General features: G+C 50.9%; 1 protein-coding gene and 1 long non-coding RNA gene across 2 annotated transcripts; one reads left to right on the top strand and one right to left on the bottom strand.

The window, feature by feature from the left end:
* Positions 1 to 33,087: 33,087 nt before the first annotated feature.
* LOC146839161 (uncharacterized) lies at positions 33,088 to 115,823 on the top strand. The gene is made up of 5 exons (XM_085603155.1): positions 33,088 to 33,182; positions 75,432 to 75,503; positions 76,526 to 78,448; positions 78,533 to 78,586; positions 114,634 to 115,823. Exons 3-5 carry the CDS (start codon positions 77,200 to 77,202, stop codon positions 115,821 to 115,823), a joined length of 2,493 nt encoding a protein of 830 aa, XP_085459281.1. The 5' UTR covers positions 33,088 to 33,182; positions 75,432 to 75,503; positions 76,526 to 77,199.
* Positions 115,824 to 129,467: 13,644 nt separating this feature from the next.
* Positions 129,468 to 136,061, bottom strand: LOC146839160 (uncharacterized). Its single transcript, XR_014960802.1, has 2 exons — positions 135,020 to 136,061; positions 129,468 to 132,102 (listed from the first exon to the last, which is right to left on the bottom strand). It is a non-coding gene; the product is annotated as an uncharacterized LOC146839160 (long non-coding RNA).
* Between the last annotated feature and the right edge of the window lie 7,092 nt (positions 136,062 to 143,153).

Genomic DNA, 143,153 nt, shown 5'->3' with positions numbered 1-143,153 from the left:
CGAAACATGGCCGCATCAGAGAGGAACGCCCCGGCTCCCGAGGAGCGAGGAACGAGCCTCTCGCAGGAAGAGATCCAAGAAAGAGAGAAAAACAGGCTACATGAGTTAGAAATGGCACGGCTCAAAATGGACGGTGAACTAAAATTAGCCGAGCAAAAACTGAACCTAGAACATCTGCGGCTCCGAGAGGAACGGGAAGAAAAACAGAGACAGAGAGAGCTCGAAGAAAAGAGGTTAGCATACGAACACGAGCGCAAACTGGCAGAAATAGACCTACGGAAGCAGAACAAAGAACCAGAGGTGCCCGAGCGACCACGCACCCCGGGAGCAACAGAAAAAAAAGTCCACATCCCCAAGGATGTCGTTCGAGAATATGTCCGAGAGGACGACATACAACAGTGGTTCAAGGCCTACGAGATCGCCATGACCTCCCACCGGATCGATCGAAGTGACTGGGGAGCCGGCCTGTGGGGGAGGTTCGTCAACGAAGGCCGCGATGCCCTGCTACAGCTCCCAGACCATCAGATGTCATCCTATGACCACATGAAGGCTGCCCTACTCACCCGATATGGGCTCACACCCGAAATGTACCGCCAGAGGTTCCGAGACTGCACCCGGATCCCGGGTACAACTTGGGTGGAATATGTCAACTATTTCAGCCGAGCCTTCGAGGGTTGGATCAAGGGAAGCCACGTAACGACCTACGAGCAACTTTTTAATCTCATGGTGTGGGAGCACCTCTCTAACAACTGCTTCGTCGAGCTCAGGCAGCACCTCCTCGACAGTAAATTGACTGACCCACGGCAACTCGCCGCCGAAGCTGACCGGTGGGAAAGCACCCGAGTGGGCCGGAGAGGGCCGCACGAACAGAACCGGAACAACCAAGGTCAGCACCGTCCCCGAGGAGGAGGAGGAGGCCAGGGACGAGGAAGAGACACCGTCCCGGCCGCTCCCGCTGCCAGCACCCCGCCCCCGGCCGGCCGGGGCAACCCCCCGATGCGCCCGGGGTTCCGAGCCAACGTCACGTGTCACCGATGCCAGCGAGTCGGCCACTACGCCAATGACCCGAACTGTCCACAGAACCAAACTCCAAAACCCCGCCAGGTAGCTGCCGCCGCCCTGGGGGGAGAACAAATCTCCGAGGAACAAGAAGAATATGAGCAGGCACAACAAGAGTGGGAACCGGCCGCCATGGTTCTAGCGTGCCTAGGGGGAAGAGACATGGTCCCGCGGGCCCCCCTACCCGCCAACACCAGAAAATACAGTCAGTGGGTGAACATTAATGGACGCCAGGCCGAAGCTCTACGTGACACGGGGGCCAGTGTGACGGCCGTCCGCTGTCACCTGGTAAAACCAGAGCAAATCCTGCCGAACATTCTCTGCCCCGTCCGTTCAGCCGACAACTCGGAGAGTCTATGTCGGATGGCCTGCGTCCCCTTCGAATGGGGAGGAGTCTCCGGCATGTTGAAGGTGACGGTCCGGGATGATGCCCCCGTGGACTGTCTCCTGGGAATGATCTTGAGAGTTCCCCGTGGGCCGCCGTTGAGAGAAGAGAACACCTGGGGATGTTGGGCCTCCCAGACTGGGCGTGCGTAACCACCCGGTCCATGGCCGCCCGTGCCATCCCCCGACCCGAAGAACCAGAATGGCCTGCACCTCCTCCCCCGATCGCTCCCGTAGAGGACGCCGACTATACCGACCCCCCAGAGCAAGCCCCCGAAGGGGTAGCCCAGCCCCCGGTCCTTCCCGACCTGGCTCAGTGGCGTCAAGAAGGGGGGCCCACCCAGGAACAGTTTCGCCAAGAGCAGAAGACCTGTCCTTCCCTCGAGGGACTCCGCCAGCAAGCCCTCGCCCAGAGCGCAGGGGACACCACCGGTGCTCACTGGATCTATTGGGACAACGACCTGTTATACAGTGAACAGAGAATCGCGGAGTTAGGGGCCAGTCGAGTGCTGGTGGTGCCCCTCCATTTTAGAGACTTCCTGCTAAATTTGGCCCACGATGTCCCCCTGGCTGGACACCTGGGCCAGGACAAAACCTACAGTCGCCTGGTGACCCACTTTTTCTGGCCGAAGATGAGGAACGACGTCCTCCACCACTGCCGGTCCTGCCCCACGTGCCAGGCCAGCGGGAAGAGCGGCCGCAAACTCAAAGCACCTCTGCAACCCTTCCCAGTTGTCACCACCCCGTTCGAGAGGGTGGGAATAGACATTGTGGGGCCCCTGGACCCCCGTACAGCACAAGGACATCGGTTCATCCTGGTACTGGTGGACCACGCCACCCGCTACCCCGAGGCTGTGCCCCTGCGAACTGTAACAGCCCCGGTGGTCGGCCGGGCCTTAATGGGGATCTTCTCCCGGGTGTGCTTCCCCCGAGAAGTCGTCAGCGATAGAGGCACAAACTTTATTTCGAAATATATGAAGTCCCTCTGGCAACAGTGCGGGGTCACCTACCGATTCACGACCCCCTATCACCCTCAGGGAAACGGACTAGTTGAACGATTCAACCGCACGCTCAAGGGAATGATTGGGGGATTGGAAGAGCCCCTCCGTCGCCAGTGGGATGTACTACTTCCGTGTCTCCTCTTCGCCTATCGAGAAGTTCCCCAGAAGTCCCTCGGCTTTAGCCCTTTCGAACTCCTGTACGGGCACCCTGTGCGAGGACCCCTCAGCCTAGTCAAAGAAGGTTGGGAGATGGCCCCCCTCAAAACCCCTCCAGACGTCTTCAAGTACCTCCTGACACTACGCAATCAGACCCGGCGGTTCAGGGAAATGGCAAAAGCGAATCTTGAGGCCAGTCAGGAGGACATGAAAAAATGGTACGATCAAAATGCCTCCTCCGTCGAATTCGAACCTGGTCAACAAGTGTGGGTGATGTCCCCCACCGAACCATGTGCCTTGCAGGACAAGTGGACGGGGCCCTTCAAAGTGGTCGAACGCAAGAGCCCCGTCACCTATCTCATCGATATGGAATCTCCCCGGAACCCCCTCCGGGTCCTCCACGCTAACAGACTCAAGCCCCACTTTGTGCGCTCGGAGCTCAGCCTCCTGATGGCTACGGACAGTGGGGCGGAAGAAGACTCCGAGCCTCTCCCTGATCTCCTACGGACTCAGGAGAAAGATGGTTCCGTGGACGGGGTCCGGCTCTCCGATGCCCTCACCCCAGAGCAGCGCCAAGGCTGCCGGGACCTCCTGCTGCAGTTTGCTACCTTGTTCTCCCTCCCCCCAGGGGTCACCCCCTGGTGCTTGCACGACGTGGACACTGGGGACAGTCCCCCTATCAGACACCGGGCATACCGCGTACCAGATCGGGTGCGGGCCTGTATCCAAGAAGAAGTATCCAAGATGCTCACGCTCGGGGTCATCGAGCCCTCGGATAGCCCCTGGGCCAGCCCGGTCGTGCTGGTCCCCAAGGCTGCTGCCCCCGGCACCACTCCTGAACTCCGATTCTGCGTTGACTATCGGGGTTTGAATGCTGTCACCAGGACCGACGCTCACCCCATCCCCCGAGCGGATGAACTGATCGACCGCATGGGGGCTGCCCGCTACCTCAGCATCTTCGACCTGACAGCGGGCTACTGGCAGATCGGTCTCACACCCCGGGCCCAAGAACGGTCCGCCTTCTCTACCCCCGATGGCCACTACCACTTCAAGGTCATGCCCTTCGGCATGAAGAACGCCCCCGCTACTTTTCAGCGACTAGTGAACCAGGTCTTGGCGGGGCTCGAGGAGTTCAGCGCCGCCTACCTGGACGATATTGCTGTATACAGCCGCCACTGGTCCGACCACCTCCACCACCTCCGAGAGGTCCTGCAGGCCCTCCAGCGGGCCGGCCTCACAATCAAGGCCGGCAAATGCCAAATTGGTCAGGGTTCAGTGACCTACCTCGGACACCAGCTGGGAAGCGGCCTGGTGGCCCCTCTGCAACTCAAAATCGCTGCCATCCAGTCCTGGCAGCCCCCAGTCACGCAGACCGAGGTCCGAGCCTTCTTGGGGCTCACCGGCTACTACCGGCGGTTCGTGAGGGACTATGGCAGCATTGTGGGGCCCCTCACGGGACTCACATCCAAAAACCACCCGAAAAAGATTAACTGGACACCAGACTGTCAAGCGGCCTTCGAGAAGCTGAAGGCCGCCCTGTGCACGGCCCCTGTGCTCCAGGCCCCCGATTACAGTCGGGAATTCATTGTGCAAACAGATGCCTCCGACCATGGCATCGGGGCGGTCCTCTCCCAGCTGAACTCCGAGGGCCTTGACCAACCGCTGGCCTTCATTAGCAGACGCCTCCTGGCCCGAGAACAGCGCTGGAGCACAATCGAGAGGGAGGCCTTCGCCGTGGTGTGGGCCTTCAAAAAGCTCCGGCCCTATCTCTTCGGTACCCACTTCCGGGCTGCAAACGGATCATCGACCCCTGCAGTGGCTAATGCAGATGCGGGGGGAAAACCCCAAACTATTGCGCTGGTCCATCTCCCTGCAGGGGATGGACTTCACTGTGGAACATCGACCGGGCCAAGACCACGCCAACGCAGATGGCCTGTCACGCTTTTTCCGCCTCGACGAGGAGAGTCCCCAAGAGGATGGGTGACTCTCCCCGCCTTCAGCTGGGGGGGACGCATGTTGGACAGGCCACATGAAGGGCTTGCTCCCTCCCCGCATGACAGGGCCCGAGCCCCGGCCCTCCAGGCGTTACCCACAGAAATCACCCGCACCCCGTCTCCCGACGGAACTCCTGCCCCCGGGCATCTATGTATCATGGGGCCGAACCACTACCGGCTCCCCCGGCCGGTCCAGCCGCCATCTTGGACACTGCACCACGAGGCCGCATGGCCTCAGCTCGACCCTAACCCTGGGCCTGGCCAGGCCCCGACATCCCGGCACCACCATCCACCCAGGAGGTGAACGGACCACTTGGCAGGTCGATGGGAGAAAGAAGTGTCGATGGCTCTCCCCCGCCAGGTGCCGATCGCCCTCCAGCTCCCCCGGGCGCTGGCTCCACCCCCCTGCTGGGTGTCTGGACTCCCTCATTCCGGACCTCCCGACCTCCAAGTGCGAGGGTCCGGACATCAAAGGGCGCCAGACCTATAACTAGGGCAGCTCCAGAGCAGGAAGGCAGTTGTATCCTGGAGTCGAGAGACACCGAGAAGAACTCATCCTTGACGGACTACCGGCGCTGCCGTAGCCCTGCCTTGCGAACTGTCGTCCTGCCTGCTGGCGCTGCCGCGGCCTTCTACATCCTCCATCCTCGTTGGGACCTGCTGGCGCTGCCGCGGCCCGTTGTAACTACCACCTTCGTCGGGACCTGCTGGCGCTGCCGCGGCCCGTTGTAACTACCACCTTCGTCGGGACCTGCTGGCGCTGCTGCGGACCGTTGTAACGACCACCTTCACCGGGTCCTGCTGGCGCTGCCGCGGACCGTTATAACGACCACCTTCACCGGGACCTGCTGGCGCTGCCGCGGCCCATCCCAGCTAGAACACCGAGCTCGAGGATTGTGAGCTATCCATCATCGCATCTACCAGATTGGTAATCAGACTGTCCCGCTACCCCCTTTCCCAAACCAAGAGACTAGAATCGAGGGGACCCCTGAGTCCAGACCTCCTTGTACCATTCCATCGTACCTTAAGAAATCGCTTATAAAGAACGTTAAATCCTATCCTTGTGTGGTGTACATCTGTGGGGGGGAAGTTACTTGTCTGTACGATCGCTGGAGACGGCTCTCCCCGGAGACCTCTCCCCTTGTCCTCGGCCGACCCTCCCGGTCCGTCTAACAGGGACTGACAGTGAATCCAATAACCCAATCATGAACATCAATTACAGGTACACTTTACCTAGGGAGCACTTGCACTGCGGCACGGATTAGCCGTGGCGCAGTGCCCTGAGCGGACAACACCAGCAAAACAATCGAGGCACACCATCAAAAAGTGGAAGGGAAACTCACGCCAAGGTGCCAGGTCTAACACGTGTCCCCTCCAGCTGAAATGTGGGGAGAACTACCCTTGCCCAGGGGGTTCCTCGTCACTAAGGCGGAAATACCTGGACAGACCGTCAGCGTTGGCGTGATCTGTACCAGGACGGTGTTCCACCGTAAAGTCCATACCCTGTAGGGAGATGGACCACCTCAACAGCTTCGGGTTCTCACCCCTCATTTGCATCAACCATCTGAGGGGCCTGTGGTCCGTCTGAACCCGGAAGTGAGACCCAAACAAGTAGGGTCTTAGCTTCTTCAGCGCCCAGACCACAGCAAATGCTTCTCGCTCAATTGCACTCCACCTACTTTCCCGTGGAAGTAACCTCCTACTGATGAAGGCTACGGGTTGGTCCCAGCCCTCCTCAGTCATCTGTGAGAGAACAGCCCCTACACCATGCTCTGAAGCGTCTGTCTGCACTAGGAATTCCTTGGAGAAGTCAGGGGCCAAGAGCATGGGCGCCGTGCACATGGCAGTCTTCAGGGTGTCGAAAGCTTTCTGACAGGTGTCAGTCCAGATCACGTTCCTGGGCTGCTTCTTGGAAGTCAGCTCTGTCAAGGGGGCAACGATCGTTCCATAGCCCTTGACAAACCTCCTGTAGTACCCAGTGAGCCCCAGGAAGGCCCTCACTGCGGTCTGCGTCTTCGGGGGTTCCCAAGCCAGGATGGTCTCAATTTTGGGTTGCAAGGGTGCCACCTTGCCACTCCCCACTTGGTGTCCCAAGTACACCACGGAACCCTGCCCGATCTGGCACTTGCTTGCCTTGATCGTGAGGCCTGCTCGGCGCAGAGCCATCAACACTTCCCAGAGGTGGCGCAGGTGTTCGGGCCAGGTGGCACTGAACACTGCGATGTCATCCAGGTAGGCGGCACTGAACGCATCCAGCCCAACCAGTACCTGGTTGACCAACCTCTGAAAGGTGGCAGGGGCATTCTTCATTCCAAATGGCATGACTCAGAACTGGAAGTGCCCATCTGGTGTAGAGAATTCTGACCTCTCTTTGGCCCCATCGGTCAAGGCGATCTGCCAGTACCCAGACGTTAAATCAAACGTGCTGAGGAACCGGGCAGCCCCCAGCCGATCAATGAGCTCATCAGCTCTGGGGATGGGGTGCGCGTCAGTCTTCATTACTGAGTTGAGTCCTCTGTAGTCCACACAGAACCGGAGTTCAGGTGTGGCTCCCGGTGCAGCAGCTTTGGGGACCAAGACCACGGGGCTGGACCAAGGACTGCTGGAGGACTCAACCACCCCTAGCGCAAGCATTTTGGAGACCTCCTCCTTGATGCAAGCTCTGACCCTGTCAGTTACCCTGTAAGCCTTGTGCTTCACAGGTAAGCTGTCTCCTGTGTCCACATCATGGACGCACCAATCTGTGACACCAGGAACCAGGGAGAACCTATCTGGAAACTGCCCCAGCAAGTGGCGGCAATCTTCCTGTTGTTCGTGCGTCAGGGTGGGTGAGAGGTTAACTCCATCCACTGACCCATCTTTCTCAGAGGCTACTAAGAGGTCAGGAAGAGGCTCGGTCTCCTCCTCCATTCCATCATCAGTGGCCAGCAGCATGCCCACTTCGGTCCTCTCTAAGTGGGGCTTAAGGCGGTTAACATGTAGGACCCTCAAAGGGTTCCTGGGAGACTGCATGTCCACCAAGTAGGTGATAGGACTTTTGCGCTCCACAACCTCAAATGGACCTGTCCACTTATCCTGAAGTGCACAAGGCTCCACTGGGGCCAAGACCCACACCTTTTGTCCAGGTTGAAGCTCTACCAGAGTGGCATTCCGGTCGTACCACCGCTTCATCTCCTCCTGGCTGGCTTCCAGATTTGCCTCAGCAAGTTGCCTGAAACGCCTAGTCTGGTTTCGGAAGGCCAGCATGTAACTGAATACATTCTGGGGAGGTTTCCTGGGAGATTGCTCCCAGCCTTCCTTTACCAAACTCAGAGGTCCTCTTACCGGGTGACCATACAGAAGCTCAAAGGGGCTGAACCCTAGAGACTTCTGTGGCACCTCTCGGTAAGCGAAGAGCAGGCATGGCAAGAGGACGTCCCACTTACGCCTCATTGGACCGTCCAGGCCCATGATCATGCCTTTGAGGGTTCGGTTGAATCTCTCAACCAACCCATTTCCTTGGGGGTGGTAAGGAGTGGTGAACTTGTAAGTTACCCCACACTCCTTCCACAGGGATTTCATATATGTGGATATGAAATTGGTCCCCCTGTCGCTCACCACCTCTAGAGGGAATCCCACTCGGGAGAAAATTCCCATCAGTGCTCGTCCCACCACGGGGGCCGTCACTGTCCTCAGAGGGATGGCTTCAGGGTACCGGGTGGCATGGTCCCCCAAGACCAGGATGAACCTGTTGCCCAGGGCTGTCTTAGGGTCCAGAGGCCCCACAATATCAATACCCACTCGCTGGAATGGCGTACCGACCACGGGGAAGGGCTGCAGAGGAGCCTTGTGCTTCCCTCCGCTCTTACCACTTGCCTGGCAAGTCTGACAGGTTCTGCAGTAGGAATCTGAATTCTTGTGCATTTGGGGCCAGTAAAAGTGGGTGACAAGCCTGTCATAGGTCTTGTCCATCCCCAAATGTCCTGCTAAAGGCACATCATGAGCCAGCCCCAGTAGGAAGGTTCTGAACTTCTGGGGTACCACCAGCACACGGGCTGACCCAGGTTCAGCAGCCTTAGGCTCGGAATACAGGAGGTCACTCTCCCAGTACACGTAGTGTGTTTTGGCCTGAACACCATTGGCCTGGTCTGCAGCCTGTTGCCGCATACCCACGAGAGAAGGGCATTCTTTCTGCTCCCTGCAGAATTCCTCCCTGGAGGGACCTCCTTCTGGCTGCCAATGGGTCAGCTCAGGCAGGTCTCCCAGTTCGGCAATCTGTTCCCCGGTAGGCTCCAAAGCATCCCCCTCAGGGTCTACTTCCTCCTGGGCCGTGGGAACTTCGGGGGCCGGTTTCCCGCGGCTCCTGCGCCTTCTCCCTAAGGCCGGTTCCTGGACCTCTCCCTCAGGCTCCAGGACCCTCTCAACACCCCTACTGGCTGCCATGGACCGGGTGGTCACGCACGCCCAGTCGGGTAGACCCACCATCCTCAGATGCGTGGTCTTCTCCACCTTTTCCCAAGGGGAGCTCTCCAGGTCGTTCCCTAGCAGACAGTCTACAGGCATGTCAGTTCTCACAGCGACTTGTAGAGTACCAGAGACCTCCCCCCACTCAAAGGGAACTTGAGCCATTGGACAACGACTCTCTATGTTGTCAGCATTGACAACCCTACAGTAGGCATTGGGTACAATCTGCTCTTGAGACACCAGGTGTTGCCTCACCGAGGTCACGCTGGCTCCTGTATCTCTAAGAGCCTCAACCTTCTTTCCATTGATGGTCACTACTTGCCCATATTTCTTAGTGTTAGAGGGTAAGTAGGTTTCAGGGACCATCTCACTGTCTCCTAGCGAGACTAGGGTCATCTGCCCGGGACCCCCACCCTCCTGGACTGCTACCTCCTCCCCAAAGTTAATATTAGCTACTTGCCGGGGTGGAGCACCAGTGGGTGCGGTCTTACCAAACAGGCGACACTTAGGATCCGAGGCAATGTGACCCGGGTCACCACACCTATAACAATTGAAGGGCCCCTTTGGAACAGGTCTACCTGTCGGGGCCCCGTTCTGCTGCGGGGGTGGGGGAGGCTGAGAACCCTTCTGCTGGTTCCCTTGGGGATTACTTTGGGGGCCTTTTTGGAACCCTTTCTGTTTACCCCTGTCCCCCCCACTCTTCTGCTGGGGACCCTGCCCACCTTTGGCGGAGTCTCCCACTTGACCCTTGTGGACCCTGGTGCTGAGCCAGCGGTCCGCCTCCTCAGCAAGCTTCCTCGGGTTGGACAGCTTGCTATCAATCAGGTGCTGGCGTAGCTCAGGAAAACATTGACTGGACAAGTGCTCCCATGCAATTAAATCAAGCAACCCTTGATAATCATTCACTTTGCTACCCTTCACCCAACCATCCAGTGCTCTGCAGAAAAAAGTTACATACTCCACATACGTACTCTCAGGGATCTTCTTAGTCTCCCTGAACCTCTGTCTATATAGCTCAGGAGTTAACCCATACCTGGTCATTAAAGCTTCCTTCATATGGGGGTATGAGGCTTGGAGATCTAAGGGTAAATCTAACAGTGTGTCACGCCCTTCAGCAAGGATCCTTCCCCACAACCCCGCTCCCCAGTCTTTCTCAGGGACCCGGTGTGAAGACATGGCCACCTCATAGGCTCTAAACCACTGCCCTATGTCATCCTTTCTAAAATACTCTTTTACTACATCTTTGGGGATGTACACCTTGGACTCTACCTGCACCGGTGGAGTGCTGCCACCAGAAGGAGCGGTGTCCAAACTTTTCGCCTTCAGCTCCAACTCCTTCAATCTTATATCATGATCCATTTGGCGTTGTTGTGCCTCCAGGGCCAACTTCTGCTTCTCCATTTCCATTTGTCCTGCCAACTTTGCCATCTCCATTGCATGCGCCCTGTCTGCTGCCCTGTCTGCCAGCTCCTCTGGTGACCGGACTCTGCTGGGCTCCTCAAGGTTGTCGGGTGGAACGATGTCCCCCGCATTCCGTGGGTCTCGTGACTCCTTCCAGGCTCTCAACGCCTTGAGGTACTGGTTCTTCTTCCTGAATCCAGTATGGGGAACTCTGAATTTTACACTGTAGCCTTTCAATTGCTCCGCTGTGTAACCTTCCAGTCTCTCCCAATCCACCTCATCCATTCCAGAAATCACAGAGTGTGCTCTTCCAGCAGAGAGTGAGCTAGGCATGGTTGCAATAATGGCAGATGTCTCACAAAATGAAAACCTGTGGCTGCGTTACTTGGTCTGCTCTCACTATCTGGTGATTAATAATTCACTGTATGCAAATTACAAGTGCAAATCCGAAATCCCAGCCGCTGCCAACAATGTTAGACTCGGGGGTCTCTGGTTGGCGCAAGGTTGCCCTTGTGTCAAGCAGGAACCCTCTCCTCTACGTCAGGGCGCAGGATAACCCCTCGTGAATGACCCTTGCTCACCCTCTAGGTGCGTGGCGTGAGCAGCCAAGGCGATTCCTCAGGCGTTGTTGGTTAAGCACTTACAATCATACACACAGTAAATACATCAATCCCACCAGAAATGGACACCAGACTTGGATATGTAGAAAAATACGCTTCTTTATGTAAAAATAGGTATATATATCTCAGCAGACTTATCACAAGACCAATAACGTTTTCGCTATGCCACCAGGTTGTAAAGCAGGCAAATGTTCTTTGTTCGTAGCTTCAAATGGATACTTTGTAGTCTCTTGCAAATGTTACTTGTGGTTCCAGTACTCACAGAGATCGGTTCCTGCGAACGGGAAAATAAGGCGTTGCGGGCCCCGAGCCCGATACTGGAACTTCTTTCGTGACGTGGAGAGTCGGCACAGGTCGGTGCGACTCTCAGCTTGGGAAGTGTCTTGGGTCCTCGATCAGCGGGTGTGGGCAGGTAGGCAGGCGCGGCCAGCGACCCTCAGCACGGCGGTGCAGGGGGGGTCTCCACAGCGGGGGCGGCGCGGCCTGAGATGTCCGGGGATAGCGAAGCGGGGTCACAGGGCACGGTCAGTGCAGCTGGATGACCCGGCGTAGATCACAGTCGTCAGACGGTTTCCGGCCGGAGGGGTGATAGCGCGTTCAGCGCGCTCCAGTGGCAGGCGGTGACAGGGGTGCAGGCAACCTGGCCCGGGGACAGAGAGCGGCTCCGGACGGAGCGGGGCTCTCACGGGGTTGAGGCAGGCAAGCTCCTGAGTGTCACGGCCCTAGGAGGGGCGATGAGGGGCGCAGTCTCTTTCCAGCGGGATGCACACACGGCTCGAATCGGAGGACGAGCAAAAGCACAGAGAACCCACTGGTCCTGGGGTTCAGTTCAGGGGGCAAGCTCAGATCAAGCCCTTGGAGAATGTTTAAAGCACAAAGCAGCAAAGTCTTTTCGGTAAGTCTCTTCCTCTCCTTTCTCAGCAAGGCAAGCAGCAGGCCAGCTCCTCCAGCGTCTTCTTCTCCTTCTAATCGGGCAGAGGTTCTTTGTGGTAAAACAGGATTCTGATTTCTTAGGAGCCAGGCTCCTACTTTTATACCATGATTCTTTTGTTCTTTAGCGCCAGGGGGCCTGGGCCTGGCTCAGTCCAGTTCTGGAGCACTTTGTTATGGTGACTCTGCTCTTTCCTTTCAGTAGCAGGGCAGAGACATCAGCCGCTCCACAGGGGGCGGCGTCGGCTTTGTAGTGGCAGAGCACAGGTCTATTCAAGAGTCAAGGTGTACTCCTCCCACCCATCCTGGTGTCATCTCTCTACCCACCACCTGGCAGTCAACCTGTCTCTGGGGATTCCCCAACCCTGCTCCTTACTGTTGCTAGGCAGAACACACACACACAGCAGAGGCGGACTGAAATGGCCAGGTCAGTAAATACTAACTTTCTAAAAGTAGTATTTACAAACCCAGGATATTAAAATAAACTTGACTACAAGAAGTATTTTACTATTCTGAGTTCAGGCATACTAAACTTGACATTCTACCATGCTCTATGAGTCCACTGGGGTCACAGCGTGTAGCGACTCCAGCAGCCCATTCTGGCCTATGGAGAGCAGGTAGCCTTCAATAGTGAAAAACGAAAATGGCTGTAATTCACTACTAAGACATGCCACACACATCAGGGCATGTCCTACCTTATGCCTAAAATGCACCCTGCCCTTGGGCCTACCAGAGGGGTGGCTAATATGTAGGTAAGGGAAGGTTTAGGGACTGGCAAGTGGGGGCACTTGCGCAGTCCGCGCGACGGTCCCAGACCACGCACAGGGTCTGCGGTGGCAGACCCTAGACACATTTTACAAGGCCGCTTTCCGTGGGTGGCGCAACCAGCGCTGCAATCCCACCAGCAGCATTGGCATTCACAAGCCCTGGCACCCCTGGTGCACTTTACTGGGGACTGACAGTGAATCCAATAACCCAATCATGAACATCAATTACAGGTACACTTTACCTAGGGAGCACTTGCACTGCGGCACGGATTAGCCGTGGCGCAGTGCCCTGAGCGGACAACACCAGCAAAACAATCGAGGCACACCATCAAAAAGTGGAAGGGAAACTCACGCCAAGGTGCCAGGTCTAACACTCGCATCTTGGGCCAATAGAAGTGGGTGACGAGTTGTTGGTAGGTCTTATCTTGGCCTAAGTGTCCGGCCAGGGGTACATCATGGGCCAGGCCCAGGAGGAGACTTCGGAAGCGTAGGGGTACCACTAGTACCCGGGCCGATCCCAACTCGGCCGACTTCTGTTCGCTGTACAGGAGGCCGTCTGTTAGAGTCGGGGATCTCTGGTTGGCGCAAGGTTGCCCTTGTGTCAAGCAGGAACCTTCTGACAGGTGTCAGTCCAAATCACGTTCCTGGGCTGCTTCTTGGAAGTCAGCTCTGTCAAGGGGGCAACAATCGTTCCATAGCCCTTGACAAACCTCCTGTAGTACCCAGTGAGCCCCAGGAAGGCCCTCACTGCGGTCTGCGTCTTGGGGGGTTCCCAAGCCAGGATGGTCTCAATTTTGGGTTGCAAGGGTGCCACCTTGCCACTCCCCACTTCGTGTCCCAAGTACACCACGGAACCCTGCCCGATCTGGCACTTGCTTGCCTTGATCGTGAGGCCTGCTCGGCGCAGAGCCATCAACACTTCCCAGAGGTGGCGCAGGTGTTCGGGCCAGGTGGCACTGAACACTGCGATGTCATCCAGGTAGGCGGCACTGAACGCATCCAGCCCAACCAGTACCTGGTTGACCAACCTCTGAAAGGTGGCAGGGGCATTCTTCATCCCAAATGGCATGACTCGGAACTGGAAGTGCCCATCTGGTGTAGAGAATGCTGACCTCTCTTTGGCCCCATCGGTCAAGGCGATCTGCCAGTACCCAGACGTTAAATCAAACGTGCTGAGGAACCGGGCAGCCCCCAGCCGATCAATGAGCTCATCAGCTCTGGGGATGGGGTGCGCGTCAGTCTTCGTCACTGAATTGAGTCCTCTGTAGTCCACGCAGAACCGGAGTTCAGGTGTGGCTCCCGGCGCAGCAGCTTTGGGGACCAAGACCACGGGGCTGGACCAAGGACTGCTGGAGGACTCAACCACCCCTAGCGCAAGCATTTTGGAGACCTCCTCCTTGATGCAAGCTCGGACCCTGTCAGTTACCCTGTAAGCCTTGTGCTTCACAGGTAAGCTGTCTCCTGTGTCCACATCATGGACGCACCAATCTGTGACACCAGGAACCAGGGAGAATCTGTCGGAAAACAGCCCCAGCAAGTGGCGGCAATCCTCCTGTTGTTCGGGCGTCAGGGTGGGTGAGAGGTTAACTCCATCCACTGACCCATCTTTCTCAGAGGCTACTAAGAGGTCAGGAAGAGGCTCAGTCTCCTCTTCCATTCCATCATCAGTGGCCAGCAGCATGCCCACTTCGGTCCTCTCTAAGTGGGGCTTAAGGCGGTTAACATGTAGGACCCTCAAAGGGTTCCTGGGAGTCTGCATGTCCACCAAGTAGGTGATAGGACTTTTGCGCTCCACAACCTCAAATGGACCTGTCCACTTATCCTGAAGTGCACAAGGCTCCACTGGGGCCAAGACCCACACCTTTTGTCCAGGTTGAAGCTCTACCAGAGTGGCATTCCGGTCGTACCACCGCTTCATCTCCTCCTGGCTGGCTTCCAGATTTGCCTCAGCAAGTTGCCTGAAACGCCGAGTCTGGTTTCGGAAGGCCAGCATGTAACTATATACATTCTGGGGAGGTTTCCTGGGAGATTGCTCCCAGCCTTCCTTTACCAAACTCAGAGGTCCTCTTACCGGGTGACCATACAGAAGCTCAAAGGGGCTGAATCCTAGAGACTTCTGTGGCACCTCTCGGCAAGCGAAGAGCAGGCATGGCAAGAGGACGTCCCACTTACGCCTCATTGGACCGTCCAGGCCCATGATCATGCCTTTGAGGGTTCGGTTGAATCTCTCAACCAACCCATTTCCTTGGGGGTGGTAAGGAGTGGTGAACTTGTAAGTTACCCCACACTCCTTCCACAGGGATTTCATATAGGTGGATATGAAATTGGTCCCCCTGTCGCTCACCACCTCTAGAGGGAATCCCACTCGGGAGAAAATTCCCATCAGTGCCCGTCCCACCACGGGGGCCGTCACTGTCCTCAGAGGGATGGCTTCAGGGTACCGGGTGGCATGGTCCACCAAGACCAGGATGAACCTGTTGCCCAGGGCTGTCTTGGGGTCCAGAGGCCCCACAATATCAATACCCACTCGTTGGAATGGCGTACCGACCACCGGGAAAGGTTGCAGAGGAGCCTTATGCTTCCCTCCGCTCTTACCACTTGCCTGGCAAGTCTGACAGGTTCTGCAGTAGGAATCTGAATTCTTGTGCATTTGGGGCCAGTAAAAGTGGGTGACAAGCCTGTCATAGGTCTTGTCCATCCCCAAATGTCCTGCTAAAGGCACATCATGAGCCAGCCCCAGTAGGAAGGTTCTGAACTTCTGGGGTACCACCAGCACACGGGCTGACCCAGGTTCAGCAGCCTTAGGCTCGGAATACAGGAGGTCACTCTCCCAGTACACGTAATGTGTTTTGGCCTGAACACACTTGGCCTGGTCTGCAGCCTGTTGCCACATACCCACGAGAGAAGGGCATTCTTTCTGCTCCCTGCAGAATTCCTCCCGGGAGGGACCTCCTTCTTGCTGCCAATGGGTCAGCTCAGGCAAGTCTCCCAGTTCGGCAATCTGTTCCCCGGTAGGCTCCAGAGCATCCCCCTCAGGGTCTACTTCCTCCTGGGCAGTGGGAACTTCGGGGGCCGGTTTCCCGCGCCTCCTGCGCCTTCTCCCTAAGGCCGGTTCCTGGACCTCTCCCTCAGGCTCCAGGACCCTCTCAACACCCCTACTGGCTGCCATGGACCGGGTGGTCACGCACGCCCAGTCGGGTAGACCCACCATCCTCAGATGCGTGGTCTTCTCCACCTTTTCCCAAGGGGAGCTCTCCAGGTCGTTCCCTAGCAGACAGTCTACAGGCATGTCAGTTCTCACAGCGACTTGTAGAGTACCAGAGACCTCCCCCCACTCAAAGGGAACTTGAGCCATTGGACAACGACTCTCTACGTTGTCAGCATTGACAACCCTACAGTAGGCATTGGGTACAATCTGCTCTTGAGACACCAGGTGTTGCCTCACCGAGGTCACGCTGGCTCCTGTATCTCTAAGAGCCTCCACCTTCTTTCCATTGATGGTCACTACTTACCCATATTTCTTAGTGTTAGAGGGCAGGTAGGTTACAGGGACCATCTCACTGTCTCCTAGCGAGACTAGGGTCATCTGCCCGGGACCCCCACCCTCCTGGACTGCTACCTCCTCCCCAAAGTCAACACTAGCTACTTGCCGGGGTGGAGCACCAGTGGGTGCGGTCTTACCAAACAGGCGACACTTAGGATCAGAGGCAATGTGACCCGGGTCACCACACCTATAACAATTGAAGGGCCCCTTTGGAACAGGTCTACCTGTCGGGGCCCCGTTCTGCTGCGGGGGTGGGGGAGGCTGAGAACCCTTCTGCTGGTTCCCTTGGGGATTACTTTGGGGGCCTTTTTGGAACCCTTTCTGTTTACCCCTGTCCCCCCCACTCTTCTGCTGGGGACCCTGCCCACCTTTGGCGGAGTCTCCCACTTGACCCTTGTGGACCCTGGTGCTGAGCCAGCGGTCCGCCTCCTCAGCAAGCTTCCTCGGGTTGGACAGCTTGCTATCAATCAGGTGCTGGCGTAGCTCAGGAAAACATTGACTGGACAAGTGCTCCCATGCAATTAAATCAAGCAGCCCTTGATAATCATTCACTTTGCTACCCTTCACCCAACCATCCAGCGCTCTGCAGAAAAAGGTCACATACTCCACATACGTACTCTCAGGGATCTTCTTGGTCTCCCTGAACCTCTGTCTATATAGCTCAGGAGTTAACCCATACCTGGTCATTAAAGCTTCCTTCATATGGGGGTATGAGGTCTAGACTTCTAAGGGCAAATCTAACAGTGTGTCCCGCCCTTCCGCAAGGAACCTTCCCCACAACCCCGCTCCCCAGTCTTTCTCAGGGACCCGGTGTGAGGACATGGCCACCTCGTAGGCTCTAAACCACTGCCCTATGTCATCCTTTCTAAAATACTCCTTTACTACATCTTTGGGGATGTACACCTTGGACTCTACCTGCGCTGGTGGAGTGCTGCCACCAGAAGGAGCGGTGTCCAAACTTTTCGCCTTCAGCTCCAACTCCTTCAATCTTATATCATGATCCATTTGGCGTTGTTGTGCCTCCAGGGCCAACTTCTGCTTTTCCATTTCCATTTGTCCTGCCAACTTTGCCATCTCCATTGCATGCGCCCTGTCGGCAGCCCTGTCTGCCAGCTCCTCTGGCGACCGGACTCTGCTGGGCTCCTCAAGGTTGTCGGGTGGAACGATGTCCCCCGCATTCCGTGGGTCTCGTGACTCCTTCCAGGCTCTCAGCGCCTTGAGGTACTGGTTCTTCTTCCTGAATCCAGCATGGGGAACTCTGAATTTTACACTGTAGCCTTTCAATTGCTCCGTTGTGTAACCTTCCAGTCTCTCCCAATCCACCTCATCCATTCCAGAAATCACAGAGAGTGCTCTTCCAGCGGAGAGTGAGCCAGGCATGGTTGCAGTAATGGCAGATGTCTCAACAAAGTTCAACAAATAAAAACCTGTGGCTGCGTTATTTGGTCTGCTCTCACTATCTGGTGATTAATAATTCACTGTACGCAAATTACAAGATCAAATCCGAAATCCCAACCGCTGCCACCAAATGTTAGAGTCGGGGATCTCTGGTTGGCGCAAGGTTGCCCTTGTGTCAAGCAGGAACCCTCTCCTCCACGTCAGGGCGCAGGATAACCCCTCGCGAATGACCCTTGCTCACCCTCTAGGTGCGTGGCGTGAGCAGCCAAGGCGATTCCTCAGGCGTTGTTGGTTAAGCACTTACAATCATACACACAGTAAATACATCAATCCCCCCAGAAACGGACACCAGACTTGGATATATATAAAAATACGCTTCTTTATGTAAAAATAGGTATATTTATCTCAGCAGACTTATCACAAGACCAATAACGTTTTCGCTAGGCCACCAGGTTGTAAAGCAGGCAAATGTTCTTTGTTCGTAGCTTCAAATGGATACTTTGTAGTCTCTTGCAAATGTTACTTGTGGTTCCAGTACTCACAGAGATCGGCTCCTGCGGACGGGGAAATAAGGCGTTGCGGGCCCCGAGCCCGATACTGGAACTTCTTTCGTGATGTGGAGAGTCGGCACAGGTCGGTGCGACTCTCAGCTTGGGAAGTGTTCTTGGGTCCTCAATCAGCAGGTGTGGGCACGTAGGCAGGCGCGGCCAGCGACCCTTTAGCACGGCGGTGCAGGAGGGTCTCCACAGCGGGGGCGGCGCGGCCTGAGATGTCCGGGGATAGCGAAGCGGGGTCGCAGGGCACGGTTAGTGCAGCTGGATGACCCGGCGTAGATCACAGTCGTCGGACGGCTTCCGGCGGGAGGGGTGATAGCGCGGTCAGCGCGCTCCAGTAGCAGGCGGTGACAGGGATGCAGGCGGCCTGGCCCGGGGACAGAGAGCGGCTCGGGACGGAGCTGGGCTCTCACGGGTTTGAGGCAGGCGAGCTTCTGAGTGTCACGGCCCTAGGAGGGGCGATGAGGGGCGCAGTCTCTTTCCAGCGGGATGCACACACGGCTCGAATTGGAGGACGAGCAAAAGCACAGAGAACCCACTGTTCCTGGGGTTCAGTTCAGGGGGCAAGCTCAGATCAAGCCCTTGGAGAATGTTCAAGCACAAAGTAGCAAAGTCTTTTCAGTAGTCTCTTCCTCTCCTTTCTCAGCAAGGCAAGCAGCAGGCCAGCTCCTCCAGCGTCTTCTTCTCCTTCTAGTCGGGCAGAGGTTCTTTGTGGTAAAACAGGATTCTGATTTCTTAGGAGCCAGGCTCCTACTTTTATACCATGATTCTTTTGTTCTTTAGCGCCAGGGGGCCTAGGCCTGGCTCAGTCCAGTTCTGGAGCACTTTGTTATGGTGACTCTGCTCTTTCCTTTCAGAAGCAGGGCAGAGACATCAGCCGCCCCACAGGGGGCGGCGCCGGCTTTGTGGTGGCAGAGCACAGGTCTATTCAAGAGTCAAGGTGTACTCCTCCCACCCATCCAGGTGTCACCTCTCTACCCACCACCTGGCAGCCAACCTGTCTCTGGGGATCCCCCCACCTTGCTCCTTACTGTTGCTAGGCAGAACACACACACAGCAGAGGCGGACTGAGATGGTCAGGTCAGTAAATACTAACTTTCTAAAAGTAGTATTTACAAACCCAGGATATTAAAATAAACTTGACTACAAGAAGTATTTTATTATCCTGGGTTCAGGCATACTAAACTTGACACTCTACCATGCTCTCTGAGTCCACTGGGGTCACAGCGTGTAGTGACTCCAGCAGCCCATTCTGGCCTATGGAGAGCAGGTAGCCTTCAATAGTGAAGAACGAAAATGGCTGTAATTCACTACTAAGACAGGCCACACACATCAGGGCATGTCCTACCTTATGCCTACAATGCACCCTGCCCTTGGGCCTACCAGAGGGGTGGCTAATATGTAGGTAAGGGAAGGTTTAGGGACTGGCAAGTGGGGGCACTTGCGCAGTCAGCGCGACGGTCCCGGACCGCGCACAGGGCCTGCGGTGGCAGACCCTAGACACACTTTACAAAGCCGCTTTCTGTGGGTGGCGCAACCAGCGCTGCAAGCCCACCAGCAGCATTGGCATTCACAAGCCCTGGCACCCCTGGTGCACTTTACTGGGGACTGACAGTGAACCCAATAAACCAATCATGGACATCAATTACAGGTACACTTTACTGAGGGAGCACTTGCACTGCGGCACGGATTAGCCGTGGCGCAGTGCCCTGAGCGGCCAACACCAGCAAAACAATCGAGCACACCATCAAAAAGTGGAAGGGAAACTCACGCCAAGGTGCCAGGTCTAACACCGTCCTCCCAGTATACCCAGTGGGTGCCAGTCTGGTCGCCTGCTGCTTGGGCCTCGGCCTGTTGTCGGGGTCCAATGAGGGACAGGCAGGTGGATTGTTCTTGGCAGAACTCTTCACGGGAGGGGCCCCCTTCGCAGGGCCACTGGGCCAGTTCTGGCAAGTCCTCGAGGTGGATCAGGGTTTCGGGGTCGGAAGGCACTGACCCTTCGTCGGGAGCGGTCGGTTCGTCCAGAAGGGGGTCGTTGGCCTCTGGTGGTGTATTCTGGATCTCGGGGGTGGTGGCGGTGTCTAGCGGCATGGCCTCTCCCCCCTCGGAGGGAGGCGCCCTGAGAGTCATTGAGCGCGTGGTGGCGCATACCCACTCGGGTAGGCCCATCATCTCGAGGTGGGCTCTTTGTTCCACTTGTCCCCACGGGGAGTTCTCAAGGTCGTTGCCCAGGAGGCAGTCCACGGGCTGGGAGGTTCGGACCGCCACCTTTAACTTGCCGTGACTCCCCCCCATTCGAAGGGGACTAGGGCCATCCGGCAGAGGCTCTCGGAATTGTCTGAGGATATGACGGGGCAAAAGGCGCCAGGCAGGATCTGATCTTCGGAGATCAGGTGACAATGAACCGCCGTGACACTCGCCCCCGTGTCCCGGAGGCCCTCGATGCGGTGACCGTTGACCATCACCTGCTGTCGGTAATTCTTCGTGTTGGCGGGCAGGGACGTTCCGGGGACCATCTCCCGGTCCCCTAGGGAGACCAAGGCCATGGCGGCTGGTTCCCATTCTTCGGAGTCTTCTATCTCTTTCCCCAGGGCTACGGAGGCCATCTGTCGAGCCGGCGGGGTTGTTGTGGTGGTCCGCTGGTACAGGGGACACTGAGGGTCGCTGGCATAGTGTCCGGTCTGTTGGCAGCGAAAACAGGTGATCCTCACTCGGGGCCCCGGCCTCCCTGGTGGCCCGGTGCTGGCCGGAGGTGGAGCTGGAAAGGGTGGAGATGGTCCTCTGGGAGGGCTGAGCGGGGGTCCCCCCGGGAGCTCCCTTTGCCGGCTGTTGGACAGGCCTCACAGACGGCTCGCGCCCTCCCCGCTCGACAAGGCCCGAACTCCGGACCACCTGGCATAACCCCGCAACGAACACCTGCACCCCGTCCCCCGACGGACCCTCTACCCTCGGACCCCCACTCATCACGGGGTCCGGCCCCACCGGCTTTCCCGGACGGGTCCAGCCGCCATCTTGGACCCTGTACCACGCGGCCGCCTGGCCTCCCCTCGACCCTAACCCCGGGCCTGGCCGGCCCCGACATCCCGGCACCACTATCCACCCAGGAGGTGAGCGGACCACTTGGCAGGTCAATGGGAGACCGAAGTGTCAAGGGCTCTCCCCCGCCAGGTGCCGATCGCTCCCAGCTTCTCCGGGCACTGGCTCCACCCCCTGCTGGGTGTCTGGACACCTTCCTCCCGGGCCCTCCGCCCTCCAAGTGCGAGGGTCCGGACATCAAAGGGCACCAGCCCTATAACTGAGGCAGCCCCGGAGCAGGAAGGCAGTTGTATCCTGGAGTCGAGAGACACCGAGCGAACTCAACTCTGACGGACTACTGGCGCTGCCGTAGCCCGCTCCTGTGAACCATCGTCCTGCCTGCTGGCGCTGCCGCGGCCTTCTGCAACAGTCATCTTCCTGGGACCTGCTGGCGCTGCCGCGGCCCTCTGCAACCTTCATCTTCCTGGGACCTGCTGGCGCTGCCGCGGCCCGTTCATCTTCCTGGGACCTGCTGGCGCTGCCGCGGCCCGTTGTAACGACCATCCTCACCGGGACCTGCTGGCGCTGCCGCGGACCGTTCATCTTCCTGGGACCTGCTGGCGCTGCCGCGGCCCGTTGTAACGACCATCCTCACCGGGACCTGCTGGCGCTGCCGCGGACCGTTCATCTTCCCGGGACCTGCTGGCGCTGCCGCGGCCCGTTGTATCGACCATCCGCACCGGGACCTGCTGGCGCTGCCGCGGCCCATACCACCTACCCACCAAAGCTCGAGGATTGTGAGCTCATCACCATTACCTGATTGGTAAATAGACTGTCCCGCTACCCCCTTCCCTACCTTGCGAGACTCTAATCGAGGGGACCCCTGAGTCCAGACCTCCTTGTACCATTTGACCGTACCTTACTTAAGTACCTATAAAGATCATTGAACCTTCTCCGTGTGTGATACTTGTCTGTGGGGAGGGAAGTTACTTGTCTGTACGATCGCTGGAGACGGCTCTCCCCGGAGACCTCTCCTCCTGACCCCGGCCGACCCTCCCGGTCCGTCTACCTTTTCTAACATTGGTGGCCAGCGGCGCGATCCGAATCAACGCGTAATCGTACAGAGAGTAGCTCACCCCACGACAAAGCACGATGTCAACCAAAGATAGCAGCTCCACCGAGAAGTTCCAAATGGAGAAACTAGACGAATACAACCACCGCGAACTGAGACAATTTTGTATAGAACTTGGCATTGCTACCACCGGCCTGAGTACCAAGGATGATCTAAAGCGCGCCCTTGAGTCGTGGACAGAAACGGGGGTCACAAGACCCTCCGACCCAAGCAGCATCACACCAGACCAAAACAGCGTTACACCAGAGGGGAACGCCACGTCTCCCGAGGAGCGGGGAACGGCCCTCTCACCGGAAGAGATACGAGAAAGAGACAGGGTCAGACTGCACGAATTGGAGATGGCACGACTCAAGATGGATGGAGAGCTCAAGCTAGCTGAACAAAAACTCAACCTCGAGCATATGCGGATCCGAGAGGAACGGGAAGAGAAACAGAGGCAGAGAGAGCTGGAAGAGAAAAAGATAACGCTCGAGCACGAGCGCCAATTGGCCGAGATAGAACTGCGCAAACAGCAGAAGGACTTGGGGGTGCCTGAAAGACCACACACCCCGGGACCAACTGAGAAAAAAGTGCACATCCCCAAGGATGTGGTCCGCGAGTATGTCCGAGAAGACGACATACAGCAGTGGTTTAAGGCTTACGAGATCGCAATGACCTCCCACCGGATCGACCGGAATGATTGGGGAGCCGGACTTTGGGGAAGATTTATTAACGAGGGTCGCGATGCCCTGCTGCAGCTCCCCGATCACCAAATGTCGTCCTACGACCACATGAAGGCTGCCCTCCTCACCCGCTACGGCCTCACACCCGAGATGTACCGCCAGAGGTTCAGGGATTGCACCCGGATCCCAGGTACAACTTGGGTGGAATACGTGAACTATTTCAGCCGGGCCTTCGAAGGGTGGATCAAGGGAAGTCAGGTCACCACATACGAACAACTCTTCAACCTTATAGTATGGGAACACCTGTCGAACAACTGCTTCATCGAGCTCAGGCAGCACCTGCTCGACAGTAAGCTGACTGACCCCCGGCAGCTCGCCGCAGAAGCTGACCGGTGGGAAAGCACCCGAGTGGGCCGGAAGGGGCCACACGACCAGAACAGAAACAACCACGGCCAGCACCGACCTCGAGGAGGAGGAGGAGGCCAGGGGCGTGGGAGAGACGCCTTACCAGCAACAACCGTGACCAGCACTCCGCCGTCGGCCGGCCGGGGCAACCCCCCGTTGCGGCCTGGGTACCGAGCCAACGTCACGTGCCACCGGTGCCAGCGACTAGGCCACTACGCCAACGATCCGAGCTGCCCGCTGAACCAAACGCCCAAGCCCCGCCAGGTAGCTGCCGCTGCCCTGGGGGAGGAGCAGTTATCGGAAGGACCCGAGGAGTATGAGCCGGACCAGCAAGGGTGGGAACCGGCCGCCATGGTCCTGGCATGCTTAGGGGGAAGAGACATGGTTCCGCGGGTCCCCCTACCCGCCAACACCAGAAAATACGGTCAGTGGGTGACCATTAATGGACAGAGAGCTGAGGCCTTGCGCGACACCGGCGCCAGCGTGACGGCCGTCCGCCGTCACCTGGTGAAGCCCGAGCAGATCCTGCCGAACATTCTCTGCCCCGTTCGCTCGGCAGATAACTCCGAAAGCATGTGCAAGATGGCCTGCGTCCCGTTTGAATGGGGAGGGGTCTCCGGCCTACTGAAAGTGACGGTCCGGGACGATGCCCCCGTGGACTGCCTCCTGGGGAATGACCTCGAGAGTTCCCCGTGGGCCACCGTCGAGAGGAGAGAGCACCTGGGGATGCTGGGCCTCCCGGACTGGGCCTGCATAACCACCCGATCCATGGCCGCCCCCCGATCAGAAGAGACCGAATGGCCGGCACCTCCGCCCCCGGTGGCCCCCGTAGACGACAACGGCGAGCCCGACCTCCCAGACCAGGCCCCCGAAGAAAATGCGCAACCCCAGGACCTTCCAGGTCTGGCTCAGTGGCGGCAAGAAGGGGGGCCCACCCAAGAACAGTTCCGCCAAGAGCAAAAGACCTGTCCCTCCCTCGAGGGACTCCGCCAACAAGCCAGCACCCAAGCCGCCGGGGACACCACCGGAACCCACTGGGTCTACTGGGATAACGACCTGCTCTACAGCGAGCAAAGAATCGCCGAGCTGGGGGCCAGTCGAGTTCTGGTGGTACCGCTCCGCTTCCGAGACTTTCTGCTCAACCTAGCCCATGATGTCCCCCTGGCTGGGCACCTGGGCCAAGATAAAACGTACAGTCGACTGGTGACCCACTTTTTCTGGCCAAAAATGAGGAATGACGTTCTGAACCACTGCCGATCGTGCCCCACATGCCAAGCAAGCGGGAAGAGTGGCCGGAAGCTGAAGGCTCCTCTACAACCCTTCCCGGTGGTCACCACCCCGTTCGAAAGGGTGGGGATAGACATTGTGGGACCGCTGGATCCTCGCACGGCTCAAGGACACAGGTTCATCTTGGTACTAGTGGACCATGCCACCCGCTATCCCGAGGCGGTGCCCCTACGGACCGTGACCGCTCCAGTGGTTGGCCGGGCTCTGATGGGGATCTTCTCCCGGGTAGGCTTCCCCCGAGAAGTCGTCAGCGACCGAGGTACGAACTTCATATCGAAGTACATGAAGTCCCTCTGGCAACAATGCGGGGTCACATACAGATTCACGACCCCCTATCACCCCCAAGGAAACGGACTAGTGGAGCGGTTCAACCGCACTCTTAAAGGGATGATTGGGGGATTAGAAGAGCCTCTCCGTCGCCAGTGGGATGTACTGCTCCCGTGCCTCCTCTTTGCCTACCGTGAAGTACCCCAGAAGTCCCTCGGCTTTAGCCCCTTTGAACTCCTATACGGACACCCTGTGCGAGGGCCCCTCAGCCTAGTGAAGGAGGGCTGGGAGCAGACCCCCCGAACGACCCCTCCAGACGTCTTCAAATACCTCCTGGCCTTGCGAAACCAGACCCGGCGCTTCAGGGAAATGGCCAAGGCGAACCTCGAGGCCAGCCAGGAGGACATGAAGAGGTGGTATGACCACAATGCCTCCTCCGTGGAATTCGAGCCAGGGCAGCAAGTATGGGTGATGTCCCCCACCGAACCGTGTGCTCTGCAGGATAAGTGGACGGGGCCCTTCAAGGTGGTCGAGCGCAAAAGCCCCGTCACTTACCTCATCGACATGGGGACCTCCCGGAACCCCCTTCGGGTCCTCCACACCGACCGGCTCAAACCGCACTTTGTGCGCTCCGAACTAAGCCTCTTGATGGCTACGGACAGTGGCACCGAAGAAGACTCCGAGCCCCTCCCGGATCTCCTGACGACTCAAGAGAAGGACGGCTCCGTGGACGGGGTCCGGCTCTCGGACGCCCTCTCTGCGGAACAACGACAGGACTGCCGGGACCTCCTGCTGCAGTTCGCTGCCCTGTTCTCCCTCACCCCCGGGGTCACCCCCTGGTGTTTGCACGACGTAGACACCGGGGACAGTCCCCCTGTCCGACACCGGGCCTACCGCGTACCAGATCGGGTACGGACCTGCATACAGGAGGAGGTGGCCAAGATGCTCACGATCGGGGTCATCGAGCCCTCGGACAGTCCCTGGGCCAGTCCAGTCGTACTAGTTCCCAAAGCCGCTGCCCCCGGCACCGCACCTGAACTGAGATTCTGCGTCGACTACCGGGGCTTGAACGCTGTCACCCGGACCGACGCTCACCCCATCCCCCGAGCAGACGAACTGATCGACCGGCTGGGGGCCGCCCGCTACCTTAGCATCTTCGATCTAACGGCGGGCTACTGGCAAATCGGCCTCACACCTAGGGCTCAGGAACGGTCAGCCTTCTCCACCCCCGATGGCCACTATCAATTTAAGGTCATGCCCTTTGGCATGAAGAACGCTCCCGCCACGTTCCAACGCCTTGTGAACCAGGTCTTGGCGGGGCTTGAAGAATTCAGCGCTGCCTACCTGGACGATATCGCTGTGTACAGCCACCACTGGTCCGACCACCTCCGTCACCTCCAAGAAGTCCTACAAGCCCTCCAGCGGGCCGGCCTCACCATTAAGGCCGGCAAGTGCCAGATTGGCCAAGGGTCCGTGACCTACCTTGGGCACCAAGTGGGGAGCGGGCTGGTGGCCCCCCTACAACTTAAGATCGCTGCCATCCAGTCCTGGCAGCCCCCCGTTACCCAGACCGAGGTCCGAGCCTTCTTGGGGCTCACCGGTTACTACCGGCGGTTCGTGAAGAACTATGGCAGCATCGTGGGGCCCCTCACGGGTCTCACATCCAAGAACCAGCCAAAGCGGATCAATTGGACTCCTGACTGTCAAGCGGCCTTCGAGGAGCTGAAGGCCGCCCTGTGGACCGCCCCGGTGCTCCAGGCCCCCGATTACAGTCGGGAGTTTGTGGTGCAGACCGACGCCTCCGACCACGGCATCGGAGCCGTCCTCTCTCAGCTGAACCCCGAAGGTCATGACCAGCCGGTGGCCTTCATCAGCCGACGTCTCCTGGCCCGAGAACAGCGCTGGAGCACCATCGAGAGGGAAGCATTTGCAGTGGTGTGGGCCCTCAAAAAGCTCCGGCCCTACCTCTTTGGTACCCACTTCCGGGTACAGACCGACCATCGCCCCCTGCAATGGCTGATGCAAATGCGGGGGGAGAACCCAAAACTCTTGCGCTGGTCCATTTCCCTGCAGGGAATGGACTTCACCGTGGAGCACCGACCGGGCCAAGACCACGCCAACGCGGACGGCCTGTCCCGCTTTTTCCGCCTCGACGAAGAGAGTCCCCAAGGGGATGGGTGACTCTCCCCGCCTTCAGCTGGGGGGGACGCATGTTGGACAGGCCTCACAGACGGCTCGCGCCCTCCCCGCTCGACAAGGCCCGAACTCCGGACCACCTGGCATAACCCCGCAACGAACACCTGCACCCCGTCCCCCGACGGACCCTCTACCCTCGGACCCCCACTCATCACGGGGTCCGGCCCCACCGGCTTTCCCGGACGGGTCCAGCCGCCATCTTGGACCCTGTACCACGCGGCCGCCTGGCCTCCCCTCGACCCTAACCCCGGGCCTGGCCGGCCCCGACATCCCGGCACCACTATCCACCCAGGAGGTGAGCGGACCACTTGGCAGGTCAATGGGAGACCGAAGTGTCAAGGGCTCTCCCCCGCCAGGTGCCGATCGCTCCCAGCTTCTCCGGGCACTGGCTCCACCCCCTGCTGGGTGTCTGGACACCTTCCTCCCGGGCCCTCCGACCTCCAAGTGCGAGGGTCCGGACATCAAAGGGCACCAGCCCTATAACTGAGGCAGCCCCGGAGCAGGAAGGCAGTTGTATCCTGGAGTCGAGAGACACCGAGCGAACTCAACTCTGACGGACTACTGGCGCTGCCGTAGCCCGCTCCTGTGAACCATCGTCCTGCCTGCTGGCGCTGCCGCGGCCTTCTGCAACAGTCATCTTCCTGGGACCTGCTGGCGCTGCCGCGGCCCTCTGCAACCTTCATCTTCCTGGGACCTGCTGGCGCTGCCGCGGCCCGTTGTAACGACCATCCTCACCGGGACCTGCTGGCGCTGCCGCGGACCGTTCATCTTCCTGGGACCTGCTGGCGCTGCCGCGGCCCGTTGTAACGACCATCCTCACCGGGACCTGCTGGCGCTGCCGCGGACCGTTCATCTTCCCGGGACCTGCTGGCGCTGCCGCGGCCCGTTGTATCGACCATCCGCACCGGGACCTGCTGGCGCTGCCGCGGCCCATACCACCTACCCACCAAAGCTCGAGGATTGTGAGCTCATCACCATTACCTGATTGGTAAATAGACTGTCCCGCTACCCCCTTCCCTACCTTGCGAGACTCTAATCGAGGGGACCCCTGAGTCCAGACCTCCTTGTACCATTTGACCGTACCTTACTTAAGTACCTATAAAGATCATTGAACCTTCTCCGTGTGTGATACTTGTCTGTGGGGAGGGAAGTTACTTGTCTGTACGATCGCTGGAGACGGCTCTCCCCGGAGACCTCTCCTCCTGACCCCGGCCGACCCTCCCGGTCCGTCTACCTTTTCTAACACCGGCCTTGATTCCCTCCGCCCCTCTGGCGGGGGGGTCCCTGACTGTGGCGACCGTAGTCTCCCACGGGGCCCCGGGAGGCCCGGGTGTTCACCCATCGGTCAGCCTCGACGGCCAGTTTTCGAGGGTCTGTGAGTTTGCTGTCCAGAAGGCAGCTCTACGAAGCAATTAGCGGACAAGTGTTCCCATGCGATTAGGTCGAACAGCTCCTCAAAGGTGGAGACCTTGCTGCCCTTGATCCATCCGTCCAAGGCCCGGCTGTAGAAGTTCACGTACTCCACCCAGGTGGTACCGGGTATCTTTTTGCAGTCTCTAAACCGTTGCCGGTACATTTCAGGGGTGAGCCCATATCGGGCTACTAGGGCCTCTTTCATGTGACTGTAGGAGTTCATCACCGTGGAGGGCAGGTCCAGCAGGGTATCTCTCCGCTCTCTCAGGAACCGGACCCACAGCCCAGCCCCCCAGTCTTTCTGCGGGACTCGATGGGAGGTCATGGCGACTTCGTAGGCCTTGAACCATTGCTGAATATCGTCGTTCTTATAGTATTCTTTCACCACATCTTTGGGGATGTCGACCCTTGGTTCCACGGTGGAGGAGATGGGTTGTGTTCCCGATGGTCGGGCCTCCTCCTTCCTAGCCTTGAGCTTGATTTCTTTTAGGCTACGTTCGTGCTCTAGTTGGAGTTTTTTCTCTTCGTGTTCTCTCCGTCGTTTCTTTTCCTCTAGTTCTCCTTGTAGGCGTAACTGTTCCACCGCCAGTTTTTTCTCAGCCAGTTTTAGCTCTCCTTCGATTTTTAATTTTGCTAGTTCTAGTTCGTGGTTGCGATCTCTTTCTCGGTCCGCTAGTTCCTCTGGGGATAGGCCCCTCTCGGGGGCGCCGTTCCTCCCCGGGGTGCTTCGTGGTTCGTTGGGAGGCTCTCCTTCTGTTTGTGTCCGGGGAGTTTCCGCCTCGACCCAGGTTTTTAATGCCCCCTGGAAGTCCTCTTTCGTGCTTAGTCCGGTGGTAGCGATTCCAAAGTCTTTGCAAAATTGTTTCAGTTCTCGGTGCGTATAAGATTCTAACTGGTCCTTTTGGAATGCCGTGCTCGGGTTGGTGCCTGCGGCACCTAGGGAAGTTTCTCCTTCCATTCTTCTTGGTAGTGCGTAAGCCGTCTACTGTACGATCTCTAGGTGTTGGCTCGGATCCCGTCGCCTGCCACCAAATGTTGGAAGGCGTTCCCCGGGGAGGCTGCGAAATGTGTTCCTGACCACCCGAGGCCCACCTTACCCAGAGTTAGGCCGAGCAAGAGCAGGGAGGCCCTTCCTGGAAGGGTCTCGTACCTAGGATCGCACACGCTGCGCTTACTCTCTTCTTCGGATAGAGGGACACCACACACAGTAATTTGTTGTAAGATAATATACTTTTATCGGTGGTTATCAGGGATCATTATGATCCGGCAGGCAGGTACAGAATTAATGCCACAAGCGGCAGCGATCTTGTGATGAGGGGAAAAGGGGTAGCGGGACAGTCTTTCAATCAGTGTCTCTGCGAGGTATCCGGTGCCCAGCTCTCAATCCTCGAGCTGAGGGGATGTTGCTTCTCTCGGCAATCTCTGCCGAGACTCTTGGAGGAGCGGGCCGCGAGTCACTCAGCAGGCTCCGGAGGGTCTTAGTTCAGGGAGCCGCGACGGCGTCAGCAGGGCTCAGATGGTTCAGAGTTCGGGGAGTCGCGACAGCGTCAGCAGGGCTCAGATGGTTCAGAGTTCGGGGAGCCGCGACAGCGTCCGCAGGGCTCAGGTGGTTCAGAGTTCTGGTAGCGTTCTTCTGTTCGGGGAGCGATCGAGCCGCGACCAAGTCAGCAGGCTCTCGTCAGTCCAGGTCTTCTCTGCCTCCCGTCCCTTCAGCACCCTTGTTATACTCCCTCTCCTCTTTGAAGTCCGGAGTCCTCGCGGAGAGGGGTCTGGTGCCTGGGGGGTGGTGTGATGGGGTTTCCTGTCGCTCCGCCCTTTGATCTGTTAAGGTGTGTCCGGGAGGGACTCCAGACGCCCAGCAGGCGAGGCGCCCGCTCACCGGGGGTCTGGTGGTCGATCGAAACCTCCCTCGGGGAAGAGACCAGAGGTGTGACAGGGTCGGCGCCTCTCGGTCTGGTCTGGGTTGGGGGGTTTCGCTCTCCCTCGGCCAGGCATGCGTGTTGGGGATCTGGTCGGCCCTCGGGATGTTGGTCCACGGGAGCCGGAAGGCCGTGTCCACGAGGTTCGGCGTGGTTGTAGTGTAACTTGCTGGTTGGGAGGGCCCACGCCACGAGGCCGGTCTCACACCTGTTCATTGGGGTGCAGAGGAGGTGAGGCCTGTCCAGGGGTGCAGAGGAGGCAAGGCCTTTCCAGGGGTGCAGAGGAGGTGAGACCTGTCCAGGGGTGCAGGGAAGGTGAGGTCTGTCCAGGGGTGCACTGGAGTTGAGGTCTGTCCAGTGGTGCAGATGAAGAGAGGCCTGTCCAGAGGTGCAGAGGAGGTGAGGCCTTTCCAGGGGTGCAGAGGAGGTAAGGCCTGTCCAGGTGGGCAGAGGAGGTGAGGCATGCCCAGGGGTGCAGAGGAGGCGAGGCCTGCCTGTGGTGCAGATGAGGTGAGGCCTGCCCAAGGGTGCAGGGGAGGTGAGGCCTGTCCAGGGGGGCAGAGGAGGTGAGACCTGTCCTGTGCTGGGGGTGCAGAGGAGGAGAGGCCTGTTCAGGGGTGCAGAGGAGATGAGGTCTGTCCAGGGGTGCAGAGGAGGTGAGGCGTGCCCAGGGGTGCAGAGAAGGTGAGGCCTGTCCAGGGGGGAAGAGGAGGAGAGGCCTGTTCAGGGGGTGCAAGGGAGGTGAGGCCTGTCCAGGGGGGCAGAGGAGGTGAGACCTGTCCAGGGGTACAGAGGATGTGAGGCCTGTCCAGGGGTGCAGAGGAGGTGAACCCTGTCCAGGAGCTGCAGAGGATGTGGGACCTGTCTAAGGGATGTAGAGGAAGTGAGACCTGTCCAGGGGTGCAGAGCAGGTCAGGCCTGTCCAGGGGTGCAGATGAAGAGAGGCCTGTCCAGGGATGCAGAGGAGGTGAGGCCTGTCCAGCGGTGGAGTGGAGGTGAGGCCTGTCCAGGGGGGCAGAGGAGGCGAGGCCTGCCCAGTGGTGCAGATGAGGTGAGGCCTGCCCAGGGGTGCAGGGGAGGTGAGGCCTATCCAGGGGAGCAGAGGAGGTGAGGCCTGTCCTGTGCTGGGGGTGCAGAGGAGGAGAGGCCTGTTCAGGGGTGCAGAGGAGGTGAGGCCTGTCCAGGGGTGCAGAGGAGGTGAGGGGTGTCCATGGGAGCAGAGAAGGTGAGGCCTGTAAAGGGGGCAGAGGAGGAGAGGCCTGTCCATGGGGTGCAAGGGAGGTGAGGCCTGTCCAGGGGTTCAGAGGAGGTGAGGCCTGTCCAGGGGTACAGAGGAGGTGAGGCCTCTCCAGGGGTGCATAGGATGTGGGACCTGTCTAAGGGATGTAGAGGAGGTGAGACCTGTCCAGGGGTGCAGAGCAGGTGAGGCCGGTCTAGGGGTGCAGTGGAGGAGAGGCCTGTCCAGGGTTGCAGAGGAGGAGAGGCCTGTCCAGAGGTGCACAGGAGGTGAGGCCTGTCCAGTGGTGCTGATAAAGAGAGGCCTGTCCAGAGGTGCAGAGGAGGTGAGGCCTTGCCTGGGGTGCAGAGGAGGTAAGGCCTGTCCATGGGTGAAGAGGATGCGAGGCCTATCCAGGGATGCAAAGGCGGTGAGGCCTGTCAAGGTGGGCAGAGGAGGAGAGGCCTGCCCAGGGGTGCAGAGGAGGTGAGCCCTGTCCAAGAGCTGCAGAGGATGTGGGACTTGTCTAAGGGATGTAGAGGTGGTGAGACCTGTCCAGGGGTGCAGAGCAGGTGAGGCCTCTCCAGGGGTGCAGAGGAGGAGAGGCCTGTCCAGGGGTGCAGACGAAGAGAGGCCTGTCTAGAGGTGCACAGGAGGTGAGGCCTGTCCAATGGTGCAGAAGAAGAGAGGCCTGTCTAGAGGTGCAGAGGAAGTGAGGCCTTGCCAGGGGTGCAGAGGAGGTAAGGCCTGTCCATGGGTGAAGAAGAGGCGAGGCCTGTCCAGGGATGCAGAGGCGGTGAGGCCTGTCCAGGTGGGCAGAGGAGGAGAGGCCTGTCCAGGGGTGCAGAGGAGGTGAGGCCATCCAGGGGTACAGAGGAAAAGAGGCCTGTCCAGAGGTGCACAGGAGGTGAGGCCTGTCCAGTGGTGCAGAGGAAGAGAGGCCTGTCTAGAGGTGCAGAGGGGGTGAGGCCTTGCCAGGGGTGCAGAGGAGGTGAGGCCTGTCTAGAGGTGCAGAGGGGGTGAGGCCTGTCCAGGTGGGCAGAGGAGGCGAGGCTTGTCCAGGGGTGCAGGGAAGTTTAGGCCTGTCCAGGGGGCACGGAAGAGGAGCGAGGCCTGTACATGGTGTGCAGAGGAGGTGAGGCCTGTCCAGGGGTACAGAGGAGGTGAGACCTGTCCCGGGGTGCAGAGGAGGTGAGCCCTGTCCAGGAGCTGCAGAGGATGTGGGACCTGTCTAAGGGATGTAGAGGAGGTGAGACCTGTCCAGGGGTGCAGAGCAGGTGAGGCCTGTCCAGGGGTGCAGAGGAGGAGAGGTCTGTCCAGGGGTGCAGAGGAGGAGAGGCCTGTCCAGGAGGTTCAGAGGGGGTGAGGCCTGTCCAGGGGTGCAGAGGAGATGAGGCCTGTCCAGGAGGTGCAGAGGAGGTGAGGCCTTTCCAGGGGTGCAGAGGAGGTGAATCCTGTCCAGGGGGTTGCATAGAAGGTGAGTCCTGTCCAGGGGGCAGAGGAGGTGAAACCTCTCCAGTAGTTCAGAGTAGGTTAGGCCTGTCCAGGGGGTGCAGAGGAGGTGAGGCCTTCCCAGAGGTGCAGAGGAGGTTAGGCCTGTCCAGGGGTGCAGAGGAGGTGTGGCCTGTCCAGGGGTGCAGAGGAGATGAGGCCCGTCCAGGGGTGCAGAGGAGGAGAGGCCCGTCCAGGAGTGCAGAGGAAGAGAGGCCCGTCCAGGGGTACAGAGGAGGTGACGAATGTCCATGGGTGCAGAGGAGGTGAGACCTGTCCAGGGGTGCAGAGGAGGTGAGGCCTGTCCAGGGGGGTGCAGTGGAGGAGAGACCTCTCCATGGGGTGCAGAGGAGATGAGGCCTGTCCAGAGTTGCAGAGGTGGTGAGGCCTGTCCAGGGGTGCAGAGGAGGTGAGGCCTGTCCACGGGTGCCGAGGAGGTGAGATCTATCCAGGGGTGCAGAGGAGGTGAGGCCTGTCGAGGGGAGCAGTGTCTCTCTTCAGGGCCTGTGCATAGCGCCCTGAGGCTCAGGGTGGAGTCAGAGGCGCTGTATGGGGTGGATTGAACCCTGGGCTCCTCTGTCCTTAACGAGAATCCTTCACAGAGAGTTCCTGTGAGAAGCACCAGGGGTGCAGAGGAGGTGAGGCCTGTCCAGGGGTGCAGAGGAGGTGAGGCCTGTCCAAGGGTGCAGAGGAAGAGAGACCTTTCCAGGGGTGCAGAGCAGGTGGGCCCTGTCCAGGAGCTGCAGAGAATGTGGGACCTGTCCAAAGGATGCAGAGGAGGTGAGGCCTGTCCAGGGGTGCAGAGGAGGTGAGGCCTGTCCCTGGGGGTGTAGAGGTAGTGAGGCTTGTCCATGGGGGTGCAAAAGAGGTGAGGCTTGTCCTGAGGGGATGGAGAGGAGGTGAGGCCTGTCCAGGGGTACAGAGGAGGTGAGGCCTGTCCAGGGGTGCAGAGGAGATGAGGCCTGTCAGGTGTTGGGGGTGCAAAGAAACTGAGGTCTGTCCAGGGGGTGCAGAGGAGGTGAGGCTTGTCCAGGGGTGCAGAGGAGGTGAGGCCTGTCCATGGGGGTGTAGAGGTGGTGAGGCTTGTCCATGGGGGTGCAGAAGAGGTGAGGCTTGTCCTGAGGGGATAGAGAGGAGGTGAGGCCTGTCCATGTGGGTGCAGAGGAGATGAGGCATGTCCGGCAAGGGGTTGGAGGGTGCAGAGGAAATAAGGCCTGTTCATTGGGGTGCAGAGGAGGTGAGGCCTGTCCAGGGGTGCAGAGGAGGTTAGGCCTGTCCAGGGGGGTGCAGAGGAGGTGAGGCCTGTTCTTTGCTTGGGGGTGCAGACAATGTATGGCCTGTCTAGTGGGGGTGCTGAGGAGGTGAGGCCTGTCTGAAAGGGGTAGGGGTTGTGCTAACGAGGTGAGGCCTGTCCAGTGGGGTGAAGAGGCCGTTTCCAGGACGGGTGGGACATAGGCGGTGAGGCCTGTCCACGGGGTGCAAAGGAAATGAGGCATGTCCCTCAAGGGGTTGGGAGGTGCAGCGGAGGTGACACCTGTTCAGGAGGATGCAGAGAAGGTGAGGTCTGTTTGGCAGAAGTGGGGGCTGAGAGTACAGAGGAGGTGAGCCCTGTCCATGGGGTTGCAGAGAAAGTGAGGCCTGTGCAGCGTGGTGCAGAAGAGGTGATTACTTTCCAGAGAATGCAAAGGAGGTGAGGCCTCTCCAGGTGGCTGCATTGTACGTGAGGCCTGTCCATGGGGGTGCACAGGAGGTGAGGCCTGTCCAGGGTGGTGCAGAGGAGGTGATGCCTGTCCAGTGGGTGCAGAAGCGGTGAGGCCTGTCCTTTACTGTGGGATACAGATGATGTGGGGCCTGTCCAGAGGGGGTGTAGAGGACGTGAGACCTGTCCAGGAGAGGTGCTAAGTATGTGCTAAGGAGGTGAGGCCTGTCCAGTGGGTGCAGAGGAGGTGAGACCTGTCCAAGAGGGAGCAGAGGAGTTGAGGCTTGTCCAGAGGGGGTGCAGAGGTGAGGCCTGTACACCTGGGTACAGAGGAGACAAGCATGTCCGGTGAGGGGTTGTGGGTGCAGAGGAGGTTGGTCCTCTTCAGGGTGGGGCAGAGGAGGTGAGGCCTGTCCATTATGCGTGGGAGCTGAGAGTGCAGAGGAGGTGAGACGTGTCCAGAGAGTGCAGAGGAAGTGAGCCCTGGTCTTTTTTTGGGGGGCCGATGATGTGGTGCCTGTCCATAGAGGGTGCACAGGAGGTGAGGCCTGTCTAGGGCGGTGCATAGGAGGTTATGCCTGTCCAAGGGATGCTGAGGAATTGAGGCCTGTCCAGGGGGATGCAGAGGAGGTGAGGCCTGTCCTCTGCTGGCAGTGCAGAGGCAGTGAGGTCTGTCCACGTGAGGGTGCAGAGGAGGTGAGGCTTGTCCAGCGTGGGTACAAAGAAGGTGAGGCCTGTCTAGGGTGGTACAGAGGAAGTGAGGCCTGTCTAGTAGATGAGGTGAGGTGAGACCTGTTCTTTTCTGGGGGTGCAGAAGATGTGGTGCCTGTACAGAGGGGGTGCAGAGGAGGTGATGCCTTTCTGGTTGGGGGGGGGCAGAAGAGGTGAGGTGAGACGAGGCCTGTTCTGTGGTGGCGTGCAGAGGAGGTGTGTCCTGTCCAGGGGGGTGTAGAGGTGGTGAGGCTTGTCCAGGGGGGTGCAGAGGAGGTGAGGTCTGTCCATGGGGGTGCAGAAGATGTGAGGCTTGTTTTGAGGGGCTGCAGAGGAGGTGAGGCCTGTCCATGTGGGTGCAGAAGAGATGAGGCATGTCCGGCAAGGGTTGGGGGTGCAGAGGAGATGAGGCCTGTCCACGTGGGTGCAGAGGCGATGAGGCCTGTCAGGTGTTGGGGGTGCAAAGAAGGTGAGGTCTGTCCTGAGGGGGTGCAGAGGTGGTGAGGACTGTCCATGTGGGTGCAGAAGAGACGAGGCCTGTCCATTGGGGTGCAGAGGTGAGGCCTGTCCACGTGGGTGCAGACGAGACGAGGCCTGTCCATTGGGCAGAAGAGGTGAGGCCTGTCCTGTGGGTGCAGAGGAGGTGAGGCCTGTCTTTTGCTGGGGGTGCAGACGATGTGGTGCCTGTACAGTACAGAGGGGGTGCAGAGGAGGTGATGCCTTTCTGGTGGGGGGGAGTGCAGAAGAGGTGAGGTGAGATGAGGCCTGTTCTGTGGTGGCGTGCAGAGGAGGTGGGGCCTCTCATGTCCATTGAGTTGCAGAGGAGGCCTGTCCATGGGGGTGCAGAGGAGTTGAGGCCTGTCCAGGGGGGTGTAGAGGTGTTGAGGCTTCTCCAGAGGGGTTAATAAGAGGTGAGGCCTGTCCAGGAGAGGTGCTAAGGAGGTACTAAGGAGGTGCTAAGGAGGTGAAGCCTGTCCAGGGGGTTGGAGAGGAGGTGAGGCCTGTCCGGAGGAGTGCAGAGGCGGTGAGGCCTGTTCTGTCCAGAGAGCTGCAGAGGAGGTGAGGCCTGTCCTGTACTGGGGGGTGCAAAGGAGGCGAGACTTGTGCAGGAGGTGCAGGGGAGGTGAGGCCTGTCCAGGAGATTGCAAATGAGTTGAGGCCTGTCCTGAGCTTGGTCCTTGTAGAAATTCGTCAGGGACGGCGCAGTGAATCCTCAGCGCGCGTGTACGGCGCGATGTCCTTTCAATCGCGTTGCGAGCTCCGGCTCGAAGGGGGCCTCAGTCGCGGTGCTCAGGGGGACGGTGTAGACGTACGGTGCACTGGCTCTTCGTTGCGGCATTCGAGCCGTACCTTTGAGGACGGCGCCTTTGTTCTCGGCGCAATGCAAAGCCGGTAGCACGCTCCCGTGGGGAGCCACGTACCAACCACTCTATGAGCCACAGCCTGCCCTCAGCATGGGTAGGGGGGCCCGCAAAGTGGTACGTTGCAGAGAGGCAAATCAAGTGTCACGAAGTCCTTCCTTTGGGTTGCGAGCTACTGCTTGAGGGCCTTAGACACGGTGTTTGGGCCGGGCAGGGGGGCACAGGCTTGCTAAAGTACTCGCCGAGTTGGGAGGCGCACACTTCTCTCAGCGTCAGCTTCACGGGGAAAATGGCGGTTCTCAAAGGGGGGGAAGTCCACTGGTCCTGGGACTTCGTTCAGGGGGCAAGCTCAGCACAAGCCCTTGGAGACCTTAAACAGCACAAGTTGAAGCAAAGTTTATCAGCAATCTTTCTCCTCTCCTTCAGCAGCAAGGCAACCACTGCAGGCCAATCCCCCAGGTCAGGGACAGTACTCCTCCTACAGCTTTCCCGGTTCCTTCTCCTCAGGCAGAGGTTCATCTCGTAGCAGGATCTGATTTCTTAGGAGCAGGGCTCCTACATTTATACTACATTTCTTTTGTTCTCCCAGGCCAGTGGGGCCCTTGCCTAGTTCAGTCCAGTTCTGGAGCACTTTGTTTACGCGATGCAGGCTTCTTCATTCAGGGTGCAGGGCAGAGTCATCAGACGCTCCACAGGGGGCGGAGCCGACATTGTGGTGGCAGAGCACAGTCCTCTTCAGAGTCCAGGTGCGCTCCTCCCACCCATCTACCTGTCAATCGTCCTATTTACCACCAGGCTACCTAGCCCCGCCCATCTGGGTTTCCCCAGCCCTGTCACTCACGCAAGCCAGACAGCAGATACACATCACGCAGAGGCGGGCTGAAATGGTTAGGCAAGCAAAGGCCAGCTTTCTAAAAGCGGCATTTGCAAACGCGGAATATTAAAATAAACCTTACTAAAAGGTGTACCTTATTATTCTGAGTTCAGGCATACTAAACTCGATCTTCCACCATGTTCCCTGGGCCTGTTAGGATCATAGGATGTAACAATCTTAACAGCCCATTCTGGCCTATGAGAACAGGGTAGCCTTACTATAGTGAAAAACGAAAATGGCTGTAATTCACTATTAGGACATGCCACACACATCAGGGCTTGTCCTACCTTATGCTTACAATGCACCCTGCCCTTGGGCCTACCATAGGGGTGACTAATATGAAGTTAAGGGAAGGTTTTAGGGACTGGCAAGTGTGTGCACTTGCTCAGTCAGCATTTCAGTACCAGACTGCACGCAGGTTCTGCGATGGCAGACCTTAGATAAATTTTACCAGGCCGCTTCTGTGGGTGGCACAACCAGTGCTGCGAGCCCACCAGCGGTATTTGTATTTACACACCCTGGCACTCATGGTGCATGTTAGACGGACCGGGAGGGTCGGCCGAGGACAAGGGGAGAGGTCTCCGGGAAGAGCCGTCTCCAGCGATCGTACAGGCGAGTAACTTCCCCCCCACAGATGTACACCACGCAATGATAAGGATTAACGTTCTTTATAAGCAATCTTTATGTACGATAGAATGGTACAAGGAGGTCAGGACTCAGGGGTCCCCTCGATTCTAGTCTCTTGGTTGGGAAAGGGGGTAGCGGGACAGCCTTGTTACCAATCTGGCAGAGGCGATGATATGATGGATAGCTCACAATCCTCGAGCTCGGCGTTCTAGATGGACGGGCCGCGGCAGCGCCGGCAGGTCCCGAGATGATCGTAGGTAGCGACGGTCCGCGGCGGTGCCAGCAGGTCCCGGTGAAGGTGGTAGGTACAACGGTCCGCGGCAGCGCCAGCAGGTCCCGACGAGGATGAGTTCTTCACGGTGTCTCTCGACTCCAGGATACAACTGCCTTCCTGCTCTGGAGCTGCCCCAGTTATAGGTCTGGCACCCTTTGATGTCCGGACCCTCGCACTTGGAGGTCGGGAGGTCCGGGATGAGGGAGTCCAGACACCCAGCAGGGGGGTGGAGCCAGCACCCGGGGGAGCTGGGGGGCGATCGGCACCTGGCGGGGGAGAGCCATCGACACTTCTTTCTCCCATTGACCTGCCAAGTGGTCCGTTCACCTCCTGGGTGGATGGTGGTGCCGGGATGTCGGGGCCTGGCCAGGCCAAGGGTTAGGGTCGAGCTGAGGCCACGCGGCCTCGTGGTGCAGTGTCCAAGGTGGCGGCCGGGCCGGGCGAGGGAGCCGGTAGTGGTTCGGCCCCATGATACAGAGATGTCCGGGGGCAGGAGTCCCGTATGAGACGGGGTGCGGGTTGCTTCTGTGGGTAACACCTGGAGGGCCGGGGCTCGGGCCCTGTCATGCGGGGAGGGAGCAAGCCCTTCATGTGGCCTGTCCAACATGCGTCCCCCCCAGCTGAAGGCGGGGAGAGTCACCCATCCTCTTGGGGACTCTCCTCGTCGAGGCGGAAAAAGCGTGACAGGCCATCCGCGTTGGCGTGGTCTTGGCCAGGTCGATGTTCCACAGTGAAGTCCATCCCCTGCAGGGAGATGGACCAACGCAATAGTTTGGGGTTTTCACCCCGCAACTGCATTAGCCACTGCAGGGGCCGATGATCTGTTTGCACCCGGAAGTGGGTACCGAAGAGATAGGGCCGGAGCATTTGAGGGCCCACACCACTGCGAAGGCCTCCCTCTCGATGGTGCTCCAGCGCTGTTCTCGGGCCAGGAGGCGTCTGCTGATGAAGGCCACTGGTTGGTCAAGTCCCTCGGAGTTCAACTGGGAGAGGACCGCCCCGATGCCATGGTCGGAGGCATCTGTTTGTACGATGAATTCCCGACTGTAGTCGGGGCCTGGAGCACAGGGGCAGTGCACATGGCGGCCTTCAGCTTCTCGAAGGCCGCTTGACAGTCTGGGGTCCAGTTGACCTTCTTCGGGTGGTTTTTGGATGTGAGTTCCGTGAGGGGCCCCACAATGCTGCCATAGTCCCTCACGAACCGGTGAGCCCCAAGAAGGCTCGGACCTCGGTCTGCGTGACTGGAGGCTGCCAGGACTGGATGGCAGCGATCTTGAGTTGTAGAGGGGCCACCAGACCGCTTCCCACCTGGTGTCCGAGATAGGTCACGGACCCCTGACCAATTTGGCACTCGCTGGCCTTGATTGTGAGGCCGGCCCGTTGAAGGGCCTGCAGGACCTCTCGGAGGTGGTGGAGGTGGTCGGACCAGTGGCGGCTGTACACAGCGATATCGTCCAGGTAGGCGGCGCTGAACTCCTCGAGTCCCGCCAAGACCTGGTTCACCAGTCGCTGAAAAGTAGCTGGGGCATTCTTCATGCCGAATGGCATGACTTTGAAGTGGTAGTGGCCATCGGGGGTGGTAAAGGCGGATCGTTCTTGAGCCCTGGGTGTGAGACCGATCTGCCAGTAGCCCGCTGTCAGGTCGAAGATGCTGAGGTAGCGGGCAGCCCCCATGCGGTCGATCAGTTCATCCGCTCGGGGGATGGGATGAGCGTCGGTTCTGGTGACAGCATTCAAGCCCCGATAGTCGACGCAGAATCGGAGCTCAGGAGTGGTGCCGGGGGCAGCAGCTTTGGGGACCAGCACGACCGGGCTGGCCCAGGGGCTGTCCGAGGGCTCGATGACCCCGAGCGTGAGCATCCTTGACACCTCCTCTTGGATGCAGGCCCGTACCCGATCTGGTACGCGGTACGCCCGATGTCTGATAGGGGGACTGTCCCCAGTGTCCACGTCATGCAAGCGCCAGGGGGTGACCCCTGGGGTGAGAGAAAACAGGGTCGCAAACTGCAGCAGGAGGTCCCGGCAGCCTTGGCGCTGTTCCGGGGTGAGGGCATCTGAGAGTCGGACCCCGTCCACGGAACCATCTTTCTCACGAGTCTTTAGGAGATCAGGGAGAGGCTCGGAGTCTTCTTCCGCTCCACTGTCTGTAGCCATCAGGAGGCTGAGCTCCGAGCGCACAAAGTGGGGTTTGAGTCTGTTGGCGTGGAGGACCCGGAGGGGGTTCCGTGGAGATTCCATATCGATGAGATAGGTGACGGGGCTCTTGCGCTCGACCACTTTGAAGGGCCCCGTCCACTTGTCCTGCAAGGCACATGGTTCGGTGGGGGACATCACCCACACTTGTTGGCCAGGTTCGAATTCGATGGAGGAGGCATTTTGATCGTACCATTTTTTCATGTCCTCCTGACTGGCCTCAAGGTTCGCTTTCGCCATTTCTCTGAATCGCCTGGTCTGATTGCATAGGGTCAGGAGGTACTTGAAGACGTCTGGAGGGGTCTTTAGGGGGGCCATCTCCCAACCTTCTTTGACTAGGCTGAGGGGCCCTCGCACAGGGTGTCCGTACAAGAGTTCGAAAGGGCTGAAGCCGAGGGACTTCTGGGGGACTTCTCGATATGCGAAGAGGAGGCACGGAAGTAGCACATCCCACTGGCGACGGAGGGGCTCTTCCAACCCCCCAATCATTCCCTTGAGCGTGCGGTTGAACCGCTCGACTAGTCCGTTTCCTTGAGGGTGATAGGGGGTCGTGAATCGGTAGGTGACCCCGCACTGTTGCCAGAGGGACTTCATATATTTTGAAATAAAGTTTGTGCCTCTGTCGCTGACGACTTCTCGGGGGAAGCCCACCCGGGAGAAGATCCCCATTAAGGCCCGGCCGACCACCGGGGCTGTTACAGTTCGCAGGGGAACAGCCTCAGGGTAGCGGGTGGCGTGGTCCACCAGTACCAGGATGAACCGATGTCCTTGTGCTGTACGGGGGTCCAGGGGCCCCACAATGTCTATTCCCACCCTCTCGAACGGGGTGGTGACAACTGGGAAGGGTTGCAGAGGTGCTTTAAGTTTGCGGCCGCTCTTCCCGCTGGCCTGGCACGTGGGGCAGGACCGGCAGTGGTTGAGGACGTCGTTTCTCATCTTTGGCCAGAAAAAGTGGGTCACCAGGCGACTGAAGGTTTTGTCCTGGCCCAGGTGTCCAGCCAGAGGGACATCGTGGGCCAAATTTAACAAGAAATCTCTAAAACGGAGGGGCACCACCAGCACTCGACTGGCCCCTAACTCCGCGATTCTCTGTTCACTGTACAACAGGTCGTTGTCCCAATAGATCCAATGGGCTCCGGTGGTGTCCCCTGCGCTCTGGGCGAGGGCTTGCTGGCGGAGTCCCTCGAGGGAAGGACAGGTCTTCTGCTCTTGACGGAACTGTTCTTGGGTGGGCCCCCCTTCTTGACGCCACTGAGCCAGGTCGGGAAGGTCCTGGGGCTGAGCGAGCCCTTCGGGGGTTTGCTCTGGGGGGTCGGTATGGTCGGTGTCCTCTACTGGAGCGATCGGGGGAGGAGGTGCTGGCCATTCTGGTTCTTCTGGTCGGGGGATGGCATGGGCGGCCATGGACCGGGTGGTTACGCACGCCCAGTCCGGGAGGCCCAACATCCCCAGGTGCTCTCTTCTTTCTACGGCGGCCCACGGGGAACTCTCAAGATCATTCCCCAGGAGACAGTCCACGGGGGCATCATCTCGGACCGTCACCTTCAACATGCCGGAGACTCCTCCCCATTCGAAGGGGACGCAGGCCATCCGACATAGACTTTCCGAATTGTCGGCTGAACGGACGGGGCAGAGAATGTTCGGCAGGATCTGTTCTGGGGTCACCAGGTGACAGCGGACGGCCGTCACACTGGCCCCCGTGTCACGTAGTGCTTCGGCCCTGCGTCCATTAATGTTCACCCACTGACTATATTTTCTGGTGTTGGCGGGTAGGGGAGCCCGCGGGACCATGTCTCTTCCCCCTAGGCATGCTAGAATCATGGCGGCCGGTTCCCACTCTTGTTGTTCTTGTTCGCATTCTTCTTGTTCTTCGGAGATTTGTTCTCCCCCCAGGGCGGCGGCAGCTACCTGGCGGGGTCTCGGAGTTTGGTTCTGTGGACAGTTCGGGTCATTGGCGTAGTGGCCGACTCGCTGGCATCGGTGACACGTGACATTGGCTCGGAACCCCGGGCGCATCGGGGGGTTGCCCCGGCTGGCCGGGGGCGGGGTGCTGGCAGCGGGAGCGGCCGGGACGGTGTCTCTTCCTCGTCCCTGGCCTCCTCCTCCTCCTCTGGGACGGTGCTGACCTTGATTGTTCCGGTTCTGTTCGTGCGGCCCACTCCGGCCTACTCGGGTGCTTTCCCACCGGTCAGCTTCGGCGGCGAGCTGCCGTGGGTCAGTCAATTTACTGTCGAGGAGGTGCTGCCTGAGCTCGACGAAGCAGTTGTTAGAGAGGTGCTCCCACACCATGAGATTAAAAAGTTGCTCGTAGGTCGTTACGTGGCTTCCCTTGATCCAACCCTCAAAGGCTCGGCTGAAATAGTTTACATATTCCACCCAAGTTGTACCCGGGATCCGGGTGCAGTCTCGGAACCTCTGGCGGTACATTTCGGGTGTGAGCCCATATCGGGTGAGGAGGGCAGCCTTCATGTGGTCATAGGATGTCATCAGATGGTCTGGGAGCTGTAACAGGGCGTCGCGGCCTTCATTGACGAACCTCCCCCATAGACCGGCTCCCCAGTCACTTCGATCGATCCGGTGGAAGGTCATGGCGATCTCGTAGGCCTTGAACCACTGTTGTATGTCGTCATTTCGGAAATACTCTCGAACGACATCCTTGGGGATGTGGACTTTCTTTTCTGTCGCTCCTGGAGTGCGCGGTTGCTCGGGCATCCCCAGTTCTTTGCTCTGCTTCCGTAGGTCTATTTCTGCCAGTTTGCGCTCGTGTTCGTACGCTAATCTCTTTTCTTCGAGCTCTCTCTGCCTCTGTTTTTCTTCCCGTTCTTCTCGGAGCCGCAGATGTTCTAGGTTCAGTTTTTGTTCGGCTAATTTTAGTTCACCATCCATTTTGAGCCGTGCCATTTCTAACTCATGTAGTCGGCTTTTTTCTCTCTCTTGGATCTCTTCCTGCGAGAGACCCGTTCTTCGCTCCTCGGGAGCCGTGGTGTTCCTCTCTGATGCTGCAATGTTTTGGTCCGGGGGTCTGGCGGCCCCGGTTTCTGCCCACGACTCAATGGCGTGCTTGAAATCGTCTTTAGTACTCAGACCGGTGGTAACAATGCCTAGTTCAATGCAGAATTGGCTGTACTCTTCCAATTTCTCCATCTGGAATTTCTCGGTGGATCCGCTCTCTTTGGTTGTCATTGTGGTTTCGTCGTGGGGTGAGCTACTCTCTGTACGATTACGCGTTGATTCGGATCGCGCCGCTGGCCACCAATGTTAGACGGACCGGGAGGGTCGGCCGAGGACAAGGGGAGAGGTCTCCGGGGAGAGCCGTCTCCAGCGATCGTACAGACGAGTAACTTCCCCCCCACAGATGTACACCACGCAATGATAAGGATTAACGTTCTTTATAAGCAATCTTTAGGTACGATAGAATGGTACAAGGAGGTCAGGACTCAGGGGTCCCCTCGATTCTAGTCTCTTGGTTGGGAAAGGGGGTAGCGGGACAGTCTTGTTACCAATCTGGCAGAGGCGATGATATGATGGATAGCTCACAATCCTCGAGCTCGGCGTTCTAGATGGACGGGCCGCGGCAGCGCCGGCAGGTCCCGAGATGATCGTAGGTAGCGACTGTCCGCGGCGGTGCCAGCAGGTCCCGGTGAAGGTGGTAGGTACAACGGTCCGCGGCAGCGCCAGCAGGTCCCGACGAGGATGAGTTCTTCACGGTGTCTCTCGACTCCAGGATACAACTGCCTTCCTGCTCTGGAGCTGCCCCAGTTATAGGTCTGGCGCCCTTTGATGTCCGGACCCTCGCACTTGGAGGTCGGGAGGTCCGGGATGAGGGAGTCCAGACACCCAGCAGGGGGGTGGAGCCAGCGCCCGGGAGAGCTGGGGGGCGATCGGCACCTGGCGGGGGAGAGCCATCGACACTTCTTTCTCCCATTGACCTGCCAAGTGGTCCGTTCACCTCCTGGGTGGATGGTGGTGCCGGGATGTCGGGGCCTGGCCAGGCCCAGGGTTAGGGTCGAGCTGAGGCCACGCGGCCTCGTGGTGCAGTGTCCAAGGTGGCGGCCAGGCCGGGCGAGGGAGCCGGTAGTGGTTCGGCCCCATGATACAGAGATGTCCGGGGCAGGAGTCCCATATGAGACAGGGTGCGGGTTGCTTCTGTGGGTAACACCTGGAGGGCCGGGGCTCGGGCCCTGTCATGCGGGGAGGGAGCAAGCCCTTCATGTGGCCTGTCCAACAGTGCACTTTACTGGGGTCTGATAGTAAACCAATGTGAGAGGGATGGGCGGAAAACAAAGCTAGGAGGCTTCAAAGAGGGTTGAATGATGGCGTCATTTATTTTCACCCAGTTACAGGAATGTCAACCTATGCACGGCACAGGAAAAGGCAGGCGGCAACAAGGTCTCCTAATCCGGGTAGGTGTCAGGACTGTCCGGTGGGTACTTGGTTCGGGGTCTTCTTCGAACGTGGTGGTACAGCCCCCGGCCACAGGATCCAAAATAAAGAGAAGAAAACACGGTCACTGCACTTGTCCTGTATGGCTTTAAGTTGAGTCACCACTTTATATAGGTGCCACCACCGTTTACTTAGTGCTCTCTTTTATCTGGTGAAAGGGTTACAGCTGGGTTCTATCCAGAAGTGGTTGTGAGATTCAGCAGGGTGGTTTATCGTGCCACTAAGCCCTCCCCCCAAGAGAGTTCTCTTTTAAAGTTGGGAGCTAGGTATACCCAAACTGCTAGCACACTTGAAATGATAGCGTATACAGGTGAGGGGGTGATAGGGGTGTGACGGGATGGAAAGAAAACAATGGTGAATTTACACTCCCCGTTCCCTCCCGGTTATGTCACAGAAACCCACCCCCTCCCTCTCTCTAAGTTCCGATCCCTGCCCCAACCCACATACCGCGGGGGCCGCAACTCTCCGGAGCTACGGCGGCGTGAAAGCGGTGTCCGGGGGTGTCCACCAGTCTTCGGTCCACTGCTCCCCTTCGCTGGCTTCGTTCTCTGTCCCTTTGTTGGGCGGCGACTCGTCTGCTTCTCGTCCTCGTTCCGGGTCCTCGTCTGCTTCTCGTCCTCGTTCCAAGTCCTCATCTGCTTCTCGTCCTCGTTCCGGGTCCTCGTCTGTTTCTCGTCCTCGTTCCTCCGTGGTGCCTCTCTCGGTTCGTACGTCCTCCCGTCTCATGAACTCGCACACCTCGGCGTCTTCCGGGTTCTCCTCTTCTGCAGGAGACCCCGCCTCCGCTCTTGGCGTTCTGTTCTCCCATAGGCTGATGTCTTGACAGGGTGGTTCGTCATCCTGCAGAGGGGAAGGACCGAAGTGTATTAACTCCTTCCATGCCTTGCTGTGGTTAGCCCCGTCCTCCGTCTCACATCTCCCTTCCCTTACATTCTTGTCCTCAAGAATACCACCTAGGGGATATCGGGAGAGGAAATCGGCATTTGCCTGGTCTTTACCCTTCCGATGCTTAGTTTGAAACCGATAGGGCTGTAATGCTAGGAACCACCTTAGGATTCGATCATTGTGTCCCTTATTTCGGGCCATCCACTCGAGGGGGGCATGGTCGGTGAATAACGTGAACTCCCTCCCTTCCAGGTAGTACCTCAAGGAGTCAATGGCCCACTTGATGGCGAGGGCTTCTTTCTCTATAACCGCGTAGTTTTTCTCACGGGGATACAGTTTCCTGCTAATATATAAGACAGGACGCTCCTGTCCTTGTTGGTCTGTTTGCGATAGTACTGCGCCTAAACCCGTATCAGACGCGTCTGTTTGCAAGATGAAGGGCCGGCCGTAGTCAGGGCTGAGTAAGACAGGATGACAGGTTAAGGCCCGTTTCAGGGAATGAAAAGCATGGACAAGGTCAGGGTTGGGATATTTTAGGTTTCTCTCTGTCTGAGCATTCTTGCGGAGTAGATCTGTGAGAGGAGTGGCTTGTTGGGAGAAATTGGGGATGAATCTTCGGTAGTACCCCAGGATACCAAGAAACGCTCTAAGTTCTTTCTTCGTTCGAGGAAATGGTATGTTGTTGATGGCCAACACCTTCTCGTTTTGGGGTTTTATGTAGCCTTCACCTAACAGGTGACCCAAGTATTTTACGGTCCGTGCCGCCAGTCTACTCTTGGTGGGATTAATCGTGAGCCCGGCGTCCTTTAAGGCCCTAACCACTGTTTCCAAATGTGTGAGATGTTCATCCCATGTTGAGCTATAGACGACGATGTCGTCTATATAGGCTGCCGAAAAGGAGGAGCATGGTTTAAGGACCATATTCATGAGCCTTTGAAATGTGGCGGGAGCCCCATGGAGCCCGAAGGGAAGGACCTTAAACTGATATAATCCACTAGGGGTGGAAAAGGCGGTTTTCTCGCGGTCGGCAGGACTCATGGGCACCTGCCAATACCCCTTACATAAATCCAATGTACTAATGTATTTGGCACGCCCTAGGCGTTCTACCAATTCGTCGACTCTCGGGAGGGGATAGGAATCAAATTGGGAGATTTTGTTCACCTCCCGAAAGTCGATACAGAAGCGGATGGATCCGTCCGGCTTGGGTACCAATACGATAGGCGAATTCCATTCGCTATGAGAGGGTTCGATGATGTCTAATTGTATCATTTGTTGGACTTCTTTTTCTATTGCTCCTCTACGGGCTTCGGGAATTCTGTATGGCCGTAGCTTCACCTTTTTCCCGGGATGCGTATTTATGGCATGTTGTGTTAATGACGTTCTTCCCGGATAGAGGGAGAACACCCCCTGCAGCGGTGTGAGCCGTGTAGCTAACTCCTTTCTCTGGTCCATGGACAACACTGTGTCCATGCTTTGGTGGTACAGGGGTTCGGGAACGTGAGTGAGGCCCACATGCACTGGGATGGCCCCCTCCCACTTTTTCAACAAATTAACATGGTATATCTGGGTGTTGGCGGCTTTTCTCGGATCCAGTTCCAGACGATAGGTAACAGGGGTGACCTGTTCTAACACACGGTAAGGTCCTTGCCACTGTCCTAGCAGCTTGTGGTCTGAGGTAGGTCGCATCAAGAGCACAAAGTCATAAAGCGCAAAAGAACGGGGTTTGGCTCTTTTATCATATTGAATTTTTTGTGCGGCCTGTGCTTGCTCCATGTGGGTTTGTACTATGCTTCTGATCTGTCCTAAATGAGTCTTGAGGTTCAGCACATATTCCGGTAGAGGTTTTTCCCCTGGGGTATCTTCTTCCCATGCTTCCCTTAGCATGTCCAATAGAGTACGGGGCTGTCGACCATATAAGAGTTCGAAAGGGGAAAACCCGGTACTCTTTTGGACCTGACATCTAATAGCGAAGAGAGCCAAAGGGAGCATGTCCTCCCATTTGCGGGTCTCTAAATTCAGTAATTTCTTCAGGGTGATCTTAAGGGTGGCATTATAGCGTTCCACCAGCCCATCTGTTTGGGGGTGGTACGCTGCGGTCCGTATGTGTTTTATGTTCAAGGAGGCACATACCTCTTTCATGAGGCGAGACACAAAGGGTGAGCCTTGGTCCGTGATTAGCTCCTTAGGGAACCCTACTCTCGAAAAGATGTTGATCATAGCTTTTGCAATAGCGGCGGTGGTTGGGTGACGTAAGGCCACCGCTTCCGGAAAAGCGCGTGGCATAATCAACCATCACTAGTACAAAACGACATCCACTGCGGGCGGGCAGTAGGGGACCTATGATGTCCATGCCTACACGGGAAAAGGGTTCCTGTATAATGGGTAAGGGGTGTAACGGGGCTCTGGCAGGTAAGACCCTACTGTTTTTCTGGCATACGGCACACTCCCTGCAGTACTTCCGGACTTGGGAGTATACCCCGAAGTGTCCCCCTAATAGGTGACTGTGGGCTAAAAACAGGGCTTTCTCTCTGTAGGGTTGGGGCACTAACAGCTGTATCGGGGCGTCCCTCCCTCCTTTACGATACAGGAGACCTTTTCTCTCGAAGAATTGTGGACCTACAAGCGCTGGATCCTCATCGTCGGTGGCTTTGTTCCAGGCCTCTCTCAAGGCGGGATCCTCTCTTTGAGCCTCTCGAAACCCGGGCTCCATCGCCCATACAAAGGCGTCTTTTCGCTGGGTCAAATGGACCTGGGTCGTATAATGTCTTTTTTCTCTTTTTTTCTGTTTCCCCGTTTTCCGGGCTTTTCCCGGCACGTTCTCGGATACGGAAACCTGAGAGAAGGGTGCGGTTTTTCTCCATTCCTCCCCCTCTGCCCACGTCTCCTGGACTAGATCTGGCATGTGGGGGTAGTCATTGCCTATAACAAATGTTTCAGGTAGGCGAGGGATGAGGCCCACGGTGAGGGGTACTGCGGACATGGAGGGGTGGTGTTGGACCTCAATTTCCGTAGTGGGATATATTCGACTGTCCCCGTGCACAAATTGGATATTTATCTGGCCTGTGGGGATAGGTCCCCTCCCTGGAACAGCTTGGGGTTGAATTACACTTTGGAGGCAGCCCGTGTCAACGAGGGCCTGTCTTTCTTCTCCGTTCACTGTCATAGTACGGTGATATGGACGATGAACCCCTCCAGGGCTGCAATAGTAATTTCTTACTAGCCCCACCTCCATGGGCTCTTCCTTCTGGGGGCAAAACCGGGCTATGTGACCTATATTACCACAAGTGTAACATTTCGGACCCAGGGGGGGTGATGCTCGGGGAAGCATTACAATGGGCCCCGGCGGCTGGATGACCGTGTCGGTTCTTCGTACGGGTGGGGTCGGTCGGACCGCTCTTGTAACCCCAGTAGGGTGTCTCCAGTGTGAATCATCGCGACCTCTTTGGGACTCCTGAGCCCGGTAGAAGGCGCTTGCTATTTCGACGGCCCTGTCCAAGTTCAGTCCAGTGTGTTGTCTCACCCACTTCTGTATTGCTGGGTGTAAAGAAGCCAAATACTGTTCTATGTATATCTTTTCCAGGATCTCCTCTTTGGTTGCTACCCGGGACTTCAACCATCTATCGGCCATGTCCCGTACCCTATAGGCCAAAGCACGGGGTGTCTCCTCAGGGCCCTCTTTTATTTGGCGTAACCGTATCCTATAAGTGTCATCATCTATACCCAGTCTCTCCAGTATACTAGTTTTCACTTCCTCAAAGGGGGTGAGTCCTAATGGATTCATGGCCTGATAAGCGGCTTGAAGATCGCCGGACAACAAGGGACCGAGATACTGGCCCCATTTCTCCTGACCCCAACCAGCTGCTCGAGCCATACGCTCGAAGTTCGCGAAGAAGAAATCGGGGTCTTCTCCCTCGACATATTTTTGTAGGACGACGGAAGGGAACCCGGCAGTACTCCGCTGTTGTCCTAAGGTATCAGCCAATTTTACGATCGCGGCCTCCTGGGTCTGACTTTGGTCTGTGAGCGATTTCTGCAAGGTGGCTCGATCCTCCTCTGCTACAGCCAGGAACTTTTCCATACACCGTTCTAGTTTCTCTTGGCTTTCTGCCATCTTCCTCATAGTTGCCTCCATTTCCCCCGATCCCACTTCTGACACCAGATGTGAGAGGGATGGGCGGAAAACAAAGCTAGGAGGCTTCAAAGAGGGTTGAATGATGGCGTCATTTATTTTCACCCAGTTACAGGAATGTCAACCTATGCACGGCACAGGAAAAGGCAGGCGGCAACAAGGTCTCCTAATCCGGGTAGGTGTCAGGACTGTCCGGTGGGTACTTGGTTCGGGGTCTTCTTCGAACGTGGTGGTACAGCCCCCGGCCACAGGATCCAAAATAAAGAGAAGAAAACACGGTCACTGCACTTGTCCTGTATGGCTTTAAGTTGAGTCACCACTTTATATAGGTGCCACCACCGTTTACTTAGTGCTCTCTTTTATCTGGTGAAAGGGTTACAGCTGGGTTCTATCCAGAAGTGGTTGTGAGATTCAGCAGGGTGGTTTATCGTGCCACTAAGCCCTCCCCCCAAGAGAGTTCTCTTTTAAAGTTGGGAGCTAGGTATACCCAAACTGCTAGCACACTTGAAATGATAGCGTATACAGGTGAGGGGGTGATAGGGGTGTGACGGGATGGAAAGAAAACAATGGTGAATTTACACTCCCCGTTCCCTCCCGGTTATGTCACAGAAACCCACCCCCTCCCTCTCTCTAAGTTCCGATCCCTGCCCCAACCCACGTACCGCGGGGGCCGCAACTCTCCTGAGCTACGGCGGCGTGAAAGCGTTGTCCGGGGGTGTCCACCAGTCCTCGGTCCACTGCTCCCCTTCGCTGGCTTCGTTCTCTGTCCCTTTGTTGGGCGGCGACTCGTCTGCTTCTCGTCCTCGTTCCGGGTCCTCGTCTGCTTCTCGTCCTCGTTCCAAGTCCTCGTCTGCTTCTCGTCCTCGTTCCGGGTCCTCGTCTGTTTCTCGTCCTCGTTCCTCCATGGTGCCTCTCTCGGTTCGTACGTTCTCCCGTCTCATGAACTCGCACACCTCGGCGTCTTCCGGGTTCTCCTCTTCTGCAGGAGACCCCGCCTCCGCTCTTGGCGTTCTGTTCTCCCATAGGCTGATGTCTTGACAGGGTGGTTCGTCATCCTGCAGAGGGGAAGGACCGAAGTGTATTAACTCCTTCCATGCCTTGCCGTGGTTAGCCCCGTCCTCCGTCTCACAACCAAATAAGCCAATCATGGAAGCCAACCGACATATACATTTTAAATAGGGAGCACTTGCACTGTGGCACTAGTTGGCAGTGGCACAGTGCTCTGAGCAGCCAACACTATAAAAACACATGAGGCACAGCGACAAAAAGTGGAAGAGAGACTCACGCCAAGGTGCCAGGTCTAACAGGTCTGTCCTGGGAGTTGCAGAGAAGAAGAGGGCTCTCCGTGGGGTGCAGAAGAGGTGAGACCTGTCTGTGAGTTGCAGAAGAGGTGAAGTCTGTCCAGGAAGTGCAGAGGAGGTGAAGTCTGTCCAGGGGGTGCAGAGGAGGTGGGACCTGTCCAGGGGGTGCCGATGAGGTGAGACCTGTCCAGGGGTATATAGAGTAGGTGAGGCCTGTCCAGTGGGGTGCAGAGGAGGGGACGTCTGTTCTGGGGGTGCAGCAGAGTTGAGACCTCTCCAGGGCGTGCAGAGGAGGTGAGGATTGTTGTTCAGTATGCAGAGGTTGTAAGGCCTGTCCAGCATGGGCGCAAAGGAGATGAGACCTGTTCTGTCCAGGGGGTGCATAGGAGGTGAGGTCAGTCCACAAGGTGCAGAGGAGGTGAGGCCCATCAGGGAAGGGGGGGCTGCAGATGAAGCGAGGCCTGTCCAAGTTAGTGCAGAGTAGGTGAGGCCTGTCCAGAGCTGGGGGGTTTAGAATAGGAAAGGCCTGTCCAGGGGGGTGCAGTGGAAGTGAGGCCTGTCTAGTGGGGTGCAGAGGAGGTTAGGAATGTCCAGGGGGTGCAAAGGAGGTGAGGTCTGTCCAGGGGGTGCAGAGGAGGTGGGGCCTGTCCAAGGGGTGCAGAGGAGGTGAGACCTGTCCAGGGAGGTATAGAGAAGATGAGGCCTGTCCAGCGTGGATCAGAGGAGGTGAGGCTTGCGCAGGGTGGTCAGAGGAGGTGATGCCAGTCCAGTGGGTGAAGAGGCGGTGAGGCCTGTCCAGGGAGCTGCATTGTAGGTGAGGCCTGTCCAGGGGGGGTGCAGTGAAGGTAAGGTCTGTCCGGGGGGCTTTAGTGTGTGAGGCCTGTCCAGGGTGGTGCAGAGGCGGTGAGGCCTGTCCAGGGAGCTGCATTGTAGGTGAGGCCTGTCCAGGGGGGGTGCAGTGAAGGTAAGGTCTGTCCGGGGGGCTTTAGTGTGTGAGGCCTGTCCAGGGTGGTGCAGAGGCGGTGAGGCCTGTCCAGGGAGCTGCATTGTAGGTGAGGCCTGTCCAGGGGGGGTGCAGTGAAGGTAAGGTCTGTCCGGGGGGCTTTAGTGTGTGAGGCCTGTCCAGTGGGTGCAGAGTAGGTGAGGTTTGTCCTTTACTGGGTGGTGCAGATAATGTGGGGCCTGTCCAGAGGGGATGCAGAGGAGGTGAGGCCTTTATGAAGGGGGCGGGGTGTGCTAAGGAGGTGAGGCCTGTCCAGTGGGGTGCAGAGGCAAGGTGGTCATTTCCAGAGGGGGGGAAGAGTAGGTGAGGTCTGTCCATGTGGGTGCAGAGGAGACGAGGCATGTCCATCAAGGGATTGAGAGGTGCAGCGGTGGTGACGCCTGTCCAGGGTGGTGCAGAGGAGGGAAGGCCTGTCCAGGGAGTACAGAGAAGGTGAGGCCTGTCCGTCAGAAGTGGGGGCTGGGAGTGCAGAGGAGGTGAGCCCTGTCTATGGGGTTGCAGAGAGGGTGATACCCCTCCAGTGGGTGCAGAGGAGGTGTGGCCTGTCAAGAGGGCTGCAGTTTAGGTGAGGCCTGTCCAGGGGGTGCAGACGAGGCGAGGCATGTCCAGGGGAATGCAGAGGAAGTGAGGCCTATCCTGTCCTGGGGGGCAGAGGAGGTGAGGCCTGTCCAGGGGGGTGTAGAGGAGTTGAGGCTTCTCCATGGGGGTGCAGAGTAGGTGAGGCCTTTCCAGGGGGGTGCAGAGGAGGTGAGGCCTGTCCTGTCCAGTGGGTGAAGAGGAGGTGAGGCCTGCCCAGGGAGCTGCATTGTAGGTGAGACATGTCCGGGGGGGGTGCAGTGGAGGTGAGGCCTGTCCAGGGGGCTGCACTGTAGGTGAGGACTGTCCAGGGTGGTGCAGAGGAGGTGATGCCTGTCCAGTGGGTGAAGAGGAGGTGAGGCTTGTCCTTTACTGGGTGGAGCAGACGATGTGGGGCCTGTCCAGAGGGGGTGCAGAGGAGGTGAGGCCTGTATGAAGGGAGCGGGGTGTGCTAAAGAGGCGATGCCTGTCCAGTGGGGTGCAGAGGAGAGGAGACCATTTCCAGAGGGGGGGGGGGGCGAGTAGGTGAGGTCTGTCCACGTGGGTGCAGAGGAGATGAGTGTGAGAAGTTGGCCTGGCATATGCTGTCCACTAGTTATAGTGGGCACCTTGCACCAGTCCAAACAACCCTTATTGATGATAGGTTTAAAGACAACCTTTATTGCAATCTATCCTAGTGGTAGCTGTGGAGAGCAGCCTTCAGGCTAAGTCTTGAAGGAGTGTAAAGCAGCTTGATTTACCAGATTATAACCTCTTGAATCACTTAATTTATTTTATAATTTTATTTATTTTATTATTTTATATAGCGCTGAATCACCCCGAGGGGTATCTCTGCGCTTGTAACATATGTACAACCATGGCAAGCGAATTAAAAAAGATAAGTTTTCAAAAGCTTTCTGAACTAGAGAAGGGTCATATCAGTGCGGAGATATTGAGGAAGATTATTCCAGAAACTCGGGGCAAGGTAAGAAAAGGCTTTGCCACTGGTACCCGACTTCTTGATTCTGGGAATAAAGAGTAATCTTTCAGATCCAGATCTAAGAGAGCATATGGGAGTATAGGTATTAAATTTCCTGGCAAGATAGGAAGGACTAAGCTTATTTAAGGCCTTAAAGAACAAACATCCTATCTTAAATTCCACTCTTTTTTTCACTTGGAGCCAATGAAGCTTTATTAGCAAAGGCCAAGAGGGAGTCCTAGGCGGTAAACCCGTCACTAGATGGGCTGCCGTATTTTGTATGACCTGTAGTTTTCCTAGGGAGGCTACATGCGTTGAGAGAAGCAGAGCATTGCAAAAATGGATTCTGCTCATAATCAGAGCCTGAATCAAAGTCGTCCTGGTCGAAATAGGAAGCAGGGGAAAAATTCTCCTGAGTAGGCTCAAAACATGATAACAAGTGCCGATTGTTGAATTGACATGGGCATCTAAGGTAAGTTTTTGATCAAGCTTGATGCCAAGATTTTTTATCTCCTCTTTAGGAATCAGGGCTTTACCCAGCTCCTCAGGCCACCAATTAGGCGACCAACAGATGGCAGCACCTCCAAACAACATAATCTCAGATTTTTCGGCGTTTAGTTGGAGGAAATTACTTTGCATCCAAGAGGCAATAGCCATCATACCCTGGGAGAAAATATGTTGTGTATCTGTTCTTTTTTTATCAAAGGTGAGGAGGAGTGGGGTATCATCTGCATAAGAGATAGGACTGAAACCCAGATTTCTCATAAATTTCGCCAAAGGGGTCACATAGATGTTACAAAGAGTAGGGCTCAAACAAGAGCCATGGGGGACACCCCTGGTAACTTGAGAGGGAGCAGATTTGTAAGAGCCCATAGTAACTGCCTGAGTTCTGTTTGTCAAGAAATCTGTCAGCCACTTCAGAGCAAGGATCTGATGTGAAATTGTATCGAATGCTGCTGAAAGGTCAAGCAGCACCCAAAGTGCCGCTTGACCGTTATCCAGAGCCATCCTGATATTGTCCGTTACCTCCACTAGGGCAGTCTCCGAGCTATTCTTAGCTCGAAAGCCTGATTGAGGGATATCAAGTGCATGAGTGGACTCGATAAACGCCGATAGGTGTCTATTAATATGTTTTTCTGCGAGATTGCTCTGTAGAGGAAGCAAAGAAATGGGGCGGTAATTGGTCAACTCAGAAGGATGAATTTTTAGGTTTTTGCGAATAGGAATAATTTGGGCGTGTTTCCATTCTGGGGGAAGACTACCAGAATTTAGAGAACTATTGATAATGGAACATATGGGTAACGCAAGTTGAGCCGAAAATTCAGATGAGACTTTAGCTGGAATAATGTCAAGAGGATTTAGTGCATTTAGGGATGATACTTCTGTGGCAGTAACACCAGGAAAGGTGTGTAGTTGAGAATCTTCATTAGTATAATTCGTTAGATCTACTGTGGAGACGGGAGGGGAGGTGTTTGATGAGATAATTTTTTTAAAGCTATTTTCAATTTTCTGAATAAAGAAGGAAGAAATATTGTCACATAAGGTTTGAGAGGAAATATCTCTGGTCTCACAGGATTTGAAAGAGCATCATAGAGTTGTTTCCTGCTTGATCTAACAAGGGTGCAATATGCAGTTTGCGAGCCTTTTTAATATTATTATGATAGTTGGATATTGCAGTCATATAATTAGTTTTATCTTGCTCATTGTGCGAAAGACGCCATGAACGTTCAAGCTTCTTACAAGAGCTTTTTTCCTCTCGTAAAGCGGAGGAGTACCAATCAGTTGGGGTACCTTTCGGTGGATGAGTGAGAAGCTTCATAGGGGATGTCTTATCAAGCACATTTGAGATAAGAGAATTGAAATGGTCGAGTTGTTGATCAACATTATAGAACATGGTTTCCCTGTCCCAGGATAGAAATAGAGAAGAAAGATGATCAGGGGTCAATTTATGCCATGGTCTATAGTGACGAGTAGCTGGAGTTGTGGATGCAACAAAAGTACAGTTAGTAGGGCTAATAAGTTGAACATTTATTAGTGAATGGTCAGTCCAAGTAAGCGGGTAGGTGTCACCACATTTGATATCCTGAGAATTTGTTAGAATAAGATCTAGAGTACGGCCAGCTACATGAGTCGGAGCGAAGTTCATTTTAACTAATCCAGAGGCGGCCAGGTCTTGCAGACATAGCCCTGCATCCTGGTTCTGGGCATCTTCGCTATGGATATTAAAATCTCCTAGCAGAAGAAATTTACGAGTAGCGATTATATGAGGAGAGATAAAATCTTGCAATTGACTGGTGAAGTCCAATGTCGGGCCAGGAGGTCTATATACCAATGTGCATTTCCAGCTACAGCGTGTAGGGAGATCTATTCTAAATACGAGGCATTCAAACGCCTCTGTACCCATTTGATCTAGAATGGTGATTGCTAGGGCTTCTTTAAGAATTATAGCTATACCCCCGCCCGCTCTGCCTATCCTATCCCTTCTCGAGATACGATAACCCTCCGGAATGGCCAAAGCAATGGCAGGAGTGGAAGATGGTTTAATCCAAGTCTCAGTATTGAAGCCCATCTCGGGTTTTAGATCAGTCAAGATATCCCATATATCTGCAGCATGCTTGGGAAGGGACCTAACATTAGCCAAAAAACAATTCCACTTAATATTTTTCCCTGGGGGAGGCAGTGAATTAAGAGAAGTATTATTTAAAGAATCAGACGATTCTTTAAAGTTAAACTGTCGAATAGTAATCAAAGAAGGACAGAGACATTCAGATATATATAAAATATATGTATTTATTTCTAAACACTCACTACTAATCTCTTTATGAGATTAGAGTCCAAGATACACAATAATACAGTTGTGAAACGACAGTAAATAGCACAATATATAATGGGCCCTAGGGGTGGAACAAACCATATATTAAGAAAGTGGTATAAGAACCACATCTTGACTAGACACAGTGCCTAGAGCACGTAGAATTGCTGGGACCCCAATGAACCACCCAAGGTAGTGACACAGGAGACCCACGGGGAACGCGTTCAGTGTGAAAACACAGGCGCGAGCCCCGTAATATTTTAGGGGAAAGTCGCGGTCGGAATTTTAGAAATTAAGGACACTTAGGAGAGGACTTTGAGCAAACCCCTTTAGACTTAGGGGGTTCTAAGGCCAGCACCCATGGGAGTACCGGAGTACTCGAGTTACCTCACCCAGGGAAGACGGGTGCATAGGTGTCACATGGTGTCGGGAATCGTTGTTGATTTCAACGGCGATCTGCTGCAAAGTGCTGCTGCCGTGAAGAGGAAAAGTGTCCGGTGTGATCCAAGCCTGGATCAAAGATCAGAAGAACCTGAAGGCAGAGGGGGCAGAGTCTGGGTCACTTGCCAGTGACCAGGGGCACAATAGACGAATGCCCACCGATGACGGGTGATTCAGGTGCGAAGAGGTAAAGCTTGACTCTGCAGCCACGAGGACCAGGAGGCGTCGACGATGACCAGGAGCTGGATTCAAGCTGTCCCATGGAGGATGCCGAGTGCTGCAGTGTCGGTGCCCGGATTGGACCTAACAAGCCTTGGCAATAGCAACCCATGAAGGAAGAGAAAAGATGCTTTAGTGCGGACCAGGAAGGTCCTGGGGACTCCCCAAGTGACGGAGTGTCAGGACACGTCTGGAGCAATCAGGTAATCCTGATCAGATTTAGAGTTGCCTTCACAGGGAGCCACCAGTCGACGGACTAGGGATCACGAAGGGACCTCGAGAGAAAACACAAAGGGCCAGCTCACGGAACACTCATGGAGTGTAGGCGGGCAATCTTCAGTGCAATTGCTGCTCCGGGGTCAGGGCTACGAGTAGTCCAAAGCTCAGCTGCAGGAGTCGTGGGAAAGCTGATGCTTCTGCAAAGTCTTTTCTCCTAGGATCTTTCGTGATTGCAGATAACAGTTATGGGTCGTGGTGTCTTGGGAAATTTCATCCTTTTTTTTGTTGAAATAATGCTGCAGGTACTGTACCCAATCTTCTTCTGTTATCTGTGAATGTATTTCATAAGCCCTTGGGTTGTCTAGGTTGTTCACAGTGTACCAGAATCTTATTATTTTTGACGTCATAGAGCAACTTGGCCCATGTCTCCCCTGATGTCCAGTTGTTTTTTGATATTTCTTGCTCTGATAGATGATTGAGTCGCACAAATTCTACGGAGTCCAAATCTTGAGTAAAAATGCCAGACAGGTCATTAATAGAGGTTAAGAGTCAAAGAATGTGGCCTCTATTTAGGGTGTCTTCCCGGCCTTTAGATTTAAACTCTGGGATAAATAAGATTGTTTTAGATTCTTTCCGCGTTGTGGTTTCTTGAGGTGTGTTTCCCACTTGTGTGGATATCTAGGTGGCTGGGAGACAGCGCCGGCATCATTTACAAGTTCCCGTACGAGGGCGGGGATCGCCGCCTCAGCCTGCCCTTTTGCTGCTGTTTCGGCCAAATGGACTTGCATTTTAGTTTTTATTTTGGTATTTATATTTGTTGCCAATTCCAAGTCTAGTCTGGCTTGGGTGATTAGAGTTTTTATTGTTTCAACTTTATTATCTATCCAGACTTTTTTCCTCATTTCTTTTTGGGTGCTACTCGTTGTTTTTTCATCCTTTGTTTCAGACTGAACAGTTGTCGGAGTTTGTTCAGTATGTTTGGACTCACTTTCTTTTGTGGTCTTTTGGCTTTCATTTGAATGTGATCTTTCTTTGTCTTCAGGACCCCCTTGTGAGGGTTCATTTGATGCCGTCATTATCTTATGTTGAGGAGAAGGTTCATTAGTGCAGCTGTGTCCCAGAGATCTCTTTGGGTTCTTGCCCCTCGGTTGGAAGAAGGTCTGAATGGAGGTAGTTTTATTCCTCCTTTTTCTTCTCATTTTGCGGCGTTTTGACAATTGTGTCTTAAATAGCTGTGTGTCGTCGTCCTCGTCTTCGGGCTTACTTAATGAATCGATGGGGCTGCGCAAGCGCTTCTCTTCGGTGATTTCCCTTGAGCTCTTTCTGATATGGTTCCTGACGTTTCGTCACCTCGGGGCTTCCTTGTTGTCTTGGAGTTGTTTGCGGAGTGTCTGCGCTTGTTTTTCCTTGTCCAGGATTCTTGTCTTTGTCTTCTTCATGCAGTGCGTTTGTGTTTTTGCTTTCCTTAGTTAGTTTGGGATAGCTCAAGGACTCTTTGGACAGATTGTTATTAAGTTCCTTCTCTAGAGCACTGCCTTCACCTTTTCCTTCACTTTTTGGATGGTCTTTATGAGATCCATTTTTGTTATTGAAGTTATTTACTTCCTTTATTTCGGTTAGGAGGTCTAGCATTACTGTGGGTAATGTGGTGATTTTGTCAGCTATTGAGAAGCATGCACAGCTTGGGGGGTTTTGTTGTTTCAGATTGGACTCTCTTGATTAAGTTGTTCAATTCCAAGAGTTTGTTGTTGATACTTGCGACATTTGTTGCTAAGCAATTGAGTAGAGCTAACTGAATGTCCATCTTATCTGAATGGTATTCCATAGCTTTTGTAGATAGTTGCATGGTATTTAATAGAGACTCCCAAAACTTGTTCTGTTTGGTTGGTGTCTCTTCGTTGGTCTGCTTTTTTATGGGCTCCTCAGTATGATGGGGCTTGTCTCTTTTTCCCAGGATGTATGTATTGACCAATTTTTCCCATTCATCAGTTGTGAGAGAGGATTTTTTCTTGCAATGGTGGCTGTAGGTCTCCTCATGGTTATCTGGAGTTTCTTCCTGGTCGCTATTGAATTGCTTTGGCGTCGAAATTATTTGATGTCCTTCCAAGATTTGGTCTGGTGGGGTGATGTTCAATAAGTCTATTTCTGGGTCCTGGAGATCTTGAGGGTACTGTGGCCCGCTGTCTAGTCTGGTGTGGGCAGGAGTTAGGGCATATCTACAAGGCGGCGATATAAAATAATCGCCGCTTTTGCGGCTGACTTCAGCCAAAAAGTGGTGATAATTGTATCGCTATATCAGCAAGGCCACGCTATTGCGTGAAACCTTGCCTTAGCACCTGAATTCCTAACGCCCATCTTTGCATCTCTACTGAGATGCAAAGTGGGCGTTCCTCCCCAGGATAACGGCAGAAATGTCGCTAAGTCACATTTCTCCTATTATCAAGCCTCACGCAAAGCAGCATAGCGACAAGAAAAGTAGCGATAACCTCTGTTATCACTACTTTCTTTACGCCTGCTTTGAAACTGACTTAGCCATGATATCCTACGTAAGGTGGATATCATGGCTAAGTATGTGAGGCCCTATCAGCAAGCTATCGCCAAACTTCGTGGGATTATCGCTGGGTTTCCAGCAATAATCTCACGTTTGGCAGTTAGCGCTAGGATTTTTATCGCTTTTGAGATAAGCGTTGCTAATAGCACGCTATCTCAGCGATATAAATCCACGCTAGCCGGCGATAATTATCCGAGCGCTAAGTGCGCTTAGCGATAATTATCGCCGGTTGTTTCTGATATGCCCCTTAGTTCTTCAATACTCTTTTGATCGGCCTTGTCTTCCTCGAGTTTTGGTGGTAGTTCTGCTAATGTATTGTTAATCGTTTTATACTCCATAGATATGTTGGAGTTAAACGGCGGTTTAGTAAGTTCGAGGTGTTAACGTTGAGTTGCTATTTCTTTCTTTGCTTGATGATTCGTCCGGATTGAAATTGAAATTGAGGGTTCTAAGGGTACTCTCAGTGCCTCTAGGAACTCACTAGAGAGTGAGGTGCCAGACGATTGCCAAAATTTCCTTGTTTCGTTTTTCGCTTTTTCAGTACTGCTGGTTAAATGGTCTTTGTTAGGGGCGAGGCTGACATTGCTATCGTTGCTGTTGCTTCCGTCATTGTCTTCATATTTATCTCTGACCCCTCTGACACCTCTAGCAACTCTGACACCATCGACGTCTTCATCATTAATAGGTGCTGAGCGTAGTCTCTGCTATCTCTGCTGTCTCTCGTAGTTGTTTTCCTGGGCGGGTTTTGGTGATGGACTTCTTTGGGTTGTTTTTGAGGCTGTTCTTTCCCTTGACCCTTCAGTTGCTTCGGTTGCTTGCGTTGTAGATTTTTCTGGGATTAGGGGGGAGGGAAGTCCCCGCTGTGCTCCATTGGCGTGGTTTAGTAGTGCAAAAACAACAGTTGATGTACAGAATGCTGAACAATGTCATACATTCACCCCAGTACAGAGATCTGGGCCTAAATCCATCGTTTTTTTGCTCACCATGCCACCCCAGTTTAGACCTGGCCCTATGCAAATCAGTCTTGACCCTGTGCCTCATGGGAACAGTCCAGCCCGAATTGCCAAGCCAGGTCCTCCCTGGACCGGAAACAAGCATCCTAGGACCGGTTTCGGGGTTTCACCCCTCTTCAGCCAGGATAGCTTGATTCCAGTGGCATGGAGAGCACGGGACTCACGTCTGAGCATACCCGTCCCACTTGGGGTGACAAATGCAAAAAGAACTATTCATGGACAGAATGCAGAACAATGTCATACACTCACCCCAGTACAGAGATCTGGGTCTAAATCCATCGTTTAGTAGTGCGCCAGCATCTTTTATGAAGAAGAACTTTAGGTTGCTAACCGGATTTTTGTTTTTTTTCAAGTGGTGGAGGGCCATCGCTTAGCTTTATCAGCATTGGCGTATGGACTGAGTCTGCGTCAGCCGTTGTGCCAACCGCTGCCGTGTTCTCCACATTGCAGGATGGAACATTGCCTGGTTGGTTCATAGATACTTTAAGAACCTTGTTCTTCTTTTTCCGGTTATTGATTACGGTAGTGACGCTCCTTCGTTCCATGCCTGATCGCATTATGTTAAGCTGACCAGGATACTCGTCTCCTTTTGTTCTCAATGTTCCCAATGTTCCCAATGTACTCCGACACTATCCGACACTATCCGGTGCCATTAGTAAGTAAGTAAGTGTAGGTGACTGGATTCTCTGAGAGCGTACAGGGCTTTTCAGTGGGTTCGGGGTCTCAGGTTGCTAGCCTTAGTTCAACCTGATCTAGTCGCCTTCTATTATGTCAAGAGTCTGGCTACGAGTTTAAGTTAAGTTTAAGTTAAGTATGAAGTTGCTTAATTGATTGTAACTCGGACGTGATTCAGATGTACACTACAGATTTGCTAGCCCAGGGTTTTGGGGGCTTGGAGGATCAGATGCTCAATACTGAGCAATGAGAGGGTCTCCTGCAGTAGGTGAGCTTGTCCAAGGACTTAAATTCTCAATCCTCACAATACTAAAACTCCCACTCTTCTGTGGCTTGTATGTTATGTATATTGTGCGGCAGGGGTGGGGCCAAAGGCCAAAGACCAGAGCCCAGAGAGCCTATTGAATCTGCCACTCCCCCGCTGCCCCACTGCCCCCCCGCCTCCGCTGTGGGTCACACTAACACCGCTGGCGCCCGGGAAGCCCAAGTCTCACTGGCTGGCTTGCTCGCTGGTCTTGCTTGCCGGCTCCGCCCGATCCCGCCGAGCCCGCAGGCTCACCCCAACTCCCGCCAAGTTCCTCGGGAGCAGGAGGGTGCGGATTCCCGGGGGCAGCGCAGCGCCTCTCACAGCTCTCCTGACACGGTTCGGGGATCAGAGCAGTGGCGGCGATGGCAGAGGCTGTGAGGCTGTGACAGCGACGACAAAGCAGCGGCGGCCACAGCGGCTGCGCTCCCTCTGGAATTCCCACCGACTCCCCCGCTCCGCCCCGTTAGTGGAGTGGTACGCTCGCTATTCCAGCATGGGTTTGTGTTTTGCATTTGGGTGTATATGCGTGTGATGAGTTTTTTGGGAGAAGGAGATTTCAACACATTTTCCAGTGCAGGTAGTGATGGAGGAGCTGTAGGGAAACCATCCCATAGGGCGCGACACGCTGCTCACAGTTTATGATACAAGAATAGCTCTGCAAAAGATACCGTCTTATCTGCACCAGACTCAGGAGGTGGCCTGAACGTGTTACCAGGATACAGATCAGCAAACGTGTGCAGGTTCATGTCATGAGTGAGGGCCTTACTGACCCCATCACGAATACAGGGCAGCATTGGATTCTGTGCCAGCGGGATGGAAGGAGCATACAGCAGCGGAGTGTCAGCTCTTTTACGCAACTCTCCCCAAACCCATCGCAGAGTAGCAGCCGTGTCTATGTCCCTGTGTGGGCGCCGTGGGGTCTGATAAAGCGCAACCTGAATCGGAACAGGGTCAACCGCATCGATCTCAACCGCCACATAGGGCTGGTAGGGCGTCGGATGATCCCAACAATGCAAAAATTGGGCCTGAGCGCATAGTGCGTATAAATGCATATCAGGTGCCGCTAAACCCCCCTGTCTCAGTGGGAGAGTCAGTAGGTCCCAGAATACCCTAGCCTGCCCCCTGGCCCAGACCAGGGCAATCAACTGCGATTTTAGGGTAGTAAAGAAGTGCTGTTTGAGAGGAAGTGGGATATTAACAAACAGATATAAAAACTTGGATAATATAACCATTTTGACTAATGCTATCTTCCCGGCTAAGGAAAGTGGCATTTTGTACCAGATTTTAACCTTTTCTTCAAGCCAGGTAACTGCCTTACCAAAATTTAGCTTTCAAATTTCCTGTGGATCCCGACTCACCCATACTCCCAAATATTTGACTGCCTCAACTTCCCATCTCAATGGAAATTCAGATACCACCCGAGGTGTGCCATCCGTCAGGGGGAACACGACCGACTTCGCCTAATTAACCGAGACGCCAGCTAGCCCTCCAAAATGGATAAACTCTCTAAGTACCGGGTCAAGGTTTTCCTCAGGGTCAAGTATATATAATGTCACATCATCCGCATAGAGCGAGATGAGCAGACTTCTAGTACCAAAGCCAATGCCACGGGCTGTGTGATGTTGCCTAACGCGGGCGGCTAGGGGCTCCATCGCGATAGCGAACAGCAGTGGAGAAAGTGGACACCCCTGCCTGGTACCTTGTGAAATCGGGAAGGGATCAGATAATAAGCCATTCACCCTTATCTGGGCCGCCGGCAAAGTATACAACAGCTTGATATGGTTAATGAAAAGCGGGCTGAACCCCATGCGATTTAGAATGGCAAACAAATAAGGCCACTCAAGCGTATCAAATGCCTTTGCGGCGTCAAGGAACACAACGGCAGCGTGTACTGATGGATGAAGATAGTGCAATGGGGAGAAAATGGTTAGCAAGTTATGAGCGGTCGACCGCTCAGGGATGAACCCCGACTGGTCGGACAGCGCAATCATGGGTAGCATAGGCCATAGCCGGTTTGCAATTAACTTCGCAAATATTTTAACATCAACGTTTATGAGTGAAAGTGGCCTGTAGGAGTCAATCTCCGTTTCTGATTTGCCGGGTTTTAATAGGGTAATAATTATTGCTTTTCTCATGGACCTGGGTAGAACACCCTCCTCCAGAGCTTCCTCATAAACCGCCAACAACCTAGGCGCCAATTCCTCCAAGTAGGTCTTATAGAATGAAGTGGTTAGGCCATCTGGGCCCAGAGCTTTATCTAGTGGCATGCCTTTTATAACTTGTGCTACATCCTCGGCTGTAATGGGGAGATCCATATATTCTCTATGGTTTTGATTAAACCAGACCAGGGCTATGGAATCTAGGAATTCCTGAATTCCCTCAGGGCATGTTAGTTGGGTAGCAGTGTATAGGTGTAAGTAGAAGTCGGAAAAAGCATTCAGGATGCCCGTCTGTCCCCTGACGACATCCCCATGAGTAGTGTGAATTTCGTGAATAAACATGGCGGACCTAGAGGGGCGGATCCTGCCAGCTAGTGTGCGGCCAGGACGATCGCCCTCGTCATACCTCCGCACCTCAGTGTATTTGCCCAGGAATTTGACCTCACATTGAGCCTCTTCAGCAAATTCCAGCAACTAAGCCTTGAAGAGGGCGGCAGTGTCTAGCTCATTTGCGGAATAAAAACGTTTTTCGAGATCTTTTATTTGGGTTTCCAGGGAGCTGAGTGTGCCCATAACTGCCTTCAAAACTCCCGCCTGTCTGGCAATGCACTGTCCTCTAATAACAATATTGAACGCCTCCCATAGGGAAGCCTCAGTGTCTACTGAACCTGTATTATGAATAAAGTAGTCCTGAATATCTGTGCGTATTTCCTCTTTAAAGGCCTCGTCAAGTAAGGCATGCAGCAGAAGGTGCCAAGTAAAGGCACGGGGAAGTGCACCGAGGATTTGCAGCCTCAACAAGCAGGGGGCGTGGTCAGAGAGGGATCGTGCTAAATGCAAGACTTCCAAGGACCATGAGGCTACGTCCCGCGAGACTAGCAAAAAGTCCAACCTGGACCAAGCACTATGATGACTAGAGATACATGTACCTTCTCTGAGTGTGGGGTGTCTCCTCCGCCAAATGTAAATAAGATCACCATCAGATATTATGCTATGTAAGGCGGCCCTCGCATTTGGGTGTAGGGGACGATCAGCGCCATGTCTGTCGAGTTCATCATTTAAGACAGCATTGAAATCGCCACCCCACAATATTGTGTTACAACCTTTCATCTTGACCCTAGTCCAAATACCATGGAAAAAGTCTGGGGAGTCAACATTGGGGCCATAAACAGCTATTATCGCTAGTGGAATGCCGCTCAGAATGCCCCCTACGATAATAAACCTCCCTCTGGAATCTGTGAAGGTGTATCCCTCCCGCCAGTCCACTCCCCGCCTCACCAACACAGCCACCCCACGGGCATAATTAGAATACACGGAGGAGTACACGTTGCCCCACCTGTTGTGACAAAGCCTTTGCGATGGTATAATATTGAGATGTGTTTCCTGCAATAAGCAAACATCAATATTATGCCTGACTAAGTATGCATGCACCAATCTAGCCTTCCTGTTGTCATTTAACCTTCTGATGTTCCATGTAAGGAAGTTGATGGTGTTAGCGTGTCTTCTTGTGCATTAAGCCCATATATATGTCAGGGGCGGTGGCCACGCGACCTCACCCAAGTGGATTTCAAACATCCTGACCTATGACCTACAATCGTACTGGCTATGAACAATAAAACATTCCCTACCCACCGCCCTTCACCCACTCCAACCCCCCAAACAGGTTGTGAATTACCCTTCCCAAAACCGAAAACCAAAGAACTACTTAGCAATATAGGGAAACCTCCCATGGGGGCATGGCAGCACCGGCAACTCCCCTGTTTGCACAGGGTGGCCGGGAGTGGTGTAGAGAGGCTGTCAGCATGTGTTACCAATAGTAAGTTCTATAGAAAGTCCACAGGCTGCGAAGTCCAGGGAGCCACCCAACCGAAGTGTATAAAAATGAACCCAATGGATAGATAAATGAAAATAAGATCCCACGGGCATGCTAGCCCCTCTCAAGCATTATTGAAACACAGTTATACAGTAATCAGAGTCACTGAATGCCCGGTTAGTCATTATCACTTAGCTGATCCTCTGGAGATTTCCCTGCCATCCGGTTGTCTTTAAGTTTCCTTCCACCAACATGTTTGGCTAACATTAAGGCAGATTTAGCATCCGTAAAGTAGTGCGCCGTGCCATCATGGGAAACCTTTAGTTTTGCAGGGTATAGTAGGGTGTATGGGATTTGTGCCTGCATGAGAATGTGCTTGGCGGGAAGGAACTCTCGACGAGCCGTCTGAACCGCTGGGGTAAAGTCCGGGTAAAAGGAGATATTGTTTCCTTTGTGGAGGATAAGATCGCGGTCCTGATAGTTTAGCAACTTAGCCAGAATTGGTCTGGGTGTAGCGCCAACGGGGGGTCTAGGCCTCAGCGATCTGTGCGCCCTTTCCACCATGAATACTGATGACAGATAAGGATCAAAGAGTTTGTGTAATAGTTCTTACTCAAATGTCTCCATCTTGGAAATGGCGGTGGTCTCCGGTATTCCAGTAATGCGAAGGTTGTTCCTTCTTGACCTCGCCTCATCATTTTTGGCCCTGATGATCCCCAGCAGCTTGTCCATATGAAGCAACTGCTCTTTAGTGTCCACTTGGAATTCATGGAACTCCGTTTGTCTATTTTCCAGAACATCCAGGCGAGTCTCATGTGTCGCCACTTGTGTTTTGACAGAATCTAACTGTGCAGTTAGGGTGTCCAATTTGGTGTCGATGCTACGCAAGCTGGAGCGCATCTCCAGCATAAGAGACCACAGATCTTCTCCTTGGTTGTCTGCTGTCTGCTCATGATGGCCACCCCCTTGCGCCTCCGAGTCCGGCTCCATGTTCCGCGTGGCACGCTTGTTTTCAAAAGTTAGTTTGGGTTGCTTGGCATCCTGCTTCCCCATGATTCCGGTGTTTGGGAAAGCGTGCTAAGCACAGTTATATCGACCTTGTGCCTATCCGGCCCCTAGTCCCACAACTTGTCACCAAATTGGGAGCACAAGTCTAGTACACTACACTGTGGGGATCCCTCAGAGCGAGGCGCAGCACATATCTTCAAGCCTCCAAACCAGGCCCGGTAGAACCCCGTCAAGCAGCGAGACAGCGCGGGACAAGCAGTGACAATCTCGGGAATTAAAGCCCACAAATATGCATTCAACAGTGAGTGCCCGGTCCCAGCAGCACTCTAGGAATTTCCCGCCACACCCCTCCTTCGCAGCCGTGCACAAAGTCGTGGTGTCGTTATTATGTCCAATTAGACATCGACAGTGGCGCGAGCGTGGCAATTCGTGCAGCAGATCGGCCAATCCTGAACCTCTGCCCCAATACGCGTGGCACAGTGAGAAGGGGGGAGTTCAAAGATGGTGGCATCCAGGGCATAGGGCCTTTACAGGAGTGTAGTGCTCCTCACTGGTATCCCAGCACACATCACCAAATGTCCTCCACATAGGCACATTCCCACATCCAAGTATTACATATGAGTGTCAGCCTCAGCCTTTGCAACTTCACAAGCACTCACCCTGCTAGGCTTTGTCCGATCTGAAGCTCGTTGTTTAGAGCCGCAAGATGGCGGCTTCGGCCCCCGGACTAACGTGAGTTCGGCGTCGTCAGGCACAGCCACCCGGCAGCAAGGCACACCTCAGTTTTCAGCAGCTATCGGGACCATCACATCAAACGGGGCCGCCAGGGCGATGTCAACGGGCTGCCGCCACTCCACTGGGGCCGGGTCCAGATCACAACGGCAGCCTCGGGCTCGATTATTCAGCGGCCCAGCCGCGCCAGGAAGCACAGTTCAAGGGCCTCCGGCGGCAAGTTTGAGGCTGTAAAGCTCGATCCAGAACCAATCTCGAGCACCAGGAGTTTCGGTTCTCAGGTCCGCCGACCCTCCGCCTCCCGGGATCGCTAGCAGGCCCCTCAGCAACTCTCCGAAGTGCAGGATAATTGTAGGATGTCTTCCCGGCCGGCGGAGCTCACTCAATGAGCGGCCATTCCGCAGCGCAGCAAACCACGGCCCCCCGGGCAGATTATACTTGGTGAAATGTACCAAGTGACCAATGCTAGCAATGTTAGGAAAGACCATTCCTTGGCAGATGTTAATTTCTCCTGGGGAGGGGTAACTGGCCTCAAAAGTTGTGGTAAGTGCAGATCTCCCTGTTGAATGCTTGCTTGGCAATGATCTAGAGACTTCAGCTTGGGCTGAGGTGGAGCTCAGGACACATGCAGAAATGCTAGGGATCCCTGCACATGTATTTGCTGTGACCAGGTCACATGCCAAAATGTCTAAAACTGAACACGCCCTGGATTCTGGAATAAAGGACCCGGTGCCTCCCAAGAGGAGGAGCAGTAGGGTAAAGGCAGTGCCTTCACCCCTGACTCAGAATACAGATCAGCCTCCTGAGTGAGATGATCTTGGACCTGAAGAAGGAACTGTCCCAGAGGAGCTTGAACCTGACTAGGTTGAGTTCTTGGGGACAGGGGGCCCTTCCAGGGCAGATCTGAGCCAGGAGCAGCAAAGCTGCCCCTCTCTTGAACCCCTCAGAAAGCAAGCTGCTGATGAGGCTGCTGGGAATGCTAGTGGCACCAATAAAATGTATTGGGATGATGGACTCCTATATTCAGAGAGTAGAGACCCTAAGCCTGGTGCTTCTAGGAGGTTGGTAATAACTTGGAAGTTTAGGGGCTTCCTACTGACACTAGCCCATGATATTCCCCTAGCATGACACCTGGACCAAAACAAGACCTGGGAAAGAATTGTTCCTCACTTTCATTGGCCCCACATGTCTGAAGACACTAAGGAGTTTTTTTGCTCCTGTGTAACCTGTCAAGCCAGTGGGAAGGCAGGTGGAACCACAAAGGCCTCCCTGATACCACTACCTGTGGTGGGGGTTCACTTTGAGAGGGTTGGGATTGACATAGTTGGTCCCATGGATCCTCAGACAACATCTGGGCACAGATGTATCCTGGTGGTGGTGGACCATGCCACTAGGTACCCAGAAGCCATTCCACTTAGGACCACTACAGCACCTGTGGTGGCAAGGGTCCTCTTGGGTATATTCTCAAGAGTGGGTTTTCCTAAGGAGGTAGTATCTGACAGGGATGCAAACTTCATGTCCAGTTACTTGACTGCAATGTGGAAGGACTGTGGAGTGAATTACATACTCACCACACCCTATCACCCACAATGCAATGGTTTAGTTGAAAGGTTCAACAAAACTTAAAGGGCATGATCAAAGAACTCCCAGAGAAGCTTAGGCGGAGATAGGACATCCTTTTGCCCTGCCTTTTATTTGCCTACAGGGAGGTGCCTCAAAAGAGGCTTGGTTACAGCCCTTTTGAACTTTTGTTTGGCCATCCTGTTAGGGGACCTTTGTGTCTGGTGATGGAGGGATTGGAGTTACCTCTCAAACCCCCTTAACAGGACATAGTGGACTATGTACTTGGTCTCCGCTCCAGGATAGCTGAGTATATGAAAAATGCAACTAAAAACCTTGAGGCTACAGGAATTGCAAAAGCCTTGGCATGACCAAAAGGCTGTGCTGACTGTTTACCAGCCAGGGCAGAAGGAGTGGGTGTTGGAGCCTGTAGCCCCAGCAGCCCTCAAAGATAAATGGAGTGGCCCCCACACAATTGTTGAACAGAGAGGGGAGGTTACCTACTTCGTAGACCTTGGAATGCCCAGGAGTCCCCATAGGGTGCTCCATGTCAACAGACTAAAACCATATGTTGACAGGGCAGACATGGGCTTGCTCATGGCTACTGATGAGGGACAGGAGGAAGAGAGTGACCCACTCCCTGACCTGCTCTCTCAGAACCCTGATGATGGATCAGTAGATGGTGTGGCCTTGGTGGGCAGCCTCACTGTCCAGCAGCAAACTGACTGCAGAAAACATTTCAGCCAGTTCAGACATATGTTTTCTCTGACTCCAAGTCAGACCACCTGGTGCACTCATGAAGTGGACACTGGGGACAGTCTGCCTGTGAAGAATAAGATGTACAGGCAACCTGATCATGTCTGGGACTGTATCTGGACAGAAGTCCAAAAGATGTTGGATTTGGGAGTCATTTAACCCTCAGATAGCCTTTGGGCTAGTCCAGTAGTCCTGGTGCCTAAACCTCACACCAAAGATGGCAAGAGAGAGATGAGATTTTTTGTGGATTATAGGGGTCTCGATGCAGTCACTAGGACTGATGCCCATCCCATCCCAAGGGCAGATCAGCTGATAGATACATTTGCCTCAGCCAAGTTTCTAAGCTCATTTGACTTGACAGCTGGCTACTGGCAGATCAGACTTGCTGATGATGCAAAGCCAAAGACAGCATTTTCTACCCCTCGTGGGCATTACCAATTTGTGGTGATGCCCTTTAGTTTGAAGAATGCACCTGCCACTTCCCAAAGGTTGGTGAATCAAGTCCTTACAGGCCTGGAAGACTATAGTGCAGCATATCTAGATGATATTGCTGTCTTTAGCTCCACCTGGGGGATCACCTGGTCCACCTAAGGAATGTTGTGGAGGCCCTGCCAAAAGCAGGCCTCACTATCAAGGCTACTAAGTGCCAGATAGGGCAGAGTCAGGTTGTGTACCTGGGCCACCTTGTAGGTGGAGGCCAGGTTCAACCATTGCAGAGCAAAATCCAGACCATAATGGACTGGGTTGCTCCCACTACCCAGACTCAGGTGAGAGCCTTCTTAGGCCTGACTGGGTATTACAGAAGATTTGTAAAAGGTTACTGATCCACTGTGACCCCCTTGAATGACCTTACTTCCAAAAAAATGCCCAAAAGGTTTCAGTGGACAGCTAGCTGTCAAAAGGCGTTTGATGACCTGAATCAGGCCATGTGCACTGCTCCCATTCTGCAAAGCCCTGATTACACCAAGAAGTTCATTGTGCAAACAGATGCATTTGAGTTGGGGTACTCCAAGTGACCCGTGGGCCTTCATTTTGTGATTCCTCTCGAGGTCCCTTTGCGATCCCTAGTCTGTCGACTTGTGGGTCCCTGAGAAGGGTAACTTTACTTTTTTGGGGTTTCCCTGGTTGCTTCTGCCGTACCCTGATTCTCATTGCTTGGGGAGTCCCCAGGACCTTGCTGGTCCGCACCGAAGCATCTTTCTCCTTTCTGCTTTGGTTACTGTTGCCAAGGCTTGTTGTGTCCAATCCGGGCACCGATGCTGCAGCACTCGACATGCTTCGTGGGACAGCTCGAATCCAAATCCTGGTTGTCCTCGACACCTCCTGGACCTCGTGGCTGAAGAGTCAAGCTTCACCTTCTTTACCTGAAAACACCCAACATCGGTGGGCATTCGTCTATCGTGCCCCTGGTCACTGGCAAGTGACCCAGACTCTATCCCCTCTGCTTTCAGGTTCTTCACATCTCCAATCCAGGCTTGGATTTCTTCGGACACTGTGCATCTTCCCGATAGCAGCACATCTACGCCAGCGGCCATTGAAAACGACGACGCAGCCCGAAACCCTTTGACACTTATGCACCCGGCTTCCCTGGTTGGGGTAACTCGAATACTCCAGTGCTCCCGTGGGTGTTGACCATAGAACTGTTTAAGTCCAAGAGGGTTTGGTCGTAGTTCATTCCTAAGTGTCCTTCAACTCTAAAAATCTAACCGCGACTTTCCCCATAGAAGCTAACGGGAGCTCGCAGCTGTGTTCTCACACTGCACACAGCCCCCATGGGTCCCCTGTGTCACTACCTTGGGTGGTTCCTTGGGGTCCCAGCGATTCTACAGGCTCTAGGCCTTGTGTCTAGTCAAGTCGTGGTTCTTATACCACTTTCTTATTATATGGTTTGGTCCGCCCCTAGGGCCTAACGTGTATTGTGCTATTTAACTGTAATATTTTGAAGTGTAACTTATGTGCTTTTGCCTCTAGCCTCATAAAGAGACTAGTAGGGTGTGTTTAGGAATAAATACATATTATATATATATATACCTGGTGTGGTCTCCTTTCATTTAGCCACTCAAGAGATTATAGACTGGTAAAACAAGCTGCTTTACATTCCTTCAAGACTTAGCCTAAAGGCTGCTCTCCATAGCTACCACAAGGATAGCTTTCAATAAAGGTTGTCTTTAACCTATCAAAAATAAGGGGTTGTTTGGACTGGTGCAGGGTGCCCACTTTAATTGGCGGACAGCATATACCAGGCCAACTTCTCACATGGTTCTCATGGATTGTATTCTCGTTTTGACTCTGGGTTTGTTGCTGGTGTGAATTTGGATCTGCAGGGCGTTGGTGTGCAGAATAATGATGTTCAGTATGTGCAAGGAGGAAATGTTGTTCCTCTGGGTCAGGGCCGGATTGGGAACCCACACCAGACCTGACAATTTTGAAGGACCAACTCCTGGCCTCTTTTGGTGCTGGGGGGTGATATAGCAGCACCACAGCAAAACCGGCCCCCAGTAACAAATACGTTTCCCAGCACTGAAGAATTGGCCCCCACTCTTCCAGCCTCCCGGGGAAACACCCGAAGCCCGTTACAGCCAGTCCGGACATGCTTAGGGTAAAGGTTTTACTGACAGTAGCAATTTAGATACCTCAAACACTAATAATGTGCAGAATAAGACATGCTCCTTGCGATGTTTGCAGGAACCTGGGAAACTGGAACATGAATCAGAGGGCACAGAATGGAATGTCACAGCCAATGGTCCCAGCCCACCTGGCCTGTGTGCCGAGCATGCAGAATCAAAGGCACATAAATTGGAACATGCCTTCAGTCCCGAGGGTCCCACAGCCCAATGCAGAATAGAACACCAAATTCTCAACAAATTTAAGATTTCAACAAAATCCTTTTTTGATTAATAATGATTTTCACAACTTGCATCTACACTTGGAGTTTCTACTGGACTGAATCAGACACAAGGACAGTGCCTGAGACGGGAGAAGGATTGCATGCTTGGTGCAGTCCTAGAGGTCACCCAGAGTGGCCCTTTTGTAGAAAAAGTAAATGGGAATCCAGTATCTCTTTTAATCAATAAATGTGCTTCCCGTTCCACAGTCAGACTAACGGGAGCTCCCAAATCACCCTTCTTGGGAAAGGAGTCCGAGTTGTAGGCATTTCTAATAAACAACTAATAAGCTGTCAGAAAATGTTGTTGTACAAATTGGGTCAATGATGAATGGCTACAAACCTAAATTGTGATTAAGATCCAGTTATAATGTTAGGGAATAACCTTGTAAAATGACTTGTGGCTTTTAGGTGAAGAGTCACAATTAAATATTCATTTTGTTGTGCCATGTTTTCATGAACATTCATTGATTGCTGTCATTTTTCCCTTATCATGAACCATGTCAATAATATGTTCTCTCTGTCTAAAAACGTATAAAATGTACTGTTTTGGGATATTTGCTGGAATTGTTTTATTTTATCCTTTTCCTAAAGGCAGACTACATATCAGTCCTCTTACTGATTTTATACTTAGGAACTTTTCCTTGATTTTTAACTAAGCAGATTCTATGTCAGTTTGCCATTTGATATTATAGAAACATGTTTTCTTATTTCTTAGCACACATTTGTTGTTTTGATCTATGTATTGACTTTATAGCTAGAGTTATTTCTGGTTCTGGCTTTTGTAACCATGTTTCTGCCTTCAGTAATTATTTGAAACCTATAATATAGCTTTGTAGCTTGTTGTAGCTCCAAAGGCAAGGGCCTTTACCAAGGGAGCGGTCTTTTAATGGGCAGTATTGCCTGCTACGGCTGACTATAAGGTCATTACACTATTTGCCCCATGAGGGCAGAATGTGTTAATTAATAAAACAACGGTGCCCAGAGACCGAGGGGGTTGAAACACCTCCTGTACTCTGAAACTTTGTTTCACAGTTGTTGCTGTGAATGTTGAAAAGTTAACAGGCGCATGCAGGATCACAGTGGTTAATTGTTGAACATTCACAGCAATAGCTGTGAAAAGAGGCTGAAGTCACCCTTTTGTTTCTCCCTGGACTCGGCTAAACTGCTTTTCATCGTTCAGGTGAGCCGGGGAGATGCAGGAGATGAGCAGACCCCCTCCTTCCGAGACTCTAGTGACACTGTAAGTTGCAGGAGGATGAAGGGGGGTAGGCTCCTCTGTGCCCTGCTGCAGGCTCTATCCTTTGCGAGAGGCAGGGGAAGGAGCAAGGAAGAGGCAGTGAATAAGGACATTGTAATGTTGAGAGCAGCGGGCCTATATCAGGTTTTAGAGGCTGCTGCTGCTCCGTTGTCTTCAATGGAGGTCTCAACATTCCAATGTTCTAAGCTTTGTCTTGTGAAGGATTTATTCCAAATTCTAGTCCTTGGGTCGCCGTCCGATAGGGCTCACAAGACACTGACCCGCTGCATCACACCTTTAGATAATTCATACATAAAAAGCGCCAACACATTGATGCCTTGTTGCTTACATTGCTCAGCATTCGAACTCTGCACCAGCTTGAACTTGAATTTCTGTTGCTCCGAGAGCAAGGTTTCTATAAATATAAGAGTCTGGTTGACTGATTTATGAACGGTGAACAGAATTATGTACATGGTCTGTAAATGGAAAGATTGGGGTTATGAAGACGTGGACTGGGTTGTTAGGGTCTGTTCTCTGAGACTGTGGTTGCACTCTATATTCACAGAGACCTTTTCCAGCCAGGGATCGTGGTTCTTGAACCAAAAAAGTATTTATTTATAACCATAGTTGCTTCACAATGGCCTCCAGAGAACAAGAGATTCTTTTGTTTTGGAAGTTCAGGATGGTTATTTGGAAAATGTGATGGAGTGTGATTGTCGTCTGATGCTCAACCATTTCTTTACTTCCTTTCAAGGTATTCTGGGATGACCAGGCAGTGCAGTGTCGCTGCCACCCTTGGAGGAACAAAAAATAAAATAATTGTCAGGTAAGGATTCCTATAACTCCCAGTTTCCTTTTCCCCTGTTTCTTCTTTCTCTATCCCCTTTCTTGATCTCTGGTTTTTTTTTCTCTTCACTTCAACATTTGACTCCCTCTCTGCACTATTCTTGTTGTTATCAAACTTCTGATAATCACCTGAGCCACATTCCTCCTGGAACACATTGGGAGTGTAGTGCAGGTCCAAATCTTTTTAGGTCAGTTGTCCCCAGCAGTTCCTTAACTATTGGCACATTTGTCTCTTCTTCCAGACCATGTGATACTATCCTCCCTCTGCCTGTTCTTTCGACGTCTTTTCTCTCTGGATCTCACTTCCATCTCTTTACGTCCTCCCATCCTGCCCTTTTCTGTCTTGTCTACTACAGGCAAAAGACACAGTAAATGTGCGTGGACACACATGCACACAGGGCTTGCTTTAGGGTGGTGCGACCGGTGGAACTGCACCTTGTGCTGTCCTTGGGGGCACTGTGTTTAGAAGTAACTTATATGTTTCCAAGCATATGCTGCAGAGTTTCCTTTGCTGGACCCCTGTGGTGAGAGTGGAAGGTAGCCTTTTTTCTCTTTCCTCTGTTTTGTGTTTTTCTTTTCTTGACCCCTTTTTGGTTCCTTTACTGTTGTGCTGTTGAATAAAATGTCCCTTCCTAGATCACTGGAAAAAGGAATGGATTAACAGTCTAGGTGGGCAGGGGAGTAAATAACATCTAATAATTCATTAAAAGAATTACAAAAATCTCACTATGACGCAAGCCGTTGCCACAGAAATTGAAAATTGATAGTGTTGGCTGCTTCTGAGAATCTGTGTTTCTTTCTTAAATATTCACTTCTTTTGCTCTCACATCCTTGATTTCCAGTGATCCCAAGCTCCCGATCCACACTGTTTCACCGCTATCAGAAATGCAACTCAAACTGATTTCCTATCTTGTTTTTGTTAGTACTTTCTTTGTGCAGAGTATAAGGTCACAAATATTTTTTCTTTGTGTTCATTTGCAATTTTTGACTCCATTTCTACAGGTGACAGAAGCATGAACAGAAAAAAGAAGGTTTAAATTTAGTGAAATACAACGAAAAGGATTATTTCAAGGAAAGTTAAAACATTCCCGAGCTCTAGAGAAGACACACATTCTATGTGCCAGGAATGGCGAGGATGTCGTAGCGGAAGAAACTGGCGAATGTGAAAGTTGTCAAATCCCTAAAGTAAAATGACCATAAATGTACATACTTTAGCCTTAGCCGATGGGTGTAAAAAGCATATACTGGAACAGAAAGCTTAAAAGGGGCCAGTGTCACACGATTGATAATACATAAAACCACCCTGGCATGCCCTAATCACCTGCCATTACTTGTATGAACAAATACATTTAACAGGCAAACACTAAACCCCAAGCCCTCATCAGTGCTTTTAAAACTCCTAATTCAAATGTGATAAACTCAAGTCACAAATTCACCGGCATAACTTGGAGAAAAGGAATCCATGAGGAGTCTCTTAATAAACACAAGGGGCTCCTCTGTGAAAGCTTATGAGACAGGTGAGATAGGAGCCTTTAAAGGTAGAAAAATTATCTCCAGGTCAAAACTATACTTAGTTTAAAGCAAATGTTAAGAAGAGCATCTGCAGTGTAGTTTAGAACTTAATGTTGAGTGTAACATAAACAAGAACAGACTCTGGAATCAGATTTAGTCTTAAGATGACATGTATCCAGGAACAGACCCAACTTGGAGAAACAAACAACTCAAATAAGAGCAATGAATGTGAGAACAGCTTTAGTTATCAATCCCACCTCACTGGACATGAGAAAACTAGCCCTGGACGAAAACCCCATCAGTGTCCTGAATGCCAGAAAGGCTTCAGTCACAAATCCTCTTTCATTCAACATGTGAGAATTCACTCTGGGCACAAACGTTATCAGTGCTCTGAGTGTCAAAAAAGATTCAGCCACAAAACCAATCTCACTGCACATGAGAGAATACACACTGGGCAAAAGCCTTTTCTGTGCTCTGAGTGCCAGAAGGGCTTCAGTCACAAATCCTCTCTTATTCAACATGTGAGAATCCACACTGGGCAAAAACCTTATCAGTGCTCTGAATGCCGGAAAAGATTCAGTCAGAAATCCAGCCTTATGGTACATGAAAGGACCCACACAGGGCATAAACCTTATCAGTGTTCTGAATGCCAGAAAAGCTTCAGTCAGAAAAAGACTCTCACTCACCATGAGAGAACCCACACAGGGCACAAACCTTATCAGTGCTTTGAGTGCCAGAAACAATTCAGTCAGAGATCCAGTTTAATTGAACACGAGAGAACTCACACTGGACAAAAACCTTATCAGTGCTCTGAATGCTGGAAAAGCTTTAGTCAGAAATCCAACCTTACTGTGCATGAAAGAACCCACACTGGGCAAAAACCTTATCAGTGCTCTGAATGCCGGGAAAGCTTCAGTCAGAAATCTACTCTTTTACAACATGAGGTAACTCACACTGGACAAAAACCTTATCAGTGCTCTGAATGCTGGAAAAGCTTTAGTCAGAAAGCCAACCTTACTGTGCATGAAAGAACCCACACTGGGCAGAAACCGTATCAGTGCTCTGAATGCCAAAAAAGTTTCTATCACAAGTCCGGTTTAACTCTACATGAGAGAATCCATACTGGGCTCAGACCGTATCAGTGCTCTGAATGCCAGAAAAGCTTCAGTCGGAAAATAACTCTCACTCACCATGAGAGAACTCACACTGGGCACAAACCGTATCAGTGCTCTGAATGCCAAAAAACTTTCTATCAGAGATTCAGTTTAATTGAACATGAGAGAATCCATACGGGGCTCAAACCCTATCAGTGTTCTGAATGCCAGAAAAGCTTCAGACAGAGATCCGGTTTAATTGATCATGAGAGAACCCACACTGGACGAAAACCTTATCAGTGCCCTGGATGCCAGAAAAGTTGCTGTGACAAATCTAGTTTAACTCAACATGAGAGAATCCATACTGGGCTGAAACCCTATCAATGTTCTGAATGCCAGAAAGGTTTCAGTCAGAAAAGAAATCTAACTAGACATGAGAGAACTCACACTGGGGAAAAACCTTTATTAGCTCTCTGAATGCTGGAAAAGTTTCAGGCGGAAATCTGGTCTCACTCAATCTGGGAGAACTTACCTGGAAAAAAACATTGTTATTGTTCTAAATGCCAGGGAAGAGTCTGCTGGAGATTCAGTTTCATTCAACAAGAGAGAACCCACAACGTGAAAGAAAATGATCAGCGCTCTCAATGTGACAAAAACTTCAGTTGTAAATGTAACCTTTCTACATAAGAGAGACAATGTGGTAGAATAAAAGGTGCTCACTGTTAACCCTGGGGGGAGGTTTCAGCATCGCAAATCTTTAATGAAGCAGCCACAAAGACTCCACTCCATTGATTGTTCTACAAACTGAGAAAAGCACACAGCGACGGATGGACATGCTTGAATTAACCTCATCCTTTTGTAACTATTTGTGGTCTCATTCCATTCAGCGTGTTTTGTTCCCTGAGTGTTTATAAGCTATGGAACCAACCCACAAGGTCGAGTAGATCCTGAACTTTGAGGCCACGCCCCCAAGGATCTGTAGTGCATGTAACCTCAAACTTTTTCCAGCCTTAACGAGCCTCACCAGGGAGCTGCAGCAGGAGTCCCTTTGTCGTAGGTTTATATAGGACCAACATCTGTTCTGTGCCACGTAGGGCTGATCATTGAGAAAAACTAAAGTTGATGGATGGACTGGTAGTTAATCTCGGCTACATCCCACCACATCATTCTCTAGTCTTTCTAGCACTCTAGTCTTTGTACCATTATCAGGAGGCAACAGATTATCTCTGAGCATTTGTGACCTCTTACTGAAACCTGCCCTCTTCTGAAAGAAGAGAACTTATGACGGAGCATTCTCTGGTGTTGCACCAAGAATCTGGAACTCACTCCCTCCGAGCATTAGAAGGATCTCGTCCATGTCAGATTTAAAAAAAGAGGCGAAGACTTTTCTTATGAACAAATTCCTCCCATAATAACAGAAGACCAGGCACTATTATGATACTTTCTAGATCATGGACTATGTTAACACAAGTCGATCTCTAGTAATCGTTAGGACGTGTATGTATGTTGTAAGCACAAATGTCTCAATCTCCCAAACTGAATTTTTACGCTTGTTACTGTTGCTTAAAGGTTTGTGTCAAACCTGGCATCGAAAGTTCTAGGCTATGAAATTTTGAAACGCTCTGATACCCTAATAGGGTAATGTCTGCGCTATTTAAAACACGGAATAAATACAAATAAAATAAAATAAAGACAAGGCCAAACATATGCAAGCCATTCTTGGCTCCTCTATAAAGACATTGGGCGTACCCCTACGATTTGATAACTTTTGTTTGAAACAAGAAGGTCCTGAAGAAGGTGGTCTGTATAAGATTCTTTGCCACTGAAACGCGAGTCGACCGCGTTGTATGCGCTTAGCCCACCACAGGGTTAAGGAGACCATGAAACATCCTTTCCCCTTCTGACCGAATTGTGTAAGTGTATGTGGGTTGAATGTTAGCCTGAATGTTGTGGTTATGTATGCATGTTTGTTATTTTTGAGTATTAATATTGTTTAGTAGATAGGGGTCCACTGTTGATTATTATATGCTAATGTATGTAATTTTAGCATGTTTCATGAAATGTGCTTAAAAAGAAAAAAATGTTGTACACAAACTAAATAATTGTTGTTGAAAAATGAGGGTTTTAAGAAAAATGTGTGTTTTTTATATATTGACCAATTAAAAGAAATAAGTAAATATTCGAAATAAAAGAAAGTTGTTTTGAAATAAAATATGGTTTAGAAATTTTTTTGTAATAGCCCTTTTGGAGCAGTTATTGCCCTGGTATAAAGAAATAGAGATCGAGTGGGAGGTATCTCAATAGTTTGTTTTTTGTGATTTTCCCCCTTTTCTCCCAGGCTTCACAATCCCTTAGAGGGGGTTTTCTTTCTCAGCATCCATCCTTGGCTCCACTATATATAGTCCTAATGACTTCTGTTCCGAGGGGACACAGCCTTGTATTAAAAAGATCCACTTTAGCGGCCTCTTTCTATGTTCTTTTTGCTACAAATGAAACCTGCTTCCCATCTGCTGAGGACAGTTTCACTAGCTTTAGAATCACATCAGACACATCCAAGAGAGTCTCACAGATAATCTGAGTTTAAAATTTTTAGTACTACTAAAGAACTACAAAATGCGATTCACAAACTACGTGCGATCGTTCTGCCTCTCCTGTCTTTTTCTCTGTGGCGTTGTCTGTCCGACTGCAGAGTTTCCGCACACGTTAGTATAGTATTTAGTAGTAAATGTGGGAGTGACAGAGGGGGGTGGGTGTAAAATGTGAAATACTTATGCATAAACTGTGATATAACTTTCATTTTTAGCAAGGTATAATTAAATGTGTTATAATTAATTCTCTACGTCACAATTAATAATTATGAATACATAATAAAAATGTTACTTAACTTTTAATTTAGGCTTTAGAAAAACCTGGGCAAAGCTCTCCCTGTGTAAAACATTTAGGGAACATTTTGCAAGTTTATCAAATTTGTAAAAAATGAAATATTTTTATGTTAATTATGAAAATAAATTTATTTTATAACAAATAAAAATGATACAACATAACTTGAAATGTATTTATTTATTTTTTAAACATGTTTATTCAAAGGTTTGTATAAAAAATCCCACTAAAGTAAAATCATTGTTTTTACTTATTATACACTCATGTACAGAGGCCAACCTACCTTACAAAAAATTATGTATAGAATAAATTACAATTAATTATTTAATAGTTACAATCAGTTTTTTTATTAAAAGGTTAACCTATTTTAGCATGAAATAATTATTTTTAAAATATGGGTTATTTTGTAACATTCTTTTGAATCTTTATGCAGTTTTAGAAGGCATTACCAGTGGTTGGCTCTGCGTGGTGCTGCATTTATGTAGCACCACCCATAGTCCATTTTGCTTCAGTAAGTTACATTTGTATATTTTGTGACCCTGGGCGGTGAACTCCGCTCTGCTCGCGGAGTTTGCGGAGTTTTCTGCTCTCCTCATTACGCGCAGCTCGTGGAGTTCCAAAAAACTCTGCTCCGTGGAGCTCGCTGAGTTTTTTCCTCGCTCTCATTCGTCAACATCATGTTGACGAGCGCGAGCGAGGAAATTCCGCCACACGGCGAGATTTTTACTCGTTCACGATCATTAACTTCAAGTTGGAAAACAAACCTCCCGGCGAAATATCTGAACCCGTGGGAGTCAGATTTCTCATTGTGAGTGGTCTTGTAGGCTCACGACCGCTCGCGTTGAGAAACTTCCCGTTCTCATTGAGAAAGGTGCTCCCCGAGTAAAAATCTACTCGAGTGGCAGAAAGGAAAGCAGCGTCCGCTTGTGCTGTGCATGGTGCCATTCACGATGATTGCACAGTGCGGACAAGCATCCGGCACTGCAAATCATCGCAAACTGCATTTTTCTATCGCACTCCGCCGCTTGCGGAGCTCTGCGTAGTGTGGCAGAGTTTTTTTTCTACTTCGCGGAGATTTGCGTAGAGAAACTCCGCGAACGACGCCCAAGGTTAATATTTAGCTCCACATATATTTAAGGGTGTGCAGACGTGCAAGTCCACACTTTTGAGTAACTTTAACATAATGGTGAAGAGCTAAAACTAGCAAAGTTACTCTATGAGCTTCCTTGCACATATAAATTACTCACAGATGTAAGGTACCTTTGTGAATAGCCCTCGAGGTGTCCAACTCGACCTGAGTGTTTCATTTTTGTGGTAACGCTAAAGTGGACGCTGGTACTTGGGCTGTTATTGGAGCGAATGGGATGATCCTTCACGAACACCAGAGCACTCGTCCGATGTGTTCCAGAGACACCAAACGTGTAAAATGTTGTCTTCACAATTGGAAATTACACTTATATAGTGTAATAAGGTAATCCCAATGTTACCCTATGGGAAAGATAGGCCCTGCATTAGTAAAAAAGCAACTTTGTAAATGTTACACTACCAGGACCAATGTTCCCTCTAATTTTTTTCATCTGTGTGCAGCAGTATAAGGTCTCTGTGCGCTGCAACTAAGGCTATGTGCGCCGGGATCCAGACCGCATATGTGGATTCAGCGCCAAATATCACTCCAAACCTTTGCTCAAAAAAGAGAGTGGATTTCCACACATGTAGTGCCACATGAAGTGTCTTAAAGGCAGGTTTTCAATTTAGATATACACAAAATGACATGAGTTGGTTACACAGGGGAGTACACTTTGGATTTAGAAAAGCACAGGACTCCAATGGTGGTATCATAATAAGATTTTACTGAAGATCCTCAGCTCAAGGACTGTTCATAGGTTGGGGAATGTTGGAAGCCTATACAAGCTCACATATATACACAATTACATAACATATTTATAATTAGACGTGCAAGTTACGGAGTAATGTCTGGATATCCCGTCGGAGATAGTTTGTCACCAGTCCAAAAACGAGTCCCCTACAGCAAGTCGTCGAATCAACTTCTGGGTTAAAGTATCTTGTGGTAAAGTCGCAGTCGGGGTATTGAATGCTTTGCAAAGGCTGGTCGCTGTTGAGACTGCGAGGTAAAGGAGGTTTCCTGTGATTAATATTTCTGCTGGAGAGAGATGTTTGTCTGGTACAGAGGGTTAATATGCCTATTACAAAAATGTGTACCACACACATAACAGAACTGTATTTTATGTGGATAGCTCAGTAGGTTACTGCTTTTGTTGTAGAGAACCTTTTGTTACTTGCAGTTCATAAGTTACAATTATGATATAGGACAGTAACCTATGAAGTGTCAAAGAGCTGCTTGCAAACTGCATGGTATAGGTTAAAGAGTTATGTATTTTTCCCTTATCTTTCACTATACTAATGATGGTAAAAAGGGTTGGTTTGGGTAGAAATACATTCTTATTAGTAAAGACAACAGTATGTGGGGTCTTTAGTTTCCTAATTGCGTTCAACGAAGGGCCATCAAATGTATTTCCGTTGATGTTGATCCAGCGCAAGACCGGGTAATAGGGAACAACATGTACCAATATCCTCCCTGCGTCGCAGACCCGATGTCACACTAGCTCATTCACACATGCAGACATTGGTGGGGCCCATAACACCAACTCACACACGTCACTCATTCACGTGTCTCCACACACAGGAGGGATGAGTAATTCAAGCGCTGGACATGTGGGGGGACACCTTATAACCTATAGGGAGAGAAAAGTTATTTTACAAAATATACATCAATGCCCTTCGCCTACAGATCCTTAATCCTAAACATCAAGGCACTCCTCCCACTTGGTCAATGGACCAATTAGTTGGATTGGTTGAGGGTGATTTTAGAACCAGCTAAAACACATTTTAAGACTTCAGAATCTTTCTCTAAATGAAAACTCACAACTCATGATTTTTCGTTAATCAATAATTGTTTATCTAAAATTTTATAATGATTTAAATATGCATTTGTCTCGTCAAAGTTTTGAAAATTTTATATCAAATTTTGAGTAAATCGCAGAATATTATATTTACCTAATCTGGTTATTTGGAGCCCTCTCTCTAATTCATTGGCTCTGCATTGTCAAAATGTTGTCGTAAATCGTCCAAAAGCAGGCCAAAGCTCAAAGTTCTTTGCTCAGCACGTTACAGTCCCAAAGATCGGCAAAGGACCAGAGACGTGCAAGCATCTATCATTGCCCTTGGAAAAAAAAGTTCGCAGTTATCAGATGATCAGGCAGCATCCGGACCCTCAAAGATTCAGGAGAACGCGGACGTCCCTCTCTATTCTACTACTCTTTTAATAATACAATGAAGTAAAGAAGATACAATTTAAAGTTTTAGAACAGTCGCGATTGGCTGGTTGAGATCGTCCGATTCATTTTTAAGGTTCTCAGTACAGTTCGAGGGGTGAGGTCACTGGTTAGTCCAAGAGTCGGCTTGTTCCGGTTTATCGTAAGGTTGATTGTTCTCTTGTCTTGGTAGACCTTCAGTTTTCTGACCTCGTCCGGGTACATGGTAAACAAAGGTCGTGACGAGGTTTTAGGAGATTTCTCGCGCATGCCTAGCTCACTCCATGCCTCATGGGACAGTGGCCACTTCGTCGTGTGGTGACAGCGGCCATATTTGATTTAGGCCCAAATGCCAACTTAAGCGAAACAAACACAAAAGAGTAATTAATACATAGAAATAATGAATCTAATGTTAACCCCTTACTAATCCCTCTATGTGATTGTATTTATCTAGCATATAGCGACATTTAAAGCCATTATATTCACCTTTTCGGTCCTCCTCATGGGGCAACATTACAAAAACAACATATATCATGCAGTATTCTATTACCACATATACTATTGTTATTATGTGTTCAGATTTTAGTTATAAAGATTATTTAGCCATGCAAAATGCAAATCCCACGTGTAATTCAAAATATTAATAATGTTGGTTAATATACATGCAAACTCGTTTAATATTATAGTTAATAGATTATATAATTAGTATTTTCATGCAGAATAGAGGAGGTATACAAAATGTTGTACTACCTGCTCCGTCAATGTCTTCTGGCTGTGGCAGAGTTAATCTTACTTGGTCGCTAAAGTCTTTTAAAAACATAAATTTACAGCAACGGTTCATTTTCCCAAATGTCTGTATTGGCGATCTCAATGGATTCCCGTGGCCTTCACTTGCTTTAGTCGTGTTATCTGGCACAATGTCTGTCTGGGGTTTACATGCGATCTTTTTTTGATTCAATCATTTCTGCGCAGCCTGTTGTCCGATCTTACCGGATTTCATTTTTCCTGTAGACGCCTTGGTTCCCTTGATTAGTCAAGCCTGTATTGCAATCTTAACAATAACAGGAGGCTTAAATGTTTTTGGTATGTTTGGTGTGTCATGGGGGAGCAAGTACTGAGCTCACAAACCTTGTGGGGCCGTCTCAACGAGGTTGTGCTCAACACAGTATGGCTACACTAGCATCCACCTCTACCGCAGCCCCTATTCAGGATTTTTGAGTTCCGAACTTCAATTTCAATTTGGTTCAAGACTGTGCACTGGGCGACAAGCATCTCTGTGCATTTCATGGCAGAACGCTTCAGTAATTCAGTCTCAAGCGATTCAGACGTGAGCACCGTGCTCCAACCCTGAGCACTCCCTGGCTTCCCACAGATGTAGACCTCCGTACCTTCGCCCACTGCACGCCGCTCTCCCAAGATAAACCAAGCTAAAACAGGCGAGGGAGGGAGGCTTAGGAGGAGAACTTCATGGCTTCACAGCCCCTGTAAAAACCTCACTGTATGCCTCTGTTCTCTCCACTTAATGATGCTCTCCGGGGTTGATACGAGTGGGAACTGGGTATAAGAAGGAGGCCCGGAAGATCAGAGGGAGAGCTTAGCCTGCTGAAAGACCTCTGAGGACTGCTAAGAACCGCCGTGTAGGTCTGCTCTGTTGCTGAACCATACCCACAGTCTCCAAGATTTTTTACACTTTTTTTTCACTTTTCCCATTTGCAAGAGTATCATTTGCAACAGAAATGTTTAATAAATTGGCCCAAATATTTATTTTCAGAAAATGAAATAATTTTCATTGATTCATGGAATCTTCCAGAGTGTTTGTGTACTTTTAAAGCCTACGATGTCCAAATTTCTGACTTTGCATGTGCAAAACAAAATTCACAACACTGAAAAGGCATGTGCAAAACAAAATTCACAACACTGACAAGGCAGTACAAGTCACAAACTGATTTCTGATTGGCAACGTTCACATCATCACCCCTTCCTTGCGATCTGCAATGACCGGTATCAATGATTTGTGAAAACCACTGTGGTCACAAATCATTGATTGCAAACCGACACAAGAAATGACCTTTATCCCTGCTTCTGTAGTGCCTCAAGCACAGAAGACACGTGTTTCACATACAGACACTTCTTTTGTGCTCCTTACCACTGGCCTAGTGTAAGCTGTGGTGGGGTGACCTGTGTCTATTCAAGTTCAATGCACCTACATGGAATCTGTGATACCCAGCCATCCATACAGCGCTGGGTTGAGATGCCCACACTCTCCCACAGGCATCCAAATGAGCATTTCACAGAACTCCAGATGCGCCGTCAAACAAATATTGCAATATGAAAAATCACGTTGATTTTGTTCTTTTTCCACTTTGAAAACACCGATGCTCACCACAATCCTATGTTTCATTAACAATGGCAAAAGTCCACTTAAGCACACGGGGCTAAACCAAGTAGGGGTACAAATTAGAACGAAAGGCAGCTGAAGGGTCCGAAGGCCAGAGTCATGTTGACAGTGTTTCTGGTGGATAACAGCAATGCAACAGGGTAAGACTTTAGCACTCAGCTGAATATAAGTTTAGGAGTTACGTCAAACCTTTAAAAAATCTTACCTTTTCTTTGTATGGCAGCCGAGACTTTAAAGTGTTGTGTCACCTCCCCATTCCGGGCTTACCCTCCCTCGATGACTAAAAACATGGCACGCTATATTTTAAACTAAACAGAGTTGGGAACATTTTACGTGTTTCATTTCTGATCACTTAGGTAAGGATGGTAAAGGTCCAATCAAAAGCAGCTATTAAAGATGGATTAAGGCGGCCCAGGCTGGATTAAAACATTATCATGTGATGTGTCTGAAAGGCTGGGAATGCTGGTATGTGCGCCCGAGGAGGCAAAACAGGTGTAGTTGAGGCCGGAGGTCCGTAAACCAGTGTCATTTACAAGAGGAGGGGCGGTCGGTTTCCTAAACCTGCCCAGAGCCTTTCAACTCTAACACCTCGAGATTAAAATAGATTGGAAAGAGATTTAAACAGAAAGTGTTTGTTGCTGTGTTCTGTTGTATTACGAGATGATATGACAATGCATAGAGTCAGGGGTATATGCCTACAAATTCCACGATATAACAAAAATCTCTCTCTGTCTGTCTGTCTCTCCCCCCTCCCCTTACAAAGCACCAGAGGCGCAACTAGAGCCAAATTTCGGGGGTGGGGGGGGTTTGGCTAATTCTTCCAGCAATAGGAAGTGTGGAGACGCAGGGGCTCTAAGAAGGGGTGAAAAATACGACAAAGCTCATTATCGTGCAAATGGTCTTTTAAAGACCCGTGAAGTACTCGGGTGCAGCCTGGGGGTCCACACTCGACAAGGGGGGGCTGAAGCTGAAGCCCTTTGAACACAATGGGCTTTGCGCGCCTGCAACACCATGTCTCTTCCTCTGCCTCCCGCCTGGATTTCGCGCCACTCGCGTTTAGAAACCGGTGGCGCGAACAGTTTCCAAGGGATGTCTCACAGTGTGCGCGCTAAATCCAGGACACTGCGCGCTCCGGGTGACAAATCATGTGCACGCGCCCGCTCACGCACCTTAGTGGGAACAGTGGCCCACACCCATCTGGCCAAACAAAGGATCATTAGGAACCACCAAGGCCTTTCAAAGCAATCGTTTTAGTTTGCATGTACAAAAACATAAATCAATGAAAACTCAAATATTCATTCTACCATGAGTAAAACGTTTGTAATTTAGAAATATAGCCCTCACCCAGGCTTATGCGTGATGTGCTGCTCCAGGACAGGCTTTTTTCTTTGAATTATTTGACTTGTCTTCTTCATACCAATATAAAACAAGCATTTGCATAGCCAATAGGTCTCGCCTTTGAGACCTTATAAATATTTAGCCGTGCAGCATATTATCCTGAGTGCCACATGTACTGTTCTTTCATGTGGAAGCTTTGACAGTGATAGGTACATTATAGCGCTGCATTGAGAAGTACTTAAAACTTTATTTGTGTATAACTGTTAGTCTGAAGTCAGGTATCTGGGAGTGCTTTCATATGCGATAATGAAACAAAAAAGATTTTTAGTGAAATAAGTAATTTGCTTGATAACACAATTTAAGAGAGGAAGACACAATGTGTCCAGGTTTTTCTGTTTAAGTTTGTACAAATCAGTTAATAAATGGGTATCAATGTGTCTTAACTGATGAATCCTGGCTCCAGAAGCGAGTACAGTTGGCTCTGATCTGCGATTCAACAAACGCAGTCTGAACTCTCGCTCACTGAAAGTATAGCTTTACATACAAGGTCATGGGAGCTCCAGGGTGATAAATGCACCAGATGCCGAGGGGGTTCCGGTTTTGCCCGCTGCTGGGGGTGCTCCGCGGTAGCTCCTGCTCCAGAAGGTGAAGTTGCTCCAGGGTGCGCTGCTGCTTCAAGGGGCGAGGAATCTGGGATTTGTAGTTGCTTCAGCCTGGGCTGGTGATACAGGGGAACTTCTGCGGATACATAGAGGGTTTGCAAACAGAGGGGCATGAAGAGGTCAGGAGAATAGAGACAGACCGAAGGATAGACATACAGGGCATAAAGTGAGACAAAGAAGGTGGGACAGAAATCAAGATGAGGAGACAGACAAGAGTCAACCATGTGACAGAGACAGTGGAATGGAGAGAGGCTGAAAAATCAAGATAGAAGGACAGAGGCAGACAGTGTGACAGAGTTAGAGAAAGGACCAAAGAGCAGAAGGCAGAGGAACCACAGGCTGAAAAAGAAAAATATGCTCTGAGCCAAAGTGGGACCGACAGGCAGAAGTAGATGGTTCCATGGAGATAAAGGCACAGGCAGGAAGGTGCCAGGAGAAGAGCAGGGCCATAGACAGTCGGAGGGGCGGGACTGGGATAACACAGAAGGACAGGCCCAGAGAGAGGAACAGGCAAAAGGATGAAAAAAGATTTAAAGTGGCTGCCGGAAACGACCACCTTTTTTGATGGTGATCTGTGTGATATGTCGTATCTTCACTGTAAGTCATTTCTGTTCATAATAAACATGTTGGTGCACAGACTAACGCTGAGCAATAATGAACTATTAACGGGGGATCTGGCTCCGCAACAGGAAGCCCCAGAACACAAACATTACTGGGGCTTAACTTTCAAGAAATGCTTCCTTTTTTAATTTATTATTAATATTTTTAAGCAATATATAATTGTGCCATGTTAAAAATATGTAAAGATATTAAAGGACAGGGGAGACCACAAAATAATTAAAAAGAAGACTTTGGAGCTTGGAAAATTCGAATTTAGGAATCCATTTAACATTTTCTCAAAAATTAGGATGTGTTGTTTTTATTTCTTGACATTGTTACTTCTAGTCCCCTAATTATTCCTGTGGAAAAAAGAGAAGTTACGTGCAGGATCATCAGCAGACTTAGCCTCCGCACCCGTCCCCCGCCGCTCACCTTTGTTCCTAATGCTGCCAGCAGAGCGTGTTTCCAGAAAGGCTGAACAAACAAGCATTGAGATAGGGAACAGCTACAAGCATAGCGGGAGCAAGGGAACCTGTAAGGAATGGAGAGGGATGGGAGGGGAGAGGGCAACACAGGAAAAACAATGTTTTTGCCCCAAAGAAATGAGCCGCTGGAGTTACGTGCGGAGTTCCAGCAAACTTTACCTCCTCACCCCCTCTCAGCTATGTTCCTAATGCTGCCAGCAGAGCATGTTTCTAGAAAGGCCGACCAAACAAGCATTGAGACGGGGGGCGGGTGGGGGGGGCGTCTAATTCTTGCATCAGTATGAAGTGTGGAGACGCAGGGGCTCTAAGAAGGGGTGAAAAAACTACAAAGCTCATTAACGTGCAAATGGTCTTTTAAAGACCCGTGAAGTACTCGGGTGTGGCTGTTCTGTGCCCGTGAAGCTGTCTCAGCCTGGGGGTCCCCACAGGACGGAAGGAGGGGGGGGGGGCTGAAGCTGAAGCCCTTAGAGCACAATGGCCTTTGCGCGGCTGCAACACCATGTCTCTTCCTCTGCATACCGCATGGATTTTGTGCCGCTCATGTTTTAAAAGCGGCGCGCGAACAGTCTCGTAGGGATGTCTCTCTGTGTGCGCGCTAAATCCAGGACACTGCACGCTGCGGGTGACCACACGCACACCTTGGTGAGAACAGTGCACAGGAGGCATGCTGGCTCTGATCCGCGGGAGGTATGCTGGCTAGAGTGTGAAAGGCTTACTGTAATCAGGAGTATCTAACACAGGGGCAGAGCACAAGGCAGTGCGTAAATCAGTGAAACTTTTCTGACATTCCGCAGTCCATGGAAGCGGGTGTGGTGTATCTTTAAGAATGAGTGCCAACAAGGGGTTCGCCAGAAGGGAAAAATTGGGGATCCATTGTCTCCTCAAAACGAGTGAAGAAATCAGAGACGCTTTCATCCGCTTTCTGCTTTCAAGCTGTTAACTTATCCCAATTAACTCGCAAAGGGGGCATCATAGTTTTCAGTAAGGCAATGATCCTAGCTGGGAGTTCTGTAATTAAAGCCTCAGGTTTGGCACCACCCACTTGGAGTCTGTCCGCGGCAAGTATAGCAGCCCAATCACCCCCCAATTCCCCGTGATGGTCCTCCTTCCGAATCCTAGCCCATAATGGTTGTGGGACCACATTACCCATTAGCATGTCTATATCGGCCAAATTCATAATACATGCATCAACAGTTTGGGACAACTCTTTGTAGTACCCAGCAGGATTTTTACGGGGGTCCGGTAAGGACTGTTTAAGGGCCAATACCTCAGATCGTTTCCAAGGAACGTGCACCCACACACGTTGAAAGTGAGCAGGTATAAGAGCATTACCACCCTGAGCTGCGACCTCCTCTCTCCACACTGGGGGAACCTCTCTCATAGGATAGTGTTTTAATTTTCGTCTAACAGAGGAATCGCGTTCTGGCAAAGACCGGCAAGCAAACATCATTCTAAATGTGACAAGCGTTCTTACTGCATCCTCAACCTCTGCGCCCACAATCAGCCCTTTACCAAACTCGGCCTGAACATCTAGCAGTCCCTGAGGGGCTGGTCCCAATCCCATATCCTCCCACTCTTGACCTAAAATGTTACACATAGTATCAAAAACATATCTCTGCGTTGGTGCCTCCCACTGCTGAAAGGTGTCCATAATATCTTGCATACTATACTGGGAGCCATTCGTGATCCACCTTCGGGCAAGAAGATCTAACACTTCCCGTTCATCTGGACCTGGGAGCTGACTACGAGTTTGTCTACGAGGAGGAACAGGGGTCATTTTAAGTGTCCCAAAGATAGGGGACAAAAGGCCAGAAACGGTATCAACCATTCGCCTCCGAACGGAGGGAGAGTTCGTCCTTAGGACAGGAGACAGGCGGGGCAGAAGAGGGAGTAATAGGTACAAAGGGAGATGAAGGTAAGAAGGAGTGTGAGGGACCCTTTTCCCCGAACCCCAAACCCTCCCGTGTACCACCCGGATTACCTCCTTTTCGGAGTTCTCTCTTCCCGGACACGCCAACCAACATGATCTCCAAAGAGTCCGTGACAACGAAGACGCCGCCCTTCTCTCTCTTACAGGGTCCAATCCGATGTGACAACAGACCGGAAGGATTCGACCGGTACCCCGGAAGTCCCTCCCCCTCCCAGGTGGACGACAACAGAAAAGGCGGAATTGAGACGAAGGAAGGAGTCGGAAGATCGTGGCAGGAACTCTCAACTGGCGATACGGAGGAAGGAGAAGACGGAAGTGGGGACCTCGAGGAATGGTCGGAAGGCTGGTGGAGTCCTCCGGAGGTAGCTGAAGAGCGGCCGTAACTCAAAGGAGAGTTACGGCGGAGCGTGTGAGTACCTTCCCCCATATTCTAGTTCATTAGTTACGCTGTGTAAGACCATAGAAGCCCCCCTTGTATATAAACTCCCTCACTTCTACAGTCACGTTCAACCACCTTGTAAATACTATACAGCACTGTGTACACTATATAAGTCCTGTTTCCTCACAACCCTTTCAGAGCACCCTTTCCAGCACTAAGTCTTGCCCTTTCCCTCCTCGACCCGTTTCTTAACACCCCCCCCCTCACGGTCTGTTTCCTCTTCATCACATTGTGGGTCTCGGGGGACGGTATCTTCCGCAGAGTCCCTGCAGGACTGACGGCTCCTCTGTTTGTTTCTCTTTCGGTCCTCCGAGGAACACCTATCCCGGGCTACCACCACCGAAGAGCACCAAGAGAAGGGAGCGTACCTGAAGCAGCGACAGCGACGACCAAGACGAGAACCATCACCCCATTTCCCGTGACTCTCAACCCTATACTGGAACTTGTATATATTAAAGAAACGCACTATAGCCCACTATATCTGGCCTCCTCGTCTGTTATTCCAGCCCGCCACACCCCCACGACCTCAGAGAGCCCAGTAATACCGGAAGAGGCTGTGATGGGGGTGCAGGAACAGATTGAGGAGCGACAGGTGGAACAACAGGTGGGACAGGTGGTAATAATAAGGGTGCATTTGCCCCTGGCACAGGCTGTAGTGCAAAAGGTAGATTAGTCCCCTGGGCATAGGGCGGGGGTAACCTCAACAGATGGGACATTAAGGGATCCTTCTCAGGGTCCACATTCTTCTCTGTAGGGGAAATTGGCAACACTGGATAACATTTATCTACCGCCATACGATGTTGCCTATCTGAAACCTCAATCGCATGATCGGTCTCATTATTTTTAAACTGTTGGGCAGCTTGTATAACAGACATATCCCTCCTATCTCTTTTAGCTTGTTTTATTTCTTTCTGTTTGGCCTCCTTACGCCATAAGCGGAAAGAGTCAAACATAGCCGGCCGGGCTTTTCGTTCCCTCCAAATTATCTAAGATATTGAGCTCAAAACTCCCGTTCAGCGGCCACCATTAAACACCATCTTTCCTCATATAGCGAACCCATGCCTCATTAAAGGCTATGGGGCCAATACCATGTTTAGAATATACTTCATAAGTGGGAGTCCCGGCCGGAGGAATTGGACAAGAGTCCTCCAGTCGGGAATCCCTATCGCAACAACAACAACACCATCTTCTAAACTTACTGAAACCAGGCATCGCTGTCACACTAGTTTCCTCACAAACTTCAAGGGGTTAATTAGTCACTTTATAGTACAAAAACTGCACTCACCCCTCGGTTTCGGATTTTGCAAAAGTCGAACAAAGACAAAACAAAGACAAAGGAGTGGCCACTATACTTAACTTAACCAGATGTTTTCATACGCCAACAGAGGTCCTTCTGATGTCTCGCGATACCAATTACCAAGGGAGCCAAAGCGTGGCGGCAGTCAGGGCAGCAGGTCTTCGCAGCCGTTGGAAAGGAGAAGCCACACTGTAAAAACCTTCGGTCCACTTACGACATGCAGGGGTCGATCACGTGGTGTGCGTCCTCCGGAATGTCCTTGCGGGGCTCCTCACGATCCTCGGGCTGGACCCACGACCTCTGAAGCCACCTCACAGAGGGCACCATTTGAAGAACCAGGCTGAATTAGGCCTGGCGGCGCAGGGTACGCCTGAAATCTTCTGAGTTCGCCTGCTTAATTGTACAGAGACACGGAACACTCTGTTGGCATAGGAACTTAAATGTATTAGCTGCAGCTAGGTACAGTTGTCCTAGAAGTACATCAGTGGTAGGTTCTCAGGAGACTGCCACTTCAATCCGTGGCTTACAGTCTTTTTTAGTGCTTAAATCCCCTAAAGCAACAACGCCCTCAATGTCCAAAAACATGTCATCCACTAGCAAACATTCCTTTTACAAGATACAGGATAAGAGGTAATAGAAATTCCTTCCCTATGATCGTGTTCTCTACCTGACCCTATAGGCCAGGTGGCATGAGCATTCCTAAGTTTAATTAATTTACAACAGGACGTGTTTGCGTGATGCAGGTGGTGATTCGTAAAACAAAGGGAAGGCAGAGAAGGATCACCAAGGGTCAATAGATGGTTAGCACGGAAATTAGTTGCTTCGAGCCGGGTCCCAGAATGTCCCTTGCTCAGAGGAAAAGGAAAAAGGTCATTTAACGTTACAGTTCAGAGTACGAAGAAACGCTACGAAGGTCGTCGGTGACTGAGTGAGGGCAACATCACAATGGTGTCAATACGCAAGATGGAGCCGTAATCAAATTTCCTCACCTGTCTGGTCTGTGGTTGCCCCTCCCCTGTCTAGTGTGTGGTTGCCCCTGTATGTGGTTCTCCCAGTCTGCTATGCGGTTGGCCCTGTCTGGTGTGTGGTTGTCCCTTTCTGGTGTGTTGTTGTCCCTGTCTAGTGTATGGTTGTCCCTGTCTGGTGTGTGGTTGTCCCTGTCTGGTGTGTGGTAGTTCCTGTTTTGTGTGTGGTCGTCCCTGTCTAGTGTGTGGTTGTCCATGTCTGGTATGCTGTCCCTGCCATGGTATGTGGTTCTCCCTGTCTGGTATGTGGCTGTCCCTGTCTGGTCTGTAGTTGACCCTGTCTGGTGTGTGGCTGTCCCTGTCAGGTGTATGGTTGTCCCTGTCTGGTGTATGGTTGTCCCTGTCTGGTGTGTGTTTGTCCCTGCCTGGTATGTGGCTGTCCCTGTCTGGTGTGTGGTTATCCCTGTCTGGTGTGTAGTTGTCCATGTCTGGTTTGTGGTTGCCCCTATCAGGTTGTCCCTGTCTGGTGTGTGGTTGTTCCTCTCTGATATGTGGTTATCCATGTCTGGTCCCTGTCTGATGTGTTCCTGTCTGGTATGCTGTCCCTGTCTGGTGAGTGGTTGCCCCTTTCTGGTGTGTGGTGGTCTCTGTCTGGTCCCTGTCTGGTGTGTGGTCATCCCGGTCTGGTGTGTGGTTGTCCCTGTCTGGTATGTGGTTGTGTCTGTCTGGTGTGTGGTTTCCCCTGCCTGGTGTGTGGTTATCCCTGTCTGGTATGTGGTTGCCCGTCTGGTGTGTGGTTTTCCCTGCCTGGTGTGGTTATCCCTGTCTGGTATGTGGTTGCCCCTGTCTGGTATGTGGTTGTCCCTGTCTGGTGTGTGGTTGTGCCTGTCTGGTATGCTGTCCCTGTCTGGTATGCTGACCCTGTCTGGTGTTTGGTTGTCCCTGTCTGGTGTGTGGTTATCCCTGTCTGGTATGTGATTGCCCCTGTCTGGTGTATGGTTCTCCCTGTCTGGTGTGTGATTGCCCCTGTCAGGCGTGTGGTTCTACCTGTCTGGTGTGTGGTTGTTCCTGCCTGGTATGTGGTTGTCCCTGTCTGGTGTGTGGTTCTACCTGTCTGGTGGTTTGTCCTCTCTGTCTGGTGTGTGTTTTTGGATGAGGTTTGGGTGGTTGTGAAGAGGGCCTTTGGTACAAGTAGGTAAGAGGTGTTTGTATGGGAGACAGAAGCATGTCTGAGGCGTGATTGACAAGGACTCCATCCACATGAGAAGGAGAAGCAGAGGGGCCCCTCCCAAATGGGGAAGCAGGCCCCTCCAACAAGGAGAAGCAGGGGGGACCTCCCAGAAGAAGCAGAAGGGCTGCTCCAACAAGGAGAAGCAGAGGGGAGGGGCCCCTCCCAGAAGAAGTTGAGGGGGCCCTCCAACAAGGAGAAGCAGGGGGGACCTCCCAAAAGAAGCAGAGGGGAGGGGCCCCTTCCACAAGGAGAAGCAGAGGGGAGGGCCCCCTCCCAGAAGAAGCTGAGGGGCCCCTCCAACAAGAAGACGCAGGGTTGGCATCCCAGAAGCAGAGGGGCCCCACCCACAAGGAGAAGCAGGGGGCCTTCCAACAAGGAGAAGCAGGGGTGACCCTCCAACAAAGAGAAGCAGAGGGGCCCCTCCAACAAGGAGAAACAGAGGGGCCCCTCCAACAAGGAGAAGTAGAGGGGGCCCTTCCACAAGGAGAAGAAAATACATCTACCCCCACAAGCAGGAGCAGAGAGGCCCCTCCCACAAGGAGAAGCAAAGCACCACCACAGAAGCAGAAGAAGAGGGGCCCCTCCCAGAAGGAGAAGCAGAGGGGCCCCTCCCTCAAGGATAAACCGAGGGGCCCCACCTACAAGGAGACGGAGAGGACCCCTCCCACAGGAAAAGCTGAGGGGTCCCTCCCACGAGGAGAACCAGATAAGGGCCCCTTCCACGAGAAAAAGCAGATGACCCTGACCCCCACAAGTAAAAGCAGAGGGGCCTCTCCAACAGGAGACACAGCGGGCCCCTCCCACAGGGGATGCAGAGCGGCCCCTTCCACGAAGAGAAGCAGGGGGGACTCTTCCACAAGGAGAAGCAGAGGGGCCCCTCCCACGAGGAAAAGCAGAGGAGGGCCCTCGAACATGGAGAAGCAGAGGGGCCCCTCTCACAAGGAGAGGCAGATGGGCCCCTCCCACAGGTGAAGCACTTCCACAAGCAGGAGCAGCGGGGCCCATACCACAAGGAGAAGCAGAGGGGCCCCTCATAGGGCCCGCCCACAAGGAGAAAGAGTCCCCCCCAAAAGGAGAAGCAGGCCCACCCGCCCCCCAGAAGGACCTTTCACAAATGTCTACGTGACACCTCTTACTGGCTAAAAAAAAACAACTCCCTCCAATTCAACGCAGGGAAAACGGAGGTACTTTTTAGCACTAGTACTAAGATACCTAAATCCGGGACCATAGTGCGTCCAGTAGCCACAATCCGCAACCTCAGGGTCATGCTGAATCAGGAACTCAGTATGGAGACGCACATCCAAAAGACCTCTGCTTGTTGCTTCGCTATCCTCCGCTCCCTAAGGAAGATATTGCCTCTCCTCCCCACTCATGCACGGGCCCAAGTGGTACGCTGTACCATCCTTAGTCGTCTAGACTATTGCAACGCCTTGTTGCTGGAATCCCCTGGGTTCCTGTTAGACAGACTCCAAAGAGTCCAATCAGCAGCGGCAAAATTGGCACTGGGGCTTCCTAGAAGAGCAAGTGGAGCCTCCTCATTGAGCAAACTCCACTGGCTCCCGGTGCGGCAGAGGGTTCAATTTAAAGCCCTCTGCATAGTGTTTAGGGCATTATATGCAATAGGCCCTGCCTCCCTCCAATCTAAATTTGCTCTTCTGAAGCCAAGCTGGTAACGGTTCCAAAATTTAAAAAAAACAGATCCGGAGGCAGATCCTTCAATGTGGCAGCTGCCAAGCTTTGGAACTCGCTCCCAGCGGAAATTAGACATATCTCTGAATTTCTACCCTTTAGGAAAAGAATCAAAACCTGGCTTTTCCACTAATCTTGTCCCCTGTTGCTTCTGGCCTTTCCCCACCCTACTAGTTTCAGTCAGCGCCAGGATGCCTGCCATGGTGACAGCGCGCTTAACAAATGATTAAATAAAATAAGAAATAAGGAGGAGAAGCACAGGAGCCCCTCCCATAAGGAGACGCAGAGGGGCCCCTCCCCCAAAGAGAACAGGGGGTCTCTCCAACAAGGAGAAGCAGAGGGGCCCCTCCCACAAGGAGAACAGGGCGGGCGCCCGAAGAAGCAGATGGGCCCCTCCCTCAACGAGAAGCAGAGGGGCCCCTCCCACAAGCAGAAGCAGAGGGGCCCCTTCTAACCTACTACAGGGGTCACCAGGGAGAGGCAGCAGCAGCCCCCCAGGGAGGGGGGGGGGGAGGGGTTTCTTCTGTATTTATTTTAGATGTTTATAAAGCGTGAACGAGTCGTATTAAAACATTTATTATCACAAGTTGTGCACACAGTATAACACCCCTAGAGGGACAGACATCAGTAGTGGGGTACAGTGGGGTGCAGTGTCAGCTGCACAAGACACGATCATCACCACAAGTCAGAAATACCCCACATCTGCCCCCTCCCAGAGATGACGCTTCCGGGTTAAAGGTCACTTTTTCGGCACGGATAATTGAGGGGGGAGGGGACAGCAGCATCACCGGAACCAGGTACCGGAGCTGAAAGATGCGAAATGGATCAGGACATTTCCGTCATTTCCCTTATTCTGGGTGATGAACACGAGCCTCGTGTGTAGCGCCTAGTGTCTGATGTGTGGTATTAAAGCGCCTCGATTCGAGGCACAGTCCTGCACCCGGCGCCTCTGGGCAGGTCCAGGGGAGCAGTGTCTCTCCTCGGGGCCTGTGCATAGCGCCCCGAGGCTCAGGGCGGAGTCAGAGTCGCTGTATGGGGTGGAATGAACTCTGGACTCCTCTGCCCTTAATGAGAATCCTTCACCGAGAGCTCCTGTGAGAAGCATCCGAGAGGCCTGTCCAGGGGTGCAGAGGAGGAGAGGCCTGTCCAGGGGTGCAGAGCTGAGGCCTGTCCAGGGGTGCAGAGGAGTTGAGGCCTGTCCAGGGGTGCAGAAGAGGCGAGGCATCCAGGGGGCAGAGGAACTGAGGCCTGTCCAGGGGCGCGGAGGAGGTGAGTCCTGTCTAGGGGTGCATAGGAGGTGAGGCCTGTCCATGGGTGCAGAGGAGGTGAGGCCAGTCCAAGGGGGGTGCAGAGGAGGTGAGGCCTGTCCAGGGGAGCAGAGGAGGTGAGGCCTGTCCAGGGGCATAGAGGAGGTGAGGCCTGTCCAGAGGGTACAAAGGAGCTGAGGCCTGTCCAGGGGTGCAGAGGTGAGGCCTGTCCAGGGGTGCAGAGGAGGTGAGGCATGTCCAGGGGTGCAGAGGAGGTGAGGCCTGTCCAGGGCTGCAGAAGAGGAGAGGCCTGTCCAGAGGGTACAAAGGAGCTGAGGCCTGTCCAGGGGTGCAGAGGTGAGGCCTGTCCAGGGGTGCAGAGGAGGTGAGGCATGTCCAGGGGTGCAGAGGAGGTGAGGCCTGTCCAGGGCTGCAGAAGAGGAGAGGCCTGTCCATGAGTGCACTGGTGAGGCCTGTCCAGGGGTTGCCCTTGTCCTTTCACCTCATCCATCGATTAAGGGTCTCCTAGTCTATCGGCCGCCGGGGCCCTTGGGCTCTTTTTTTGAAGAGTTCCAGTCGGTGACCTCTTCTCTGCTTTTTACATCTGAACATTGCATTGTCGCCGGGGACTTCAACGTCCATATGGACATTGAAACGGATCCCGATGCTATGAAAATGTTGGAGGTCACAGCCCCTATGGGCCTTGTTCCTTATCATGTTGGGCCGCCCCATGAGAAGGGACATACCCTCGATTTGACATTCTCTACGATCCCTATAGAGATGTTGGCCCCCACCCAGGTGCTTTGGTCTGACCACAGGCTGGTGAGATTTTATCTCTCAGAGGTTGGGAAGCCTGCCGGTGTCCCCCGGCAGTCTTTAGTGGGATTCAGGCCACTCCACCGGATTACTCCTGAACTGTTGGCACAGTCTTGTGCCGATCACCCCTGTGCCTTATCCGGGAACTTAGAGGAGGATGTGGAGCGTTTGCAGGTCTGGCTCTCAGAGAGGCTCAATGAGCTTGCTCCTCTGAGACCCCCCCGCAAACCCGGAAAAGGTGCTTCTGCCCCTTGGTTCACGGAAGCATTGGCGGCCTCGCGTCGGCAATGCAAGGTAGCGGAAAGAGCCTGGCGCGTGAAATATGACGCGGCGGCGAAACTCACTTACAGGTCTCTGGCGAAAGCGTACCATCGGAACATCCTCGCGGAGAAGAAGGCTTATTTTGCTAGAAGAATTGAAGCCGCTTCCAACTCCTGTAAGGAGCTTTTCGCCATTGTGCGAGAGTTTACAGCCTCTCGCACTGCGCCTGCCCAGACCCCCCCTCCTGCGCCTTGGGTCAGGGCGATTGCGGACTTTTTCACATCTAAGATCCAGCGGATTCAGGATTCCTTCCGTGTGTTGGATCCTGAGGTACCAGGTCGGGTGGAGAATGCCGCTGCTACCCGACTGAGTGCCGGTGTGGCTTTGGCGGCTTTCCCTCCTCTTTCGCTGTCAGCTTCTCTTGACCTGATGGGAGGACTAAAGTCAGGTTCCCCTCGGGATGCCTGCCCCGCAAAATTTCTGGCTAAAATGGCAGCTGTCATTAATCCCCTTGTGAACCCCCTGTTGAACTGTTCTCTTGCACAGGGTGTGGTTCCCCAGTCCTGGAAGCAGGCTATGATTATCCCCCTGCTTAAAAAGCCTGGTCTGGATGTAGAGGTGTTAGCGAATTATAGACCTATTTCACTCCTGCCGGCTCTGGCGAAGGTCATTGAAAAGCACGTGCATAGGGTGCTTGCCGACTACTTGGAGGCCCACGATCTACTGCACCCTACCCAATCGGGTTTTCGCGCCAATCTTAGCACCGAAACAGCCCTCTTGGAAGTCTCGGAGGCGGTAAAGGAGGTGTTGGATTCGGGTGGGAGAGCGATGCTGGTGTTGTTAGACTTGTCGGCGGCCTTTGACACCGTCCCCCACGAGGGTCTGCTTGCTAGACTCTCAGAGATTGGTCTTTGTGGGACGGTGCTCCAGTGGTTTCGATCTTTTCTGGCAGGTCGTCGACAATCGGTCTGGGCTTCTGCTTGCGCCGCCGATATGTCGCCATTGGGTGTCGGAGTTCCTCAGGGCTCTGTCTTGAGCCCGACTCTTTTTAATATCTTTATGACCCCTCTGGCGGCCCTGGCGGAGTCTTTCGGGGCCCAGATCGTCTCTTACGCTGATGACACTCAGCTCCTCTTCACCTGTGAGAGGGGTGCGGACTTCGATGGAGGTAGGATCCAGGGTTGCCTTGAGGCTGTGTTTCAGTGGTTCCATCATAACAGCCTCAAGTGCAACTCGGATAAATCTGAGGTCCTCTTCTTTGGGTGCAGCTCGGACCCGGACTGGAAAGTGTGGTGGCCGGAGAACATGTTTCCACCAGCTAGTTCCTCCCAGGTAGCAAAAAACCTTGGGATTAAGATCGACAATGGCCTCACACTACGTTCGCAGGTAATCGGCCTCACAGGGACCTGTTTTGGCGTACTCCGGATGCTTCGCAAGTTCCTTCCTTTGCTATCGGAGGAACATAGGAAGATCACGGTGCAGGCGATGATAGGCTCGAGAATAGATTATTCCAACGTTCTCTATCTCGGCCTGCCTGAATACCTGCTTCAACGACTGCAGGTCGTTCAGAATTCGGCAGCACGTGCTATTTTTGGACTACCTCGTTGTGCCAGAGCTTCGGGCCTTTTGGAATCTCTCCATTGGCTTCCTGTCCGGAAGCGGATAGTTTTTAAATCTCTCACCCTGGCACACAAAGCCTTGTACAGATCTGGAGCAAAATATCTCCAGGATAGGCTGTCTTTTTATCGTCCGGCAAGATCGCTCAGGTCGGAAGCCTTGTTTTTTGCTGTAGTGCCCCGCGCGAAGAGAGCTCGCATCGGCGGCCGCTCCTTCAAATGTTTAGCGCCTCAGCTGTGGAACAAACTGCCTGTGGCCCTGCGTAGCACTCCAAACTTGTTGGCGTTTAGGAAGGGGCTTAAAACCTGGCTTTTCACTTCTTAGTTTCAGGTTCTATTAGGTTTCCTCTTCTTTATTTTTCTGTTTATTTCCGTTGTTGTGTTCCATGATTAGTGTGCATTCTAAAGCGTCGGGACACTCTTTGGAGTAGCTGTACGCTATACAAAAACCTGCATAACATAACATAACATAACATAACATAACAGAGGTGAGGCCTGTCCAGGGGTGCAGAGGAGGTGAGGCATGTCCAGGGGTGCAGAGGAGGTGAGGCCTGTCCAGGGCCGCAGAAGAGGAGAGGCCTGTCCATGAGTGCACTGGTGAGGCCTGTCCAGGGGTGCAGAGGAGGTGAGGCCTGTCCAGGGGTCAGAGGAGGTGAGACCTGTCCACAAGGGTGGAGAGGCGGTGAGGCCTGTCCAGGGGGTGCAGAGGAGCTGAAGCCTGTCCAGGGGCTGTAGATGAGGTGAGGCCTGTCCATGTGGATGCAGAGGAGGCGAGGCCTGTCCAGGGGGTGCAGAGGAGGTGAGGCCTGTCCAGCGGGTGCCAAGGATGTGAGGCCTGTCCAGGGGCTGCAAATGAGGTTCGGCAGGAGGTGCAGCTGAGATGGGGCCTGTCTAGGAGGTGCAAGAGAGGTGACGTCTGTCCATGGGGATAGGGGGAGGGTGCAGCATAGGTGAGGCCTTCTCTACCCAAGCTGGTACAGTGGCGGTGAAGCCTGTCCTATGCGGAGGGGTGCAAAGGAGGTGGGGCCTGTGTAGATGGGTGCAGAGGAGGTGGGACCTGTCCTGTGTTTGGGGAAGTTCAAAGGAGGTCGGGCTGTCCAGGGGGTGAAGAAGAGGGAAGGCCTGTCTTTTGCTTGGGCGGTTTCAGAGGACATGAGGCCTGTCCAGGATGGGTGCATAGGAGTTGAGGCCTTTCCTGTCCAGGGGGTGCAACGCAGGTGAGGCCTGTTCAGGAGGTGGGGAGGAAGGGAGGGCTGTCTTGTGCTGGGAGTTTAGACGAGGTGTAGCCTGTCCCGAAGAGGTGAAAATGTGGTGAGGACTGTCCGGGGGCTGCAGAGGAGGTGAGGTATGTCCAGGAAGAACAGAAGAGGTGAGGCCTATCCTGTGCAAAGGGGTTACAGAGGAGGTGAGGCCTGTCTAGGGGGTACAGAGGAGATGAGGCCTGTCTAGGGGGTACAGAGGAGATGTGGCCAATCCTGCCCAAAGGGGTGCAGAGGAGGTGAGGCCTGTTCTGTCCAGAAGGTTCCAGAGAAGATGAGGCCTGTCTAGGGGGTGCAGGGGAAGAGGCGAGGCCTGTCCTGTCCAGAGGGGTGCAGAGAAGGTGAGGCTTGTCCTCCCCTGGTTGGTGCAGAGGAGGTGAGGCCTGTCCTATCCAGAAGGATCCAGAGAAGGAGAGGCCTATCTAAGGGGTGGAGAGCAGGTGAGGCCTGTCCGGTGGGGAAGGTGGGGGTGTGTGCTGGGGAGGTGAGAGCTGTCCTGTCCAGGGGGTGCAGAGGAAGTGAGGCCTGTGCAGGAGAGTGCCGAGGATGTGAGGCCCTACCTGTCCAGGGGGGGAAAAGCAGATGAGGCCTGTCCAGGGGGTGATGAGGAGGCGAGTCCTGTCTTGAGCTGGGGGCTCAGAGGAGTTGCAGCCTGTCCAGAAGGAGTGAAGAGGTGGTGAGGCCTGTCCGGGGGGCTGCAGAGGAGGTAGGGCCTGTCCAAGGAGGTGCAGAGGAGGTGAGGACTGTTCAAGCGATGAAGAGGAAGGGAGGCCTGTCCTGTGCTTGGGGGGGGTTCAGAGGAAGTGGGGCGTGTCTAGTAGGGATGCAGAGGACATGAGGCCTGTCCAGTGAGGTTGCAGAGGTGGCGAGGCCTGTCCGGAGGGTGCAGAGGAGGTGAGGCCTGTCAACGGGGAGGGGACGGCAGAGAAGGGAAGGTCTCTCTAGGGCATGCAGGGGTGGTGAGGCCCATTGTTGAAAAGTGGATTATCAACTGTGGTAAATATATATCTACCACTGGCAATAATACCAGGGACACGATATAGGGCTCAGAATAGGTCTCAGAAAAGTATTCCGATGCTCAACCCATGGTAGCTTGGCTGTGAGCAGGCAGACTTATCTTCAGGGACACAATAAAAATCCAACACCAATTTATAAAATTAGGAAATATGATTATTTTTTAAATGACATCAAAACAAAAAATGTAATGTAGGGTACCAGAGATATGATTTTTTAAAGATTAAACACTTTTTAGTGCTTAGAAACCAATAGAGCCACTTTTGGACATTTGGTTGCCTCTGACCGGGACGATGTCAAAGTTTGAGGCCGATGAGATCGATCCCTAGTTGAATACACTAAGCGGAAGGCCCCAGTCAAGATTTTACCTTTACACTTAGAACCTATTCTGAAGGATTACTCACCAGAGGTCTTTCACCCTCCTCAAGCAGGCCAGATTCAGTGAGGGTTCACCGGATTTCCTTTCTGTGAGGTTACGGTCTCCCTACGGAGCTATCTCACAAAAGTTCACCAAACGTCTGGAACTTCATCCTGAAGTTCCTCTTGTTGGTCCAAAGTGTCCAAAACACAATCCAAGGGTCTGGAATCTCCAAAATGGTCCTTGAAAGGTTGGGACCACAATTCCCACAATGCACCTGGACAGCACCATTAAAAGTCCTCTGGATACACTCCAGGCAGGGGACTCTTGGTGGAGTTGATGCAGGTGAGCTCTATTAACCTGTAGCTTGCAGGGAGCACACTCTTTATTCCTCTTGAAACAAGCTACATCCAAAGGGCTGTAGTTCAGATAATGCAGCAGGCGCAGTCAGTCAGAGTGCAGGGCCTGATGGTGCAAATCAAGTGTCCAGCTTGGCAGTCCTTCTTCTTTTCTCAGTTTCAAGCAGCAGAGCTGAGAGGCTGTACCCCTCTCAGATACGTATTCAGTGTTCTCTGGGGTCGTACAGGAGGGCACTCCCGTCCAATGAGGTGCAGGGCAACGCCCCAGTGCATGACCATTTCCTCCAAAGTGTGGCGCAATGGTCTCCCAGAAAGCACTATTTCTCCATAATTCAATATGGCTGAAGTCTATGAAGAGAGACATGAGCTGACTAAACCACCCTCCAGGATGGCTCATCTCCATATCCTCCCTCCCCCGGCATCTGCACATTCCTTCCTTAAGCCTACCATCTGGCTGGGTTCAGAGGGTAAATGAAACTGGCTTCTTCTGCCTCTCCCCTCCTTCTTTTGAAGATCATGGTTTACGACCCCTCCCCCTTGCTCTGGCACTCCTATGCAGCAGAACCCTCTCGTCCCAGAATGGCTCTCCACCCCAGGTGAGAGAGAGCGGGGTCTGTATCCCGGTGCTCAGCTGGCTTCAGCTCACATCCTGGTCCCCACCAGGCCACGGGTCACATCCTGGTCATCACCAGCCTCTGGCTCACATCCTGGTCCCCACCATGCCCTGGCTCACATCCTGGTTGTCAACAGCCTCTGGCCTACAATCTTTGTCCTCACCAGGCACCGGCTCACACCCTGGTTCCCACCAGGCCATGGGTCATGCTTTGCTCCTCACCATGCTCATACGCTGGCCCCAGCTTACGTCCTGGTCCCTACCAGCCCTGGCTGTCATCCTGGTCCCCACCATGCTTCCGGGTCAGACCCTGGTCCTCACCAGGCCCCAGCTCATATCCTGGTCCTCACCTGGCCCCGGCTCATATCCTGCTCCTCACCAGACCCCGGATAACATCCTGGTCCTCACCAGGCCCAGCTCACATGTTGGTCCTCATCAGACCCCGGCTCACATCCTGGTCACCACCATGCATCTGGCTCACATCCTGGTCCCCACCAGGCCCCGGCTCACATCCTGGTCCCCACCAGGTCCCGGCTCACACGCTGGTCCACAACAGGCCCAGCTCACATGCTGGTCCCCACCAGGCCCCGGCTCACATCCTGGTCCCCACCAGGCCCCGGCTCACACGCTGGTCAAAAGCAGGCCCAGCTCACATGTTGGTCCCCACTAGGCCTCACCTCACACGCTGGCCCTCTACAGGCCCTGGCTCACCAGCTGCTCCCCACCAGGCCCCGGCACGCATACTGGTCCCCACCAGGCCTTGTCTCACATACTGGTCCCCACCAGGCCCTGGCTCACACGCTGCTCCCCACCAGACCCTGGCTCACATACTGGTCCCTACCAGGCCCCTGCTCATGTCCTGGTCTTCACCAGTCCCCGTCTCAAGCCCTGGTCCTTTCCAGGCCCCAGCTTATGCCCTGGTCCTCACCAGGCCCCGGATCGGCATGTGGTCCCCCCAGGCCACGGCTCGCTGGTCAACAGCAGGCCCCAGCTCACATGCTGGTCACCACTAGGCACTGGCTCACATGCTGTCCCCTCACCAGCCCCTGGTTCTCATCCTGGTACTCCCCAGGCCCTGGCTCATGCCCTGGTCCTTCCCAGGCCCCGGCTCATGCCCTGGTCCTCACCAGGCCCCAGATAATTATATGGTCCCCCCAGGCCACGGCTCAGTGCCTTGGTCCTCCCCCGGCACAAGCTTAGCTTCCTGGACCTACTCATGCCCGGCTCAGCTCCCTGGTCCTCCCTAGTCCCGGGCTCAGAATCCTGGTCCATACCAGGCTTTTCAAGAGTGAAAGAGCAACCAATGCATCCTGGTCCATACCAGGTCTTTCAAGGAAGTGGTATGTCACTGAAGGGAGAGCGGCTGTGTTGCCTGGTCCTTGCCTGGCTCTGTAATGGAGGGTGAAAAGCCATATTGTACCTTTCCTGCCTCGCCGCAGCCACTGGAGCTCCCAACACTTCACTAAACGCACACCGTGGTGAAGGAACTGTCATTGAGGCAGTCCTCAAAAGTCTTTTATCTATGTCTTCTGGTGTAGGTTCTGATGTCATCGCTGTCTGTAGCCACACTGGGTCCATTGTAATGTGATGTCATTTCCTATAAAGCCATGGACATCATTAGGCTTAAAGGGATGTGATGCCATTTCCAGGGAAGTTGAGGTCCTAATCTCAGCCACTGGTCATTACATCGCAACAGACCCGCCTTCCTCCACAGACCCCATGAGGCTTCCTCGCCCAGATACAAGGTAGAGCCGGATAACAGCCACTAACGCGTACCGCCACCTACAATTACACACTAAAAGGGAGCGCGTGCTTCTAAGCTCAAGGCTCATTGATCCTGGGCACAACGCCTGAAAAAACAGTATTATGAGTGATTCTGTACCCTGCTCTACAGAACTGCATGCAGTTTCCTTGAGTCCTCACTGTGCACTGTGCCTGATACACACAAACGGTGATGTATCCTTCATAGACTTTAATCAATGTGATGTTTTGTAATCGGGTTCACTGCGCTGTATTGATGCACATAATGGTGACAGCAAGGGGAGGACATTACATTCTCCAAATCTCTACATAACTGGCGAGGGAAAGTGTCCCTTAGTCTGACTAGGATTGTGGTTGCTGCTTGAACAGGGCTTACACCCCAGTCAACCAAAACCCCAATTTCTAACTGTGGGATTATGTAGCGAATGAGAAGCAACATAACAAAATGTTCGAAGATCAGGTTAAAAAACCATAAACCATTGGCTGGAGGCAAGGTTGAGTTTACGGACAAAAACATTGAGGGAGGAGGTTACAGAAGCCGTGGGTGATTTAACTTTGATTACTGATGACTTGGACAAAAGAAAAATAAAAGCTGATAAGAAAGAACAACAACCAGGATGACAAAGAGAAAGAGATGGGAGAGAAGGAGGGGGGTTATGAAGAATAAGAATTTCTAAATGATTTGTTGGTTGAGAGACCGCCACTACATAATGAGGCTCGTATGGAAGTGCAAACAGTGGAGAAAGGTGCGAGAGATACAAAGGTAAGGATAGATGAGGCAGGACTTAGCCTATTTACCCCAGTTCAGCAAACTAAAGAGATTTATATTTTAAGATTACAAATTTAATTAGAAGATATTATAAATGGTACGATTGGCTCAGAGATTACAATGTTGTATAATCAAGAAGAATTGAAATATTTGAATTTGGAAACGTTAAATGGGTATGTGATGCTTATGAGAAACTTGAGGATTTATCAAAAGAGCATAACGTGAATTCAGCAATATGAAGTGTGACAATTGTACCATTAAGAACACATCTGAGAGAACTAATAAGTACAATAAGAGATTGGAATGATGTGAAGAAATAAAAAAACAAATGGACAACGAAGGGGAGAAAATCACAAAGGAAAAAGAAAGAGGGGATGTTGATGAATGTGGTTCAGAGTCGGAAACAGTTGATGTAAAAGAATTTCCTTTGAGAAGTGCATTGAGGAGCGTATGCGCATGTGCCGTGGTCGAGAGTTGATCTTTGTACATTCACAACAAATTTCCACAAGCTTAGAAAGAACCAGAAAAGTGGGGCTCAGAGGGGAGAAGATTGTAACTGATTTGAAGGTGCTGTGGATGGGTTTGAATACGTTCTTTGAAATTATTGTCCCAAGAGATTCGTGGAATGAGTTAAAGTTGGTTGTAAACTGGCCAGCTGAGGAGCCACAGAGTGAAGCGCCCCAAAATAACCCAAGATTGTTGTGCAAAAGTATAAAGAGTTGATCATTTAATTTGAAGACAAAGGTTTCTCATAAGCAAGTCAATTGTTCAAAAATAATGAGAGCGACACAAGTTAGTGCAGATTTACACAATATACCAAAGTCGAGGACCGGACAAAAGAGGGCGCGTGTGGTTTCGTGTCTGCCTCTCTTTTAGCGTTGCATCCAGGATTTGTTTTTCTCAAGGTATCGGTTTTACTAAGCATGGCAATATAAATACCTAAATATTAATAATGTGCAGAATAAGACACGTCCTTGCCATGCTTGCGGCAAACTGGGAAACAGGAACATGAATCAGAGGGCACAGAATAGGATGTCACAGACAATGGTCCCAGCCCAACTGGCCTCTGTGCCGAGCATGCAGAATCAAAGGCAGTTAAATTGGAGCATTCCTTCAGTACCGAAGGCCCCACAGTCCAGTGCAGAATAGAATGTCAAATTCTTAACAAATTCAGGATTTCAACAACATTCTTCAGTGATTAATAAGGATTTTCTACAACTTGCATCTACACTAGGAGTTTCTTCTGGACTGAATCAGACACAATGACGGTGCCTGAGACGGGAGAAGGATTGCATGCTTGGTGCAGTCCTAGAGGAAGACCAGAGCGTCCTTTTTGTAGAAAAAGTAAATGGGAATCCAGTATCTCTTTTAGTCAATAAATGTGCTACCTGTTCCACAGTCAGAGTGACGGGAGCTCCCAACCCACCCCTCTTGGGAAACGAGTCTAAGTTGTAGGCATTTCTAATAAACAACTAATAAGCTGTCAGCAAATGTTCCCGTAAAATTTGGGTCATAAATGAATGGCCAGAAACTTAAACCATGATTAAGATCCAGTTATTATGTTAGGGAATAACCTTGTAAAATGACTTGTGTAATTTCCTGTAAAACGGATGGTGTTGGTGTTCAAACAAAATGTGAAGACTCTATATTACATTCGGCAGCTCGAGAGTTAATTTGTTCCGAGGCTTTACAAAAGTGAATTTACCTCCAGATTTAAATTGCACGAAAAATCAAGAGGCTTGGAATTTTACAGGAAAGAAATCTGAATTGATTGAAAGTGCAGAGCCAGCTTAAATCACGGTGAAACCGAATGCAGTGTGTCCACACACTCCTCTCTACAACCGTACACGTGAAGCAGAGGAGGAACTTGTACCCGTCATTGATAAAGTGATTGAGCAGCACATTCTAAAAGAAGAGATATGGAGCCCATGTAACTCTACTATCACGGGAATGAAATAAACAGGTAGAAAAAGGAGGATTGTAAAGGACCTGAGAAGAATTAATACTATTGTTGTCCCATGTTGATGTATTTTATGGTAGAACATGCAAGATCCAATGTCAATCTCTTGCTTTAAGGTGAAGAGTCATAATTAACTTATCATTTTGTAGGTGTGTTTTGTAAAATTACATTTTGTTGTGCTATGTTTTCATGAACGTTCATTGGTTGTTGTCATTTTTACCTCATCATGAAGCATGTCAAAAATGCAGTGTATTCTCTGCCTAAAAACCTATAAAATGTATTTTTTTGGGATATTTACTGGAATTGTTTTATTTTGCCCTTTTCCAAAATGTAGACTACATGTCAGTCTTCTTACTGATTTTGTACTTAAGAACTTTTCCTTGATTTTTAAATAAGCAGATTCTATGTCAGTTTGCTATTTGATTTTATAGAAAAAGGTTTTCTTATTTCTTAGCACACATTTGTTGTGTTGGTCTGTCTATTGACTTTACATCTAGAGTTATTTCTGAGTCTGGCTTTTGATATACTTTAGAGGTTACCTTCATGTGATCCTCCTACAAATATTATGATTATTTCTCTGACTGAGTAACCATGTTTATGCCTTCAGTAATTATTTTAAATCTTTAATATAGCCTTATAGCTTGTTGTAGCTCCAAAGGCATGTGCCTTTACCAAGAGAGCGGTCCTTTAATGGGCAGTATTGCCTGCTACGGCTGACTATAAGGTCATTACAACATTTGCCCCATGAGGGCAGAATGTGTTAATTAATAAAACAAAGGTGAACCAGAGACCGAGGGGGTTGAAACACCTCCGGTACTCCAAAACCTTTATTTCACAGCTGTTAGTGTGAATGTTCAACAGTTAACAGTCTCATGCAGGACCACGGGGGTTAATTGTTGAACATTCACAGCAATAGCTGTGAAAGGAGGCTGAAGTCAGCCCCTGTGCTCGGCTAAAATACTTTTTATCATTCAGTTGAGCCAGGGAGATGCAGGAGCTGAGTCAAAATCCCCCCTCTCCTTCCAAGGAACCAGTGTCACCGCGAGCTACGGGAAGAGGAAGGGGGGAGGCTCCTGTGTGCCCTGCTGCAGGGTTTATCTTCTGCCTTCTCCTGCCCAATCCATATATTTCGGAGAGGCAGGGGAAAGAGAGAGGCAGAGGCTGTGTATTAGGACATTGTAATGTTGAGAGCAGCGGGGCCTATATCAGGTTTTAGAGGCTGCTGCTGCTCCATTGTCTTCAATGGAGGTCTCAAATTTTCGATGTTCTAACCTTTGTCTTGCAAAAGTTTTATTCCAAAGTCTAGTTCTTGGGTTGTCGTCTTGTGGGGCTCACAAGACTCTGATCCTGCACATCGTCCCTTTAGATAATTTATCAACAAAAAGCGCCAACATATTGATGCCTCGTTGCTTCCATTGCTCAGCATTCGAACTCTGCACCAGTTTGAGCTTGAATTGCTGTTGCTCCGAGAGCATGGTTTCTATAGATATAAGAGTCTGGTTGACTCATTTATGAACGGTGGACAGAATTATGTACAAGGACTTTAACATACCTTTGCAAACCAGATTGTTTTGATTCCCAAGTTTCATGGTCTGTAAATGGAAAGATGGGGGTTATGAAGACGTGGACTGGGTTGTTAGGGTCTGTTCTCTGAGACTGTGGGTACACTTCATTTTCAAAGAGACCTTTTCCAGCTAGGGATCGTGGTTCTTTAACCAAAAAAAGATTTATTTATAACCATAGTTGCTTCACAATGGCCTCCAGAGAACAAGAGATTCTTTTGTTTTGTAAGTTCAGGACGGTTATTTGGAAGATGGAATGAAGTGTGATTGCCGTCTGAGGCAAAAATATTTCTTTACTTCTTTTCAAGGTATTCTGGCATGGCCAGGCAGTGCAGCGTGGCTTCCACCCTTGGAGGAACAAAAAATAAAATAACTGTCAGGTAAGGATACCGATAACTCTAACTTTCCTTTTCCCCTGTTTCTTCTTTCTCTATTCCCTTTCTTGATCTCGTTTTTTTAAGTCTCTTCAGCTTCAACATTTGACTCTCTCTGTATACTATTCTTGTTACTATCAAACTTCTGATGATAATATGATGGAGCCACGTTCCTCCTCGAACATATGGGGGCTGTAGTGCAGATCCAGTTTGTTTTAGGTCAGTTTTTCCCAGCAGTTCCTGAACTATTATCACATTTGTGTTCTTCTCTGCAACACATGATACTATCCTCCCTCGGTCTGTGCTTTCGGCATCTTTTCTCTCTGGATCTGACTTCCATCTCTTTATGTCCTCCTAAACTGCCCTTTTCTGTCTTTTCAAATACAAGCAAAAGACACAGTACATGTGTGTGGACACACATGCACACAGGGCTTGCCTTACGGTGGTGCGACCGGTGGAGCCGCACCTGGTGCTGACCTTGGGGACACTGGGCCCGATTCACAGAACTAACTTAAGACAAAATCCTAAACTTACTACCATTTTCGCATTCACAGAAGGCACTTACTCATTTTGGTATTCACAGAAGACACTTACTCCCTTCGGTATTCACAGAAGTTAGGAGTCCTAACTTTAGGACTCCTAAATGCCTTCTGTGAATACCGAAAGTCTTAAAATTAGAATTTTTCTCAGTTTAGGAGTCCTAAAGTTAGGACTCCTAACTTTACTACTACTAAATTGAGAAAAATCCTAATTTTAAGACTTTCGGTATTCACAGAAGGCATTTAGGAGTCCTAAAGCTAGGAGTCCTAACTATACTTCTACTAAACTGAGAAAAATCCAAATTTTAAGGCTTTCGGTATTCACAGAAGGCATTTAGGAGTTCTAAATTTAGGAGTCCTAACTTTACTACTACTAAATTGAGAAAAATCCTAATTTTAAGACTTTCGGTATTCACAGAAGGCATTTAGGAGTCCTAAAGTTAGGAGTCCTAACTATACTTCTACTAAACTGAGAAAAATCCTAATTCTAAGACTTTCGGTATTCACAGAAGGCATTTAGGAGTCCTAAAGTTAGGACTCCTAACTTCTGTGAATACTGAAATGAGTAAGTGCCTTCTGTGAATATCAAAATGAGTAAGTGCCTTCTGTGAATACCAAAATGGTAGTAAGTTTAGGATTTTGTCTTAAGTTAGTTCTGTGAATCGGGCCCACTGTGTTTAGAAGTAACTTATGGGTTTACAAGCATCTGCTGCACAGTTTCCTGTGCTGGAACATGTGGTGAGAATGGAAGGTAGCCTTTTTTCTCTTTCTTCTGTTTTATGTTTTTCTTTGCTAGTCCCTTTTTGATTTCCTTTACAGTTCTGCTGTTTTTTTTCTCTTTTTAGGTGTTGCAGTGCCCGGGCCTGTCGGAGGAGTGTGAGGAGTTCTAGGCCACCAAGTAAGTCCTTATCATCCGCACAATTTGAAATGGTGAATTCCACTGAGCTAACTGGACACAGCGTCCATCTACAGGGGCATTTATAGCAGTGATTACAACAAGGCCAATTCCTTCGTTCAATAAAATGTCTTTCATAAATCACTTGAAAAAGAAATAGATGAACACTCTAAGTGGGTAGGGGAATAAATAACCTCTGATAATTCATTAAAAGTATTACAAATATCTCATTGTGATGCCAGCCTTTGCCACAGAAATTGTAAATTGATAGTGTTGGCTGCTTCTGAGAATCTGTGTCACAATATATGTGCAACTTGTGTTTCTTTCTTAATTAATTACATTTGCTGTCACATCCTTGAATTCCAGTGATCCGAAGCTCCCGATTTACACAGTGTCCCAGAGCTGTTTAACCACTATCAGAAATGCTACTCAACTGAGTTCCTAGCTTGTTTTTGTAAATACTTTCTTTGTGCAAAGTATAAAGTCGTAAATATTTTTTCTTTGTGTTCCTTTTCAATCTCTGACTCCATTTCTACAGGTGACTGAAGCATGAACAGAAAAAAGGTTTAAATTTAGTGAAACACAACGAAAAGGATTATTTCAAGGAAGTTAAAACATTCTCGAGCTCTAGATAAGAAACACATTCTATGTGCCTGGAATGGTGAAGATGTTGGAGTGGAAGAAACTGGCAAATGTGAAAGTTGTCAAATCCCTAAAGTAAAATGACCATAAATGTTTACCAAGTGTCAGTAACTGAGATTAAGGAGAACATTGGCCACAATTGATCCCCACGCCGTGCACTTGAGAATACTCAGTGTTGTAAATTCTGTTTGATGGTTTATGAGAAATGCTTTGAAGACCAAAACCCTCCCCAACAGATTAGCATCCGTGGACGTGACGTGATGTGACAGAACTGTCAAGAAGACTAATAACCTTCGTTTACAAGCGCAAGCTTTTGTCTCCGTCTCCTGTGATTCAGAGGAGAGAAAATATTGTTTAAACGAAAGTCTTTGTAAATACTCTTTCTCAGATGTCGTTACAGCAAAGATGCTGGATTATCATTTCCAATATTGGAAGATTTTCCCCACCAACTCCGTCTCTTGGGTTGATCAAATTGGTTTCAAAGTGTCCTGTACCTCCAAAGTCGATCATGTACCTGCCTTAGCCTTAGCCGATGAGTGTAAAAAGCATGTACTGGCACAGAAAGTATAAAAGGGGCCAGTGATTAGCTATTGATAATTCATAAACCACCCTGGCATGCCCTAATGACCTGTCATTACTTGAATGAACAAATACACTTTACAACCAAACACCAAACCCCAAAGAACTCATCAGTGCTTTTAAAACTCCTAAATCAAATGTGATAAACTAGAATCACTAAATGAGACTAATTACATTTGAGAGAATTCACCCGGGAATAACTTGGAGAAACGGAATCCACGAGGGGCATCTGAATAAATACAAGGGGCTCCTCGGTTAAAGTTTATAAACGAATTTAGATAGGTGCCTTCAAACGTTGGAAAATGATCCCCAGATAAAAACTACCATTAGTTAAATGTTAAGAAGAGCATCTGCAGTGTAGTTTAGAAGATAATGCTGAGTGTAACATAAACGAGAACAGACTCTGGAATCTGATTCAGTCTTAAGATGTCATGTATCCAGGAACAGACCCAACTTGGAGAAACAAACAACTCGAATAATAGCAATGAATGTAAAAACAGCTTTAGTTATCAATCCCACATCACTAAACATGAGAAAACTAGTGCTGGACAAAAACCCCATCAGTGTCCTGAATGCCAGAAAGGCTTCAGTCGCAAATCCTCTGTGATTGAACATGTGAGAATCCACACTGGGCAAAAGCCTTTTCAGTGCCCTGAATGCCAGAAAGGCTTCAGTCATAAATCCAACCTTACAGTACATGAAAGATCCCACACTGGGCATAAACCGTATCAGTGCTCTGAATGCCAGAAAGGCTTCAGTCGCAAATCCAACCTTATGGAACATGAAAGATCCCACACTGGGCATAAACCGTATCAGTGCTCTGAATGCTGTAAAAGCTTCAGTCACAAATCAAGTGTCACTATACACGCAAGAACCCACACTGGACAAAAACCATATCAGTGCTCCAAGTGCCAAAAAGGCTTCAGTTTTAGTGGAAGTCTGATTCAACATCAGTTAACTCACACTGGACAAAAACCTTATCAGTGCTCTGAATGCTGTAAAAGCTTCAGTCGGAAATCTGGTCTTACTGTACATGAAAGAACCCACACTGGGCATAAACCGTATCAGTGCTCTGAATGCCAAAAAAGTTTCTATCACAAATCCGGTTTAACTGTACATCAGAGAATCCATACTGGGCTCAAACCTTATCAGTGCTCTGAATGCCAGAAAAGCTTCAGTCGGAAAATAACTCTCACTCACCATGAGAGAACTCACACTGGGCAAAAACCTTATCAATGCAAAGAATGCCTGAAAAGATTCAGTCAGAGATCCAGTTTAATTGAACATGAAAGGACTCACACTGGACAAAAACCGTATCAGTGCTCTGAATGCCAGAAAAGCTTCAGACAGAAAATAGCTCTCACTCGCCATGAGAGCACTCACACGGGGCACAAACCTTTTCAGTGCTCAGAATGCTGGAAAAGTTTCAGTCGGAAATCTACTCTCTCACAGCATGAGGTAACTCACACTGGGCAAAAACCTTATCAGTGCTCTGAATGCTATAAAAGCTTCAGTTATAAATCCAACCTTACTGTACATGAAAGGACCCACACTGGGCTCAAACCATATCAGTGCTCTGAATGTCAAAAAAGCTTCAGACAGAGATCCGGTTTAATTGAGCATGAGAGAACCCACACTGGACAAAAACCTTATCAGTGCCCTGAATGCCAGAAAAGTTTCTGTGACAAATCCAGTTTAACTCAACATGAGAGAATCCATACTGAGCTTAAACCGTATCAGTGTTCTGAATGCCAGAAAAGCTTCAGTCAGAAAAGAAATCTCGCTAGACATAAGAGAAGTCACACTGGGGAAAAACCTTATTAGCTCTCTGATAGCTGGAAATGTTTCAGTTGGAAATCTGGTCTCAATCAATCTGGGAGAACTTACCTGGAAAAATCCTTGTCATTGTTCTAAATGCCAGGGAAGAGTCTGCTGGAGATTCAGTTTAATTCAACAAGAGATAACCCACAATGTGAAAGAAAATTATCAGTGCTCTCAATGTGACAAAAACTTTAGTTGTAAATGTAACCTTTCTACATAAGAGAGACAATGTGCGAGAATAAAAGATGCTCACTGTAAACCCTGAGGAGAAGCTTTCAGCATCGCAAAACATTTACATGAAGCAGCAACAAAGACACCGCTCCATTGATTGCCCTACAAACTGTCTACTGAGAAAAGCGCACAGCGAGGGATGGAAATGCTTGAATTAACTTCATTCCTTTGTAACTACTTGTGGCCTCATTCCATTCAGTGTGTTTTTTCCCCTGAGTGTTTATAATCCATGGCTCCAACCCATAATGTCCATTTGATCCTGAACTTTGAGGCCACGCCCCTATGATCTAGAATCCAAGTAACCTCAAACTGTTTCCAGCCTTAATGAGCCTCACCAGGGAGCTACAGTAGGTGTCCCTTTGTCGTAGGTCTCTATGGGACCAATATCTGTTCATGTCTGTGCCACGTAGGGCTGATCATTGAGAAAAACTAAAAGTGATGGAATGACTGGTAGTTGATCTCAGTAACATCCCACCACATTTTTCTCTAGTCTTTGTACTACTACAGACAAGGCCAACCATATGCAAACCAGTTTTGGCTCCACCATAAATAGTCCTAATGACTTCTGTTCCGAGGGGACACAGCCTCGCATTGCAAAGATCCACTTTAGTGGCCTCTTTCCATCTTCTTTTTGCTTCAAATGAACCTGCTTCCCATCTGCTGAGGACAGTTTCACCAGCTTTACAATCTCGTCAGATACACCAAAGAGAGTCTCACAGATAATCAGGCCTATTCATAAACTACAATAGGACGACTAAAATACAACAAAATGCGATTCACAAACTACGTGCGGTCGTTCTGCCTCTCCTGTCTTTTTCGTTGTGGAGTTGTCTGCCCCGACAGCAGAGCTTCCGCACATGCTAGTATAGTTTTTAGTAATAAATGTGGTAGTGACAGAGGGAGTGGCTGTAAAATGTGAAATACTTATGAATAAAAGGGAGGGGTTAAGGCAGGAGTAAGGAGGAGTATAGGCAGGGGTTTCAGTAAGGACAGGCACTCACCCACTAAGGAGTATGCCTAATTATATTTACGAACCACACTTATAAAGTCTTTACAGCCATAATGTACCTAAAACAGTCGTAAATGTACTCCTGCTCAGAACCGGAGTAAGTCCTACATCACACATGGCCATCCACTGGAACTGCAACTAGTTACACATTACTAATTTAGGCTTTAGAATACCATTTTTTGTATATTCAACTTGGGTGAAGCTCTCCCTGTGTAAAAAATTTAGGGAACATTTTACAAGTTTATCAAACTTGAAAAAAATAAAATATTTTTATGTTAAATATAAAGGTAAATTTATTTTATAACAAATAAAAATTATACAACACTATTAACTTGAAATTTAATTATTTGAAACATGTTTTTTCAAAGGTTTGTATGGAAAATCCCATCTAAAGTAAAATCCTTGTTTTTTCTATGATGTACTCATAATTACTCAATTTCCTTTCATAAATCTGTTCAGAGGCGGAACTGCTTTACAAAAATGTATGGATAGAACTAATTGAAATTATTTATTTAATAGTTAATTTTTTTTATTTATTATAAGGTTAACATATTTTATCATGAAATAATTATTTTTAAAATATAGGTAATTTTGTAACATTCTTTTGAATTTATATGCAGTTTTAGAAGGTATTAACTGTGGTCGACTATGTGTGGTGCTACACTTTCTATTGCTCCATTTATGCTTCAATAAGTTACATTTGTAAATTTTGCTCCACATCTATTTAAGGGTGTGCAGACGTGCAAGTCCACACTTTTGAGTAACTTTATCATAGTAGTGAATAGCTAAACTAGCAAAGTTACTCTACGTGCATCCTTGCATATATAGATTACTCACAGGTGTAAGGTACCTTTGTGAATAGCCCTCGAGGCGTCCAACTCAACCTGAGTGTTTCATTTCTGTGGTACCACTCAATCAATCAATCAAGCATTTGTAGAGCGCACTACATACCCATGAGGGTCTCAAGGCGCTGGGGGGGTGCCGCTACTGATCAAACAACCAGGTCTTGAGTAGCCTCCTGAAGGTCAGCAGGTCTTGAGTCTGTCCTAGGTTCAGTGGGAGGGTGTTCCAGGTCTTGGCGGCGAGGTGGGAGACAGACCTCCCGCCGGTGGTTGTTCTTCGGATGCGCGGGACGGTGGCGAGTGCGAGGTCGGCGGAGCGGAGCTGGCGGTTGGGGATGTAGAAGGAAAGTCATTTGTTGAGGTAGGCTGGGCCAGTCTTGTGGAGTGCCTTGTGTGCATGGATGAGGAGCTTTAAGGATATCCTCTTGTTGACGGGTAGCCAGTGCAGGTTTCTCAGGTGGTGGGTGATGTGGCCGTGGCGTGGTATGTCGCGGATCAGTCGTGCCGAGGCGTTTTGGATGCGTTGCAGTCGTTTGATGAGCTTGGTCGGGGCTCCCGCGTAGAAGGCATTTCCGTAGGCGAGTCTGCTGCTGACGAGGGCCTGGGTGACTGTTCTTGTATTTTTCGGGATCCACCTGTAGATCTTGCGGAGCATTCAGAGGGTGTTGAAGCAGGAGGAGGAGATGCCGTTGACTTGCTTGGTCATGGAGAGCGTTGAGTCGAGGATGATTCCAAGGTTGCGTGCGTGGTCGGTGGGTGTCGGGGCTGCACCTAGTGCCGTCGGCCACCAGGAGTCGTCCCATGCTGAAGGGTTGGAGCCGAGGATGAGGACCTCCCTTTTGTCCATGTTCAGCTTCAGTCGGCTGGTCTTCATCCAGTCGGCGACGGCCTTCATTCCTTCGTGGAGGTTGGCTTTGGCGGTGATGGGGTCCTTGGTGAAGGAGAGGATCAGTTGAGTGTCGTCGGCGTAGGAGATTATGTTGAGGTCGTGCTGTCGGGAGACGTGTGTAAGCGGGGCCATGTAAACGTTAAACAGTGTCGGGCTGAGGGAGGAACCCTAGGGTACGCCTCAGATGATCTCGGAGGCTTTGGAACGGAATGGGGGAGGCGGATGCTCTGGGTTCTGCTGGAGAGGAAGGAGGTGGTCCATTCCAGGGCTTTGTCTCGGATCTCTACAGATTGGAGGCATGTGCGTAGTGTGTGGTGGCAGATGGTGTCGATGGCGGCGGAGAGGTCCAGGAGGATGAGGGCTGCTGTCTCACCGTTGTCCAGCAATATCCTGATGTCATCGGTGGCGGCGATGAGGGCGGTCTCGGTGCTGTAGTTGCTGCGGAACCCTGACTGGGAAGGGTCCAGGATTCTGTTTTCTTTGAGGTATCGGGTTAGCTGTCTGTTGACGATCTTCTCGATGACTTTGGACGGGAAAGGGAGCAGTGAGATGAGCCGGAAGTTCTTGAGGTCTCTAGGGTCTGCCTTGGGTTTTTTGAGTAGGGCGTTGATCTCGGCATGTTTCCAGCTCTCTGGGAAGGTCGCGGTCTCGAAGGAGAGATTGATGATGTTGCGCAGGTGCGATGGAGCTGCTGGCTTTGTTGAAGATGTGGTCTGACGGGGAGCCGGAGTGGATTGTGCTCATGGTCTTGATGGTGTCATCGATGCTCATGCTGGTCCAGGCTAGCAGGGGGTTGTGGTTGAAGGTGTGCAGAGAGTCTGTTGTGTTGCTGTCTGTTGGGGGTGTCTGGGTGTTGAAGCTGTCGTGGATGTCTGCTATCTTGCGGTGGAAGAAAGTGGCGAGGGAGTCGCACAGGGCTTGCGACGACGGGATGTCGTTGGTGTTGGAGCTGGGGTTGGAGAGTTCCTTCACGATGTTGAAGAGCTCCTTGCTATTGTGTGCATTGTTGTCGAGGAGGTCCTCTTGGCAGTCCTGATGAGGTGATGGTGGTTGCGGGTGGCGTCCTTGTGGGCTGCATGGGTGTCTGGAGTCTGTTCGCTGTGCCATTTTTTCGCAAGCTTCCGACAGGCTCACTTGGAGGCTAGGAGTTCTGGGGTGAACCATCTGGCCCCCCTCTGTGCGGGGGGTTTCTTCAGTGGGGCGAGGGTGTTGGCGCAGTCGTCGATCCAGCGTCTGAGGTTGTGGGCAGCATCGTCAGTGTTGGAGGATTCGGTGGGTGGGCTGAGAGCGAGGTTTACGTGTAGTTGGTCTTCGGTGATTTTTCTCCAGCAGAGGCGAGGGATCTGTTGGGTGTGGTGGTGTTTGGTGGGTTTCTGGAAGGAGAAGTGGATGCAGTGGTGGTTGGTCCAGAGGAGTTCGGTGGTGTGGCTGAAGGTGACGTGGGGGCTTGGAGAGAAGATGGGGTCAAGCATGTGGCCTGCGGAGTGGGTAGGCGTTGTGACGAGTTGCTTCAGTCCGAGGTTGGCGAGGTTATCGATCAGGGTTGTCGAGTTGCTGTTGTTGTTGTTCTCCAGGTGAAAGTTCAGGTCTCCGATGAGGATGTAGTCGGTGGAGGTCAGGGCGTGCGTGCTGATGAAGTCGGCGATGGAGTCGCTGAACTGGGGTCAGGGTCTGGGGGTCTGTAGATGAGGGTGCCTCTGAGGGTGGAGTTGGGGTCTGTGTGGATCTGGAAATGGATGTTCGGCGGTGCCGAGCGTGTCGTCGGTGCTGGTCGAGACCCTGATGCTGTTCTTGTGGACAATGGCGATTCCTCCTCCGACTCCGTTGGTGCGGTCTCTGCGGGTGATCTTGTAGCCGTCTGGGATGGCTATGGCAATGTCGGGTGCAAAGGAGTCGTTCATCCAGGTCTCTGTTAAGAAGGCGATGTCCGGGGATGATGTGTTGAGCAGGTCCCAGAGCTCGACGGAGTGTTTGCGTGTGGTGCGGGTGTTCAGTAGGATGCATTGGAGGTGGTTGAGGTCTTTCTTGGCGGGTTGTTCGGCAGCTCTGAGGCTGGTGTAGCTCCAGTTCCGGCAGGTGAAGGGACCGTGTGTGTGTTTCCGGGCAACCTTGAAGCAGGTGTAGGTCCGTCCGGGGTTGAGAGCGTGGAATGTGCTGGCATCGTAGCAGTGGTGGTCATCGTGGCGGTGGTGGTCATCGTGGCGGGGACCAGGGATTCTGGCGCTGGGCACGGTCCAGGCGCAGATGGGCTTGTCTTCGGCACGCCAGTGGCACGGCCGCGCAGCGGCCACCCTACATGGGGATGTGGGAGGGGGGAGCAGCTGGGAGGCAGGAGGCAGGAGCAGCGAATGGGCAGTGAGGGGGCAGGGCCACAGGGGACGCAGCGGTGGGAACGGAAGCGTTGAGGGCACCTGAAGGCAACCGGGCACAATCAGGGGCAGCGAGGGGAAACAGAAGGCAAAACGGGCACAAATCAGGAGCAGCGAGGGGGAAACAGAAGTCAAAACGGGCACAAATCAGGGGCAGTGAGGGGGAAACAGAAAGCAAAACGGGTACAAATCAGGGGCAGCGAGGGGGAAACAGAAGGCAAAAGGGGCACAAATCAGGGGCAGCGAGGGGGAAACTGAATGCAAAATGGGCACAAATCAGGGGCAGCGAGGGGGAAACAGAAGGCAAACGGGCACAAATCAGGGGCAGCAAGGGGGAAACAGAAGGCAAAACGAGCAGAAATCAGGGGCAGCGAGGGGAAACAGAAGGCAAAACAGGCACAAATCAGGGGCAGCAAGGGGGAAACAGAAGGCAAAACGGGCACAAATCAGGGGCAGCGAGGGGGAAACAGAAGGCAAATCGGGCACAAATAAGGGGCAGCGAGGGGGAAACAGATGGCAAAATGGGCACAAATCAGGTGCAGCGAGGGGGAAACAGAAGGCAAAACGGGCACAAATCAGGGGCAGCGAGGGGGAACAGAAGGTAAGAGGGCACAGAATGAAGGGGCAACGAGGCATGCAAAACGGGCACAGAAAAAAATGCAGGCAGTACAGGGAAGACAGACGGCGACGGAGATACAAACCTAAGGCCCACCACTGGCTGCCAGGGATGAGGCGCAGGTGGCAGCCTGCGGGTGGAGGAGGACCTCAACTTCTACAGCAGTGGTGGGAGAGCGACATACCAGCAAGGTCAAGGGTCGGGCATTTGGGCTGTTATTAGAGTGAGTGGGATGATCCTGTGCGAACACCAGAGCCCTTGTACGATGTGTTTGTTTGGCCGAGGAGCGGCAACGAATATCATAAAGTAATTTTCCTGGATTTACTACATCACTCTGCCTCCTAATGGCCTCCTATAGAAGCGATATATCATTACCGTACTAGGATCTGGTAATTTCTCCGTGTTGTTAGCCATGTTATCATGATTTGCTTTTGTATTTTCCCTTCGCTTTTTTTTAACTTGATTTTGTTGGTTTTACCACAACGTTATCGCAGAAATGTACTTTGCTTTTACCTGGTTCTGAGGTCTTATCCTTTGTGTACATTTTTATACGATGAACAGTTTTTACCCTCGCTGTACGGCTACAGTGTAAGCATCGAGAGCCCAAACCCTGAGATTCCTGCACCTTGATCTGCCTTTATTGGTATTCTACCTTTCCACTCGGATAAGTGAGATATGGTTCGAATCGCTGAACAACCTTTGAACCTGCTGTGATACGCCTTGACGGTTACAAGTTTCATGTTTGAACCTCCAGCGTGAGCTCCAGTACGCTGCTTGTCTCACACCACTTTCCATGCTTTGGCTCGGATCATCAACCTTGAACCATCTCCATAACTTGGAAGCTCCGAAGACTTCGCAGCTGTTGTAACGGCCTGAAGTTTCACACATTTTGATGGCCGTAGTTTCAGGTTCAACTTGATGACCCAACTCTACTCTGTGGGAATTCTGCACTTCAAGCCACTTCTGTGCAGCTCGTCACCTTCTGAGACTGGTTCAGCCAAAAACTTCGAATCAAATTCAAGTGCTGATCATCTCCAGAGACTACACTTACCTTTGTCCCCTCGAGCATAGCTAGCAAAGTCAGCTACAGTTTTGTATGTGACTTCCTGATTGATTCAGTGGATCAGCTTTTTTTTTCCCATTCATTTACCTTTTTGTTTGGTTTTGACAGTTGTTTTTGCTCATTGATAATCATTTAATCACAGCCCTCCTTTAGAGTTTGCTTCTGAATAATTATTAAATATTCTTGTTTATCTAAACTTGGTTTGAATCTTAAAGTTCCTTGTCTATTTTTAATAAACTGTATTGAAATTTGTGACTTCCACTGTTTTGCTTTACCTTCGAGCGTGCCTTAGGCCATACTGCTCAAGCCACATTACCAAAAGCGAGCTAAGAACACTTTAGTTGAAGACACATTTACCTTTGCTGACCAAAGTTTGGGGAAAGCAAAGCAGGCTGACTCCAGGAAGCACAATAAGGTTACTCTCTTAGGTGGCATCTGCACCAACTGTAGATGCAAAAAGCAAGGATTATGAGGGAAGCTGTTGGTATCTGTGCCTCCCGAATTTGAGACTGCCACCTTCTCAAACAGTTGAAAGAGCTAAAGATGCACCCTTCAGGCATTCAAGTCTCAGCAACTAAGACTGCCCGCTCCTGTCATACATCACTCTCACTGTTACCTGAATCACACTCCCTGTGCAATGTACAAACTTTTACATAAACAAGTTGTGTTGTGCTTTGTGAGCAGGCTTTCACCCCCCTTTGTATGTAAATGAGTTTCTGTGATCAGACACCCCAGGCTCCCATCTCTTCTAGTGCGGATGATAATGTGAGAACTGTAACGAGATCACACACAAGGGCTGTATTGAGAAATAATCGGCTTCCAAGTCACACAGTAGTTTGTAGTTCTTTATTTGTCTTTTAAATGTACATCTCACATCCATAGAGTATACTTTACGAAGTGCGACTCTCTTGCAGCCCACTCCCCAGATTAAGTCCATGTGAATAGAACAGAGTCCAATTTCCTGAAGAAGCTCCTGGGCGGGTCAACTGGAGGGGTCGAGAAGCAGTATAAATGTATTAACAGCATTTTTGAAACTCCACTCTACCCATGGGTTGATAGTGGCAGGGAGCCCCAAAACAACATAGAGCTGCAAACATTGGACATCACCTAATTTGCCCTGTATAAGTTCTTCATCGGTGTGGTAAGTTCACCGCTAAATGCCTGAAGATGTCAGCGTGCCACCCTGGTGCTAATTGGGGCCGCACTTCCTGTTCTAAGTTGTGGGTTTGCGCATGGGATATAAGCTGGATTCGGTCCAATTTAGCCTTTGTTCAGAAGCCCTACCAAAATCATCTAGAACCTCCATCACCTACGGCAGATCTACCTGCACGTTCCTGAGGTACACAAATGTGTCATCAGCATACAGTGAAATGACCTCCCAATTTGGCTTACTCAGTACCGACTGCTGGGTCCTGCGAACGAAACAGGGCAGCGAACAGGTCCATGGCTAGGGCGAAAGTAATCAACAGCGGGCATCTTTGCCGCATGCTTCAAAAGAAACTGAGATCTCTGCCTGTCTGAATGCGGGCCAGCGGGTTGGTGTATGGGAGATTTATCCAGTGCAATATCTCTGGGCCTAGTTTCATGCGCATCAGCACTTTCGCTAAGTAAAACTACCCCAGGGGGTCGAAGGCCTTCTCTTTATCTAGTGAGAGTGCTGTGTATGGAGGCAATTCATGAAGATTCTTTTCCATCAGCCAGAGAGGCGTCATAGGTTTAGACACATTTTTCTCCCAGTTACAAAACCATTCTGGTCTTGGTGCCAATGTAGAGAGGCAGGGGAGCAACCTGTTTTCAAGGACCTTCATGCAAATCTTGTGGTCGGAGTACAGTGGCCAGTAGGAGTGTAGCTCCAGGGGGTCCCTGTTGGGCTTAGGCAGGAGCAATATCATAGCCTCCCATAGGGATCCCAGCAATGTGCCCTCCTGCCGGGCCTGTTGGTACATTTGGAGTAGTTTTGGAGAGAGGGTTGCTCTGTAGGTGAAGTAAGAGTCTACCAGGAACCCGTCCATCCCAGGAGTTTTGTTGCAATCTAGTCAATCATGAATCCAATTTCCTCAGTGGTCAGGGTTTCGTCTTGTGTATGTCCCTGAAGGGGGTTAAGTCTGGGAATCGACAGTCTATTCAAATACTAATTGGGGAGTTCGCACTCCCTCCTCGACCCAGTAGACAGATGTGTGGTACTACGGGAAAGCCTGGTTTATATCTGCTTGCACATTCAATATCTCTCCCACCGGGGATCTACTGGCATTTCTGGGGGTCTTTGGGGTCAACAGCCTTAGGAGCCATGCTAGTATCTGATAGTGTAGTGTTCCTAGTCTGACCACCGCCTCTCTTTACTCCTTTCGGAGAGGGGTGATTGTGATCTAGTTTCATGCAGCTACCCCAGATATATTTCAGTTGTTTGTATCGTTTGTTCAAGGGAGAGGTTCTGGGCTTGCAAGGCATGTTTTACACTGTGTTACATCTTGATGCACAGGCCTTATGTGACACCCTTAAAGGTATCCCACTCTATCACTGTCGTAGAGGCAGTCCCTTCGTTCTCCTCAAAGTTTGCGATATGTGTACCTTCAGTATCACAGAAGACTCTGTCCTGTAGGGCTGGGGCATACAGCCTCCAAGCAGGTACTGGTACATGTCGTCTGCCCACTGAATCGTCATTCTGAGGTGGCTTTGGTCCGAAAGAGTGCGGCCCAGATATTCAGGTCACAAGACCAAGGATGCCACAGAGGGATTGCATAGCAGCAAGTCTATTCTGGTGTGCAGTTAGTGTACTGTAAGAACTACAAGTACTCTTGAGTATGAGGATGCATCTGTCAAGGGTGATTTACTGCGCTTTATAATGTGTAATTGATTGATTGAATGTGGGTGTGGCTATTCAGCAGTTATTGGTGCTGGTTTATAATATGTATATATAGCACAAGCAGGCTGATCGGTGCCCCGCCTTGTAAACCCTCTTCTGCTACATACCTACACTTAGGGTTGACCACTGTGCTTTGTCTGATCAGTGTTGCTGTTGGGGCGATCCATATGAGAACCCCCCTTGTGTATGTTGAGTATGAAATGCCAATGACCTGGCCTCTTCACCTATCTTGTACCTTGGCGAGTTCTGTGGTGGACATATCAATCAATCAATCAAACATTTATAGAGCGCAGCAAATCACCCTCAAGTGTCTTGACCCACTAGAGTTGTTTGCTGCTGTGTGGAGGTTTGATCATTCAAACTTCCAGGTCTTTAGTTCTCTTCTGAATTACTGGAGTGACGGTGCGATCCTGAGGTGCAGGGGGAAGGTTGTTCCAAGCCTTGGCTACCAGGTGCGAGAAGAAGCGTTCTCCGCTGGTTGCTCGACGGATCATGGGGTGTCTGCGAGGGAGAGGAAAGCTGGTGAAAGGTGTCTGGTCGATTGGTGGAGGGTCAGGCGTTTGTTGATGTATGGTGGTCCTTCGTTGTGCAGGGCCTTGTAGCATAGGTTAGCATCTAGAACTGGTATTTGAACATATGTGTTTCTTACAAGTAAGCAATGTGGGTCTGTCTGCGCTGTAGGTCTGACTGTATTAAATGACGTTGCCTAGTAGTGTCAATGCCCGGACATTCCAGGTTACGAAAATATATATGTGGGTTGGTGTGTGTTAGAGCTGACAGCCTTAGGGTACTCTTCCCCCCCAACATTTTGCTTACCTCCATTTTTACGACCTCATTTTTGCTGGTATTGGGACTCTGTGCACTTTACCAATGTTAACCATTGCTAAGTGTTTGTGCTTTCTCCTCGAAACATCGTAACATTGGCTTATCCCCAATTGGCATATTTAATCTACTTATAAGTCCATAGTAAGATAGTATTATAGGTACGCAGGGCCTGTAAATTGAATGCCACTACTGGGCAAACAGCACTGAAGGTGCCACCCACTTAAGTGTCCCCTTAACCATGCCTCAAGCCTTCCATTGTAGAGTTTCTGTGTACATGTCGACCTGGCAAAATAGCCCTTTTGCCAGGCACAAACCTTCCCTTTTCATACATGTAAGTCACTCCTAACGTACGCCCTGGACAACCAAGAGGGCAGGGTGCAATGTATTTAAAAGGCAGGACATGTACTTTTGAGTGTTACATGTCCTGGTAGTGAAATATTTCCAAAGTTGCTTTTTTATTAATGCAGGGTCTATCTTTCCCCTAGGGTAACATTGGGATTACCTTATTACACTTTATAAGTGTAACTTCCAATTGTGAAGACATAAACAGTTCACGTTTGGTGTCTCTGGAACCCCAGTTTAAAATCCAAGCCTAAGGTGAATTCTGAGAATGCCGCATTTAAAAGTTGACATTTTCTAACATTAGCAAACACAAGGAGATGATGAACGGAGCGCTGAAACTTTTCAGATACTCACACCCAGTCACAGATCTGGGTTTGAACCCATCATCATTCTTTAGCTCACTTCGCCACCCCAGTTCAGACCCAGATATATGCAAATCAGTCTTGACCCTGTGCCTCATGGGAACAGTCCATCCCGAACTGCCAAGCTATGTCTTCCCTGAACCGGAAACAAGCATCCTGGGACCGGTTTCAGGGTAACACCCTTCATCAGCCAGGCTAGCTTGTATCCAGTCGCAAAGTGAGCAAGGGACCAACGTCTGGGCATACCCTGCCAACTTAGGGCAAACAAAACAAACACAAGGAGATGAAGGACGGAGGGGTGAAACTTTTCAGACACTCACCCCCAGTCACAGATCTGGGGTGAATCCATCATCATTCTTTAGCTCACTTCGCCACCCCAGTTCAAACCCAGCCATATGCAAATCAGTCTTGACCCTGTTTCTTGTGGGAACAGTCCAGCCTGAACTGCCAAACCAGGTCTTCCCTGGACCGGAAACAAGAATCCTGGGACCGGTTTCAGGTTAACACCCCTCATGAGCCAGGCTAGCTTGAATCCAGTGGCAAAGTGAGCAAGGGACCCCACGTCTGGGCATACCCATCCCACTTAGGGTGAAAAGTGCTGCGGCAACAAATTCACCCCCATTCAAGAGATCTGGGTTAAATCCATCATTCTTTTGCTCACTACGCCATTCTGCCACGACCCTGGCTTGTTCGCGTGCTGCTTCTTCGTTTGAAGGCTTGCTATAGGAAGTCCTACGCAGTCCTCTCTTCTAACAGGGGTTGTGCCAGTCTTGTCGTGGGGGTGTACAACTTGGGAACCTGGCGTACCCCTTTCGTCTTCAGCCATTCCCAGGCATCCACCGGTGTTTTGAAGATTAGTGTGGCATCTGCATCTAGTACTTGCAGTTTGTCTGGGAAAATTAGCGAGTATTTTAACCCCAGTTGAATCAGCTTCTCCTTGCATGAGTGACGGAACCCCAGAAGCATTCCACTTCAGCCGTATGTTCCGTATATATATTCCCAGTGCTATTATCAATTTTTCAGGGGCCATCGGTACTCGCCACTTTTAGGATGTGGTTGCGATCCCGGTAGTTGTATTGTATTGTATTGTATATTGCTTTTATATAGCGCGGCTGTCACCCAACGGGTATCCTGGCGCTTGGAGACAAGATGATAAAACATAATACGTGTTCAGTCAGCTAGACAGCAGAAGGTGCTATCTGTTCTTGGCGAAAAGCCAGGTTTGAGGCCCTTTCTGAAGCCCAACAAGGATCCGGCCAGTCTCAATTCTCGAGGGATCTTATTTCAAAGGCATGCGGCTGCCGTGCTGAAGGCCCTGCCGCCCATTCTTGCTAGTTTAGTTTTGGCGACGGAGACTAGTCCTTGATTGGATGAGCGAAGAAGTCTTTTAGGTTCATACCAAGAGAAACGCTCTCGCAAGGGTAACTGCCCTGTATTGTGTAAAGCTTTATGGACCAGAACCAGGGATTTGAAGCTGATTCTGTCTTTTACGGGCAGCCAATGTAAATCCTTTAATGCCTGCTGCGCCGATGTAATGGCTGGATTTTCTGTTTAGATGGGATCAGCCCCCAGGGGCCCCTGTGACCCAGCCAAAACGTACTCACCTTCCCTTCTTAGATCATATTTACAATGGGTAGATATAAAGATAAATATACAGATCGCACCTAAGAATGGGGAATGACAATATACATATATGGACTTTCTACAATATCTTATTCACATCAGTTGGCCTCGCGGTCACCCTGACCCAGACCGTTCTACCCTAGGGCAGATCTGATACGCAATCCGGCGTATCTACACACGGGCCTGCAGAACCCAGTGCTCTCTTCTCCCAAATTGTTCGCGATCCTGCGAAACCTACACGGCGGTATCCCTCCCGCCGCTCTCACTTATACACGAACTGCAATCCGGCAGTCCTACACGCTGATAATCCTACTCAGCGCTCTCATTAACGCCGCATATCAACGACGACCACATTCCTATGAACACCTATACATATATATATATATATTGGGATATTATCTCAGCTGTCTACTCGGGATGAAACTACAATAATAACTTTGAATGTGGGTCCAGATTATTGTGTATTACCTGCTCTTGGCATCAAAGGTCCACTCACTCCCTATTTATGTGATCACCACTTACCTGATTGGGATTACTCATCCATTCACGCGCCTAGTGCTCACCTAGGAGCTTCATTTACCTTCAGTGGACAAGAATAGGGGCTACACACCAGTTTGTTATAAACTGGGGGTCATTTATTACAGTAATATAAACATTAATACAAATCTAACAAAGGCTATAGGTAGAACACACTACTTAAAAGAGAAGGATTACACATAACAGGAACACTCCGCTGAAAGGGAAAAGATTAAGTGTAGCTAATGTGATGAATACGACATCACCTGGTTAGTATGAGGTGTTGCTCTAGCTGTCATCTGGGTTCCTCTCTCGTCTGTGCCTTGGCTCATCTCATGCTCTCTCTCTCTCTCCTGCACTCTTGGGTACACCTCTGCGCTGATCGCTCTGTCTCTGGACTCCTCTCCCCCACACGAACTGTCTCTCCACCTTGCGTCTTCACTCTTAATGGTTCCTGCCGCTCTGATCACCGTTCATTCTACTATCTTATTCGCTTTGTCTCTGCGCCAATGTCCAATTAACTCCATCTGCTCCCATAGGTTAGTCCACGATCTCTCCTCCGTCCCTTCTAAAAGGCATTACTTCAGACTCCAGCTATTCACACCTCCTCCTGATAAGCAACTGCTTCCTTCAGTTCCAGCTCAATATTCAACTCAGCTCTTCTCCAGATTGAACTCTCTCTCTCTCTCTCTCTGCCAACTCCACTCCACTGCTCTCCTCTCTCTGCTGCTGGACTCTCTCCTCGACTGCCCTCTGACTGACTCACTGACTCCGCCTCTGCACTTCACAAATATAGAATGCTGTTTCCCCATGGAAAGTTCCAGCCATCAGCCCGCCGCCCACCGGGTCTCTGCATCACCTCGCATCAAGGACACTTTCCCAGGTGGCCAGCCTTTTGTTGTGTCTTCTACACAGAGAATAATACAGCCTACCGATAAGGGCCGGCCCAGACCGGTTCTTTCCAAGTGAAAAACAGCCTTAACTATAAACTTTGCCTTTGCCCTGAAAAGCCTCTCAGCTTCATCAAGATGGAGTCCCTCTAGCTCTAGGCCTGTAGGCCTGAAAGGGGTGAAATGCTCCTTAGCTCTGTCAGAATACCTACATGAACCATACCAATATATCTAATATGTCAAAGCCAATAGGCAATAGACAGGTTAAAGTCAAGAATAAAGGCATATTAAGCAGCTATCCTCTTCTAGGTCTGGAAAAAGGGCTTAAAAGGGCCAACACAGGCTAAGAATGCCTATACTAGATGCGAGCAAGAATAATGATCTATTATCACTGCTAAATAAAGCCAAAAACCCTGCCATTACATTGCACCCTAGATCCTTATCTTGCGAGCATCTTATAAACAACAACAACCATCTAAACAAACATCAACATAATCTATCCAACATAGGCTAAAAATACCTATCCTAGATGTGAGCAAGACTAAGATCTATATCACTGCTAAATATCTCTGCCATCCACCCTTAGATCCTTATCTTGCGAACATCTGACAAACAATAACATCTAAATAAACAAACATCAACAAAATCTATCAACAAATCAAAACCTAAAAAACTCCCTAAAAACAATGACAACTCAAGAAAATTCCACCTGAAACTCAATTGTAGGGAATAGAAACCTAAAAACAAATCAAAGCACCCTTGACTCGAATGCTGAAAATATCTAAGATTGGATCTGATAACGAAAGAAACTAACCAAAGCATCCTCAAACTAAATGTTCCTCAACTTCTAATGATAACTGGTGAAATCTAGTGATGTAGGGACTTATGTGTTGAATGAAAACAGCAAGGGGCCTAAATGGGCCTACTTCGGACAACTTAAGGCTAAATGAGACCTACCTACCATTGTCAACTTAAAAACTAAATGTGTTTCAACTCCTAATGAGAGAACAAGAAAGGGCCTAAATGAGCCTTACGTACTATAGGCAACTTAAGCTAATGATGACTCATGAAACTATTGGTGTAGGTGCTAATATGTGAGATGAAAATAACAATAGGCCTAAATGAGGCCTACCTACTATAGTTAACTTAAGCTAATGATGACTCATGAAACTAATGGTGTAGGTGCTAATATGTGAGATGAAAATAACAATAGGCCGAAATGAGGCCCACCTGCCGACATTTGTCAATTTAAAGTGAAATCCGAGAAATACAATTGCAAGGTCTGGGCAAACATTAATACACAATCATACTAAAAAACACTCTACCCAGAACAATCCAAATTTTAAGGTAACCTCCCAGTGAGCAATTAAGGTGAAAATATAAGAACAGTAAAAAACAACCCAATTTCTACAAGATAGCTGGTGTAACACCAATCCTAAAACAGCCATTTTACATACTGTGGAACACATGTGTGCACCACCATTCAACAAAAAAAAGTCCTTCATTTGGAAAAACTATAATAGGTGACAAAAATTCTTTTTTAAAAGTGGGGCCTGCTTGTAGTGATGTCAAAATTGCAGGCATTTTTTTTTTTTGTTGCTTGAAAAGTGGGGCCTGATTGTCCAAGCTATTAGTAAATGTCCAAATTCTTCAGTGTAGGCCACCACCCTGCATCCTCGGTACTTCCTCCAATGCGGCCATCCATCACCCGGTGTGGTCTGGTCTGGTCTGGTCTGGTTCCATCATCCAAAACAATAAACTAAAATAATAACATGAAAATAAAAAGCTAAAACAAATAAAGGGAGTGGGCAGACACACGCACGCACCCCAACTGCAGCAATCCTAGAAACAAGAGAAGAAGTATCATTATTCTTGTAAAATAAAATTTTCCATTTAAAAAGCACCCCGGGTGCCTTTCATTATCGAAAAGAAGAGCCAGGTCTCCCGCCCTTATATAAACAAGCCGTCCGCGGAAGAAAATTGGATAATAGCCAATCATAACGAAACAGGGACGTGATCGGAGCTTGCAGAATGAAAAAAAAAGAATTCGTCTGCGCAGACCAGCTGGTCTGCCAAGGTCAAAAAACAAATTCCTTGTAAGTTTTGTTCCCAGGCCTGAATGTGCTAACTAACGAAAGGCAACAGTTTAAAAAAAAAAAAAAACAATTCTATTACAATGTACTGCTACTTAAAAGCTCCAGTTTCTAAAAAGATTTGTGTCTAACTAATTCAGCACTTATTTAGAAAGGGGCAACTAACTTATGCACACAAGATTATACATTCTGCATTTGGGAAAAAAAAAACGAATTAACATGGTCCATTGTCAGCTGCTGAAAGAGAAATAATTTGTAAAACAACATAAAATGCAGATACATTTCAACATTGTATTTAATTTAATGTTTTGCTGACACATTTATAAAAGAATACATTTTAATTTACATTTGGGAAAATAATAATGTTACATTTTATAGTTTTTCAAAGGCACACGGTTGCCTTTCACTAATTAAAAGCACATGTTACCATGCACTGTCGGGCAAGATTGATTATTCTCAACCTGTGATCATTGCAACCAGCACATACCTTTCTAGATGGAAAACCCTCAAAGAAATAATTAATGAAAACAGCTCCGTAGCGTGCACTTCTAGCAGGGCCATTTTTTTTTCAACATTTCACTCATTTTAAAAGAACACAGCTCCCTCCTTAATCCGACTGGTAGATTTATAACCACAGCAGTTCCAAGGCAAACCCACACAAATTCGTAGACGCATTTCAAAAGGAATGTGAAATGAACAGAACCCTTCTCAAAACACAAGATGTTACCTTTCCGTCAAGAAGCTGACAAAGCACGTAGGCTGACCAAGGAACCAAAAAAAAAAAAGTCAAAATCAAACCATCAAAAATCCTTAAAATAATTCACTGACTTTTATAGTCAGGTCAGATAACCATGCATGTTGACAGCATGTAAAAAATAAAGGCTGCCATCTCAACTCAAGATATTAACCCTTTGGCAGCTCAAGCACAATCATTCCCCAATGTCCATGAATACATGGGAAAGTCATGAGCACATCTCTTCACGTTTACAGATAACACGTACACATATTTTCAAAACGTTATCCCCAAGCACCCGAGAAAGATCCAGCTCTCTCCTGCCAAACGTAATGATAACATGCCCTGTCCAAGCCATGACCACATGGCGCTATTCACAAGCCATATTTACAAGACAAGCCTTTCACAAACAACATTTCCAAGGCGCAATGCACAAGGAACACAACAGATCAACATGAGAACATGCACCTCACAAATCACATTAATATGGCGCTATTCACAAGTCATATTTACAAGACAATCTTTTCACAAACAATGTATCCAAGGCGCAATGCACAAGGAACACAATAAATCAACATGAGAACCTGCACCTCACAAGTCACATTAATATGGCGCTATTCACAAGTCATATTTACAAGGAGCTATATTCACAGAACTCCACAAATCATAGAACAATGAACACATTTCACATTGCACAGCATAAGCAGATGCAGCAAGCAATTGAATGGGCAATTTAAAAGCATTTTTTACACACAATTATACAATTGAACCATCACATAGATGTAACTGGCTTCCTCATGTAATGTCATCCTTCAACTCTGACAGTTTAAACACCAAGATGAAAACCATTCCTTCCACCCTGAATAAACCAAATGCCATGATGTAATACAATCTCCTCACGCTGCAACTGTTCAAGCCAATAGGTCTAACAGGCTACATAAACTGCAACATTACGCCAGATGGAACTAGCGTTCAGGGCACTCCCTCAGAACACATGGAAAACTCTCTAAGCACATGGCAAGGTCACACAGGATTCGTAAGATGCCGACTACGCCAAATGTAATGGCTGGATTTTCTGTTTAGATGGGATCAGCCCCCAGGGGCCCCTGTGACCCAGCCAAAACGTACTCACCTTCCCTTCTTAGATCATATTTACAATGGGTAGATATAAAGATAAATATACAGATCGCACCTAAGAATGGGGAATGACAATATACATATATGGACTTTCTACAATATCTTATTCACATCAGTTGGCCTCGCGGTCACCCTGACCCAGACCGTTCTACCCTAGGGCAGATCTGATACGCAATCCGGCGTATCTACACACGGGCCTGCAGAACCCAGTGCTCTCTTCTCCCAAATTGTTCGCGATCCTGCGAAACCTACACGGCGGTATCCCTCCCGCCGCTCTCACTTATACACGAACTGCAATCCGGCAGTCCTACACGCTGATAATCCTACTCAGCGCTCTCATTAACGCCGCATATCAACGACGACCACATTCCTATGAACACCTATACATATATATATATATATTGGGATATTATCTCAGCTGTCTACTCGGGATGAAACTACAATAATAACTTTGAATGTGGGTCCAGATTATTGTGTATTACCTGCTCTTGGCATCAAAGGTCCACTCACTCCCTATTTATGTGATCACCACTTACCTGATTGGGATTACTCATCCATTCACGCGCCTAGTGCTCACCTAGGAGCTTCATTTACCTTCAGTGGACAAGAATAGGGGCTACACACCAGTTTGTTATAAACTGGGGGTCATTTATTACAGTAATATAAACATTAATACAAATCTAACAAAGGCTATAGGTAGAACACACTACTTAAAAGAGAAGGATTACACATAACAGGAACACTCCGCTGAAAGGGAAAAGATTAAGTGTAGCTAATGTGATGAATACGACATCACCTGGTTAGTATGAGGTGTTGCTCTAGCTGTCATCTGGGTTCCTCTCTCGTCTGTGCCTTGGCTCATCTCATGCTCTCTCTCTCTCTCCTGCACTCTTGGGTACACCTCTGCGCTGATCGCTCTGTCTCTGGACTCCTCTCCCCCACACGAACTGTCTCTCCACCTTGCGTCTTCACTCTTAATGGTTCCTGCCGCTCTGATCACCGTTCATTCTACTATCTTATTCGCTTTGTCTCTGCGCCAATGTCCAATTAACTCCATCTGCTCCCATAGGTTAGTCCACGATCTCTCCTCCGTCCCTTCTAAAAGGCATTACTTCAGACTCCAGCTATTCACACCTCCTCCTGATAAGCAACTGCTTCCTTCAGTTCCAGCTCAATATTCAACTCAGCTCTTCTCCAGATTGAACTCTCTCTCTCTCTCTCTCTGCCAACTCCACTCCACTGCTCTCCTCTCTCTGCTGCTGGACTCTCTCCTCGACTGCCCTCTGACTGACTCACTGACTCCGCCTCTGCACTTCACAAATATAGAATGCTGTTTCCCCATGGAAAGTTCCAGCCATCAGCCCGCCGCCCACCGGGTCTCTGCATCACCTCGCATCAAGGACACTTTCCCAGGTGGCCAGCCTTTTGTTGTGTCTTCTACACAGAGAATAATACAGCCTACCGATAAGGGCCGGCCCAGACCGGTTCTTTCCAAGTGAAAAACAGCCTTAACTATAAACTTTGCCTTTGCCCTGAAAAGCCTCTCAGCTTCATCAAGATGGAGTCCCTCTAGCTCTAGGCCTGTAGGCCTGAAAGGGGTGAAATGCTCCTTAGCTCTGTCAGAATACCTACATGAACCATACCAATATATCTAATATGTCAAAGCCAATAGGCAATAGACAGGTTAAAGTCAAGAATAAAGGCATATTAAGCAGCTATCCTCTTCTAGGTCTGGAAAAAGGGCTTAAAAGGGCCAACACAGGCTAAGAATGCCTATACTAGATGCGAGCAAGAATAATGATCTATTATCACTGCTAAATAAAGCCAAAAACCCTGCCATTACAGCCGAGGAATCACGTTGTCGGTTCAGTGCCAGTTTGGCTGCCGAAGATTGGATTCGTTGTAGCCCCTGTACAATATATTGGGGAGCACCCAAATACAAGGAGTTACAATAATCCAATCTACTTAGAATTACACTCTGGACCACCAAAGGCCTTGCCTCACTAGGTAGGAGTGGAAGAATTTGACGGAGGGCTCTTAGCAGGGAAACGCAGGTGCTAATTGTTTTGTTGGCCTGGGTTTGCATCTGGAGGTTCTCATCCATCATAACCCCCAGATTGCGAACTTTTTTAGCTGCTACTATGGGGGGATCCCCCGGACGGAGCCTGAACTCACCCTGGAGAGGGTTGGATATTCTGGCAGCATGACAGAACAGCAACTCCGTTTTCTCAGCATTCAGCTGTAGGGAGTTCGCTTTCAGCCAATCTGCCACCTGCCCCATGCATTCTTGAAAAGAACTCATGGGGACCGCGTCATCACCTTCAAAGGAGAAGAGCAGTTGAATATCGTCCGCATAATTCACCACTTCGATCCCGAAGGATTTAATGAGGGGGATCAGTGGGCCCAGATATACATTAAAAAGGATCGGACTGACTGCCGAGCCCTGAGGTACACCGAAAGGAACCGGGGACCAAGGAGAGATGAAGGGTGTCATCATAACTGCCTGTTGCCGGTCCGCTAAGTAGGAACGTATCCATTCTAGGGCACGTCCCTGGACCCCTAAACTTTCCAGTCTTGACAACAGTATAGTGTGACTAACCGTGTCGAACGCGGCCGACATGTCTAGTAGTACCAATACTGAAGACTTTCCATTGTCGGCTCGCATACGAAGTTTGTCCAATATTGTTGTCAATGCAGTCTCTGTTCCATGCCCCGGCCGAAATCCAAACTGGTCTCTGTCCAGCAGCTGGTTCTCTTCCAGATAGTTCGACAGGGACTTGCTGACCACTTTTTCCAGAATTTTAACTGGAAACGGCAATAGAGATATGGGGCGGAAGCTGACAGGCTGCGTGGGGTCCAGGGAGGGCTTTTTCAACAGGGAAGTGACTATCGCCCGTTTCCAGCAGTCTGGTACTATTCCCTCGTTCAAAGATTGGCAACATATTTGCCGCAGACCAGGGAATAGTTTAGGTCCAAACTCCTTCCAGATCTTGTGAGGAAGGGGGTCAAGAGGCGAGCCAGATGAGATTTGCCGAGCTATAGTGCTAAAACTTTCCTCTGTGGGAGGTAAGAAGTGGCTCAGAAAAACATCCTTACTGACAGCCTCACTGATGGGAGGCATTTCCCATATACTGCAATCAAGGCCTCCAACAATTTTCGTGACCTTGTCAGTAAAAAAGGTGGCGACCTCATTACACAGGTTTTGCGAAGGCTTGATACTGTTGGTCATGCAGCCAGGGTTGCCAAGGTCTCTTACAATATTGAAGAGGGCCTTGGAGCCATTGGGTGCCTGTAGGATAGAACTTGCATAAAGTTGGGATTATGCTTCCTTAATCGCCTGCTTATATTTAACTTGAATTGATTTTAAGGCGATTTCATCAGATTTTATGTAGGCCCTGCGCCATCTCCTCTCGGACTGCCGGCGGGCTGCACGTAGCACTCTCAGCTCCTTATTGAACCAGGGCGCCGAGGGTATGTTTCTAATCTTAAGCTTTTTTCTAGGGATATGTTCTTCCAGGACATTATTGATGGAGTTACTATATCTCGTGTAACTTGCCTCGACTGTCTCCCTAGGTTTGAGGTTCGTCTGACAGGAAAGTAGGGGGGCTGGGCTAAGTTTAGACAGTTTCGCCCAGTCTCTCCCCCACCGATAGGTGGTTGGATTACTGCCCGTCAGCTTATTTCTCGGTAGAGTTATCCTGAACTGGATCAAGAAGTGATCAGTCCAGTTCAGCGGGTCAATACTAAGTACCTCTGTATCGGATAGCTTGGCAAAAACTAAGTCAAGCGTATTTCCTCCCTTGTGAGTCGGCTTATGAATAAGCTGCTGCAGACCGCAGTTCTCACAAGTTTGATTCAGAGCCTTCAGGTGGTTCCCTAAGTTCCCTGTGTCCCACAGGTTGAAATCTCCAAGGAGAAGCAGTCTGGAGTGTGAAAGAGCCAGAGTGGTAATGGTATCCAACAGGGTCTGATGGTGACAGTCCAGGCCCGGAGGCCTATAACAGACCATGCCTGACAGTATTTTCCCCTTGGGCTCCTGTAACGAGAAACCCAAGAGTTCATACCCTGGTATATCATTTATCGCCAAAGGGACACAGTCCCATTTGTCTTTGAAGCTTAGTTGAAGGTAGTTGAAGAGTTGTGCCTCTACTGGCCGCAGCAGGGAGTCCGGGGACTGGCTCTACCTTGGACCCTATGCACCCTTTCTTTTGAGTGGAAGGTCGAGCTCTTACTACCAATTACTGTGTCTTTCATTGTTCTAAGAAGAGCTCCATGTTAGGCCGCTCTGCCCCCTCTGGGAGTCCCACCAATCTTATGTTGTTTTTGCGTGACTCTCCGCATCTTCCACCCTGTCTCACAGCTTTGCGCATTGCAGTGTGACTGCATCTTGGTCAGTGTGGGGCACATTTGTACCAAGGCACACTCATGCGTCTCCAGCCTGACTGTAAGGTTGACCTGGTCAGCCCGAGGCAGCCCCACCTCCATTGCCAGAGCGTCCAGTTTAGGTCTGAGTGTGGCCTTCACATCTTTGATTGCTCGCAAATGTTTGTCAAAGTGCTCTCCCTGGGCTTGTGAACTCTGTGGGCAGTGATCTGTGGTGCCTCTTGATGGATGAGAGGATTGTGAGAAGGTGGCCTGATATATGCTGTCCACTAGTTCTAGTGGGCACCTTGTATCAGTCCAAACAACCCCTTATGGTGATAGGTTTAAGATAACCTTATGTGAAAGCTATCCTAGTGGTAGCTATGGAGAGCAGCCTTCAGGCTATGTCTTGAAGGAATGTAAAGCAGCTTGTTTTACCAGTCTATAATCTCTTGAATAATCAAATGAAAAGACAACCACACCAGGTATATATTTAAAATATATGTATTTAAGATAACACACACCCCTCTAGGCTCTTTATGAGACTGGAGTTCGAAGTACTTTAGTTACAAGTGTTTAAGCATCAGTAAAAGCACAAATACACGTTTGGGCCCTAGGGGCATACCAAACCATATACTAAAATAGTGGTATAAGAACAACGCCTATTGCCTCTAGAATCGCTGGGACCCCAAGGAAATACCCAAGGTAGTGACACAAGGGACCCACGGGAGCCGTATGCAGTGTGAAAACACAACCGTGGGTTCCAATATCTTCTATGGGGAATGTCGCGGTTGGAATTTTAAAGATTAGAGACACTTCTAATCGAGTCAGGACCAAACGCTTTTGGACTTAGAAAGTTCTAGGATTAGCACCCACGAGAGCACCGGAGTACTCGAGTTACCTCACCCAGGGAAGCCGGGTGCATAGGTGTCTCTTGGTGTCGGGTCGCGTCGTCGATTCCAATGGAAGCCTGCAAAGAACTGCTGCTGCCGTGAAGAGGAGAAGTGTCCGGAGAGATCCAAGCCTGGATCTAGGATGTAAGGAACCTGAAGCAGAGGGGACATAGTCTGGGTCACTTGCCAGTGACCTAGGGCAGGATAGACCAGTGCCCACAGATGTCGGATGCTTCAGGTAAGTTGATGGGTATCTTGACTCTTCAGCCACGAGGTCCAGGAGGCGTCGACGAAGTCCACGAGCCGGATTCGAGCTGTGCCACGAAGTCTGTCGAGGTCTGCGGTGTCGGCGACCAGGAAGGACCCAACAAGCCTTGGCAACAGCAAGTCACAGGAAATCAGAGAAAAGACTGCGGTGCAGACCAGCAAGGTCTGATGGACTCACCCAGCAAAGGTAAGTAAGAGCAAGTCTGGAGCAACCAGAAAAGCCCAAGCAGAAGTGGAGTTGCCTTCGTGGGGACCTGCTAGCTGACAGGCTAGTGATCGCGAAGGAGCCTCGAGCGGTCGCACTTGAAGCTGGCCCATGGGTCACTGGTAGAGTGGAGGCCAACAATGACCCTCGATCATCACCATTCACATATGTCAAAAACAAAATCACTTAACTCATCAAAAGTATATGATAATCACTTTAGAGCAAATAAAGACTGCATTCCCTAAATACATGTAAAAGCAATAACTCAGGTGCATCTAGAAATAGCTCATAGATATCTGGATACATGTTTAAATGAATACACAAAAGAAATTAATCAAGCTCTTGAATGCTCCTTATGCCTCTAATGGTTAAACTGGAAACTCTACTGCCAAACTCATATATTGTAGCAACAGCAACAGGATTTTTCTCTTCAGTCTCTAACTCAGAAAATGTCTACTCTAATTGCAGCAAAGTGTCTCTATTGGTCTCCATCCCTAAAAACAAAAACAGTCCTTCTGTGTGAAAAAACACACAGCCTTCTCCCATCGCATATGAACTTCACGTTGATAAAGAAGGTTCTGGCAAAGCACATACTGTAGTTCCCTCTTTTTCACATTTACACAAGCAGTTCCCTCTGTGAAAGACACACAGCCCTCATGCATGTCTGATCCCTCTTCGCTTGGAAAGAAGCAGTCCATCTATGTAGGACATAGCTCTCCGGTATCTATCTTCATCTGTATCCCCTTGACAAAGGAGGACCACATCCAGTCTGGTCAGCCACAGAACATCAGCCTCATGACATCAGCCGCCATCGTCTGGTCTGGCGATCACTCCAGGCTTGGGGGGGAGAGAGGGGGGAAGGGATGAGGGGGGGAAGGGCCCCACTCACACAGGGGTGGGAGTCCCACTCACACGCGGGGACTGGGCGAATCTGCAAAAGAAACAAGCATCACTCTTCTTGCAAAAAAAACATTTTTCAAAAGCACCCTTTTTCCGTCTTGCATTTCTAAAAGTACAATATTTTCATTTCTGTCTCTCCTCTAGCTCTGGGGAATTGTCTAAGAATTCTACCAACGCTTTAGCCTCTGAATTCTTTGTAAAATCTATTTTTCTTTACACAGCAGGAAGGGCTGGGGAAGTCTCCTTCTCTCACTTCTCTCACTGCACCCCTCACAGGTGCTGTCCCCCGTCACAAAAATCTCTGCGGGCACCAACTGGCCCCTCGCCAAACATAACAAGCAGAGACTTCTCTGCTGCCTCTAGCTCTCACCTTATCTCCTCCAAGGCCGAAGTGCCCTGCACTCCTGCCAACTTTCGTCTGCTCCTATCTGCTCTGCGACTCTCCTCATGGGGGGGGAGAAGAAGGAAACTTGCGCCTTTGCAAGCCTCCCAAACATCTATCTCCAAGAAGCTGTCTCTGTCTACTGGGGAGAGGAGCTGGGATGACCCCTCCCGTAGGAATTCCTCCTCAGTCTTCACAGAAAGCCTGAACTCTTCTCAGCGTTGCTGGATGATCTCACTGCAAGCCTCCCAAACATCAATCTCAAAGACGCTTTCAAATGAAGCACCAGCAGTGTATTTCATTTCTTCCCGTGTGCCAGATTTCTACGTGCACCCACTCCTAGAACAACTCTTTACATGTCTGAGAGGAAAAACAGCTTTAACCTCTCCTGACCTCCAGCAAGACTTCACATTCTTTAATCTGAAAATGCTCCCCCATGCTGTCTAACTAATTCAAGCAAATTCTTAACTGTCATTAGTCTATCACCTCATGAAAAAAAAAAATTAAACTGCTATCAAAAGGAAAAAAGCATTGGCAATATCAAAACTCACATATCAAGTCCCATGCTACTTCTGTAGCAATATCTGGGACAGCCTCAGTCAAAGAAGGTATATATTTGTCCAATTCGCAATAATCAACAGTCATGCACCAAGAATTATCACATTTGCGCACAAGATACACAAAATCATTTTATGCATTTGTGATTAGGTCACAAAACCTACCTCTATCAAGTCCTGCGCAAACTGCTTTTCTGTCTATATAGGCCATTTAATAACAATTGCAATCTTCCATAGGCAAACGACATTTTCTCTAACTCTGTTCTGTCCAGTATCTTTTGGTGCGCAAAAGCACAGAATCATCTGCATTTGTCCAGCATCTGAATTTAAAAGTGACCTTTTCTTTCCCTGCACTGTCCTGTAACTAAAAAGGGCACATTGCTCTTAAATTAACTCACCGTTGGTCTGTTTACCTTCCTGCACATTCCTTTCTGGCTGAAAAGCCTCCTCAGAAGAACTAATTAAAACCGTCTGTGTAGCTTGTAGTCACTGCATTCTCTGTTACATTTATCACATCTGAATCATTCTGGCTGGTCAAAGTAAACAGCTTCAGAGCCTGGTACACGTTTAATTCTGTCTTCAAAGATATATTTTCAAACTGGGCATCAATTAGCTCTGTTTTCAACTCACTACGTTCTTTTTGCAAATGCTCACATTTTTTATGCATATTAACCAACACATTTAAAATAACACCGCTGACTCTGTCTAAAATGTCATAAATCTCCTGCTGATTAACACCCTTCATCGCAACTCCGGAGTCTGTAATCTCGGAGGAGTCCCACGTTTCAGAGTTATGCTCTGATAGTTTACATTCACTTTGCAACTGAAAACATTTTATATGCATTCCGTAACAAACACTTGAAAGGGATCCAGCTCTTTCTGCCTAACATAGCAAGCTATTTATAAGCACTTTTTACAAAACACACTTAAACACACACACACACCAATTCTAACTCAGCACAATTAGCTCACTTCACGAGCCAGCACATCATATGGGCTACCCCCATGCAAATAAATCAACTGATATCTAAGAGTCTACTTTCAATTTCTAAAAAAACCTATTTCTTCCCCTTTTAAATCAATGTTCACATCCTGCCGACTACGCCAAAAATGTAATGCCAAACTTAGATCTCCCCTGGACTAAGGTATGTACCGTCACTTTCCCAGGGAGAGAATATCAGTTCCAAACTTATGGAATATAACATATACACAGCACTTCCTAAGGTGGGCAAACTTTCAACACTCCCCCAAAGGCAAGGCAAGAAAACAATATACCAAGGTACTTTGCGCATCACTTGCCAGGAGTAGAACAACTTCCTATAACGCAATTACCTGCTAGAAGGGAATTCACCCATCCTTCTACA

The sequence above is a fragment of the Triturus cristatus genome, chromosome 4_2 (genome assembly GCF_964204655.1).
Source record: "Triturus cristatus chromosome 4_2, aTriCri1.1, whole genome shotgun sequence".
Lineage (NCBI taxonomy): Eukaryota > Metazoa > Chordata > Amphibia > Caudata > Salamandridae > Triturus > Triturus cristatus.
This window is presented reverse-complemented; position numbering and strand designations above follow the sequence as displayed.

What these genes read in the sequence shown, in the direction of transcription:
- LOC146839161 (XM_085603155.1), top strand. Translation starts at nt 77,200, where the DNA reads ATGACATGTATCCAGGAACAGACCCAACTTGGAGAAACAAACAACTCA. An exon ending in GTGCCCTGGATGCCAGAAAA is followed by an intron (nt 78,449 to 78,532) that starts GTTGCTGTGACA and finishes AATGCCAGAAAG; the next exon opens with GTTTCAGTCAGAAAAGAAAT. An exon ending in GAGAACTCACACTGGGGAAA is followed by an intron (nt 78,587 to 114,633) that starts AACCTTTATTAG and finishes TCCACACTGGGC; the next exon opens with AAAAGCCTTTTCAGTGCCCT.